The following is a 115,941-nucleotide window of genomic DNA, read 5'->3' as shown; positions in this document are numbered from 1 at the left end:
CTTCAAACTTGACATAAAATGTCAAGTTAGACAAAAGGCAATGATTTAATATTAGCAGCCTCAAATGATAAACCAGTTATAAACTTGACTAAACAAAGCAAACCTTTTAATGTCACTCACTAAGTGTCAGTTTTTAGTTTATGAATCATTTGAAACAAAATGATTCATGGCTGAACCAGATACCTCTTAATTTGCAGATTAGTTAAGAAAAATGTCAAAAATAATTACAAAATACAAAAAGAAACCTAAAAACAAGGTAACTTAAAAAAGGTGCTAACAGTTTCCTCTCAAGCGCTATATAAGTAGCTTATTTACTGTGCTTTTGGTTTTACCTTTATTAAAAAACATGTTATTATCATATCAGTATCGAAAACATTGCTTCTCATTTACCTATTGGCCTGCACACTAACATGCAGACATACACACACAAGCAGATGGCCTTTATCCAACATGTGACAGGAGGAGTCAGGAATTAAACCAACAACCCTGGGGTTAGTGGACAACTGCTCCACCTCCTGAGCCACAGTCACTCTATTACATCTGTTAAGCCAGTCATATCACAAGTCTGCACAGATTGTTGAATTAAAAAACATCTACACACATTTACCAAAAACGTTCACAGCATTATCCATAACTTTATTTCCCTGGAGGCTTTAAAACACTGTTTAAGGAAGTTTTATATCTGCTGATAGGAAATGCTTAAGTTGCCTCTGGCTTGGCAGATAACAGGTCAAGAAGTTTTACTGTGTCAGTTAAAGATACTGAGTAATATTGCAGCAATTAGTTCAGAATGTTTTTCCAGGTTACAACATATTTTACTGCAAATATAACAAACAGAAGAAATGAGTCCAACTTATTTAGACACATATTCCTAACCTTTTTACACAGTATATTAATTTTATCCTACATTACTTGCGGATCACTATTTAACCAGGATTTTGAGAAGGGTTACTTTAGCACAGTGTATAGTTGGTGAAAGACAGCCTCTCGTTAATTGTTACCTTGGCCTGTAATGCCGGGGGTAAATCTGGACTTAAATAAAAATAAAAATATAGGAAATAAAAATATGCAGCAGTGTAAAATTCGTCAACTTTGACGATGTAAATAAATTCCTGCTATACAATTTAAAAAGCACAATTGCACGTGTACAATTTTATTGCCCTTACATGGGCCAGACCATCGGGACCTGATTCTGCAGGAGAAGTCTTCAGCATTACAACTATCAAGTGCAGTAGTTCTAAAAATAATGCATTTTTCTGGTGATGGTGGAAGCCTGCAGTTCTTTTTTTAATGATTTTGCTCTTAAAATGTGCACAACCATACAGTATATATAATTTATCTAAAATATTGCAAAACATTGCACAACTCAGAGTTGCACTACTGACCTCATATAACCACCATCCAAACTGGTGTGTGGCCAAAATAAAAGGGCTTAAATAACACTGTGAGAAATAAACCAAAGTAATTTTCCTACCCAGTGTTTTGGGTTTGTACTTACATTTTGGATTAAACTTAAGGCCAGTTAAATTTATATGTCAAGAGACTATAAGAGTTTTCCTCTTTAGGCTGTGCATGCAAATACTGTTACAATCAGTACTGTTGAAGCTGCCATTAACTAAACAATAGATCAAAAAGATAAAATAATATAATGAAATATATATGTACAATATTGTTATGCAACATTATTGGCTGTGGTCATACACATTAATTCAAATTGTACACCTTCCATTTTCTTCCAAAATTTCTGTCAGAAAATCAGTTATTAGGATAATCAAGGATTTTAATTCAGCCAACACATGTTTTCTTAATTTTTACTCCAAGGCACACTCCCAGACAGCATATTGTTATTCAGTACTAGGATAGTGAGCATTTATCAGGTCCCATGACTTTAAAGTGCCTTCAAATTTTTATACAAAGTAAGCTTTTTCTTTATTTATTGTAGTTTCTTTTTACAATTTAACTGCAACTTGTTTCTTGAAAGAGTGAGTGGTACAACTTAGACACATAAACAGAGATGATACTGGTTTGTCTAGTAGTGCCATTACTTTCATCATGTAATCTGAGCTCTACATGCTCCTGGTAGTCTTAACTAACTCTTAATTGCCTTGTAGTTTTTGCAAATAGGCTGTAATGAGCTAGATGTGCCTACAGATAACAGCTATAAACTAATATTCTTGTTATTTGTCCAGAATAATTACTTAGTAACCTTTCCTTTTCATAATACTTAAAGTCCTGATGGAATCTTGAAGGTGTGTTAGCATGAAGACTGAAAAAACAGTACACAACAGCAATGTGATCAGTTTATTTCAGTAATGAATTGGGAAGATACTTCATCGACACAGAAGAAGAAGCCAAAAAGCATCTGCTGCTTACAAGAAAAACACACTGGCAGTCATACTTATCTAAATTCACGGATATGTTAATCATATTAATCATGTTAATCATGCAAGCACTTTAAACTTATTACCAATACAATATACAACAAAGCCCTGCAAAATCAGCTCTTCCATCTGATCATAAAAGACTGAGAGGCGTTCTCAACCTTAAGTCTCCCCAAATCTAACATTGAGAGCTTCCTGTCCTTTATCATCACTGTCCTTGATACAAAACAATTGTGACATGATAGTATCTGCATTGTTTAAAAGACAAAAAAAAAGTAACTAATGTGGATACCAGATCATTATCATAGCTGGTGATTGTTTTCTCTCACTTATCTCCAGCTCCTTCTTATCGATTCCCACAGAGACATTCTGAAATATATACTCTATCTCAGCAACATTTAAGTATATTGGGGGAAATAAAAACATAAGACAGCTTGGGGTTGGCCAACTTCTCTTTTGACATTTGATTTGACATGCTCTGTGGTCCCTGCCAGTCTATTATGTGAGTATTTGTCAGAGGGTGCTGTATCACTTTGGTGTGACGAAATCCTGCATGAAAAAGTGAATAAGAAATCTGAGATTTAGCCGGAAAGAGAGCACGGCCTGAATTTAATAACAGCCAGTGGTCAGATAAAACAGAAAAGCTGTGTATCTGACAGAAAATTAGACTCGGTTGTCATTTACCATGCTCCAATAGTAGAGCATGTAAGTCAAGGTGCAAGCTGAGTGGGAAGAAATGTGTGGCCTGAGGATCTGATATGGTTGCGTTTGGACATGTAGCTGTGTATATCCTATGACCTTAGACACAGGAAAATGGGATGAATAGCGTTGCTGCAAAAGAAGAAAAGCTTTCTGTTAATCAATAAAATTGACCGGCCAGGCAGAACTGTTTTTCCTTTGCAGACGTACTTGGCTGAGGCATCTGCCAGGTAAAAGTGAAATTCCAAGGTCCATAGAGCAACAACATAAGTTGTGTTTACAGTGAATAAGTGTTGATATCCTATTCATGGCCTCAGTACAAAATGAATAGTTATAAAGAGAGACAAGTGCCATTTTCAAATAGTCCACCTCCCTGCCATAAAAACACACAGACATGCTTCTTGCTTTTCCTCCCTTCTTTGCCTTTATCTCTCTTTCTCTCTCACTCACACATACACAGACACACACACATGCACATAAAATAACATTGATATAAGCCTCTACAAACCTTGTATACAATTATGGATTGATGAGAGCTTTTAATAAAATAATAAAATAATGACAAGCACTCATTTGATTCATTTACTTACATAAATGCACTTGGCAGTCACTAGAAACGTATTAAAAGTGGAATAAAACATCTTGAGAGTGACACTTGTGCTTGACTTAAAAAAATTACATTGTTTTAAGGGTGACAGGGATGAACTGAAGTGGAAAAGTGCATTAGAAGCTTATGCTTACTATTTTATAATGTATTGTAAGTGGTAATGATGACACTTGAAAAAGCTAAAACTTAATAAATACAATGTCTTTAGTTATGAAATAACTATTTTAGAAATGCAGTAACCAAACTTAGAAATGCAATGCAAAGATTAAACATAGTAATAATAAAAACTTAGTAATGTAGTACAATAGGTTAGCACGGTAGGCAATGAATGAAAGAAAATGAATGAAACTGGAACACCATGCACAACATTTAACAGGCTCTTGTTTGACTTCATACATACTTTTGTAAATTGTATTCTTTTCATTATGAACAAGTTAACAATGTCTTTTATTGCAATGTGCTGTGTATGCTCATCGTGAATACACCTATTATTTTAGCATATGGGAGGGAAATGGGTTGGAAGCAGAGAGAGATTGTGTGGAACTTTTATTGTATTTCACTTTAAGCTCCGAGATATTTCAGAATATGCAGCTGACTCTTTTTCTCGGTGACATTTGCAGAATGACCTTACTCCCATTGGATGTCCTTGAAGTACAGGATTGAAGTAGAGGAGCTCTGTGTGGGAACCTGATTATAAATTAATGAATGAAATGAAATATCTGGCTTGAGCGGGATGTGAGCCTGAAACCAGCAGGTGTTGTGAGATTGCATGATTTATGTGAGGCAGTATCAGGAATAAAATATTAGAGTGAAGTTTTTTTGGCAACATTAAAGTCAGCAGGTTGCAACGAGAGAAAAGCAAGATGTGAATAGGCGGAAAATCCAGTATCCATAGTTCTTCTTTTCTCCAACATTATAGCTCCGAAAGAGTTGGGATGGCCTAAACTAAAATGGAAACCTCTCAGCTGCTTTCACGTATAGACATAAGCACAGAAATGACAGATTGGAAGTTCTTCATATGACAAAGAACGAGCAGCCCTCTCATCATTAGCTGCATAGAGGGCTGCAGAATGCTGAGGATGCAGCGAAGCTGGCTCTGTGCCCTCAGCTTCCCTCTGAGCAGCCGGTTTATAAAGTGTATAAAGGTTTGTTGATTGAGAGGTCATGTAAAGCAGGCTGTGGACAAACATACTGTTAACTTTTTTAGGCAACTGAGGTGTTGAACCGTGAACGTGGGATTGTCTTAATGAGCAATGGATAAACTTTAGTTCTTTGTCAGGTGACATAGGCTCATATCCACCTCCTTTGTTACAGGACCAGTGTGCAACAATATACAGAACAACATCCAGCAGTGTTATTCGGGGGCAGTTAAGCAGAGAGCTGCTCGTTGTTGAGTCACTTTTGTAGTTAAATAGTGTGAGGTGCTTGTCAGCTCAGTTGTTGCAACACTGCTTTGCTTCTCTATCTGGGCTGAGGTCTGGCTAAGGTTAGCGTCACGTTGACTCTCTTGATGGAGCTGAGAGATAGTAATTTGGGTGCTGCCCCTGCACACACAGGAACATTCCAGGCATACAAATAAAGCCATAGCTGTGCCTTTGTTGCAGTGCTGACTAGACAAGAGTCTTTCTGCAGGGCTGCTGCCTTTAAAAAGACGGAGTTGTGCATCCCCGCTGGTAAATGATCTGACACACTTTTTTCCGCTGCAGTCTTTTCACAAGCCTTGTTGTTAGGCTGTCGTTGTTATTCTCCCTCTCCCTTCCCACCCTCTTGGTTCCTTCACCACCACCCCCCACTCCCTCTCTGCACTCTTTTATATACTTTAGCACACACATTGCAAGCAGATGGAGAAAAAGGTGTCTACATGGAAGATATTTTCCTCCTTCTTATGCACCCTTCCACCCTGCAGAACCAGCATGGGATTAATAAATTCAATATGAATTGAAAGCTAATGAAATGTGCAACATCCCCTCCTACCTCCCCTCTGACTGCCAGCCACTGGGAAGAAGGCGGTACAGAGCTTCTTGAGATGAAGCTGAGAAAACTGAAGAATGAGATCATTGTCACAATGAGACCATCAAAAGCAGCATTCAGCTAAACCTTAAAACTGGCCCGCTGTCAGGAGTCTGACCTGGGTGACTGGCTACAACATACCCAGCATTCTTTTGAGACATGATCATTTTCCTCACAGTGACACTGAGAGAGGGGCCACACACATGCACTTATCAAGTTTCTATATCTAGGAAAATAGGAAAACAAAACAAAAAAACACTCATGCAAAAGTTTACACCATGTACACAAAGATACTGGGATTGCGCAATACTGCATGTTTTATAATAATGGACACACACATAGAAAAAACAAAGGAAATACATCCAGGTTTGCAGACAATCCAGTTTTCCCCCCACCCAGGACTTCTGCAATTAGATCAGAAGCAGAGAGAGAGAGAGAGAGAGAGAGAGAGAGAGAGAGAGAGAGAGAGAGAGATAGAAGCAGCGAGGAGGGGGCAGTGAGTCAGAGAGTAATGAGTATGTTAGAGTTCAAGTCAAGGGCATGCTGAGTAGCATGGAGTAGGGTGGCTAAAGGATTGTTGATGTGGTGAAGGCCCTTGTGCAGCAGGACAGCCGGGATTCCAATTAGATCTGCCACTGCCCCTAATTGTTTAATTGGAGGCTGTGTGTGGGATGGAGTAAGCTGCAGAACCCATGCGTTCTTTCCTACTCAGCTGATTGCTACAGACATCTGTTTACCACCCAGTAGGCCACCACTCCGCATGATAGGTTTTGATTGCGCCATCAGCACCACCACCAAAATACACCAGCACCCCAGTCACTTTCTATTCTCAGCATTTAGCTTTTTCTTCTATTGAGCTCATTATGTTAGTTGTTCATGCTGAAAAAAATGCAGCGCATGCAGAAATGTGTAAATTAAAGTAGTGCTGGGGTTGTTCAACAACAACAAATGGGACATGCAATGATCCTTGTTTGAGTCACTTAACTTGTGAGGTGTAAGGATTAAATTTCTTGCTCATAAATGCCAAGATCTGAATCACAGTTTGACACCAAGTCGGTTGTGAAACAAATTGTTTAATAAGTCGTGAAATGCATTATTACAAAATTATTTATAACTACAGTGTGTATGGTAAAAGATCCAAAGCCCTTATTTGATCAGTGTGCCCATCCTTACTTGTGCTTCTGTCCCAAATTATATTTATTGAATAAATACATATCAAAATTATAGAACAAAGTAAGATACACTTTCAGTAATTTTATCATTCTTCATAACTTGTCTATGGGATTGTTAAAGAATCACTAGTTGATTTACAACAAAACGAATTTTAGCATTTTCTCCAACTTTTGAGTTTTGATATTTATACATATATCTACACATTTATATTTTTGTGATCTTATATTAAAATTGCATTCAATGTTAATAATTAGATGCATAATAAACAACATCAAGGTTTTATTTGTGCAAACAGTTATTTAGGTTTGTCTGTTGTGCTGTTTGAAATGTTTGAAATTTAAAAAGCCCATGACACTCTTTGAAAGAGGTTTTAAAAATGAAACGTGAGGACAGTGGGCAGTTTAGATTTCATTAGGGCTGTAAATGAAGATTTAATTTTGAATGTTAGAACAAGTGAAACATTATATGAGGAGCAAAAATGTGAAAACATATGAAAGTTTAATGCAGGGTTTACAGGCTGTTTCCACATATGGAGAACAATTTGTTAAGGTGTTAGACACAACAAAAACAATGACTAATTAAAACGTATTTTTAAAATTAGGCTATAACATTTACAAGACCGTAACCTTCAAGTAAATAGATTTAGAAAGAGTGCTATGCTTACATACTTCTGGAGCCAGACAAACAAAAACACACAACCAGAGATTCAGCACAGCACGCTTGTAAATATTTTATGGGCTGGCTGTCAACTGGCTGCATGGGCTTTATTTTAACTTGCTGGTTACTGGTCAATAAGTTTAAAACGTGCAGCATCCAAGGTCTTGGCAAACGGGCTCTTCCCAGTAGAGAACACCAACAGTATCCTCCTCTGCTACGTGATCAATATTTGCAGTAAACTAACTCTGTTCTAGATATAAACAACAGTAGAGTGATGACTTCTTATCGCTTCTTATCATGACCTAGTGAAAAGTGTAGATTTGATTTCTAACAATCTATCCGATAATATTTTGTTCATATTGTTACTTGCCCAGTGCAAGCCATGCGGGTAGTTTGATACAGATTCTAAACTGGCAAAAAGACATCCATCTGTGCTGCCAGCAGCAGCTAGACTGTTCAGTCTGCAGGCATGTGTGCATCAGTACTTGGAGTCACTATTCACAGTACAATCTGCCATAAATACACACAAGATAGCACACTCACTGCATAATGTGAATGTTCATACATTATGCATGTCTCCATCTGTGTCTTACATTGACTGTGTGAAGTGTCTTGTTCTGAGGGGCAATATGGCTGGCATAATGTTTATGATCCACTCACATTATTTCCTTCACTGACTAGAATTTATCAGACATAAGCTCAGAGTCTGAGCTGAGATGAATTGTGTCATATAACTAATTTAACAATAATAGTGCCCCAGTATAGGTTCATTTCACAAATGTATGTTACATCATGTGACACTTTACAGCGTGTTGAAATTACAAGATCTTTACAACTGCTCTATTTCTAAAACTCCTGTCAATGTGATCTTAAGACACACTGATTGACAAATGTGTAACTTATCATTCTGTCAGCTTATCTGTCAGCTTGTGGCAGCTGCAAAAAGGCCTATTTACAGTACATGCTGTAAGTGATAACACAGCCAGCTGAGTTCGCTCACCACTACCGCTTTGAACCTCTGCCACTAAAAGTCAAAGATGCTCCCTCAGTTGACTGACTGTTGGAGGTTTTACTCCCCACAACAGGTTGAACAGACTGCAACAGTATATTGGCTGAAGCTACACTGCAATAGATAACAGATGATAAGACTCTGTTGTAATTTCTTTGTCTACATATTGATTAGAGATAAACATCTGCTGTGTAGTATCAGCCACGGAGCCTCTGTGTTGGTGCGGGCTTGAGAACATATATTAAACCCTTTTATTGTACTCCTGGCTCCTCCACTTACTCCCCACACACACTCGCACACATTACAGTGCACACACCATTCACTCTGGCCTTTTCTCTCTGATTCATGACAGTGTGACCTGATGAGTCAGAGTTGGCCTCAGTAGAGCATGAATGTGGAGTGGGAGTATGCTGTGGCTTTTAACCCTGTAAGAAACTACATCACACCACTACCTACTCCTTTGTACTGCACTATAGAGGGGGGCTTAATGCAAAAAAATATATGTAAGATACATATTGGTAATTATGTTGCTTATATCTTGTTTGCATTTTAAAAAGTTGCTTTAAGTTAGTGCAAACCATGACTATTGATCTAAGATTACAATTAATAAATAACTAGAGAAATGTTTTACTGTATGTTTTTGTATGAAATATCATATTTTGATAGATTACCGAGTAGACGTGCCTGTCAAAATGAGGTTGTGATTAAACAGCGAACCAATACATCACATAAGGTGTATATACTATTGGGATCTTTAGGCTTATCAAAATGTAATATATAGCCCATTTGGTAAAGATTCAAATCAACAGTAATAGCTATTTTAGGCACAATTTACTGGAACTCAACTTTTGGGCTACACAGTAGGTGATTTATTGGAGATCTTGTGGGATAAGACCACCATGTAGGAGGAGAGCAGTTCTCAGTGAGCCTGTGAATGCTATTTCCATGTTCCTTTAACCATCAGTCACAGCAGGGAGCCATGCACACTGGACACCCATTATCTGCGTTCATCGGAGGAGGACCCGCTGAGAGTCAGACAGGTCACAATTAAAGCCTCACAGACAGAAACTGACCATCTAAAAAGGACAGAATTTAAAAAAAACTTTGCTCACTGGCCTTTTAAAAATACAGCAATGAGAAGTCCACTTCAGCCCAACTGGTATTTCTTCTCCCTATCACTTTGTCTGACAGGTATTTTGAAAACAGGCCAGCCAGCGTTCCCAATTCTGTCTTCTAAGAAATTTCAAAATGTTGCTGGAGAGCAGACACTGTAAACAGGGATTACTGTATAAGCCCAAGCTGTAATGATGGTAAAAGTTTCTCTGAGCCAGACAATTCTTTGCTCCTGTTAAATGATAAATGCAGCTCTGTAGTTATAAAGTCATAGATATTTTGGTGGAGATATCTTTCCTCTAACTAGTGATATTCAGCACTGAGTTCTCCACAGGGACATTAAAACTGTCTGTGTGGTCGAGCAGTGCCTTATAAATATTGATTCTTATTGTTAGAGGAAAGTAGATTTTAGACACAGACGAAGGAACCTCAGAGGAGAAGAGGAAGTGCTGAATAATTTAGAAGAAATGTCCTCAGAATTCTGTGATATTTAATAATGTTTTTTGTACTGGGTATGTCTTTGTGTTCCAAGCTGCATTCTCCTTCTACTTTATCTTTTGTTTAAATGGAATAGTTTAATTGTATGGCATAGAGTAATTTCCATGTAATAGAGGTTTTAGTTAGACATGTTAGATCTGCCAGAGGACGGACTTCAACCTGTTGCTTTCAGCTGTTACAATGGATGAAAGTACCAATAGCACATTTTCTGCTAAGGAAAACAGACTTTTACCTTTTCCTTAAAGGCATTATATATTCCAGTTCTCTGCTGGTAAATAAATTTGTTTATGTGCCTCTTCTACAACATATTCCTTTGTGTATCATGACATCTATGCAAAACGTTAAATATATTAGGAAGCCCGACCTGAGTGTGAGGAATTACCACCAGATCTTTGAACAGATATCTTGTGATGTTAGATCAAACACATTCGTGCAGTATGTATGTCTTACTTAGTAGGTCACTTCAAGCTATGCCATAATAAATTACATGTCTGTTGCAAGTCTTTGTAGCACCTCTGAGCTGGGTGAACAGGTAAAAGAACAAAGTGTGAGCCCCTCTGGAAATAGACTGTTAATCTTACAAGTTCAATTCTAAATGTTATAATTAGGCTCAATGAGTGTTAGCTCTGTAGCTATGTGTAATCTTACATGACACATGCTCCACTTATTTCCCTCCTGGAGCGGTAGTAGCAAAAGAAGCCTATTTCACTTTAACTAGAAATAAAAATACAGAAGATCTGAAACTACTTTTGGTCAACAGTGCTGTCCTTTATATTTCAGATTTTCTGTCAATGTTGCATTCACACACACACAAAGACACACACACACACACACACTTTTCTGTCTTACCCTTTCCTATTCTGCCTATGTCTTTCAATTCTTTTTGTGTCTGTCTTTCTTTCCGCCTCCCCGGGCTCCTACAGCATGAAGGATACCAACTCAATGACAGTTCAGTAAGAGTGTGTTTAGAAGCGTATCTGAAATACATATTTAATCATAAATCCACACACTGTCCCTTCCAACCGCACCCTCACCATACCTCCCCTTTCCTTCAAGTCTATGGGGTTAATGCCCCTTTCTACCCCTACCATTACTCTACACAGACTGTTATGTGAACAAAAACCTCATGCTCTTGCTTGTGTTTTACAACCAGGGCTTTAGAATCAGTCAGGCTCACAAAATGCAGGAGCATACGTCCAGGCTAAATTAGATTTGCAGTGTGCCATTATTTATTTATTTGCCTTTCAACAACTGATTAGTCTCCCATGGCCCCGGAGTTTCATGCTAGACTTAGCATTTCAATTCAGAACACATCTAGCTTTATCCTGGAGCCAAATAAGTGTCTGTCTCCAGTGGGAGTTTCAGCCCACAAGAGCGCAACCACTTCTGCGAGCTGTGGAGGGGTGGGTGCGGGGGGTGTCATTGCACGCTCACTCGCAAAGATGAAAAATGACAATGAGTGATCGCCGCGAGGGGAACGACGCCTTCTGGTGTAGATGGCAATGCAATTACAACAGACAAACTGGGCAACCCTGCACTTCAGTGTGAGCTACACGCAGCTGGAGAGGCAGCAAGGCTCCTCTCTTCTTCTTCCTCCAGTGATCTCCACAACACGGGCCCAGAAGCAGCAGCAGCAGCACACCTGCTGAGGGGGCTTGGTGGGGTGGGTGCTGATTGTAACAGGAAAATACCTTACCAGTATATCCTAATGACAGGTGACAAATGAGCCTTAAGTTCGACTGGGTTATTCGTTGTCCATAAATCCATGTAAACTGTAGACAGGGGTATATGTAAGAAGATTGGTTTACTCACTGCTCCAGAACAAACCTAAATGACACCAATGAAGCAGGCAGTCCACATCACAGATGTAGGCCAGTGGAGAAATTCCTCCTGTAAGCACTTGTCACTCTGACAGTAACTCACCCTTTTTACAACCTACAGAGTGCAGGCCCAAGTAAAACCTGCTATATGACCACTAAAAACTTCTAATCGCTTGATTGCTGCCGTTCAAATTTTAAACTTCTATTCATTCATCTGAAGTGTGACCATGGGAATTCTTGGGTAAAAGAAAACATTATTACCCAGGAAGCCCTTCCGAAACACCAATGAAAACATCCCTTTCGTTGCCATGTTTGTCCCTGCATTTAGGATCGTGGTTTTGAACATCTGGAGCACACGTCTCTCTCATACACCATGACGAAACAGGCTTAATAACCTTCTTATGATTTAAGGCCTGCTCGCTTGGCCATCTCTCCTCACAGAGCTCCATTTTTACTCTTTTCTTGTCCTCCTACTCCAGGCCGTGTTGGATGAGACGAATGCTTTTTGCCAGTCTTTTCATTTGCCAGTGAGCCTGGCACAGGAATAATTACCTGTCTCTATGATCAATTACCTGATTACTCACGAGAGACACACAAGATGTCTGAAGAGCAGAGCCTGGGCCTGTGCTGTAGTGGAGGACGGAATTACTGCACTGCTTGCACACACAGTACAGACACACAAACAGAGATGCATAGAGATTAACATGATTATGATGAGAAATATTTGCCTGAGGGCACTGCATGAGTGGAATAAGCTGTAAAAAGGAGACAGTGGATGTCGTTATGTGACATTCAGATATTATCCCCATGATCTGAATAAACACTTGAGTCAGATTATCATCCTGTTGTGCAAGGCCCCTGCAATGCAATTCTCATGAGTTTGGAGCTTGACCTCTAAATAACACTTAGATATACAGTAAGCTCAGCATTTTCCCAGTCTACAGAATGATCATGCACACAAGCACACAAACAACACTGGAGGAATCACCATGACATCCCCCTCCATCCGCCACCATGTCACATCTAATCCCACACATGGCATAGAGAAGTAGACTGCCTAATGCTTGGCTGTGAAGCAATGTGTAAAAGAGGCTCTCCCTGAGACCACTTAGGCAGGATATTTGTTCACGCACTGTGCATATATTTGTCTTCTGCTCAGCATGTAACACACACCACACAATCTGTTTCTTTCAATTGTGCAATAAGACATAGAGCCCAATCTAACATTTACTGCACAGACCGGATTACACCTTTTCCTCACAGAAAACGTGGCTCATGAATGGGGTGACTCTTTTTTTTGGTGACAAACAAAGAGTTCTTCACTAAAGCGCTCTTCTAACTAAGAGAAGAATATCAAGACAATGTGATAATTTCTTTAAATGTATTATTACAACTACTTTGTTGATAAAAATGTTCTGCACGTGTAAACACCAATACATAGTATAGGCCCTAAACAAACCAATGACCAGAAATAGGCTGTGAGATCAGCTCACGGGAATTCCACTCTTTCAGACGAAATAACAAAATCTTTCCAATCAATTTACTTCTTTTCAGCCAGTAATGAGGATTGGCAGGCTTGAAGACAGCAGCTGCCTTCCAGTCATTGTTAAAGGAACAAAATCCAGAGGTCCGGGTGGGATATGAATGGCATTCAAAAGTCAGAGGCTTAAACTTACAGGTGCTGGTCCCTTCAGCAGGGCAGAATGGCTTCTTATGGTAGCACATACAGTCTGTCTTGCGAAGTTGAATTAATATCTATCCTGGTTCCTAATAATAAATACTAAAAAATGAATGCATTATTTAATATTCTCACAAAGTGCAGGTAAAAAGAAATAGCACAAATAGTCACTGTCAGTCACGCAGACTGCTCAAGAGCAATCAATGCTATGAATAGCTTTAGTTAGTACACACAAAGAGTGAAAACCGTCAAGTTGACTGCTTTCATAAGATGTAGAGTGAATGGCAGGAAAACACTAGAATATACGAGTCCACATCTCTTTCATCTATTACAGTAGACGCCACATTAACATAATATAGTCTGCTTGGATTCCTTCATCTCCACACAATTACAACTCCCCATTTCAATGTGTACTAGTGTATAAATCCACAGAGACAAGTCACAGCCACTCGCTCTGGCTCATAGATATGCAGATATTATGATCCGGAGGTTCTCTTATTTCTCTCTATTGGAAAAGCTATTGACCTTTCACAGTCTCTGCATGTGTCACCACAAATAACAACAAAGCAGCAGCTTGGCAGAGAAGCACTGTGGTCCAGACATCTTCATTCAGGTTACATACAGGATTAGATCATAAAGGAATTTGTTACACCCGAACAGTAGCACCCTTGTAGAACTGTTGAGAAAATTAAAAACTCTAAAGTCAAAGGTGTTGAAAAAGATCACTGTGAATCACTAGAACCAATGACAGCAGCCTCAGGGTGAGAGACAGAGACTCATTAACTGAAGTTTGCCAGTTCAGTTCAGGAAACCAGCTTAAAAAATGGGGCCTAAATATTAGAATGAGGTTCATCCATATGCCCAAGATTCATTATAACAAGGCTCTAAGTATAAGTTCAGAATAGTATAAAGTTCAGGTTAAGATATTTGTTACATTAAACACTCAAAGATTTGATAAAGGTGTGCTGTTCTATTTGATCTTTTTGGGTTTTTGACCAGAAGATTCAGCACCCGAATATTCATATATATAAGTTTCCACTTCACCTAAATTTAGAATGCTTTTAATGCAATTTAAAAATTGTGGACTTTTCTTCCGTTTTGAATCACATTAAGAAGGAATATCTTAAATGAATTGAGCAAACAATAACTACAACGTGGCAACTGAGAGAGAAAAAGAAGCCTGAACCAACCAAAGTTCTTAATTTTTTATTGTGGAGATGCTGTGCATGCAATGCAGGACAGTTTATAAAGAATTGTTGGAAATAAAAATGGATCGTCTGATTAATGTCACCCATTTCCTATGTCCTAACCAGATTCTATTCCCGGATAATTCACAGAGGGATTTAAGGTTCTATAAGACTTGGAGATCCATGTTATACAAAGAAATCCAAGTTACCAAGAAGGAACTGTACAGCTGTGACATCCTGTAGAATGGGAGGTTACTGTTCACTACATAGTAATTGCAGATATTTTATTAGTAGGTCTTACTACGCTCTACCTTTCTTTTGAGGCTGCACATTTCCAGACAACACTTCTGATCATATAGAACAGACACACACTCATAGAACCATTTCTATACATAGGCTGCTGTATCATTTCAGTTCATATCCTGGCAGCACTGCTTATTTTCTAAATGTAAGTGGTTTAAGGTTTGCTTTTATGTCAAGTTGCACTGCACTGCATCTTAACCAACCTTTTTCTTCTTGTCTTTGCAAACTCTCTGTGAGAATGGAGAGTGTGTCTAATAATCATCAGGGTAAAGAAGGGAGTGTTATTCTAATAGATGCTGCATCTGCAAAGACTGTGAGTCACTGCAGTTCCATGGCGAAGGTGGTGATGCTTAATTATACAGAGACCAGGAAGAAGTGTGGGGGAGAGGGGGAGAACTCGGCGCCTGTTACACAGCACGCAGTGTGCCTTCCTGGGAGCTTTTCCGCCAGCTTTGATTCTGACACTGTGAGATGCCAGTGAGTAAGGAAGAGAGGAGGGGTCAGGAGGGATAAGCGGTGGGAGTGAAGGAAATGGGAAGAGGAAAAGTGAGCAAGATGGAGGGTGGGGGTGTGAAGGCAGGTGGGGAATAGAAAAGAGGTGACCCCCCCCCCCCCCCACACACACACACACACACACACACACACACAAAAGAAAACTTCACACTCTACACACACTACCTTGTGGCTCCATAATCAGGCTGCTAATAGTGATCAAATTCTCATAGATGTCATTGGAAACATGACAGATGCCTCTGCAGGGTGGTGTTTGCAGAGGCAAAAAGCGCGATGCAACAGTGAAGTCATTTGTTGTCATGCAGAGCAAACTTCTCCTGCTCACAATTAACCCTGCTAGCTTCATGGCTCTACAGAGCTGAAAATGTCAGTCGGCTGATCTGCCACAAATAAAATGAAATATTGCTGCTATCAAAGATTGCCATAAAAACATTATGTACAGACATTAACATTGTCAGAATAAGAAACCTGCTGTCTTTGGTTATCTCCTGAATTTTCTTTTAGAACTTCCATGAAGTTGAAATCTTCATTTGGAGTGAAATATCTCAACAGCTACTGATTGGATTGCTGTGTAGTTTAATAAAGAAGCTCAATGCCTTTAGAGAATCAGTTCTGAGATGAGTGAGGAGTGTGAACCCTCTTACTTTAGTTTCACTTATTCAATAAAATATTCCATTATTTATTTCATATTCCTGGTTTTAAGACCATTAGACTGACATTTTGGTTTAGAGTGCAATGTCTGGGTCTGGGATGGATTTCCATTAAATGTTTTACAGATGTTCTTCCTCCAATGCTTTGGTTTGAGGTACAACAATTGCAAACTTAATAAGACTTGTACTTGTTGAGTGACAATAAGCAAAGTGACAAAACACTTTTTATCTGATGTTTCGGAGCATTAGAATTGGTGACCAGTCAAAGCTGGTGTTCATCTCAGTTGTGATACTGTAACCTAACTTTGACTGGAGAAGGCCAGCAGCCGGGGAAGAGGAATATGTGTATTTGGGAAGATGCGTAAATGCAGCGGGGTCTGTTGGAGGCAGAAGATAGAAGAGTGGCTAAGTTGAGGACTGATTGCACAAGGCAGTATTACAGGCAGCTGCACAGGCAGATTCCCCCCTGGCACTGTTGGTTCTGCCTGATTATTTAGCAGGAGCAACTGGAAGTGTTTGACATGGTTTCATGGGCTTTGTGCAGTGCACACTCCTCAATTATGGATGGGAAAAGTGACACTGTGACAGCTGTAGCTCTCAGGGGGTTGGAGAGAGAGAGAGTGAGAGAGTGAGAGAGAGAGAGAGAGAGAGAGAGAGAGAGAGAGAGAGAGAGAGAGAGAGAGAGAGGCAAAGTGAGAGACGGAGAGTGAGTATGCAACGAGTAATTCTTTCCTCCTCAAGCAGGAAGATAGGAGACAGTCTTCATAAACAGAAAGTCTTATGCACAAACACACACACACACACACACACACACAGAAGCCCTCTCCCTCATCTTGTTAAATTAAATATGCCCTGAAAATGACGGGAGGGGTGGGGGTAATGAGGAAATTATTCACAATCCTTGACATGCTTTAAATCAGATTATACTCTCCGCCTAGCCCTGTCTAAAGACACAGACCAATCCATTTCTTGCTTAAGGCACACCACCTCCTACACGCACACACACAAACACACACACAATGAGAGGTATAGAAAAGCTCATCTGCATCCATCTCAGTTACAGACAGGGGAGTGAGGAAGGTGAATTATCCACAGCTTTTTTTGTGGCTGGATGGAAAGTGGAACGTAGGCTTGGACCTGCTGCTATCTCAGAGAATCATTACACCCAAGCCTGGAGGGAATCTTGCTGCAAGTGGAGGGGACAAGGCAAAAAGAGCATGGTTCCCCAACAGCCGGCCTTGGAATGAAATGCATATTAAGCAGTTGAGATGGAGGGATGTAGGGAGCAGGGACAAGAAAAAAGGAATAAAGGAGACATCACTGATTCCAGCCCACTCCCCTTTTCACCAGCTCACATGGCATTACATACCTCCACAGAAGAAACAGAGGGCCATTGAGGTCTCTTATGCTAAGACAGACATCCTCATGGATCACCCTGCAATTATGTGATAATGAGCTCTGTGCATTTCACATTTCAAATACAGTTAGCAGTGAGAGGTGTAGGGACAGTGGCATATAATATGTTTAACATTATAGAGCAGAAACTATACTGTTGCAGCCATTGCACTTGTTGTCCTCACACTTAAATAAGAGTGAGTGTTTTAGAATTGACCTTGCAAGCAGCCTCAACACTTATGATGTATGGTAATGTATGGTAAAATGTGTCTAGTTATTGCATTAATTAGAGCTCATGTTGTATGTTTAGAGATGCGTGTGCTTGTGCATTTGATGTGCTGGGTCACACAGGCTGAAGAATCCTGGGCTAAAGCCCACAGCTGGACGCTCAGTACGGGCCAGGTCTCAGGGGCAACAATGTTAAGCTTATGTACAATCAAAACCAGGCAAGAGCAGTCACACACTCACATGTGTGCACAGTCGTACACAAACACACAAACACACACACACACACACAAACACACCTCACTTGGTAATTTTTTGCTGTGTGGGCTCATTTGCAAACATACACAACCTCTGACTCTTTATACAGCAGTGCAGTGTTGCTGCAGTCCTCTGCACAACCAGTCAACCCATGAGGAAGCATTATCCTCATTCTTCATTTCAAATGCATTCTAGTTAGAGTGATTCAGCTCACCAGATAAATACACTAAGTAGTCCCTATCATTTACAGAGAAGCTCCACAAACACGCATGTCTACCATCACCTTTGCCAGTGTTCTTCAGGGCCAGGAGCATCAGTCTGTGTTTGTCCCTGAGGAGACAGAGGGTAAGCTGTTATCTCATCTACCACCACAGCTGAGGCCAAGGGCAACAGCAACAATTATGATAGAAAAAATGGCATAGACAGAAAAGGATTGATAGCATAAATACAGAATGGAAAAGAAAGAGATGGAGAAAGAAGGTAGAAGTGTGTCTTTAATGTGGACATTTAACACTTCTCCTAAAGTGAATTGCTGCCAGTGAATGTCCTGATATAACCACTGACACCTTAGGAGGACCTCAAGAAACAGATGCTGATGACTGTTGAGTGTTTGATGAGAAATGAGTGTTTTACACGCTAACAAAGAAGACATTTGGTAACTGTGTCTGCACAGGATGCTCACTCTTTGTAATTTTTTTGGCAGAACACAAGGCTGTTACATGACAGTGTAATCTTTAATTTATAGTCTGCATGAGTGTGATTTCTTCTTCCTGGGATGCACTTTAAAGACTGTCTATTAAAGCAAATAGTGCAGTCATATTTTTTTCTGATAGAGCAAATGCTGTATATTAGCAAAAATTTGACTAGAAAGCATTTTATACATTTGCAATTTCATAAAAATCATTTAAACCATAATGTACCAAATTATGACAACAATAGATAATTTGATGTGAATTATATACATCCTGTTGTTATCAAATTGCATATTCAGACATGTCATCCAATGTCTCACTGTGCAGCCAAACTTTTTAGGCCAACAGTTAGTTAGACACCAAATATGTCTGCACAAAGTTGTATAAACCAATACATATAATGTTGAATATTTCTATATGATAGGATGCCTCTTAGGTTTTAACATTTCAGTTTAAACATAATAAAGCTTTATTGATGAACTGAGACAAAATGACACAGATGTGGTTTGTGTCAAAAATAGACACAAACCACAAATAAAATAGGAATAATAACAAGGAATAAACTAATGCATTAACATAAAAAACAATTCACACACACACACACACACACACACACACACACACGAATGAACTTATGTAATTTTAGCAAGAGGTATTTGTGGTAACACTACATTACAATTACAGCACACAGCTGTAATCTAAAGGGTTTGATTTTGTCCAGTACTTCCCTGTTGAGTTGCACTACACTCACTGGTTATTTAACTTTACAATCACTGACATTACAACTTGGCTGTTATGCCCAAGGGCTGACCAACTCCATCTGTTTATTCTGTCTCTCAGTTTCACTTTCTGCAGCAATGTTTTGTTGTAAAGCATCTGCAGGTGTTGCTGGAGATGATTTTGTGAAAGAACATAACGCTTTACAAGGTCAGGATCACTTTGTAGAGCTGACACAACGGCTAGAAGCATAAAGGATCTGTTGCTTCAAACAGATGGCTTAAATCACACTGTGTTGTGCAATAGATGCATATGGACTGGTGATTAAAAATGATGCAGAAAATCCCATTTTAAATCTTTTGCATCTAAAACATTTTTTCTTATGAAGTTCTCTGTCAAACTTTAATATAACACAAGCAGCCACACTGTAAAATATAATGGTGTGTTTTTGGTGCTGTACACTTTTCACAAAGCCTGTAATGTATGCTTTCAATAACCAGCATCTGGAGGAAAAACAAGGGTTTCCATCTGCAATGTGCTTTCCTCGCCTCATGTTGTATTATAGGATCGGTACAGGCCATAAATAGTTGCTAATATTGTTGTTGTATCATTCTTAGTTCAGTCTCCTTGGGCACAAAGGTCCTGTGGGTCCAGCTTATGAAAATACACTTGGATGCAAGGGCAATCAAGTCTGCAGTGTTGATAAGCAACACTTCTTCTTCTTCTGGATACAATAAGTAATATTTCTAAGGACTATAATAAAAATATGGAGGAAAAAACAACAGGGCTGCTCAGTTAAAACCTGTATGGTTTCATTATTACATACTGCACAAGCGACTCTAGCAGTGGCTATTGTTAATTAGCTTTTGGAAATCAACATAAGAGTATTATGTGTTTAATGACTGAAAATAAACTAATGTTATGCATCCTACTGGTAGAGGAACTCATAACATCATTAAGAACACCTCAAATTAGCATAAAATAGCTGGAAGATAATCAAATTAAGGTGGAGGTTAGGCCTACTGGAGATTTGTGAACAAATAATCACACTCACTTTAATGAGGCGTTAGAAATTCTATCGTCTTCTATCTTCAGGATGTGCTTGACAAGTCTAATTATTTTAAACTAAAGGGAACATTTAAATCTAACCAAGGAAATGGTGTAGAGGTAACAGTCATATTGTCTCAGCCCATGAACATGATGAAACTGAGGTCAATCGCCATAGAGTCAATATTGACAACACAGGATGGTGTTGGACATAAGTGCACAAATATATAGTGTAGGTAATCTCATATCTTAAATGCAAACAAAATTGGAGGACGGGGTGTGTATATCTTCGGGACCTGCACATAGGATGAGACAATAAGGGAAAAGCTGTGCTAATGAGAGAATTAGTTAATGTCTTATTTACATTCTCTACATCCAGACAACAGTGGCACATGCAGAACCAAGTCTACTGCAACCATGTCCCAAAGGAGCTGCTGCTGCCATCACCCAGAAAGTGGAGACACCAGTCCTCCTCTGATGATGAGCTAATCCACAACAACAGAGCGATAGGGAGACAAATGAAAGACAGAGGGAGGGTGTTTAGAGGTGAATTTTGTTTTCACTATGCTGAGGACATGAACTCCTTTGGAAGCATACCATCTGGACATCCCTATACAGCTTTCACAATTGTATTATTGTTAGTGTCTATAATTCCCTCCTCCTGTTGTCACATTTACTAAGAATGGAACATTATACAGTACACAGAGCAATTGTAATAACACATATTTTGCGCAATAAGTCATTGTGTGCATTTTGTGTAGCGTAATTACTCCCAATAACTTCTTTTAGACAAACATGTTCTAGTGGCATAAATCTGATTGTTTTACTCAAAGAATAAAAACGCATTACTTCACCAACAGTTAAGAGTACTACGTTTAAATAAATAAGATACAAGTAATAGCAGTTAAATATAAAAAGGTAAAGAAATGCCTAGAAGTGTCAGATAATTTGATATTTTAAGCACCACCACAAATGGAAAATTAACTTCACATTGATATTGATGCCACTGAGTCAGCACCTCTCCAGACTGATTCCTACCATTCTGTTTTACTGTGATAAACATATTTCACATCTTTGGCTACTGAGGTTAAATTGCTTGATTCACTAAAGTTATATGGAGTTTTGTACTAACATACATGTTGTCCTTAAAAAAACTTTAGATTCCAGTGTGTCAGTGCTGAGATCATGAGGTCAAACACTGGGATTGATGACGGAAAAAAAAAACCTTTGCCACTACTCTCAAACAGGAAGGCATTAGGTTAACTACTGGCACTGATTCATTGTGGGTTGGGGTGTCAGAGGATGCCAAGCACAGTGGTGGATCCTCCAATTCCTGCAGACTCCTGCTGGGCTACACAGTATCCATCCACTGCAGTAATTAAACCCAGCCCACAAGTGCGCGCACACACAAACACACACAAACATCCACATCCACACATCTACTAATTGCAGGCAGGAGGCATCCTACTCATTATAGGCCAAATTAAAGAAATCAATTGAGACTAGAGACCAGCAGAGAGGAATTCATTCATGGTGGCCTGATCTGCTCTCTAAAGAGCACACAGGCTGTGTCAGCTAAGCCATGCCTAAAGACCAGGGTCTGCCACATAATCAGGCTGATCACCTTCACAGTCAGTTAATGGGATGTATTTATAAAGAGATGCAAATACATTTCAGCTAATAGTTGCTTTTGATTAAATCCTTCAAGCCCATGTACAACATAGAATTATGTTCTTCTGTGCGCCAACAAAAATCTCTTGGCTGACACAAGTGGCTACATTGCGGCACACATCTGCAAGACATTTACTAGCTCAGTGCCTCTCTTACATTTCTTCCTCTATCCTTGCTTTAGCTGTCTCCAACACAAACACATGCACCAGAGGGGATCAAAGTGTCGAACATCATGGAAAAACCGAGTGTGGCAGGTAGGGTAATGCTTTCTCTTTGTCTTGGTGCTTAGCACAGGACGCTGAAATGGACACGTCTGCCAAAATCAGCCTCTGCATCTCCACACAAGCCTGCTAAAGGGAGAGTGAGAGTGTGAGCATATCCAATTGCAACATTCCTAGTGTTTTCACAAACACATCATGCTCCTGTCACCAGAAGCCCCCCCCCCCCGCACTCTCTCTCTCTCTCTCTCTCTCTCTCTCCCCTCACCAACCCTCCCCCTTCCACAGTAGCCAGGCCAACTGTTGCTCCATCTCTGGGGCAGATTAGGAGAAGTGCTGAGTGTTGAGGATTTATTAGGGCTGGCATTCTGGCCCAGGCATTTGGCCTCCAGCTAGCAGGGGAGAGAGGAGGAGAGGGCACTGAAAGAGGAGGACTTCTACTGAGGTATTACATGCCATCAGTAGAAACTGTCTCTGTGCCTCTGGAAGGACTGCAACAGCTCTTTAAAGTGTGCTGCAGCTCATTCTGATGCTTTCTCCACACTGTGGGGAAACTGTAGGGGAATTATTCACTCCGCTCATGGTGACACAGATTTAGCAAATATACAAGGTGATAAACGTTAAGATAAATGATGCTATGCAGACATTTCAATGGACATTGTGTTGCTCCTAGTCTGAGCTGCAATAACAAAACAATTACAAACAACAGCAATAAGATGTGAGCAGTGATGTGCATCCATGGTGAGTGACTAATGCAGTGGCCTAGATCCAGGCTGCATGCATCGATCAGATTGACAGTTGAGAGCCCATGTTGTGGCCGATAAGGTGTTTTTCCTTTTTCCCTATGGCAGCCTGGGAGGGGCTCATCCATTACAGTAAGATGAAAGGAAAAGGGATGACAGTATAGCCATGCCAGTGGCATTATAACAAACAGGTGTGAGTGGCTACCAGGCTTGACGCGAAGGAGAAGGAACTGGAGGACAGAGGAGGGGTGTGTTTGTTTTGAATAGGCAGTGGCATATAGAGGTCATAGCGAAACAACTGTTTTCACCTTGGAGGCCACCAGTGTTGTGCGAGCATGGTTGATGATGCTCAACACCACATTGCTCTTCACCTCTCTCTAGTGGCGAGATGGATGATGTAGATTTATGCACTTGAGCTGCTCAGTAAATTAGTATATTTTAATGATTTGCAATGACTAATTAAGGACAGTCACTTACCGTATGTGTTACCACGTGTTACATGTGGCAGAATCCCACATGAACAATGTTTCACAGTGTCGGCATCCAGTGTGTGGTTGTTGCTGAGTTTCGTATTAGCAGTCTTGAAATGAAATATTAATCATTAACACTTATTATTTAGTAGTCACATTCATTCACTTCATTTAGCCTCAGCTCCTTTTATTACTTATTAGACAGCACCACCTGCTGGATGATAATAAAAATAGTGGCCAACAAAGAGCTGACATTGATCAGAGAGTGACTCTGTCCTCTAAATTATAAGTGAAACAAGTTAAAAAACAAAAACAATCTTGAATCTTACATCTTAAATCAATCAAAAATAAATGCCATAAATCTTTGTGTTAACATCTACGTCTTTAACTCTAGAGGTGGCTGTAGCTCTGTTGGTGGACTCCAGATCCTCTTGGCTTTGGGAAAGACACCAAATCCCCAAGTTGTCCCTAGTGTCTGCTGCTTAGTTGTAAGTTGCTTTGGATAAAAGCATCTGCTAACAGTAAATGAACAGATTTTACAATCAGAAGACATCCCTTGTGTCTAATAATGAAATAGAACAGCTTAAGTTCTACTGGAAATGAGTAAACAATAAGGAAACAAATAATTATCTCTTGTCAATTATATAGTTATTACTGAAAAAAGTACTGTTTGACATTATTACTTGACTCATTTGTCAAATGTCATATTTAGACATAAACATATCTCAGCCCACACTAGCTATAATTCAGATTCACTTTCATTAGGCAGTATTTTATGTAATTTTGTATAAATAACATTAACTGCTAATTGGTTCTCTCAGAAACCAAGAACATGTTTCCAGTCTTTCACACTCTGCCTAAAAAATTTACCCACCCAACCCCAGTGTCACGGTAATGGTTTCTAGACCAGGGTGCACGTGCACACACACACACACACACACACACACCTCTAACCTCTGGGGACATACATAGTACAGTTTTCTCAGTTGCTAAGATGCATTTAACAAATCTGGGATCCACTTGACCTTTATCATCACCCTATTAGCACAGCAGGCAGTGTCAGCTTTTGCAAGATTTCTAGAGTTTTGCATTTTGCATTCAGAGTTTAAAGAAAAGGATCAAAGGATTGATGGTGACTTACATTGGTAAGGCAGTTGTGCAAAATGTTAAACCCCCAGTTTCTCCTGGTGACTCAAGTGAGCATTATGTTTGGCAGCTGCTGTCATCAGGGTGTGAACGTGTGTGTAAATGAGTGAATGAGATGCCACATTCTAAGGTGCTTTGGCTAAACGTGCTATTTAAACAGAACACGTGCCATCTATCAGAGATTCAGAAAATGTAAACATAACTTTTCAAAAATAGAAAAAAAATGCTAAAGATGAGCATTTTTTATAGTTTTGAAAAGTAATTTTACACCACCAATGTATGTACTGTAATACAGTACTGACAAGCTTGAAACGACTGCTATTGTTCTTGGTCTTCTTTCTCCTCTACCAGTCATCTACCAGTCACCTCAGCTATTGGGCCAAATAGATGGTTTGGGAGCCAGTGTATTGGTTGTGTTTAATCAATTACTGTGAATCATTTTTATTCTTCTATTTTTTGCATATGAGTTTGGGCTGGGTATGCTCATGATACGTGTTGGGAAACAGGTTGGAAACCACTGTGTTAGGAGGCAGAGGACAGAATAATGAGTTGCTGTAACCACATGGTGATTAAGGTTTCAAATTTCAATGCTTCCTTCTTAGACAACTTTTAGAGAGTGAGATTACACTGCAGGTTCCTGAATTGTAAAAGGTACCAGTCATCAAAGTAGGATTCAATCATTTATACCCACACAGAGCTGCTACCTAGTCAATTGCTTTTGACTGTTGCCCGTTTCTAAATGTCCCCAGATGTTTACAAAAGGTTTATTGTGGTTGACATACTTGACCCCTCTTCATACATCACTTCATGATAGATCAACTGCATTTTATATATATACCATCATAAAATACTTACACATTGTAACAAAAGGGGTTCGCTCATCATTGTCTTTTGTCATCTCTTCATGCTTCTTCTCAACTTCTAACATCTAATCTTATTATTTACCTTGTCTATGTGTCCCCTGATGGACTGAAGGCTATTTTATCTTTTTGTTCTGTGTTTTCAGATAATTACTGTACATTTCGGTGCTTACTTTATACATTTTTACCCATGCGATTTTGGCCTATTATCATGATAAATCCATTGAGTTTACCAAGCTATTACCTGGTTGTTATTTTTGTAAATATATTGACATTAAATTAAAATAATGACCTTGTAACATCATTGTTACAGAACTACCTTTTACATGGTTATTACATAAATTGTATACCTCTGAATGCTTTTTAATATCATTTGTACTTTTTAAAAGCAATTTTTTTCTCCTTCAAAATAAGTCAAAACACTCAGCACAACAGCTACTGCTTAGATTTGTCTTTAGGTACTCTGGCATATTTCAGGCTATAGAGACCATTCAAACTTTCAGCAAATTAAAAGACTTTCAGCTATCAGCCTTGTATTCCGCTTTTTAATAACTTTTACACTTTTTGAATAATCAGTTTTAGTTTAATGCTATTTTTGAAAAAAATTGCTCTCCTCGAGCAGAGTGGTGATATCACATAATATAACTGCTCTTAAACTTTTTGTCTTGGTTTTTCTCTTCTGCTCTCAGTTTTCACAGACAAATTATACAATAAAAAGATGGAGAAAATTGGCAGCTTTCAGAAAACATGCTTCTCATTTAGATGAGCCTTATGGCTTTCCAAGGATTTTTTTGAGTTGAAGCATTCTGTCGCTCATGGTGAAGAAATTTTTCAGATATCACTTTTTAAATTTTTTATTTTTTGGACTGTTTAAGGCAAAGTTTTGAGTGTCTGTACATAAACACGTGACTCTCGCCCATCTCCCCTCTCTTTCATCTCTATGGAAACAGTATCAGACAAGCACAAAAAAGATGGAGACAGAAGATGATGGTACTTTGAAATCCAGGGTCTTTTACTCTTACATGTCATTTAGACTCTATGCACTTTACACCCTCTGGATACCTTCTTGTCTTTTTATATTTTTCAAGTTTCAGCTTTTGGAGCAAAAACTGTTTATTTTCAGGAGTGCTTGGAAAATCCTTTCAGCGCTGAAGTATTCATCGTGCATTGTTTTTTGAAAATGTATTTCTAATTCTATATGACTTTATTTCTGGACAATTACCCCAGTTTTATTGTGCCATTACCAAAGTGTAGTGTACCAGAAATTTAATTCAAAAAAATTAAGCCAATTTATACTAAGAAATTTAAATTCATAGGGTGAAAATTAATAAAAAAATTGAAATTCAAATTTATTAAAATAATAAAACAATGCTACCTGATTATTGTGTTGTTATGCACATGCCCAGGGTTTACAGCAAAATAGAAATTAGCTGCTATTCTTTCGGTTGTTCCCTTTCAGGGGTCACCACAGTGAATCGTGTGCCTCCATTGTTACGGTTTGTATAAGTAATTTACAAGGACCCAAGTTAGGAGATGATAAGAGGAGGTGTAAAGAAAAGGGTATTTATTAATAAAGAAACAGGTGGGTTTAACGCAACTGAAAATCACACCAATAGGAGGGTAATAAACTTTACAGAACTAAAGACAACAAAATGACAGACTATACATGAATAGGGAGAACGACACACAGTACAGCTAAATCAACAATGAGGCGCACACAAACAAGACTAATACAACGCAAGGAACTCAGGGACCAGTCCTATACTTTGGACTGGGCAAGTCCAAAGTATAGGACCCGCAGGGGTCTAGGTCCAAGAGCTCATAGGCAAACAGTTCCCGGAGCAGGAAGTCACCGACCTCTGTGCCGCGACAGGAACAGGGCGAGCGGCAGCTGACCCCCGTACCCGGACAGGACCTGGACGATCAGAGACAAGACAAGCAGAGAGAGGACAAACGGCAGCCGACCTCAGCGCCGGGACAGGAACAGGAACTGGGCGAGCCTGAGCAGGATCGCCAGAGGCTGTGTCCACTCTTCCAGGAAGCTGGACCGAAGTCGTGTCGTTGTCCTGGGTGAACCTCTCAGAAGTGCTGGCGGTGTCGACCCGCACAGGAAGCGGGACAGAGGTGCAGGACGGGTCGACCTGGGCAGGCCCCTCCGAACTGCTGACGGTGTTTGACCGTATAGGAAGCAGAACAGGGGAAAGACCAAACCATAGACCAAAACCTTGACAGAGTCCGGACAGGGATCAGGCAGGATACAAACTTGTGACAAAGACAGACTGAGTACCAACACACGTAACACATAACACAAACCAGCAGAGAACACTGGGGAGAGCAGGGCATAAAAGGACTGGGGAACAGGTGAAACAAATCAGGACAAAAAGAGGAAGGTAAAGACAGCAAACAGACTCACAGGAAGAGACACAAGACCATCAATAAAATAAAAGCCGAAAACAGGAAATAAAGCTAGATAACATAAACACAGGGACAGGACCGTGACATCCATCTAACCCTGTCCTCTGCATCCTCTTCTCACTCCAACTAACTTCATGTCCTCTCTCACTACATCCAGAAATCTCCTCTTTGGTCTTCCTCTAGACCTCCTGCCTGGCAGCTCCAACCTCAGCATCCTTCTACCGATATATTGACAGTGGAAATTGAATTTTATTGACAGCGAAAGAAATTCAAAGTCAATAAATTTTTTTTAATTTTATTCTAAAAATATTCAGGTTAATAAAGTTAAATACATTCAAAGACTTTTGTTTAAATTAAGTCAAACAAATTCAATTTAAAGCATTTCACATAAATTTAAGAAATGTTGAAAAAAACACTAACATTACTTAAAAATTCGAAAAATTTGAAAGTTAATTCCACACAAACTTTTGGTGTCTAGTTACTACATTACATAAGTGTTTCTGACCTATTACCTAGAGAAAAGCATCAATTATAACAATTACCTAGTTAATACTTTATTAGCTACTGTGACATTACATTATTTAACATATTAAACATAACAGTTATTGTTTTAACAGAGCTATTACTGCCATTACTTTGTTATTACTGAGCTATCAGCCCTTCAACCACTGCACTAGTACTTAGAGTGTATCCCCATATTGTCCTGGAATTTTACCCCCCTTTTACCCTGATATGACAAAGCTAACAGAAAATCTATTCAAATACTGTAAAAAATATTACTTCAAGGTATTTAAAATTATTTCAATTCAAATTGATTTAAAAAAGGAATGAATGCTTGCTGTTTGTTTATTGCATGTACCTGCCAAAAATCTGTGGAGAGAAGTTAGCAAAGTCTATAAACTTAAATCTAATTAATTTAAAGAATTCAAATAAATTAAATGTAAATAATTAAAACCTTTAAATTTATGTTAATTCATCAAAATTAATTAAACAACAAGTTAATCATTTAATTGAAAGAAAGAATAAATGCTTGCTGTTGTATATTTTGTGTACCTGCCAAGAGGGAGGGAAATTAACTGGTAGCTATTTTATTGAAATTCAAATTGATATTTATTCAACCACCTCAATTCAAGTTCCTTGTATTAAATTACACTCAAAATAATTCACAAAAATGTGAAGCTCAATGGGCAGGATTCGATTAATTGCTGGAATTTGACCTCCCCTCCCCTCTTCAGTGTTATTCAGCTATATCAGTTTTAGACAACTATTCAAAGTCGTGGTTTGAGCCCATTTCTTGGACCGTGCTCTTTACTTAACAAGCAAGAAAATCCGTCAGAAGCCAAAGAATGATGTACGCAGACATTTTACAGTAATATTACAGGGATTAAATAGTGCTGAGCTTCACATCAAAGACGAACTTTAACAGAATGACAACTATCACAAACTATGGTAAATTGTGTTACAGCAAAGTGACATCGCGAAGTAAATTTGTATGTTCAGACAGTTTTATGCACATTCCAAAAAATTTGCTATACATCTACAATAACTTTACAAAACCTTCAATACCTTGATAAAAAGTGAAGCTAAACAACACAGCTAATTACGCAGCATCCAACACAGGAGCATCTGTCACCACTTCCAATGTCCTGTTGATTTCCTAAACCTCTGCTGATGGGTGAATGATGTAAAACTAAAAAAAAACTAGCCAGCTAACAAGTTACAACTTACTGGTCAACAGCAAGAATGCCAGATCCACATCTGTGTTCAAGTCCTTTATGTCTTTGAGCTCTCAGCAGTATGTTAGGGAACACAGAATAAATGTCACTCACTTTTTTTCATCATCACCTCGAACATCACCTTCTTAATCCATTTAAAGTGCAAAGCCACATTAAGAATGCCCTGCCATTTGCCTTGTTGCAAGTTAGTAAACCATTCCAATGGTTTTAAACCACTTATGTTAATGTAAAGATGATAAACCTATTCAGAATAATTCAGGAACTTTTAATTCAAATTAATTAACTAATTAAATTCAAATAAAGTGAAAAACTTACTATATACACAGACACCAGATTCAGGTCAAACTAATTAATTCAAATTAATGAAAAGAAAAAAAAAGTCAGTTGAACTGAATTGCAAGTCAGTTTGAGGGACAAAAGTACTTGCCTAAAGAGAGCCACCTTCAGAATCACCAGGTCTCTTACGACCCCTGCTGCCAGTCCTGTCCATCCAGTCCTCAAGTTCTTCACTCTGTTCGCCTCAGGCCTGTTCCCATGCTTCAGGGGCTCACTGGGTGACTCTGGGGATTCTGTAGTGAACATTTTCAAAGCCTCACTAAAAAGAAAAAGGCATATAATCATTTAGCCGTGGAGGAAACTCTGTGAAAGCTGCCACTGACGCTTCTCAACTGGCCCAAGATTATGTGTCCCACCCACCTTAGATAAGAAAGATTAACATTAATGATGTCTATTGTTAGTTTTGATGTAATATAAATGGCTGTTAAGGTGGAATTTTAACCTGTTTTCAGTTTCAGTCTGTTTTCTTGGCTCTAACTCAGAGCTAGTTAGAGTAACATACTTTTACACAAACTATTGCTCATAGCAGTAAACTCTGTTTACATGTGTAAGGTGACACATAACGTTAAAAACATGTTTGTCTGAATACATCTGTGTACAGGAGAAATATAAGTGATAAAAGTGGTGTTTGTCTTTACAGTGAGACATTAAATTGGGCATTATCACAATAATCAAGTATGTCACATGAAAATATTCTGCAAATACAGCAACCTGCCTAAATGTCCTGCTTTATGAATGTTTATGTCTTGCAACTATAGAAATTTAGTTTGTTGAAAACCTACTCCAATTCATTGTAGTCACTGCTTTGCACAGCGTAAAACGGAAAAAGGGTTCCCCGTTCGCCAAGTACCTCCAGTTTTTGTGAGAAAGGTTTATTAAAAGGAGTAAAAGTCAATCATGGGTAATGTAGAAGGGAAAAATAAGCTTAAGTACTATCCAATATAAATACTGCATCAGAAAAAAAAGGTAAAGAGGTTCACAGACAGACAACTGGAGGAAACCCATGCAACCACGGGGAGAACATCCAAACTCCATACAGAAAGGCCATGGGGGCCAGGGCACGAACCTGCAACCTTGTAGCTGAGAGACAGTAGCTCTAACTACTCCACCACAACTCCATTTTTTAAGTGAGTAAGTTAGTTTGAGATTGATCAAAGAACTTGATATTAATGGACTGTAGCCTGTAATAGGTTTACATATTAAGCATGTTAGTTTGTAATACATTTGCATTAATACACTGGTACATATTGGAAGAGTTTGTTATAAATAAAGATTTGTTTAAAAAAAAAGAAGAGTTTTGATATGACCCAGCAACGGTTCAACCACAAACTATCAAGGTTTTGTATGTGGACGTAAAGGTAGCACAGAGAGGGGGGATGTAAAAAATTAGTAGCTTTATTTCAACGAAGTGAACCCAAGGTCACCATGACTTCAAACAACGACCAGGGAGGGTAGGCGGAAAATACAGAAACACGCAGATAGGATTAAAATGAACTTACTACAGACGGCAGGATAACAGAAAATCACTTCACTAGGAGGACAAAAACTACTCAAAAGGACATTTGCAGACTAGAAATAAGCCACATAAAAAGGGAACACAAATCAGGAAGGAACTAACAATTAAACAATAAAACAAAAAAGGGGAACTGAGCGGGGATCGGGCTCGGACTACTAGGAACAATGTTGTTGAGGGAGACAAAAATACAGACCGTGAACCAAACTAAACTAAGAAGTAGACATAAATAAAGCAATAATTGAAATGGCACATAAAACCTGGTGACTAAACGGCTAACAGAACCCGTGAAAACAGACACAAACATAAGGAGACAAAACAATAACCAAACCTTAGACCAAGATGACGGTAACAGAAAGGCACAAGAACTGAGGCAATAGTCCAAAAAACCATGAGACGGGGTGAAGCACGGATTGCAGAGACAAACTAAGACAGTCAGTGAGTTAAGACAATGATCAGACAGAAAAATCCACATCCTTGCGTTTGGAGACTAGAGAGAAAGTGCCCTCTGATATCTGTTCAGTTAAAATGTGGGAACCTCAAAGCCAGAGGAGGTTTTTGTTTGTGTTTGTTCTAAGGAAATTTGTTAATATGATTATTGATTTGTTTGTTTACCTATTTAGCAGTTTATGCTCATTGTTAAAGTGTGAAGTGCTGCAGTCTATTAGTAAACAAGAAGTATCATGTCTGCATGTTGTTTATTTGTAGTTTTGCCATTATTATTATTATTATTATTATTATTATTATTATTATTATTATTATTATTATTATTATTATTATTATTATTATTATTATTATTATTAAATAGAACAGCTGTAAATCTGTGTAGATCAGATCATCCTCAAACCGTGAGTGAGAGTATCCAGGAGTCATTGAGTGAGAGGTGGGGTCCACCCTGGACAGGTCTCCAGTGTTTTCTCAGTGCCAACACAGAGAGACATACTAAGACACTCACATTAACAACTACAGGAAATTTAGAGTTAAAACGGTGTATGTGTAGTGTCCAAAGTCAAAGAAGCTGCACAGTGATCGCTGAGTAATCAAATAGTAGACAGCACAAATGCACAATAACTGCTTCATAAACAATATATCCATATTCTGGAAATTAGTCCATACAGCAATACAACATGCACTAAGATTGCGAATGGTTATGTAATAATAAGGATAATAGTCCTGAATACCGGAGCAACGGAACAGGCAGTTGAAAACAATTAATTCCTCTTATGTATCTATGCATGGACAGACAGACACCAAGACAAGCTGAGTCTTTGACAGCTCCAGTGAGACACTAGAGAAAGCAACAGCTGACATCGCATTCAAAGACAAGTTAGAGAGATGACGATTGAGTCTGTCAGAAATAATGTTAGGTCATAGCTCTTCTTATCTGCTCTTTGGCGAGCTCCATTCATCTTGGCAGATAGCACTTTTCATATCGAGTTAACCTTTCACCAATGACTGCTCCGATGTCTTGACAGGGGCAGAACAACTCCACTGACACTTCTGTAGTTTAGTAACACAGAGATGTGGAACATGTCCCACGGCCATGGTGCATTAACCCTTTATATGCCAAACTGGCCGACTTCTTGCTCTCCTTCATTATTTAGGCAATACCAGGGCAGACATTATAGAAAACAAAAGCTTGAAATAAAATCAAACTTAATTTAATTAAAAGAATCTAAGGACTACCTTCAAAAGGCTCAGATCCTGTTCTGTGAAAAACATGCTGGGATTATTTGACTGACTTATAGGTGAATTATTATATTTGAAACTAAATGTAATTAGATTTGAAGTTTAATTATGTAATTTCTTATAATGTTATTTAATAGTTGTAGAAAATTACACAAACATTGGGTGTACTTTTACGCAATACAATTTTGAGTGCAGGACTTTGGATTGTATTTAAGTAATTTGTATGGTACAGTATTATTGCTAGTATCCCCTTAGACTGAAAAAAAAGAGTAAAACATAAAAAAACTGTAAACAGAAATTCTCCAATGTGTAATGCACAATTAGCTAGTACAAGTATTCCTTCATCAGGAACTAACGAAAGTAAAATTTTAATTAATTTATCAATTTGGATTCAAACTTTGGTATTAATTTGATTTCCATTTTTTTTATAACTTGTTTTATACACTCTTTGACCTTTTTTTTTTTATATTTGTACTTGCTGAATGTGCTTGGTGTTAGGTATAGGGTTTGGTTTGTTTCCCTACATGCCATTTTACTATAAGGGAACGCAAAGTTAACCCTAAATCTAACATACTAATGTTGCACATTGATCATGCAAAAGTTCTTTTTTTTCCAACCATTGCTTTTTTTCAACCATGTCCCCTCCCAGGCTCTGGAAGAAAGAAATTAAAAACTACCATGAATTTCTGATAAAGGAACATTTGTACTAGCTAAGTGTGATTCAAATATTGTGTTAAATTCTTTGCTTTATTCTTTTTACCATTTCAAAATAGGGGATGCAAACTTTTGCATCCAATTGTATCTGAGTATTATTTTTATTGCTCCCAATTGAAGTTGCTTCAATTAAAGCTATTGTTATAAAGTTTGATAGATGTACTAGTAACACGGCAAACTAGTTGATGGATCCTGCCACCAAAATAAACAATGAATAAATGTTAAGATGTCAAGATGACATTATAAACTTGTTCTACATCTATTGTTTAAAGGTGCTAATAGTACATCAAGTTAAACCCAACTACAGAAATTAAAAGGGACTGAAAATGCACAGTTAAATTCACTAAATACAGTGAAATAAAAAAATAAGAATTTCAACCACAGTTTCACCCTCTCCCAATATAGACACTGGAGAAAAGGAGAAAGGAGAAAAGGCCTGGGAGCAGTAGACTGAGGATGCAGTGTGTTCTGCCCAGCAACAGAGAGATATAAAACTTCTGTTTGACGTATGGAACTGCACAGAACGGTGGCGCGAATCTCAGCTGGTGTATTTCTCTCTTGCAAGAAAATAAAACCCTGAAAGACATCCTTGATGTTGAAGCTTCTTTTCGTGATTACACTCGAGATGTCTGTGGCCAGAGCTTGTCGAGTTTGCCAAGGCATATTTTTTGTACATTGCCTGGGAAAATCAATAACCCTAATAATAATAGTGATAACAAAACCCTTTGAAAATACGTGTAAATTCCTTTTTACCGAAAGCATACAATCATCAAGCTGTATGGAATATGATAGCAATAAATACACAACTGCAATGTTTAATTTCTCTATAGAGCATGTTTTTCTTTACGCTCTGCTGGAACATGAGTGTAATTTGAACCTATTCCAGTAGGTGGAGATGTTGTGGCATTTTTTACATGCGATGTGTCGTAAAAACCCAGTAGAAGAAGTTTGTGGCGGTTGTGTCGTAAACAACGTCAAAATGTCTGAACGAGCAGCTTATGTCTTAGCCTGAGCATTAACCACTTTTTGTTTTTGATTTACTTTTGCCTTTGTTTCGTTTGGCTACTTGGGCGTTGTATCAAATGGGGACCAAGAGCTTATCATGAAACTCCGGGTGCAAGTTGACAGGTGAGTTGGAGCTTTTACCGTCGCAAGTTTGGACTGATAGAAAACATCTGGTAGTTAGCTGCTAATGCTAACGACAATTCAGGTCTTTGCGAGATGCGTGAGAGCGGCCAGCTGTCTGTCACATAATGAAATCTCTCTGTCTGTGCGTTACGCTTATTGCTTTAAATGACTGATCTAAATGATGACTACTTCAGCTAATGCATGAAAATATAACAATATATAATGACTAAGATAATCAGGATGGGCTGGGGTAACGTTAGTTTTGGTAGTATATTCACTTCGTTCTGATAATTTAATCTAGTAGTTTAAGATTGTAACATTCATCAAAACTTACTTAACAGTGATCTCTGGTACTTGTTGAATCTTTGACAGCTTGGCAGCTTTAACATATTGCATTAAATAATGAGTATTACAGTAATTTTTTCAAACCAAACCCGGAGATTATTGTCATTTTACCTAGCCATGCAAATTATCATCATCATCATCATTGCTACAGTTTGTGTCTTTGAATAAAGGACAATCTTCAAACGTGCAGTTTCAACCACTTAACTAAAAGATATTTTCAATCAGTAAAGCTTTGATCACAGATGATGTTGGTCACTTTTTGACAGTCTTCCTTCTGTGTCAAAGGAGTGATTCCAGCAGAGCACTGAAACTAAGGGAGTCTCCTACTGTAATGCAGCCTAATTTGAATGAGCGCCCCGCTCATGCAGGAAATGGTTTATCGCCAACTTTGCAACCAGAGGTTCCCACCAGGACACCAGCCTCTGGTGCAGCTGTCACCGACCATGAGAGCAGTGAAGTGCGGGTACCCATGATGAGCACAATAGGGGAGTCTAGTGGGGGTGCATCATCCAGGAGGTCAAGAGCCAACCCCCACAGCCACTCTCACACACATTCACATTCACACGGACATAATCGGACAGCGCACCACTCCAATTCAGACCCAGAGCTCGACTTGCCTGACTCCGATCTGGACTCTGGAGAACCCAGCACCTCCTTATCGGAGCTTCGCTGTCTCTTCCGCTGGGTCCAGAAGAGTCTTCCCTTCCTCGTTATACTGTGTGCTAAACTGGTCATCCAGCATGCTCTTGGTGAGTGTGAGTATGCAAAGAGCTGTTTTGTAACGATAAACATAAAACAGTCTGTCACAATCTTTCTCTACATTTATTAGGTCTAGCGGTTGGAGTTGGCCTCTTCACAACTTTTTTGTATGTGAATAAAAGCATTCAAACTCAAGTCTTTCTTCAGGTAAATAAAGACCTGACACATTAAGTAACAGTTTTCTGCTGTAAGATTTCTAAACCATGTTTTTGCCTGTGTTCACCCTCAGGATCGTCACTCAAAGCTGCAGTGTGTATGGCTGCTAGTCTTCTTGATCTTTTCCACGCTTCTTCTTTACTACACCTTTCTCACTGAGACACTTTACCGCTGGTAAGTCTAAATTATCTCCCATTAAACAACAAGTTATACAATGACAATACATGATGCTAATTTGTTTACACTTGCATTTACACATACATCGCTTTCACTCACTATAGCGTCACCATTCAAAAGAACAAGAAATACATATACTTAATCCATAGTTTTGATAACTTCATCAACAAACGACAATGTAGATAATAATGCAAACAGAGAAATTAGATTAAATGAGAAGATATGTTGAAACTTAATCTAGTGAAGTACACTTTGTGCACGATAACCAGTAAATGTTTATACTGTCTACCTGTACTGCAGTTAAGGAAACAGCAAAACCTAACATAAATGGTACCAGAGAACATTGCATCACCTAACCTTAATGTTAACCTCCTTCTAGCCTCATCTTCCTCAGCCCAACTATTGAGCCGCTGGGATTCTGGGAGGTTCTGTGGGCAGTTGGCATCACCAACTTCATAATAAAGTTCCTCTTTATGGGGATTAAGTGCCTTATTCTGCTGCTGCCATTTTCACTGGTGACTTACAGAACTCAGGTAAGTTTAGTGGATTACCTCTGGGGATTTAACCAAAAAAAAAATTTATCACTGCACTTGTGTTTTGGCAGTGTTGGTTCAGTAGTACTGATATGTGTTTTTATATCTCCAGGGGAGATGGCTGATGCTGACTGAGGAGCTAGGTCAGGTCCACCAGGCCATGGCTCCTGTTTCACTGTGGTTCCACTACCTGGTCACCTACCAGGAGGCGGATGGTATCCCTGGACTCACATTGGGGGTCCTGCTGGCCTTACTCTACCTCATACTGAAGGTGTGATCACTGAGATGTACCAGCAAACGATATTTGTTGTAGTCACATTAACATCTTTAACTTTTGACAATTAAAAAAAAAAATGACGTTTCTACTTTTTCATTCTTTTTCTCAGCTTTTAGGATTATATGGACAGTGGACTTCTTTAATGAAAACTGTGGGAATATTTCTGAGGGGGGAGGTCAGTGGTAAAAAATTGTTTTAAGTAGTCAATATCAATTTAGACTCAGTAACTAGCTGTGTTGAGGGTTTTAACTTTTGTTCCTCAGCATACAGGCACAGCAGCCACTAGAAGTCAGTGCACCGAGGCTGGAGATGTCTGCCCCATCTGTCAGGGAGAATACAGAGAGCCTCACGTTCTGCTCTGTCAGGTAAAACCCATTCCATTGGGCCAGCTTTACCCGTTTTTGTTTTGATATTGTTGTTGGTAGTACTGCAACCTGTGGTGGCATGTAGGTGTCATTCAAATTAAAACCACATGCTGTTATCTGCTAGTGCAAATATAACCAAGGTTTCCCATTTGTAATTAGTTTTTTTAATAATGGTAAACCGTTTTCCTCAATTTATGTATTAAGTGTAGGACACACTGACAAGCCGTTGCTTCTCTGTTCTGCAGCACATATTTTGTGACGAATGCATCGCTCTGTGGTTTAACCGAGAGAAGAGTTGTCCGCTCTGCCGCACTGTGATCACAGAGAAAGTCTACAAATGGAGAGACGGAGCTACATCTCCACACCTGCAGATTTATTGATCGATAAGGTACGGGTAGGAAGCATTTCAGTGCAGGACAGTGGTATTAGCTTGCATTTAATGTGATTTTCTTTTCTATGACTGACAAGTAATGTTGTACACACTGTTAATCAGTTAAGGGCTGTGTCCTCTGTGGGCCAGTGTCAGTAGACACACAACTTGCACCTACAGTAGGTGTGTTCCTAGCTTGTTTACCAGTACATCTCTACTTGTCACTCCAAAAACTGAAAGTTGTTTTTAATTTCATGCGCTCATTTTTTTCCTCTGCTGGTATTGTATTGCTTTTATTCACCTTTAATATAAACCTTCCTCAAGGGTAAACAAATTGTTCTTCCACTGTTTTATTTGTAAATATAAGATCAAAGAAAATATAAGTATTTTACACAGATTTTCCTCTATCAGGTTTGAACTAACATGCAACACCTGAACCTTTTCTTGTCCAGTGTTTCTAAAATTGTAAAAGCAGCTGTTGTGATTTGTAACAATAAATGTGTAGAGCTGCATAAGCAGCAACATCAATGACCAGCTGTTTGCAAGTCTGCATCTAGAAACTGGGTTTGGACATGAAAACTGAAAAAGAATGTTCCCTTTAGACGTTTTTCAATGATTGGTAAGAAGGATGCAACTGAGCTCATCACATTGAGTTACACAAATTATTTTTTTATAGAGGCAATGTAACCTCATTTTTGTAAAAACCAAAGACTGGGAGAAACATTTATTTTCCTATGTATGAAAACAATTACTGTTATTTTTGTCCATTTTGAACCATAAACCATCTAAATAAAGATCTGATGAAAGAAAAATGTAATGTATGTGACTCGTAAATAGCAGAATGAGAATCATTTAGCACCTAATCCTTGAATGTACATCAACATCTAAATAATAAAGTTTACCATGCATAGTCTGAATACATTTTCTTGCTGAAATGCATCCCATTATAACTGCTTTATACTATGCATTTATACTTTTGCTACGCATAAACAAGGTGCATTCATTATTTTAATTTTGACTTTATTATGTACATGATACATATTACATACCCAATCTCAAAGGGTGTGAAAGATCTAGGTGTGACAAATCAACAAACGTTAATTGATTTTAAACACCCCTTCCACAAGGTATTTTTTCCCCCACCTTTACTAAAATTGATAATACTATTGTTCTCAAACATCTACGTGGGGATGGTACTTCTCAAGTATACCTGCAAAGAAGCAAAACAAGAATGAAATTTTATGGATAAACCCAAGTCTGTTCATTAACTGCTTGTGCTTTATGCACTGCAAACAGACAAAATGGATTTCAAGTTTTCAGCAAGGAAAGTCCACAAATAAATGTTTTTTGAAAGAAAGGAAAAAAAAACAAACAAACTGGAATATCACATGATGCTACACACAAATATTGTAAAATGTTCAGGTCACCGTCTTCAATTTTGGAATTACTAAAAGCTACATCTGAGGTTGCTTTAAGACCAGTTCTGTAGAAAAGAATTTGTCTACATGCTTATTAATGACATCACTCTCAAGACTTAAATACCAAATCCAGTTGTATCACATTCTGCTGTCTTATCTAAAGAAAACTACAAAATAAATACCTAGTTTGCATAGTGTGGACAATGCAGTTAAAACACAATGGCACTTGAAAATAAATATAAGCAAAGGAAGTGGAATAAAAAGTGGAGTTACTGACTTAAACACAGCTGTTTTGCCAGAATCGAAGAACTAAATTTCAGCCCAACACTGATCCATATTTGAACCTTGAGCTTTGTATCTTTTAAATGAGCTTCATTTGTGTAAAAATGTGCAAAGTAACTCACAGAAACACAGTTAAATCCCTGTGTGAGGATTGATGTGGAACATAACGTAAACATACTTGACCTTTTGTAGTTCTTACAAAAAACAAAACAAAAAACATTGAGTCATTGTCCAGTTTGTTTACAAACAACAAAATAATTTGGTTCATTGAGACAGTACAGGAAACATTTTGGAATCATTCAAACATAAGCTAATGTTCATTCATTCAGTTTTCATTAAGTATCATAGGAATCTGCATTCAATGGGGCCTGGTGACTCAAGGGTAGAGCACTGGGTTGGAATGCAGAAGGCAACAGGTTCAAATCCCACCCTACCTAGCCACCAAGGGTCGCCTTGGTGCTGGTCCTGAGCCCAGATAAATGGTAGGGTTGTGGCAGGAAGGGCATCCGACGTAAAAAGTCATGCCAATCAACGTGCGTAACACATTTGGCTGTGATGACCCCTGAAGGGACAAGCCGAAAGCCGGTAATCTTTGATCCTAGGAATCTGTTTTCAATGTCATGATCAGTTTTAGGGTGAAAATTTTCCAACGGCTCTTACTGCAGCTTTACAAGATACAAACATCTCAATTCAACCACTTTTAAGGGATCTACTCATATACACTAACCAGCCACTTTATTAGGTACACCAGTTTAACTGCTTGTTAACACACAACTAATTACAACTTAATGCATTTAGGCACGTAAACACAGTCCAGACAATCTAATGAAGTTTAAACCGAGCATCAGAATGGGTAGGAAAGGTGATTTATATGACTTTGAACATGGCATGGTTGTTGTTGCCAGATGGGCTGGTCTGAGTATTTCAGAAACCGTTGGACTCCTGGGATTCACAAAGAACCATCTCTAGGGGTTTACAGAGAACTGTCTGAAATAATGGAAATATGGACAGAGCAGTCGTTCTCTGGGTAAAAATGCCTTGTTGATGCCAGAGGTCGGTGTAGAATGACCAGGCCGGTTCGACCAGATACAAAGGCAACAGTAGCTCAAATAACCACACGTTACAACTGAGGTATGCAGAGGAGGATCCCTGACGGCACAACACATCAAACCTTAAAGCTAATGAGCTACATCAAGCAGAGGACAACAGCAAGTACCACTCCTGTCAGCTAAGAAAAGGAAACTGTGGCTACAATTTACAAAAACCCACCAAACATGGACTATATGAGATTGTCAGGTCTAGTTTTCATTTCTGCCGTGACATTCCGATGGTAGGTCAAGACTTGGTATAACAACATGAAAAAATGGATCTATCCTGCCTGTTATCAACAGATCAGGCTGGCAGTGCTGGTGTGGCTCACTTTGGGCCCCTACAATTTAAGCATTGTTTAAATGGCAAGGTCTACCTGAGTATGGTTGCCGACCCTGTCCATCCCTTTATGACCACAGTGTACCTTCTCGTGTATCTTCTGATGGCTACTTCTAGCATTGAAACCATCTTAAATTGGCTTCCTGATCATGACAATGAGTTCACTGTACTCATATGGGTTCACTATACTAATTTGGCCTCCAAAGTCACCAGATCCTAATCCAATAGAGCACTTTTAGAATGTGCAGCAACTGTGTGATCTCTAAATCTCTAAGGAACGTTTCCAGCACTTTGTTAAATCTATGCCATGAAGAATTAAGACTTCATAAGAAGTTATGAAGGCAAAAGGGGGTCCAACCCAATACAATTTGTACCTAATTAAGTGGCAGGTTAGGGTAATTCTGGATTACCCCTCTTACAGACAGGCCGGTGACTTTCAACGCACAAAAACCAAAGACGTGAATGCAGCCTTTATCAGCAAAAGGCAGTGATTTCAATTTGGTTGAGTGTATTTTGAGTCAATGGGTACTGTTTGTTGGTCTCCGACTATGACAGTGGCAATGAGATTGCATTGAGTAGAAAGTAAAATTATGCTGCAGACTGGATCTAAGCACACATTTAAATGACGCATAAAAAAAGGCATTTAAACTCCTTTTACATTCAACACAAACTTAACGGTGCTTCTGGACAGGCCTCCTTTAGAAAGCAGTCAACCAAGTAAAGCAGTGCTAAGGTTTGGTATTAATTTTGGTGGAAGTTATGCTTTCATCTAAAATTTCACTTATTTTTATAGCTGCTTTTCTGTTGGTTCCACCTACTCCTGAACAAAGGCAATGTGATTATTTATTTCAACATAAAGAAATGCTGTGTCTATGGTGGAATTGTTATCCAATAAATCTACATACCGACAGTGTAATCTTCAAGTTCTTATCACAAGAAGATTATTAAACAAACGAGAAGCCTGGCATGTTAAGGGAGACATTATTGCCCTTTCCCTTGTAGCCAAACTCACCCACTGTGATGGAGGCAAGTAGTCGTAAACACTAAGGATAAAAAAGCACCAGTACATCATATGATAATGCCAGTCAAGTACACCATTACCACCACAATCCAGTCATTAGCTGGCATTACCCACTATATGAGTAGATGGAGTTTCATTGAGAAGCACTTCTCTCACAATACTTTGACTGACCACACATCCACTCTACTCAACTGTCACAGGCTGAGTCAGGAGAACTTTTGGACTCCAAAGAGGAAAAGGCGTGGCTGGAAGAGCTGGTGAGCGGCATTGACAGTGTCAGTTTAAATCAAAATGTCTACATATCTCTTTTAAAGAAAACAATAAAAGGGAAGAGGCAGAGGAATTGGAAAAGTCCTAATGTTTGTAGGCTAGCTGAGTGTCATAGGTTCATTCGTAGATGTTCAGGCCGCTTGGAGTTCATGGGGTAGGCCTGCTTTTTGTAAGGCCCTACACTGATACCTGACGGGTGCCTGATTGGAAGTGGTGCAGAGGCCTCTGATGTGTTACTGCTGCTTGTGTCCATTTGCTCCACTGTTGATACATCCATGGGTTGTTCTGCCAAGCTTCCAGTAGTCAGCAGTGATGGACTGCCTGACAGTGCGGGTCCCCTGGGCCAACAGTCTGCTCTTGCAAACTTTACTGGACTGTGGAAGAGGGAAATGTGAGAAACATTTGGGTTTTCCCATGAGCTTCTGTCCATGACACCACCACTTCTGTGTAAGGACACAGAGGCAGTCAGTGTTGACAGAGCTATAATTGATGTGCTTATTTAATGAGATAATAATACCTATAACTGCCTTTAACCCCAGAAATATAAGAGGCAAATAACTAACTAAAACCTCCTTGTGTTCTTTCATTTCAAATGTATCTTTATTTTCCACAACTGACCTTCTATTTTTACCCATGATAAATGTGATGATCAAGGATTTTCAAAACTTTAGAGGATTCCTGGTCCTGTAGATGATTTATTTAGGCCAAACAAGCTGGATTTATAAGCCAATGAGTCATGGTTGAGGGAAAGGGTTGGAGTGGGAGCTGTTTTTAAATGCAATTCTGTGAAACCCGGGACCAAAACAACTTGCCGTTACCTCACAGGTGTTCTTGGGCTTCCTGGAAACTTGCGTGGTGAGCGGACCTTTGGCTCGAAGGAGAACTTCTCTTTGACATTTTCAAGCACAGATGGGGCTACATATGTGAATCCCTGGAGGAGGAGTGGGGGACAAAACATAAACAGACATCTGAGTCCACCTCTTCAAAAACCATCCTTTTGAAAACAACCCACAGCTGATGATGAGCAATGAAATTCTGAGTGAACCATATCATGCAATGTGGTGGAACAGTGAATGATGCTTCCAGGAAAAGCAACAGGGCTAAACCATATGGGATGTATTAACCGATTCTCGTAAGACCTTCTTGTTGAAAACGAAATAAAGAAAACATTATATCCAGAGATTTCCTCTGTATGTTTGTCTGCAGACAATACTGAAAGTGTTCAGCCTTCTATTAAAAACCCTTTATCTTTTTCTTTAAAAAAGGAATGCAAAATTTTGCAACACGATATTCACTGCCATCAGCGCAGTCCTACAATTTTTACTTTAACTTTGATGTTAACGTAACGAGTTTAAATAATAACAAAATCTTTCATGAATGTTATGAAAGATGGCGACCATAAAGAGAATACTTGACTGCTACTGGCTCTTGGTTATGTGTTGTCACATACATGTACATTTTTCTGTATGACTGATTTATAGAACTAGATACCCACCAGGAAGACTTGATTGGCACTTTCGCTGAGTGTAGAGTCATCAGGGCTGTCTACCGGAGTCTGGCTGGTAAACTTCGAGTCAAACTGGCTGACATCATCAGCAGATTGCTGCCAAAAGAAACAGGTCAATTAATCACAACTTGAATGGACAAGTCACAGAGGTAGCTTCTGAGTAAGACAAACTCACCAGGAACGGCTTAAATGGAGGCTCTACTTTGCGAGCGAGGAGGTCATCCCAGTTTATATGCCTGAAGAATGGATGGGCCTGGGAAGACGATGCACCAAGCAGTCTTAATATTCATAACCACCGCCAGGTTTCCACAAGAAATGTGCCGATTTTCTAAGTTACTCCTTCCTGATAAAGTCAAAACAAATTTATTTACCTGGACCTCAGCAGCATCTCCTGGTCCAGCCCCAAGTCGCAATGAGGCATTTCGTTTCAGCAGCTGAAAGAGAAATATTAGAGACTCCATTTTCTGCCTCTCCAAATATTTCAGCATAAACAACACACTATCTGAAACATAGAACAGAAGGAAGAATTTTGCTGCTCACCTTTTTCAGAAGGTCCCTGGCTTCTTGTGTGAGGTAAGGTGGAAGGCTGAGTTTGCATTTTAAGATTTTGTCGATCGTCTTCTTACGGTTTTCACCAGTAAAAGGGGGCTATGAAAGTACAGTAAGTCAGAAACAACAGTTCAGCCACTGCTTCCTGGAGGAGTGATGTAATATAATAATAGTGTTGCATTTGTAATGTTAGTATTAATAATTTGGCAACATAACAGAATTTATATAATATTATAGTGTTGTGATAAACTTGCTTATTGGCACTATGGAATTAACGGACATGCACTTACGGCGCCTGTTAACATATCATACATTAGAGCTCCCAGACTCCACCAGTCTACTGCTCGGTTGTGTCCGCTCCTCATCAGGATCTCTGGAGCCCTGAGGAAAGAGGGGGGAAGGATAAGGTGACACAGAAGATGCACAGCACTGAGCTAAATGTAAAGATGCATCACTGAATTAATTTACAGTGCAAGACTTACATGTATTCGATAGTGCCACAGAAGGTGTGGGTGACTGTTCCATCATGGATGGATTCTTTGCATAGACCAAAGTCTGTCAACTTCACATGCCCTAGACAGGACAGATGCAAAGCCAAAAAAAAAAAAAAAAAAAAATGAGAGAAACGCACTCCAAAGAAAAACAAGCATCTGGGTGCATAATCTGCCTTTCACGAGGGACACTTTTTTTCTGTACCATTGTTGTTGAGCATGATGTTCTCAGGCTTCAGGTCTCTATAGATAATGCCTTTCTTGTGCAGGTGACCCAGTGCCATCGAGATCTCAGCCAGGTAGAAACTGTCAGCAGAAACAAACAAGTCAACAAGTGAATCTTTTTTTTCCCCATTTCATCTCACTGCTTATGTATGTTAATTTCACTTGCATAATGTTCTATGTTTCAACTGCTCCTTAGTGACCTGCAGTCAAGATTTTATTTTAGGAATATTACACACCCCTATTTGTTTAGCAGCTTGGTTCATGTAATCACCATTTTCATCTCCAGAGTGTTTACAAAACAGAACATGTGCTGCAAGTGTCTGTCCCTGTTCCAAGTGTCACATTTCTGCCCGTTTCCACAAACCTCAATTCTGCCAATTTCAAACTGCCTGAAAGAAAACTCTTCAGTATCTTTTTCTTTTTCCTTAGAGTTTTTTCTTTAGTTGTTAGCATGTGTCTGCTACAGACAACACAGTGACGTTTGGACATGATCTGGCATAAAAAAACAAGACATCTAACAGACAACTTGCATCACTGGGTGCTTTCTAAGGTTCCCATACTGTAGTCATTTGGGAAGGATTTCCTATTGTAAATATTGGTTGTGGTCTTGAAAATGTGAACAAACATATGAGATGTGAGTGGAAAAGATTCAAAGAAAGATTCAAAGAAATTTCAAATCCATGTGTCTAAGCATAACATCCTGAAACAAAATAAGTTTTAAACACTCTCAGGACATCCTTTCTTCTTCACATGCGTTTTTCAGGAAAGTCCCCACTTATTTATAGAAACACGACAAATAGGTCAGAGTAAACGTACGGACAAATTATATCTCTAGGAAGATGTTTAAGACAGATTGCATATAGTTAGTCCTTTTATCATAACTCAAACTCTCTGGATCCTCTCCAACTCAGTGTTTTATTAAAGGACATTTTGAAATGGGGACAGGTAGTGCAAGGGGTTGAACCACCAACCCATGCTTACCAAATCGACTTACCATGCTGTGTCTTCCATGAAAATGCCCTCTCTTTCCAGCTGCATAAACAGCTCTCCTCCTGCAACAACCACAAACAAAATATGTGAGTTGTTTGTATACATTGTTAAAGGGTCCATAAAAATTCCAAAGACGGAAAAAAAAAAAACGGATCCACAATCTACATTCATTTTTAGTGTACATATAGATTTGAGAAAGTGAAGTTGCTGAGATTTGTATGTCATGTTTGATTGGGCATTACATTGCTCACCACTTAGATACTCAAGGATGAGGTACAACTTTCCTCCCGTCTGAAAGGCATAGATGAGGTCCACAATGAAAGGATGCTTCACTTCCTCCAGAATGTTCCTCTCTGCTTTGGTGTGTGCTGTGTCTTTTGCATTACGCACAATCATGGCCTGCAAGGGAGAGAAAAGGTTTATAGCCAAGACTAGGCAACTACTTGGGTAGTAACATAAACTCTGTAAGTTAGAGTCATTGCTTTAACACCATCTTAAGAGGCAGAGCAGGAATTATGACGCAAAAAGTGTAACAGTAAAGCTACGCTTAAGCTGAAGCTGAACCAATAAACACAGTCATTAACAAAAACCTCAAGCTTCAGAGAACATGAGCTGTTTTTTCAGTCTCACATCAGCTCTGTGTCAGCTGTAGTGAAGAGGCCAATCTGAACAAAAGAAGCAGCTATGAGATTTCATGAGAAAAAGCCTGCAGCAATTATTTTTACTCTATGCTTAGGTTTGGTTTCAGAGCCGTGTCACTGTAAAACACAGAGAGACATGCAGTACAGGTGAAACCCTATACACATGTACTTAAGCAGCATAAGGCTTAGGAGTCAACTAAGGAGCCAGTTCCCCATAAAGGTAGGCTACTTGCATTTCTTCCCAACTTAGTTGCTCCAGGTGAGCGTTGGCAGCTCCCCCATCAGTGTGTGCGAGTGTGTGATTGAGTGCAATTGGGCAAATGAGAAAATGTAAAGCCCTTTGAGCGCCAATAGGTGAAAAAGCGCTATGTAAGTGCAGACTTTACCATTTCTTTACAAATCTATTAGATTATTCTCTAACAATTCGCTATTTTATATATCCACTAGGGGACACTCAGGCTTTGCTTTATTGAAAAAACGTACTTCCTATATCTATGATATTTCTCACCTAATAAAATTATGAACATTGGCCAAACCCAACACTGGTGGACCAACTTACCTTCTTCAAAACTTTCATAGCAAATATCTTCCCAGATGTGGCACCAGACACCTTCCGAACTTGAAACACCTGAATAGATGTACACAATTTCAAGCTAAAATCCAAAGAGATTTCCACAAGCTGTTCGTTACAACACACAGAATTCAATTCAATTCAATTTACATCACGCCTTCATTTCTTACAGTGTAGTCATATTTTGGGTGGACAATGCTGTGAAAAGCAGGAAACGTTTTAATGACCTACAGGATATTCTATACAAGTAGCATCCAGGTTTCTTTCAAGACCAGCATGAAAGACCCTGAACTAATCATTTAAAATCTCACAGTAATAATTTGTATTTATTTATTTTTGGCCATTCGGCTTATCCTGTGAGTAAAGGGTCGCCAAAGCGGATCATTGTCCGCACGATGATTTGTCACAGTTTTTAGGCCGAAAGCATTTCCTGACGCAACCCCTCCCACATTTACCGGCACTGGACAACTGGGGATGGGAATGGGCTGTTAGGGGTTCACTGCCCAGAGACACTTTGACCGGGGATCAAACCACTGAGCCTGTGGTCCATGGACAACTGCCTTACCAACTGAAAAAACAGCGCTGGCACCTGTATTTATGAAGGCATTATTAAATACCCATTTTATCAGTGTGGCCTAGAATTATTTAATGTCATGTAACATTTTCTCCGCTTCCAGCTATATTTAAGTACAATCACTAGGATATAATTTAATTAATTTGACCTGGATCTGCATGAGTGGCAGAAGATCAATAAATTGATTACCAATCAAAATGACTAGGGCTATGCTATGCTATACAATCAAATATGCATTTTTAGCAGTGTGTTTGGAATGTGGAAAATGTGCATTCATTTTACTAGGAAATACATGTGCAATAGGTGAGCCAAAGTCTATGCCTTGCATAATAACAGGGTAATTCTTGAAAGACTGAGTCGATTAACTAGAAATCTCTGCATATATATAGACTGTAACTAAAAAACACTATCAAAACAAATGACAGTGTTTAAAAAAAAATTAATTACTCTGCAATGCTGAAAAATTCCAAAGTTGCAGAAAATGCTGTCATCATCCCACACAAAACCACTTCAAGAAAAGAAAAACACATGTGTCTTGCTTGCTAAGTCAAAATGTTTCCAAAATAAGTATGATGTGCACTTTCTTTGTCAGGTTTTGAAGAAAAAAGGGCATCAAAGTTCCAAAACAGTTTAGGCTGATAAAAAAAAAGGACAGCTTTCCTAATGTAACTTCAACATGTTCACTTACAGAGGAGTACAGATGATTACACTTGTGTGGGTAAAAAGATATTAGTCACAGTACATCATATCAGTTAAAGTTGCCCACAGCCAAAAAAATCCCCACCTGTTAGAACACCTGCAATGAGCTCCCCCAACAAACATACTGGTCCCAAGCAAAAAGTGCACATGATAATTCCCCACACAAATAAATAAGTCAGGACATTTTCAATCTGATGTAAGCAACATCTAGTGCCTGTGACTAATACACACCCAACTTTGCAGCTGTTAGTTCATCGTTTAAGTTTCTAGCCTAAATATATAACACATATTACACCCTTCAAATCAGAATTTCAAGTCAGGTTAATATGAGGAAAATGGAAGAAGCAGTTAGGGCCTCACCTTTCCATAGCCACCTTTTCCCAAAACTTTCAGCAGCTCAAAACATTCAGGTCTGATCTGCTCTGTTCCCTTGTTCACACTGTTCTCTGAAATCTCAAACTTTTCACAGTCATCCATGTTACTGGCAAAAGAAAGAATGAAGAAAATAAATGGATGCATAGCAGTGTTATCAATGAAAGTTAAGAGCATTTGGGGATAGATTTATTTATTTATAATAGCTGAACTGGGACTGATGGTGGTTCTACAGTTTGTTATTATTCATAAATTAATTTATTGTTTTAATCAATATCACAGAATTATCATATTTTATTATTGTGAATCACAAATTTCCCGATTTTTTTTATTTTTACGTCCAATCAACAGTAATACATTCTGACATTGAAGGAGCAGGCACAGGCCAAATTTGGACATTTCAGCTTTATAAAAAAAAATGCCAATGATTACCAAAATCATTGGTATGTCCATCAAGTTTTGCAACTCATGCAACAATTTACCTCTGCTATCCAAACAGAAAGCACTAATGGTTACTTACAAGTCAGTGGTGGTCATTTTAATGCATCCAAATACAAGGAGTTGCATTGCTTTTTACTCACAATTCAAAGCTACTGCACTGGTCCATATATTCACTGAACTGGCCCTGAAAGTGAGGAGCAGAACATGAACAGAAAAATCATACAGGAACTGTTTTGTTTGGCTACCAGAAAACTTTGCTTATTTAGACACATTATAGGCGTCACAGTGTTTTAAAAGTCATGTCATTTTATTTTTGCAAACTAACATCAAGCTAATTAAGACACACATCTTTTTGTTTACTATATTCAAATAGATCAGCGACTGTCAATTCCTAACTGGTAATAAGTCACGGACTAGGACTGGCCGTTAGCTAGCAGCTTTTAGCCACATTGCCGCTAACGTTAGCCTGGGAGGAGTTCCGACTGGTGTCGGTGGGCTTTACTACGATAGTTCATTTATATTGCCAGCGCCAACCGTGGTCCGAGGTCAGAAAAAGCTGTCAAAGTCTAACTACATTTGGCATACAACACAGTAATGTGCAGCCATGCCGGTGAATACCGATGCAAAGCCGTAACAAATACGGAGTTCATTATCGGACACTAAGCAGCCCCCGGTACACTAACTACGCATGGCATCTGCCTTCGTGCTCGGCGTTGCTTACGGGGATTTCCAAGGGTTGTTTCCTGTGTTTGCAACATCCCATCTGTTGGTATGGTGTTGTTTGTGACTTCACTGTCTGTTCACCCAACGCTGGCCATTGTTTGTGCTCTTGAAAACTTACTTAACTAGCGTTACTTGAACGGTGCTCACATTAATGTAAACCGGGGAAACACCAACCTGTCGACAGTCAACCCTCTTTTACAGATAAAAATTACTTCTTTGTCCAGTGAATTTGGTGAAAGGAATTTTTAATTGGATATCATTTTGCATAAACAAAAAGCTCCGGAAAATACTTTATATAAAGAGCAATGACTGTTTTGTGCGCGACTGACAAATTCCGCGGGAAAGGGGTGAATGAGTTCATGTCCGATAATGGATGCCCCGTTTCTGGCGTTACCAACACAGGCCTCAGAGCTGCTAAGCGCTAGCTAGCCCACTGGCTAACAGTGGTGATATTAGTAAACTCACCCCGTCCTCAACTTCGTCGTCAGAGACTCTCTCATCCGCTTGATCCAAATCGATGTCGAAAACCGCGGCCATGGCCACGACACTTCACTTGTTGACTAGACAGAGAACAGAGCCCCGCTCCCCCGCCTCATGGGAGAGCCATCGCCGTTAGAGCCGGCTGCAGCAGACAGCATGTGCTAACAGGCAGCGAGCTAACCAAAACAAGAGACCAGCAGCAGCAAAGGCCTCTAGTGTCGGCCACCGGCACTGCTCCGGGTTGGCACCGGGTTGGCACGGAGTGTGTGGCCACTGCTCAACTTGCAGTAGCTTAATAACAAAAGTTTATTTATTTTCACCTGACCTTAAATAAAAAATAACACAGCCCACATTTTATCACATGAAGTTTCAGAATTTCCTGTGAGTTAATTTCCCTTTTAAGAGTTGAAATGGCAGAAAGTTCCCATGGGATGGTCGGCTACCATCTCATTTATTTTAGCGCAACACGCCTCCAGATTAGATTTTTGGCATTTAAAGCTGGTAGTTGGTGGCAGCAACACTGAATCAAAGAGGACATTTGCTTTCAACCTCCCATTCACAAATTTGGAGCCATTGACGTAGTTCCAGCACTTCGCAGAAACTGGATGTATTATTTCATGTGCTGATCATTTTTCTCCTGGGCAGCAGTGTTTAAGAAAGTGTGTGTCTTCTTACCAGAGGTCAAACTTTCTTCCTCTGGTTACCCCCATCTACAGTATGGACACTTGCATACATACTTCCTCGATTCCTGATCTGCTTGAACTAAAAGGGGTCGTTTGTAATTTCAGGGGTGGGGGGCCTGTTTGTTTGCTCTTTGGGGCCAGCAGAGTTTAACATCTTTGTTTGCCCTTCATCTTTGTTCACAAAATGAAAAGGTGTCTGTCTTCTCATGCATGATGTTGGGACCTTGTTCTATTTAGAAATGAAGAAAAACAAATCTTGTCCAAGATCAAGAGAAAACAGTTTCTTTAAAGACAATCCAACACTATATTGTAGCCCTTTAACTGACAGTGAACAACTTTTCTGTAAATGAGTTGGGGACATACTGTTTGTTTCTTGGTTTCATATTTCTGTTGTGACCACTGTTATCCAAAGCAAAAACCTCACTAGTGATGTCCTTTGAGTGTAGAGTTGGTTTGTTCGAAGGAAATCCCTTCAGAGACATGAAACAACAGAGCACTCTGAATCTGTCTGAGATGCTGAACAACCATCTCAGCTCAGGCTTAAAGAGAGTGCACAACTGTCTATTTTCACAGAAGCCATTTCCAATGTCACAGTGGTACAAGCACAAGAATAAATCCCAAAAGAGAAGGATGGCTAAATGTCTTTTAACTGCTTCACTTTCAGGGTCCATGCTTTTGTTCATGGTGGCTCACTGACACTGTCAGGACTCAACTGGACAAGAAGAGAGACATCCTAAATGTTTTTGGTGGCATAACTCATAATGTGTGTTTGAGGCTGTAAGAGGTAAAAAATTTTGCTTGTAGTAGCCATTTTTAGATCACTGTGTAAACTTGCAGTTGACTGTAGGATCTCTCCACACTCCCATTTTCTCTCCAGGAGGTGGCAGCAAGAAAAAAGAAATTCTTTCATGTAGATTAAAACCATTTTTCATTCACCTTAAAACGTGCGTTTCTTCCTACACTTTGGCAAATTATTTAAACAAAGTCAAATTTAACAACCATGGACAAAACAACTATACATTGTTACATTTTTATGCATTTTAATAAAGAACCTCAAGGCTGCTGCTCCCCCTAGTGGTTTTCAACTTCATCTAGATGTAGAATTGTTCCTACTTTGAATGACAAAGCACAAAACTGCTCGATTTTTCAGTGCAGACCATTGTTATCAGTTTTCAGAAAGAGAAGGCAGGCTTGTCTGAACTCACACAAACATCTAGTGGACCTCATGCTGCTGCTGGTGAAGCAGGTCTGACAGAGTTGTACCTGCAGCAACTTGTTTTCTGGTTTTAGAGAAAAGAAGGACGTACAAGTAGAAATAGATATGAAATGTTAGCAATAAGCGGTTTACTTTTTTATTATTCTTTTAGGAAATCTTGGTCCATCTACGAGTTAAGAAAAAAGCTGAATATATTAATAAACTGTCGTTTGAGTGTAGAAATACTTACATTTTCTTTTAAAGTTTTGTAATGAAACAATATTATTGAAATGTGCTGCATATTTACTGTGTTTTAAAAGCATTATTTGAAAACCTTGTTTCAAAAAAAGGATTTCATTACTAACTTAAACAATGTTTTAAGATTTGGTGTCCTAAAAATTTTTGCTGATGTTTCTAGTTCTCCAAAAATGAGCAAACAGAAACTGTTCGCCTTCAGTGATCCCAGATGAATGTGAAACCTTCTGAAACACAAAAGTGACACATCCAAGTGAACAAAACATTTTTTGTATAAATAAAAGGCTCTAAAAAGTTAATTCAGTGATGATTTTCTGGGACAGCACAACTATCAAACTCCCCATATCGTGAAAGAAGTCATCTGTAGGACATTTACAGTGTCTTGGGGGGAAACAGTTCCTCGGTTTGGGTCAGCAAATGTGTTGTTTTTGAGAATCGGAGGCTATGTCATGATTACTCATAATGATGATGATGTGGTAAACAGGAAAGCCTGTAGGAAGTGCGTATTAAATAAATTGAATCTTCAGCAACCCCTTCCCCCTGCCTTCCTTCACTATATGGCCAGCATAAAAGCATTCAGCAGGATGTTTCAGCCGTCACAAGTGTTGATGAGACTCTGTTCTTCAGCAGAGGGTGTGTTTCATTAATTACAGCATGCCTGACCACCACCACATAAACAAGTGACAGTGATAACAGATGAAATTCCCAGGTTGTCTTCTGTCTAGGAGCTGGAAGGTCAGTCTTTAGCATTGCTTCTTTTATGGTGTGTGTGCTTTCTCAGAAGCCTCAGGAAAGGCCTCCTGCAGGGCAGCGATACTTTGAGCACTGCTTCAATTCCATCTGATAGTTTGTTTGACTTTGATTGTCCAGTGATCAGAACCAGCTGCACAGAGTAACAAACTATGTTTTCTGTGTGTGTTCTCGGTTTTGTTTAGCTTTGTTTGTGTATGCCAAAGAACAGACTAGACACTGGTAGAAGGTCACACAGCTCTGTTGTGGGTCTGTGTGATGACTTGAGGTTGGCATTGTGTTCATTCAAAATCACTTTGCATATCAACTGACTGTGTTGTGTTCCCATGTTTGGATTTTGTCAGTATGGAAAGCCATTCATTAAAACTGGAGGGTGAAAGCTGTCAGCGTCTTCATTTTCTTTTTTCCTTCAGTGTATACACCTGGTTTAAAATCCAAGACAAAAGAACTGTGCAGTGTTCTGTTTTGTACCTATATTAAACAATAAAAAACAATAATAAGACAAAACTGTACCATATCTGTTTTCATAATGCTCACTTAGTCTGTACTAAACTGTTTAAATGGCAGGTGTCCTACTGTAACTGTACAGTAGCTAGTTACTGACACAGCATTTCACACTATGAATACGCCATCTGATTAGAGCAGAGCTCCAAAAGCAGGATCTAGTGAAAAGGTGACATTGAAATTTACTGTAAATCACTGAGGTAGGTTTAGGGGGATTTATTTTCCGAAAGAGAGAGGCTGCACGGTGAGTTTTAAAAGCCAAATATCCAAGCATCTGGCAAAGTAATCCCTGTAACCCCTGCGTATTATGTTTGTTTTGTGCAAAGGGCCACTAGATTCGCAGGGTCAGCCATAATATATACAGTACGTTAGGTCAACTGGGTTTTGGCTCAGATGTGTGTCAGAACAATTCAATGGTAAACCACAGCTGAAATGTCAAACCAAAACAATGCTCCATGAGTGCTGTGTTCACGGTACAAGAAGTAGAAAAGTGTTGCACTAAAAATGACACTAACGCTCACAGGCTAATTATATATACAGTGTATATGCATTTCTATTGTTTAACATAAAATCTCAAATTATTTTTTGAGTGTGGAAAAAATAAAAATAAAAATTATTATAAAGATGGCTCTTTGTTAAATGTTGCCATTAATTATTTTGTCCATTTATATTATATTCTTGAGGCATTTTCTGAAAAAAAAAAAAAATATACTAGTCTTAATATGCTCTTTGTCTTCTGACTTACAGTAAAATGTTATTTTCAGCAGTTGTTTTATTTTATTTTTTATTTTTTTATTTTTTTTGCACAATTGGATTTCCGTATTATTTGGAGGAAGCAGACAGGAAAGGTAAGAAATCACATGTTTTAATTTCCTCCAAGAAATATAGTTTCAATTCTGATTTGATTAGAAGATGATTTTAAATGCATCTTTACAATGAAGGACGTCTAAATAGATTTTTATAAAATCTTAGTTTGTGGAACTAATGATTCCCTCTTGTTAGACTCCTGTATCCTGTCTCCTTTTTTATTTTGGAGGCCTAAGGTGAGGTTATTAAAGCACTACCAAAAGCAGTCTTTAGCTGGAATATCACAGCAGAAAAGCCAGTCCAGATGAACGGGGAGCACAGTGTGTTTGTTGTGTAGTCTAGCATGAAAGTGTCTGGTTTTGTTTGCTCTTTGTGGTCGTTTGCAGCACGTTGATGGGCACGCTGCATACAACCACACTGCATGTGGTAAACAGGCCTCATGCAGAGTATGTGGACAAGACTAAAATTAGCTCTGATTGCCCTGCCATAAAAGCTGAGAGCTTAAGTTGGTGACGGCAGTAGTAATGTCATATGCTTTTGATGCCAGTGCATAGACACAGGGAAGACTGTGGCGTGGCTCATTCTGTATATATTTTGTTGAATATTAAAATCTACCGTTATACCTTGAAAGATTCCTCTTTTTCCTTGCTTCTGAAAGACTGACTGAAGAAGAGATGCACAAATCCAATATGGCAGATGGCTATCGGTACCAATAATCACGATAGCAGCACAATATATATTAAACTGGTGCTAGAAAGTGAATGTTTCCATGAGCATTTTGACCAAATATGTCTTTCCGGTTCAGTCTTTGTATCGAGCGGAAACAGCAAACCATATCCTGAGCATTGGTATGCTTGGAAGGCAGTATGAGACATTCCTGAGTAATATTTTTGAGATGGCATCATGTCATGACACAGAAACCTGCGTCGACATGAAGGTGTTCTTATAGGCTGTTCTCAGTGCCCCGGGATAAAAACTGCTGCTGAGGAGAGCCCATAATGTCAAGCATTCACAACACTTGACTGACTCAAGTCCTGTCACATCAAAGGGGTGTGTTGCTTCTGACTGCGTGTGTGTTGGAGTATTAGGTACATTTCAACAATTCTAACACCCACTCTACTCTTGGGCATGCTGCTGCTTTAATTCTGTTGTCTAATCTTTCTACAGCTCTTATGTCCCCTGTGTATTTATGACACACCTGAATGACGCAGTTTCCCTGGCAAAACTCCTGGGACACAAAAGGTAGGGGGAATAAAAAACATGACAAGCCTTTATGCAGGTCTACCTCAACTGTACTCTGTCATGTTGTGTCATGCAACCACATAAAGAGAAAATTATTTCCTGTGTTCACACCTAAGATAGTTCATTTGTGAATGTAGTACACAACTTATTGATGTTTTACGTATACAGGACAAGGCCGGACAAAAGTTTAAATCACGGGTGTTTTTCTCTCAAAGCTTCTTCATAAACTAACAAAAGTGGATGCAACTTAATGACAACTACAAATTGGTTTGTATTGTAGAATCCTTCCTGGTCTTTATAAGCGCAACAAACACACATCCTTACTTTGGTCGGAGTGTTAATGCCTCGAGGAAAAGGCAGACGGAAGAGTTTTGGACGTGTGTCTTTCGTCACAGTGGCCCGGCATTGCCACCTGGCATCAGCCATTAGGCTGTCTGCCATGTTGGCACTGCGTGGGCAGGAACAGCAGATGCTCCCGCCTAACTATGCTCTGTTAAAATACCCACACATAATTTAGTTTAACACGGCTCAGGGAGATATGTTTTGTTGTGTCAAATTGAATCTGAGAAAGAGTACATCATTATAGAATAATGATGGGAATAATGTGTTTAAATCATTGTAAATCACACATCAAAAGAAGTCATCCAAATGCCTGTTGATAAGTTTAGTTAGACACTCAATCATTCTGGATTGACCCAGTGATCTAATTCAAAAGAGACCTATAATATCTCTGATCTCAGATGGAGTGAATTATGAAGAGTCTAAAGTTGCTGATAACTTTGTTTGATCTTAGCATGCCAAAACCACAATAAAGGAAACGGAGGCTTTTGGAGCTGGGGCTTTGCAGTAACCGCAGTTATGATGTGTGTGTGTGTCTGAGAGAGAGAGAGAGAGGTAGAGAGCAAAAATATAAACGTATTGGTGTGACAGATATATCCACACATTGCTGCTTTGGTCACTTCTGAATATATGACCCAAATATGATTTCCTTGTACTTTAGGTTTACAGTAAGTCATATTATGACGTTGGTATTAAAATTTGGTGATTTCTAAAGTTACATGCTGTTGTGTGACACTCCTGTGTATTTTTATCTGTAATGTTTCTCATTGTTTTCCTGTGTGTAATCTGATTAGTTTCTGATTAGCATTTTGCTGATTATTCTAGTTTTGTATAAAGCTATAAAAAAAAATATTAATATTTAATGAAGTTATTTTAAATAAACAAGTATGTCCTTTCTACATACACAGTGCTTTTCAGGGCTGTAGAAATTTAAATCAAAAGACAGAGATCATCATAAGAACAATTAAATGCAAACACTATATTAATAGGATTTATTAGGAATTGTCTCATATTAGATATGTGTAGGCTAGATATGTTTTGAGATACATAACATTACCCAGATTAGAAAATTTAAAAAACGTTTTTGCACAAAAAGTTTTCTGGTTAAAATATTGAAAATATATATACTCTTTCCTTATTGAAAACCAAGCAGAAAAAATCCACATATTTGTAAAATCTATTTTTAGATAATATTTTTCATCTCAAAAGCAAGACATTTGTTACTTCACAGCAACGTTTATTGGACTTTGTGTTTCATTTCACACTTGTGTAACTTGCATATTGGAACACGACTGTCTTCTAAAAACTGTTAAATCACACAATCCTGCATGTACACCCACATTTTAAGCTCACATTTAAGGAAGTGCAACATTTAAACATTTTGAATAGATAACATATTTTTCAAATAAACTAAATATTTTTCCAGTGAACCATTTCAAATATATAATATAAATTTTCTAATTATGACAAACTACAGGAATTTTGGAACATAGTTTTGTCCTAAAAACCAAACCACAGCTAATCTCACATTAATTAGACACTGTATACATTAATAGTTACTTTTCAATGATAAGCATGTTTCTCTTAACCATTTGGTCTGTCTGCCTATGACCCCCGACTGCTACATCTAAAAACAAAAGACCTTAATGTGATTTTTAGTGAGAAAAAAAAGAGGGAAAAAAAGGGGGGGTGGGGGGGGGTCCACATGGTCAGCATAATTTAATGAGACAGAGTGTGAAAGGAGCTAAGTGGATAACCAAATGCAGAGTGGGTTTGTGGGTGGGTGGGTTTTTGTTGGTGGATGAAGTCAGTGATATTTCAGCATCCCTCAGTGGTTAGCCTGCTGACAGGGAGGGGAAAAAACTGGAGAGTGAGAGACAGTAAGGGAGGTGGTGTGTGTGTGTTGGGGGGGGGCTGAGTGGGTGGGAGTGTCACTGTGCCAGAAATGAAACTAGCGCTAACGGATTCAACTGTAGTATATGTACAGCATATGGACAGATCAGAGAAAGAAAGACAGGAAGGACAAAAGAGGTGCCGTTATTTGAATATCAGTCCCCCAGCCTGTTTGGACAGGCAGGATTTGCATGTTGGGTTTTCAGTCGGAGCCCCGGGGCAGGGTGGGGTAGAATGGGCTGGATGGAAAGTCATCTTTATGGTGCTCTGGGTGTGGCTGCTCTGGGAACAGGACTTCTCTCATCAGGGGTCTCACAGCACAGGTTACACATCTGACCTCAGGACACGTTGTGTTCACCCAAACCCACAGACACTAACATTACTGCTTTTTATTTTCACTTCATACATGAATTTTACTTATTGTTTTGTGTATATATTTTTGCGGGAATGTGGGAGAATCATAAGCGATGAGACATGATTTTAAATATTTAATTTTGAAATTTATGTTTGAGCAACTTATTCACTTTTAGCACGGAAAACATTTTGTATAGGAACATTTTTTTGAAACGGTACAATGCCCAAACCACATGTTTCATATAATTGTGACTTAATTACACTCGTACAAATACTAGTAATTGTATAAAAGTATTGTATGTAAATAGAGCTTTCATTTGCTATTAAAAGCATTAGTGTAGCCATAACTCAGAACTAAGCAAAGGCTTAATGGGGTATCTGAAAGGGAGCTGATGTCTGTATGGAGCAAGCAAATGTGTAATGCGATAACCATTTGAATGTGAAACACTAGAGAAGGAAATTGGAGTTGTGATGAACTAAGTATCCTTCTTGTCCGTCTTTCTCGGCTGACATGTGAGATTCTTTGGAGGCCTGTGGGTCAACACTGGTCCAGTGTGGTCAAGTTATCACATAGTGAACAGTACACTGATGCTCTTTTTCAACTGATTTTATTAAAGTGAAAGCAGAAAAATAACAGGTACAGGCATCTATCAGAAAATAAATATAGGCACTTACACAAAGAAATATAAACAGAATTTCTAGACAAACATGCACACACACACACATTCAGGCATGCCAAAAGGGGGCTCCCTTATGGAACAGGACATCCTGAAACTGCCAAGAAAAACACTTTGCTAGCCAGCGAGCCATTCCAGTGTTATCCAGTGATTTTGCTTTCAAGACCAGGAAAAACGTTTTACTTTTTTACTCTGAAAATAAGAAATCTAAACAGTCTTTGGGGGAGAAGTATCTACTGATCAAGCAATGATGTTCACGTTTGTATAATCCCCCTTTTTTGGCCTTTATATAAAAAAACTCCTCAAGCGAGGTGTTCAAATAAAAAGCAACCTCCCACAAAAAAAAAGTGCGTATTGAGCAACTGAAGAAAGTTCTCGGTAAAAGAGAACAGGGAAGTGTAAAAGGGAAGGAGAGAGCTGGGTGAGCACTGTGTGTACCATACCTAAGGCTGGGTGTCACAATGTGATGTGTTGCAATAAGGTGTGTACAGTCTGGATTCTCTGGAAATTCAAAAGGATAGAACCAACTCGCACACGCACACACACACACTTCCAGAGAGACATATACACAGAAGTAGCCTATACTATCGGCATCACTACATCTGCACATTTGCAAACATGTGACAACACAGTTCCCCACATAAAACCACATAAAATCCCTCACAGACGTCAACATGGATAAAAAACAATAGGACCATGTCCCCGACGTTTCACAAGCGGTTGGGATAAAGGGAAGTGACATCGCAGCACACACCTCTAAATGGGAACTGATGCTAACTGAGACAATGACAAAAACAGAAGGAGGACAAAACAGTATGTGGGTCAGATGAAAGAGCCCGAAATGTCAGACAGCCTACAGACTGTTGTCGCCTTGCAATCTTAACAGCCAACACCAGTCTGATAAGCTATCTGACAGGCCGAGAGAGTGACGGACATGCCTGAGATGTACGCATGTACAGAAACGGCAACAATGAAAATAAATCCTAATCCTACTTACCATGACAGCAGAAAAGAGGAGATGTGAATGTACTGACTGGAGCTGGTGCACTGTGCAGGGTTAAACCCGCTCAACAGTACCCCTCTGTTTAGAATCTGCTCGAGTGATTCGTCTCCTGGCTCCGTGACTAGGGTAGTGCAACGAGTTCATTTGAAGGTTCAGCTGAGGTAACGGCACAGACGCTTTTCACTGTGCGCTTGAGGGTTTTTTTTTCCCTCCTGCTTGTGCCTGCTCTAGCGCCCACTGCGCTCAGTCCAGCGTAGCACAGCAGCGGTACAGAGAGGGAGAAGAAAATAGCACACTTTACTGGCAATTATGGAAAAAAGAAGGTACTGCGTGTTTTGAGAGCCATCTGACGTTATCCAGGGCGAAAAAAACCAAAAAAGAATTGCCCAAAAACTGAGCATTGTTAATAAAAAATGCAGAGTTTTGTTATTGGAGCTGCCCATGTAATGTCAAACACGAGCTTTCTCTTCTAGTCATGGGTGAAAATGAGAAAAAATAAGCCATGTGGACATGTGAAGACAAAGAAAAACACTTACCATGACACACACTGACTACGCCTAAGTTAAAAGAGCTGCCATAGTAAGACTTGTAACCACATTCCTAGTCCATTCGTGTAGTGCAATCTGCTTTAATCCATTAAATATAAAAGACAATGCAACAAATGTGACAGCAACACAAACTCAACCTACTATCTTCTTCTCACACACAAGCACGCACATACACAGTCTGATTCAATATATGGCTGCATCTGGTAAAGTAGCCCCCGGGCTGACTCATGTGCTCTCTTCCTGGAAGCAGAACAATAAGGGCAGACAAAAGGACCAGCAGGGTGATTCATGGGTGATTTATCGTTTTTTCAGCCATAAGTACCAAAATCAGCTTTATGGCACACGCAAAAGACACGGTCTTCTAAACCATGACGAGTCTGAAATATTGATTAAGATCTGTACAACTGACCTAGTGTGCTGTAATATGAGATGTGAGACTGCTTTGACACATTACACTACATTTACTTGTCTTATCTAGCAATACTGCACAGAAACTCTTAACAGTAATATATACAGAATAACTTATTAATAAACTTTTAAATGTATATCATAAATAAGTAAGTAGGTTCTCAGCACATAAGGAAAACTAACAATTGTAGCTTAATAAAATAAAATGACTTCAAGTGACACCATGGAGATGTAAGACTTCAGATCCTTCTATTGGAGCAAATAGTGCACTTTAAGGCCTTACTGAGAAGAATTATTGCGAGCAGCTTCTTTTTACATGCTCAGGAGCTGTTAAATGCACCGATTGGGACACTTTAAAAACATAACAGCTTACACACAGTTACACGCAACCCAACAAGAACCTACCTTACAAAGAACTATTCGCATAAATCACTACCAAATGCAAAGCCTTAAAAAGCAAGTAAATGGAAGTCCGAGCTCATCAACAACATGTTGCTACAATATCAAGAGAGAAACCAGATGTTGGCCGATACTTTGCCTCAGATAATGGTGGGGTATCAGCCAGGAGGGAGAGCAGCAATAAAGAAAAGAGTGGTGGGAGCTTCTGAAGTTGATGGCTGGCCGTGAGCGCAAGCTTGCCTTCATTCCATTTTGGCCTCCAAGTATTTCTCCTGCTGCTTGTGCTTGGCGTAACTCTGGGCCATGGAGTTGACAATGGAGCAGACAAAGAAGCATACCATGATGACCACAATCTTCTCAAAGAGCCACGACAGCCAGTTTTCCTCCTGCCAGGAACCACAGAAAGAACAGAGAGAGGGGGGGGGGGGGGGGGGGGGGGAAAGAGAGAGGGAGAGAGAGAGAGAGAAGAGCTTGATCAGTGAGCTGAAGGCCACCCCCTTAACCCCACACCCTGCTCTTCCTTCTGCTCCTGATGCTGTAGGCTAGGTGGGGATCCAGCTCCATGTGTAGGACAGATAAAGATCTGGGGTAATAAAACACGCGGCAGCCCCCACCGTCCTCCCTCCTAACACCCCCATTGACCCCAGCCTGCAGCCTGCCTCTACCAAGTTAAATTTCCTTGCTTCTCTAACTGCAGGAGGCTCAAGTTACAAGAAAAAAGGAACATTGTTCTAGAAATGCCTAATCTGTCCTTGTGCAACTCAAAGTCTCTCCTTTTCTTTTCCCTTCTAGTAAGCGCATAAAAAAAGAAAAATTGTTTTTAATGAATCACCAAGAGCAAGAGAGAAAGGAGAAAGAGGGAGTAAAAAATAGTGAGGAGTGGGAAAAAAAGCTTTGAAAGAGAAATAGGCTACAGCTACAACTGGCTCTTTTTGTTCTAGACAGGGGGGGTTTGATGGATTGTCACTGGGGGCAGGGGGGGCGCCCCAGTCTACAGTCAGTGCTGGGTTCAGGCGGGGCACTGAGTGCAAGTGTGTGTGTGTGTGTAAGAGACACAGAGGAGTGACCACACTCACACATACACTCCCAATTGGTAAGATGGAGCATGAGTCAGCACGCCCCACACTACAGTAGTACAGTTCAATACAGCGAGTGGAGCCAGACCCCACACTGGCCCCTCTCCACCTTCTTTCTTTCTCCTCCTTCCACTCCAGCTCATCCAGAGCAGCACTAACGTACTCTGCCATTCTGAATCCTAAGTGTCCGTAATCTACTGTTTCACTACTGGTCGTAGTAACATCTGCTTAATCAACATGTCTTTTATGAACATTAAATCAGGTGTAAAAATGATTTGGCTAGAAATTTTAACTGAAAGCAAGTCATATACGTAAAGATGGGGAAAATAGAACCAGTTATAATCTTGAAGGTAAATGGGTCAGATAAAAAGGAAGGCTTAGAGAAAGAGAAGAAAGGGACACACAAACTGGAGGGAGGAAAAGTGAAAGAGGAAAAAGTAGGGGGATCGCATTTCGTTCTTGGCGCGCACACATAAATGAATAGAGTGAGCTGGGGCTGAGGCCCCTATACTTACAGTTGGGATCCCCTCTCCAACACGATGGTGCAGCTTGGCCTTCTGGGCCTCCAAGTACTCCCTGAAGGGCTTCTGCAGTGCCGCACCCAGCAGTGGAACAGCTCTGCCTCCACCAACACAGAGAGGGGGAGAAGAGAAGGAGGGAGGAAGAGAGGAAAAGGAGGGAAAGAGGGAGGGAAGGAAGTGTGGGGGGGTGGGGGTGGGGGGGGGGGGCATAGAGGAAGAATGGGAGGGGGAGGGAGTTGGGGGGGGGGGGCACAAATCACGTCACATCATTGTTACTCACCAGCCCAAGGGCAGCAACACAGGGAGGCATGCCGTCCTATCTCCTTTATTGTCGGTCTCCCCTGCTTCCTCTCTCCGAGAAGAGAGAAAGACAGAGAGAGCAACGAATGCAATCCCATCACTGCTCATCCCCACAAACACACGCATATAAACATACACACACTCAAAAAAAAAGTACAAACTGTAGCACAACTACATAAAATAGTGCTCAAAACCAAAAAGTAACAAACAAAAATTACGAAATTAAAATAACATAAGCGGAAATAAAGTTGGCCGATCCTCATACAGCAGCTGCCGCAGCAATAGTCACCCACATTCTCTCGCTCTGCTCTGCTCTGCTCTGCTCTCCTCTCTTCTCACACACACAGACTCGGCTTCCTCTCCCTCTCCCTCTTCCTCTCCCTCTCACTTACACACACACACACACACACACACACACACACACACACACACACACACACACACACACAAAACGGTGAACTCGTTCAACTCCCCTGCAGTGCCTCCTCTGCCGCTGCAGCGAGGAGAAATGAATGACTTCTCAGAACTCTCACATTTATCACTGGCAGTTCCTGTAAGAACTGGTTTCAACCAATTAATGAGGAAGTGAGTCGTACCCGAGCTGTGTCATCACTGGCTGAGACCTGGGGGGATGGCCCACAGGGGGAGGGTGCTCCTATAAGACGGCCCATATTAGGAAACCCTTTACAAGATTTAGCCACCAACTAGGCCTACAAGCACAGTGCTACCCCCCCCTTACACACACACAAACACACACACTCTCATACACACACACACAAAGAAAAAAAAAACGTGAGAGACTGCAGAGAAAGCCCTAGAACAGTGAATCAGTGGCCCATCCCTGAGCTGGAGTTAGTGATTAATCACAAAATAAATACATACTAAAGTCCTTCACTCTTTTTGTGGCTATAGTCAATAGTCACAGTCAATTACATCCTCTGAACTGTTGTCTTAAAGCATTCCTTATGTTGCGCTTATACGTCTTTTGTTCATGCCGAGAAGGCATCATCAAAGCTCAGAGACATCAAAGATTTGAAGGCAGGTTTGCGTGGGCACTCATGTCACATACGGTTGAGTTTATAGCTGATAACTTTCGCTGAAGGAGGCAAGTCGTTTCCGTCCCTCCCCGCCTCCACGTTCACACAGATACACACACACACCTATACTATTGTGAAGAAAAAACAGATTGTGTTAAATGATTGCGTTTACAACAATGAAACCATTTAGTAATGATTAACTTTATCCCAGGTAATGGATATCCTACATGTGAATGGTTGTAAAGCAGACAGGAAGTCAAACGCTTTAAATTACAGAAGACGAAATGATTAGGACACATGGTATCAAAAATCAAGCAGGGATTTTTCTTTTTGGAGGGAAACAAAGCCTCTCCTATTCCCACCCCCTCCCCCCTTTTAACAAAGTTCCTAACATCTTCACACACAGAAACTTACCATACAAATTTAAAAATATATACGCTGAATGGGAACCCAAATGTGGGTTTGCATGACACAAGAATAGAAAACAGTAGAGAAATTAACTAATTCTGCAGATTAAAGTAAACAGGAAAGAACAAAGAGTGAGAGAAACTGTTTTCAGAAATGGCGGGCAAATCATCTCCTACACGATGAGCAATACTGAGTCATGAGCCTGGGCAAATCCACCAACAAAGAAGCTCAAAGCTAGCAGTCTAAAACACGCTTTAATGCCTCAGAGTCAGGACTCTCTCTGGCTGTTTCCATTAAAAATGTAATGGTTTTGTGCTTTTTTGGGAATACATTTTCACTTTCTACAGCATGTGTTGTGAAACTATTGGATTTGAAATTTTCTCCTGTAAGTGTATTTATAATATACCCGTGAGTACCTGTGCTGAACATCTTTCTGTATATGCTGGAAAGGAGTTGAGATGATTTCCTTTCTTATTCTGAGATAAAAGTAACTTCTTGTTAGCTAGAATTACCTGAGAAATGTGTGTAAGCTCTGCATGCTCTGACTGAATGTAATCAACAGTGTTATGTTGTAAAGTAAGTGTTGTACCAGCTTAGTAAAATGTGGAAATTTAAAATAGAATTGTTTGAGTTATTTCAAAGGTTAGCAGGTGAAGACAAAAAGCTGACATTTATAAGTTAAAAGATGTCATTTAGCAAATAGAGTGACTGAAGTATTTGCTCAGCATTTCCTGAACAAACTTTCTGTACTGGTTAGTAAAAATCCTGTGCTTGCAAACACTTGAGTATTAGGGAAATAAATAACTTTAAATGACAATATTTGTAGCATAAAGTTTGATTTTTACATTCTAAAAACTTATGCTTAGCTGTAAGGTCTCATTTATAATAAAAACTGATTACATCCAAATTTATAGTGTACATAATAGGCTTAAAAAATACTACTGAAGTTCCTGGAGTTTCTTGCATGTTAGGTCTAATTATCAAATTCCTAATTTAATGTAAAAATTGCACAAGTATTAATGATGAAAATTAAACTTATGGATTCATGTCTGTAAGTACAATAAATCAGCTGAAACAGCTGCAATGTAAATGTGACTAAAATAACATTCAATTCACCCTTTTTGGCTTCATTTTTTTTTATCTTCCATTTTTTGCAAACCTACATGTTGTGTATTAATTAAAATAACAGATTCTTCAAAGTTTATATATATATACATATGTCAATTATCTTTTCTGTGGGTTTGGAAAATATAAAAGGACATTATAAATTTATATATGTAAAGTATAAAAACACTGCATTTAATCCAAAAAGATCTATAAAATGTGACTTTTCTCACTTTGTTCTTCTGAAGACACAAATATGGCATGGTTAGAAAGGATAATAATATCAATAATGCAAAGCCTTAAAATGGAGGTGGTTTTATAACCATAAAAGCCTGCATGTGTGAATCCTATCACACTTTATAACTACTTTTCTCCAATTTAATAAAATTACTTCCAGAAGTTGTGCAAAAGGCTTAAAGGGCTTTACTTAGTTGGGTTGAAAATAATTCCCAGTTTATTTATGTAAATATTCATCGACAATATAAATAAATTTTAAAAATTGCATGTTTTTATAAACCTGTGCAGTGTGCGTGATAGTTAATATATTAATCAACATCAATAGGTGATGTGTAGGCTTCTGGTAAAGAAGAGCAGATGACTTTACCTAAACTAAATCAACATTCTTAAAAATAAATGAAACTAATTTCTTACAGTTTTATTACATACCAGAAAGACATTTTGAGGTATTCATCTTTGAAATATAATGAACAATAGAGGGTATGGTGTTTACGTACTATGTGCTAATTTGTAGAAAAATTATTTTAAGAAAATCAACAAGTAGAATGTTCTACTTTATTAAATGTGATGTGCTCAAATTAAGATCAGCAGATTAAACAACTGAGTTAAGGTTTTTGTTTATGGAGACAGAAAAGTATTTAAATCTCTTTGGATTTAATAGTTCAAACAAAACGTTTTACCATCCAAACACAATTTTTGTTTAAGCGGACTACTATACTTCTAAGAATACATTCAAAGTGGCCCAACATTGTTTGATTCATATTTCTAATAGTGAACAGCCCCCGTACATGGATACAGCAGAAAATACAGCCCCAGCACTGTTCTACAATGCCATCAAATTTGTCACTCTTTTGATTTTTCCAAATCATTCTCAGACATATCATGCTGTATATCTATGCATCATGAACCTTTAAACAAGACAAAAGTGAAGGACAATTTGTATCAGTGTTTAGTGAAATTCAACTATTCTGCCCATTTGTGGATTTTACATTAAAAACAATTTTAGATTATTGAACTTTATTTACAATAATAATAACATTAAAGACAAAACTAAAGCCAAAGCTAAGAAATTATAGAAGCATTATAGAAGATATAACACCTCCTTTTCTCTGTCAGCACAAACAAGCTCTTCACCCCTGTCTACTAATCATGAAATAGGAAGAAATATTGAAGAAATATTCTCTGTGAACTACACAAAGAACACAATTAGATGTGACCTATATTTCTTAAGAACATAGACACCTACTTTTTTTCTAATTTATGTAACAAATGCTAGATTACCACATGTAGTATATGAATTTTATAATGAGTGCAATTAGAGTTTGTTGTGATGCAGATTACAAAACAACATTGTCATGAGGGATGGAAAGGTGCATCTGAGGGCAAATCATTGCAGCCTTAAAAATATACAGCAACAGAAAGTTTCAAATTGTGTCCCATCTATCTGGGAAACAGGCTGCCTTGATTGATAATAAGTAAAAGAGTTAGGAGTATAGGGAAATATGTGGCCAAAAAGAAATGGAGGGAAAACCCCACATTTCTCAGATTCCTGCAACATTATTAGTGCTGTGAGGGGTTAACTTGCGTGTGCCATCTCAGCCTATTATTTTTTATTGAACTATCATTTCCTGCTGCCGTGGAGCAGGTTTAGACGTCTTGAGTTTGTAAAGACTCAATTCCAGAGACCATGAGTGTGAGGCGATCTTTGACCTGTTTGCCCCGTCTAAAGGCTGCCACTTTAGTGGCTCATACATTGATAGATAGATAGTTATAAAAGTTAACAATTTTTTGTTCTTTATGCTGAGGAAATTCCAGAAGTCACACACACAAGATCACACATGCAGGTACACGCACACACACACACACACACACATGCCCTGACGTTCAGGCAGGGGATGAGAACAAGGGTTCACGTCACAGCCAAACCCTGGCCAGGTCCAACTGGTTACGACATCATCACAACAACTGGCTTAGGCAATCGCTAGTGTTACCCAACTCTCCACAGGGCCACAGTTCACACCTAACATAACAGGAGAGGCACTGCAAGACGCACATGCACACTGTGGACAGGCGGCACTCTGACCTGAGGAGCTGAAGCTCTGACCTCTAAACTATCTACGTGCAAAACACTGACGATGTGATTCTCTTTTGTTTATCGGCTTGTGGCTTGATAAATGACTACTGCTCCAATTAGATTTGATTAAGTGTTGGAATAATGAAATAATAAAATTATGGGAGGAGGAGTGTGTTTAACTTTATTGTAAGAAACAAGTTGATTCATGTGTAAATTTTGTAAGGTAATATTATTATGTGTGTGTGTATGTGTGCATGTCTGTTTCTCCTCCAGTTCAACCGAGCTGTTTCCCAGTGACTTCACCACTAAAGCATTGAGCCCACTCCTGGACGGAGATCCCCCTGCCCAGGGTGTTTATCACATCTCCGCTTCACAGCCATCTGTGTCAGCCAGCACACACACACACATGCACACACACACGCATATATATATAAACAAGCTCGGACACATGCTATCCTTTTGAGTGCCCGCAGTGCTGCCAGGAAATCAGGGGCACCAATTATAGCAGTCTATTATTCCTCTCACTTCCCAGACAGCCACATAAAACAGCCCACGAACCCCTACAACCCCTCACTCCCACCACCACCCCCCAGGTTCAGGTCGGCATGCCCACACAGAGTCACTTGGTCTGGGGTGTGTAGGTGTGTGGCGTTGCTGGGTCACTGGGTAACCAGGCCTGGACCCTTCGACTGGTGAGAAATGATTGTTCACTGAGTCAGATGTGAGTGGAGACACATCCAGACAAGTCATACAGCTACTTGTAGATGGGCAGCGACAGGCAGGCTGGAAATAGACTTAGGTTACTCAGTGTGGGGATGGAGTGTCTCCATCCATCCTGTGATGTCATGTTTGGAGCCACTGTATGGGATGTATGGTGACATTGTTTTCTAGGGGACAACGTCTAGCCCTCTTTTTAAATATACACCCAGTGATAATGACACCTACTGTGTTTCAATTTAAATTTACATTTTATTCATCCCAAATGGGAAACTTAGCAGCAAGTCAGAACACCCAAAGAACACACAGGTGGGGTTAGGTGAACACATTACAACATGCTAATAAATATAAAGGGCAGAAACACACAGAAAGAAACAAGGTCACGGGCTGGAAAATTAATGGCACGTGGAATAAATGAGAACTTGAGACCATTTGAAATTTGACTGTCCCATAAACACGATCTATGTCACTAATCTAACACAGCAGGTTACCCAGTGAGAACAAAGGTGTATGTGTGAAAGCTTGTAAGTATACAGTATGTTGTGGGACTGTATGGAGTCTGTGTGGTTCATATACATTGTGACATGCTGCTCAGACAACCACATAGGTTACTACGTACCAGTCAAAGCCACAACATTCTATATATCTTCCGCTTTTACAGTGTATGCTCTACTTTAGCTGCTGGAGCTTTACCAAACAATAAGGAAGAGTACAACATAAAGAAAGGCATCAAGGTCAATACACCTGTCTTCTTTGGTAACAAAGTATGTACATGACAGAAACAGAAAATTGTAGAATTGCTGAATATGATTATAGTCACCAGCTAATTTATGTACAGTATTCTGATGTATAGGCAGTACACAGCATGTGGTTTACATGTATTTTTTACAAAAGTTTTGGTTAGAAACCAGTAAAAAGTGAAGGTTCTTGATGCCTGTGGGATGCATGCACGCATATGTCTTTATGTGGTGGAATTTCTCTGGAGAAATGTAGGAGAGTGCTGTAGAAGAGTGCAAGCTGTGTTCACAACGATGAAACTTAGGGGTTTGACAAAATAAAATAATAGGCAAATGATTAATGTGTCTGGGCTAAAACAAGCAAAACATGGCCTCCTCATAATTAAGATTCATAGTTGCTCTTGTTTTTACGCTGAGACCTTTCACAGATTGTTCACAACTGACCATATTTCTGGTAGGAATGATCACAAACAAGCCTCATTATCTCTCCTCCTTCTTCATAACTTGTTGCTGTTGTGAACTGGGCTGATGGGAGACAATTTGTCTGTTTTGACTGAGGTGAAGTGGAGGCAGAGTGGGCAGGGTGAGGGGTGCCCAGCTGGCCTCTGACTCACGGCCTGTCTGGGATGACTCCTCTCTCACAACACAGATGGAGACATACATACTCATGTCAACCGATGAATCTACAGCACATATTACAATGTTCATGGGAATTCGCAGAACAATACTGAATGATGCTGATTAAGAGCTTGAGGTTATGTTGTGTTCCCCTGATAAATAAGCTGCTCATAAAAAGAATTAATGGCGAGTTGTTTTCTAAACAACACACACGCTGGTTGCTTGTGGTGAATAAATACATTAGTAATTTCATAGCCTTGGCCTGAACGTGTACAGAGATGATATGATGAGCAAGCGGCATGTGCTGTGTGAGACTGAGGACCAAAACAAATGAATCAGGAATGAATAAAGCAGGAAGTCTTAAGATACACACTGTGTCTGAAAGGCACAAAATATGATACCAGACCTGGAACACACATCGGACCTCTCCCTCTCTTGTTTCTTTATCTCTCTCTTACACACAAACACAGACACCTACTCATGGAAGCTACAATTACATTCAGATCTGTGTGCAGCCATTATCAGTGTGCTATTATCCACAAAAATAGGCCTACAGTATGCTATAAGAACAATAATTCGTTTTGAATGATTGAATATTATTCTGAATGGCTGTGGTAGAACCTTCTGGCTCAGAGTCAAACCTTTCCTACCTTAATGTTACTGCCTCTGTATTTCTGTCAGAGCCCGGGGGCCAAGGTAATCGGAATGGATGTGGGAAAGATGAGAAAATAGACGCCCTCCCAAGCTTCACATTAAACTTAATGATGCTGTATAAAAAAAGAGTTGGCTGTGACCTGCCACACCATCCCTCAGTCCTACCGTTTTGCCCTGTTTCTCTCTGATAATGTTACTCTGAGGGAGGCATCTGACTGTGTTCAGGCTGTAGGAGAGTAGGGCAGGTTGTGGAACAACTGATCAATGCCAGCTTTGTCAGGGCATGTCTCAGGTGACCAGAGCACCCAGTGACTAATAGGATCGAAAATACTCCCTTCCTGCAGATTCGGTTAACAGGAAGCGTTTGCTCCAATATCTCAAAGAGGGCTATTTATAACCACAATTATGGGACTGACGTACAAAGAGTTAAAGAAATGCACTAAAACTAATTTTTTTCATTCAGTATTCTTTAACAAAAGACAAGGCAAAATGGAAACACATCACCACTCACAACATAACCTAATAAGCTTGAGAATAGACTGCAGTTTCTTTGATTTGGACTTTTTATTTAATGCACAGAAAGATATTTAAGGATCAGAGTAATGTTTTGCTGAAATTGGGTTTAATCTGCTTCAAAAAGCAGCATGTAGTGGTACAGAGAAGATAAAAACTCCCTCCACACTGAGTTACTTTCAACTCTTACAAGAACACGCAACAGTCACCTTTAGCCCAGACAACCCAACATTTAGCATAAAAACCACACAAACCTAGTTTCTATATGAGCTAGGGGGCGTGTTCAAGATGGATGAAATTCAGTGGAAACAAACAGTAACAGACATTTCTTCAGTAACTCTACTACTACTTTTACACACACACAAATAACTGCACTATTGTGAATACAAAGAATAGACTGGTTTGTGAGGCTCACAGCAATTTCACATCTCCACAGTGTAATACGTAACAAACTAATTTAGGACATTCAACAAAGTTTAGCTTATTAATTCAATGCAAATATGTAAGTTTTGTTTTCTGCATAAATCAACTTACAAGATCAATTTGAAGGTCTAGTGGAATTTTTAGAACACCTATACACTTATTAACACAAATTGGTCTAACTTAAAGTCTTTAGGTCTTTATGTCTGTGTGCTATTACTACATGTGAAAATAAGTCACAGTTATTCATTTTCATAGTTATAAAGACAATACAAATCCTTATAAGGGTTAATATTGTACAGCTGTACGTTTTGCTTTAAGTCACTGGGCGTAGCGCCAGGTGTCATCTTTGTACTGACTCTGGTACAAAATAGTAACAGCAGCTGCAGGGAGAAGTTCTTCTGGTCAAATAAAGTACTGACTGTTTGAACTGAGAAATAAAAAAGCAAAGCAAATGTTTAACAAACATCTATGTGACAGCATTTTCTCAAGTTCAGTTAACGATTTTAAAACTCACAGACAACATGACACTATTTTTTATTCATTCAAAACGTCTGTCTTAGTCAAGTTAAGTCACATTTGTGAGGCATTTCAAGCTGAGCAAACTTCAACTCATTACAGTGCACTAAACCAGGTTTACGTGGGTCGTTTTAGAATACATGTCCACAAGAATGCCTGTTACTTTGTGACATGAAAGCTGTGTTGCTGTCTCCGTCAAAAAAGTTTGTCTCCCACACCCACCACAGCTTTTTTAACACACACTGCTCTGGATCCAGTTTATTCTGTGATCTTTTTGGCACATGAACAGAATCAAAACAGAGAAAGGAGCACTGTATAATGCAAAGAATAGTTTGAAAGTGGGAAAAGTAATAATCATCTCTTAATTGATTATCGCTTCAATAAGAGCTTTAATTTACCTGGTTGAGCTCTAATGGGTCCGTTACTCTCATTATAACCACAAAATTACAGTCAATGTAAATGCTGATTGTGATCTGGAAATTTCCATTATGATCCGTCAGTAAGTCATCCAACCCCCCGGCTCTCTTGACCTGACCTGTGACTCTCCCTTGCCTCCCTCTGAGCATGGCTGCCTGCTGTGATCCCTTAATGCCAAGAGCCTTGTGCAACAAGTACAGCCATCTGCAAGCCCATTGTGGTGGTAATGGACTCCCACCTTGGGATAGACTCACATGGAAATGGGCACATTCTTATGGAGACATGCAAGGTTCCCCCCCTTGGTCCCAGTTCATCAGTGTCTACTGGATAACTTTAGTTATTTCTAAATTCTTCCTCTCTGCATCTCAATAGCTTTCAGAGCCTGACAGTGATAGTCTCTCCTTTGACACATGAGCCTGAAGGATTTGTTAAACATTTTCAATTCAGTATTTACAAGAAGCATCTGCTGATCTGAAGCATGCCCTGCAAAAAAGAGACCTCATATGACTTATGATCAAGAAATGTTGACTTGCGTAAAGTTGAAGTAAAGTTTCAAAAGAATCTCAACTTGTTTGAATATTCGGCATAACTTAAGTGCATCATATTTGTATATCACTGGGACAAGAATAAAGATTACATTTTATGATTCATTTATGCAGAAAACTAGTAATTGCTGGTTCCACATTTCCTACTATTTATATGGTGAAGATGCTTCAACATTCACTAAGCTTCACTGCGGCTTTACCCTCACTTACAATAAAGATAATCCAATGTAAGAAAATGTGGAAAAATAACAGGAAAGTTGTATCCATTTCCAGTTGTAGTTTTTTCTTTTAATATTTTTTTAAGGAAAGGCCCAAAAAGATGGATTAAGAAGTTTAGTTATAAAAATAAAAATATATTATTTTACTTTAAAATGTACAAGGTCTATTTTAATCAGATCTACAAACTGTAAAATACCTGTTAACATAACTCCTTCAGCTCTTGGTCAAACCCAAGCTCAGTGTGAATTAGTCAAAATTCTCCTGATTTAAACATTGACTGTACATGCACAACCAGTCTTGGAGAGAACACATCTCTACATTAGTCACAGGATGTAAGAAATCTAACAAGTCTGATCAGACACACAACTCCATCTGACCTGGTTATCAGTGTTTGCTATCAGCCCAAAAGGCTTCTGAGTTCTGTGGTAGTTTAATACCAAACTATCTTTATTATTATTCTATGGACGACAAAAGATTAGTATTAAACGGAAAGGAAATAAGAGTAAAACCTGCTTGTCAAAGATAGTGCAATAAAATATATTTCCATAACACACATGAAGAAGTGATGCAGCAAGTTTAAAATGTCACATTTGTTTGTAAAAGACACAAAGCGATTAGACAGTAAGTTGAAAAAGAAGATATCTATATACAATTGTCAAAACACAGAACCTATTTTTCCACTTAACCTTTTTTCTGGTCTACTTCTCAAAAGATAAATGGAAATTTTAAATCACCTTTTTTCCACGTTTTATTTCCAGCTGATAAACTGGACGTTTGTTAACAGAGGTGATTAAAAAAATAAGCTGTTGAGAAATTCTGAGTCTCGTTGTTACACTTCAGGCCCAAACTTCTCCTTTGAAACAGAATTTTAGTCACACACTATTTTCCATTTGTCATTCAAAGAAAAACTACTTCCCTGATTTAAACTCTTGATCAATCAGCAAAAACTTTTAGAGATGTTCCTAAAAGGATAAGGTTTGGAAATAAGAGCATTTACTAAGTAAAAGAAAATAATTAACAAAGACATAATAGGACTATGTCATAATGCACAACTATAATTGACAAATAAAGACATTCTTCAGAGTAACAATTGCAGGAATATGCAGCAAATGAAAACTTGCTCCTTCATGAGGATTTAAGTTGTTGACAGTCCCAGTACAGCATCTAACCAGTGTTTTTATTGATTTCCAGTTATTTTATTTATTTTGGTCACTGATCTCATCTAAGTTACGGAATTCATGTATTAATTAAATATGCAGGGCAGAAAAAGCAAAAAGGCACCATACACACACCCGCCCACAGACACACACACAGAGTTTTTTCTTATCACCAAAAGTAAGTTTTTACTATTATTGAAACTCAAGGCCTCTGGCCTTTTTCAAACATTAAAGGTCACACTACAACACACAATTCAGGGGATTCACCAGGTAAAACAACTTATCTCAAGTTTGAAAAAATTCGGATAACAATTTACACTGGAAGATTCTCCAGCATGTGTTATGTCAGGAACCTGAAAGATTATTTAAAATAAATAATTATCAACTTAAAGAAGCTACCACAAATAGCAGCCTAAAAAATGAAATTTAAATGAAATATAAACACTTTTCTGAAACAACTTTGCTTTGGTGTTTCCTCCTTGACCTAGATTTTTTCTTGCCTTGTATCTCACTTGTAAGTCGCTTTGGATAAAAGCATCAGCTAAATGACTAAATGTAAATGTAAATGTTATAGTTAGAATAATAGATTAGTACTTAATACCTTTTCAGTTTGTCATTAGTCTTTAGTACAAACATGTTCTATAAGCTTACAGCCACTGACTTCTGTGTCCTCTGTTTGTGTGTGTGTGTTGTGTGCCAGTTAGCTCAACTGATAGGCAAAGATTCGGAAAGGAATGGTGTAGTATTGTATTATGTCATGCAATAACAAAACCACCAAGTCCAAAGTCCATCAGTGACCTTAGCCACACATAGACAAAAACATTTTCTCAATCCAATAAATCCAGAGGCAGGTAAACAAAAACAAACTTAAGCTCAAATAATAAAATAATACATTTTACTACAGAGGCAAAAATAGTTGAAAATAATGCCAAATACTGCACTGGCTTGAAACATTTCACATACACAATCAGAAATGGCACAGACATTATAAAAGGAAGAGATGTATTTTTAAATTTTCTTAAAGAAACTTTTTGTTTTTTTTGTTTTTGTAGGCATTACCCTAAGTCACAGAAATCTGCAACACCATGTTTTAAAAAAAAAATCACTTCACAAAATTAATTTCACATTTACATGTAAATTTCCCTGAACTCTAATGCATCAAATCAGTAAATCAGTTTCCTTTGCAATTCCAACTAAATGCTTGAAAAGCCTGGTTGAAATTGTCTGAATATTTTAAATAGCGTTGGCGGGAGTTGACATTTTGTCCTGTGGCAGAGGTGAAGGAATTTAGGATGTGGAGGTTTACTATAACTGACGTTTGTAAAAGAGGGCATCCAGAGGACACATGTTTGAGTTTGTACGTGCATAGGTGTTTGTGTGTGAGTTTGTGTTTGCATTAGACGGGTTTATGGATGTGCACTGTGAGTGCGTGGTGGGGGGGGGGCAACTGCAGTTGGCTGCATTTTACCAAGTGTAAAGGTGTGAATTAATTTTCAAACACCTGCAGAGCTAAGACTGTGGTCTGTCTATGCCTGAAGGGTTAAAAATGAAAGGCTGTCACCCATTCATAAGGTGATGAGTGACTGAGAGTGAGAGTGGCAGAGAAATTCAGAGGTGAAGGTGGAGAGGCCTCAGTGAGGAAGGAAACTGACAGTTGAGAAGTTGTAATGAGGGAAACTTCCTTTTGACAAGAAAGCAGGCAGTGAATCAGACTGAAACCTGTCAATAACCAATGATCTGTCACTTTGAGTCTGCAGCTCAATGAACAGTGACTGTCATAGGGGACAGAGTTTTTCACTACACAACACACACACACACACACACACACACACACACACACACACACACACACACACACACACACAGATTATAACTTCTTTTTATGTAAAGCTAGTGCTGTCTAAACGTTTCTGATCACACTTTATTCTGAACATGTTGTAATTTAAGGAAGATTCCTGCACAGTCAGTGAAAATACAAAACAGAAAAAGGCGCCCTTTTAGAAGAAAGCTGACTTTAAAAAAAAAAATAATCATATTGAATATAACACAATATGTGCCAAAACACAAAAAGGAAGAGCTGATGCAATCTCATCGCTTGATTTCAGCAAGTGTGTGTGAGAGGGAGACTGTGCATGAGTGTAATAAATGACACTCCCACCAGCAGGTGTGTCGAGGGCATTTTCCAGCTGCAGCCCCTGGCATCTCTACAAGGACACCCATCGTGGCACCCATCAGAACCCACGCCCAGCACCAAGGCTGTTTCGACTTCTGTTACATCCAGGTTTTATTTTTCAAAAGTCCTGAGGCTGTACGTGTGTCTCTGTGTAGGTGTGATGGTACATTTTTCTTTAAAAAGGTTTTACTGGTACATTTTCAAGTCAAGTCTGTTTGTTTCAGTCTTGATTTTAGCTGTTTTAGCTTCTGATACCTCAGTTTTTATTTTTCAAAAGTCCCGAGGCTCTATGTCTCTCTGTGTAGGTGTGATGGTGATTATTCTTTACTAAGAATTTATTGGTAAATTTTGCCGTGAATTCTAGGGCTGTTGGCTTCATTATAATATCTGTAGCATATTTAGTACTATATCTACAGTACTCTGATGATTCAACATATACTGACAGAAATACATTTAAAATACATTCTGCCCCAGAACCTAAATTTGTATTTCCTTTCGAGAAGGAGCTCTCTGTCTTCTGCCTTGGCTTAAACCAAACACAACAAAGGTGCATCATGAGAGATAAAGCAGAGGGGAGGTTTTGGTGATATGCAAGAGTTCATCCTGTCCTGTGAAGCAGCCAGAACATGTTCATGCCCACAGTCATCCAGTGGAAACATCCAAACCATTAATCACCTTGTAGACTTTTAGAACAGAGCACGGAGCAAAAAAGGGCAGCTAAAGTGACCAAACCTCTGCTTCAAAGTCTACACCAAGTTTGTCAAGCAGGATAAAGAAACAACTCACCATCAGAATCCCTATGTTTAATTCATCACCTCTGATTCTGTGTGGCCTTCATCATAGGAGTCATTGTGAGGGGGAGGAAGCAGATTTCACACAAAGGAACATAAATTACCCGAATGCCCCATGACCACCCAAAAGGTCCCCCAACTGTCAAGTTTTGCATTACCTCTTTCATGTGTGATTGCTGCACACCCCACAGGGTACTTTTGGTGAGACAAACACAAACACACACACACACACACACACCCCTTGAGGCTTACTCACCCAGTGAGGGAGACCATCTGCTCCACTATGTGCCTGCTGAAGGTGACGATCACAAACAGTTTCTGTATGACAAAGAAAGACCAAGAGAAAGAACGAGTCAGTTACTGAACCATGAGGTCACTGGTGGGGTGCAGAAGACGGCAGTATGTGCATCATAGTTTGATCAGCAATTCCTTAACTCACCCTCACAAACACAACCACACACACACACGCAAAGACACACATAACCTACCCCATTATGCCCATGCAATGCACCCCCAGAGAATTTCGGTCTAAAAGCAAATATGAAGATGCCCTTTTGTCATTAAGTACAGATAAGCAAAGGTCTGGGCAATATGAAAAAACCACTAGCACAGTACACTGGGTCCCTGTGCGTCTGCGTGTGTGTGTGTCTGAACAGAGGAGTGGAGGACTCCATGAAAATGTGTCACTCCTTCATAGGGGGTCTACAGATCGACCCCTGTCCATTCTGATTCCTGCTTAGTCACCGGGCCAGAAGAGACAGACTGGCTGGTATTGTAGTCATTCCATCTCAAATTAGCCATGTGCCCTTCTGGAGGGGGGGTGGGACTCAGGACCTCGCTCCTACTAAATGACCACATTTTATTCAAAGTCCTTCGCTTGTCCTCTGAGTTGTTGTAGGTGACTGTATTCTCACAAACAAACACACGCTTTCACAACTAAAAATGCGGGCTGATCCAGTAACATCTAGGTTGCTTTCAACATGCCATTAGAAAGGCTAAACCCAACAGAATGCTTGGCGGGTCCATCATTACAAACTGTGTTGTGCAGAAAAGGATTGTTGAAACCCACAGAACTTTATTTTAAATTCTAGTCCAGATCCCAAGGTTTCCAAACATACTAAATATATGCTGCCGAATTACAGGGAAAAGTGTATAAAATGATACAGGAGACATCTAGAATTTTCCATTTTGTGTAGTGATGGAGCCATAAAAGTGTCATCCTGGACTTGAATATTTCACTCATTATAAATGTATAGCTTCAATTAACCATGTGGACACATACAATCTTACCTAGAATTCAATCGAAGCTTTTGCTGCAAACGTCTATACAGTACTGAACAAATGGAACATTACATTATTATGAGATATTGTGACAGGATGATCATTCAGCTGGACCCTGACCGGCTATTTAAACAGTTAATATAGTATAGTACCTATATATGAAGCTCACCAACCTCTTTATATATAAAAGAAAAACAATAAAGGTGTAAAGTTGTGTAAAGTGTAAAACTATATGGGAAATATGCAGTATAATAAAATAAAACTGTACGATTACAAAAATAGTATCTCCTGTGTCAGTGCCGGGATATGACTTTTAAATAGTCACACTGCCGATAACTCACAAGGACCCCCCCACCCACAATTTGCATGCAACACTGCCCTTTGATCAGTGCTTTGTTACTATATTTATTGAAAGTTTGAGATATAGTTTTCTTTTATCTACAGGACGACAGTGTGGGTTAAACAGAATAAATGAAAGACTTGCAGTCGACATGTTGGGAGCGTCACAAAAATAACAATAATCTGGCACAGAAACTGGCAACAAAAAAAAAAAAATTCTGAGCCTTACGGGGACTTTAAAACTCATGTGCACAAGGGCATTTCAGAGTAATGCACCTAAATATTTAGTTTAAACACACATATCTCTTTAACAGACCGTGACTATTCAAGGAGCAAGGAGGTAGGGACAGCAAAACGATCAACACAGGAAAGCTGACTAAGATGCCTTAAATGTGTCAGCTTGGAAATTGATGGTGACTTGGTCTTGACTCGCAGATTTCAGTTAACTGATAGAGCTGATAAAAGCTACGCACATCACACTCATAATGCATCACACAAAACTAACAACACGTAAAGGAGGAAATAGGATATCAGTTCTCAGAAGTTTACAGACCTAGTTATTATAAAAAACAATAGATGCACTGAGTAAATTCACAGTAATATGGAAATGGGAGCACCCTGCTGAAAATAGTGTGTTCTTGCAACCCCGACAATGGATAAATTAAGTTCACAGCATCAGTGTTCTTATTTCACATTTCAAACATCTCCAGTTTCACTCTTGCTAAATAAAGTATATTGCCTCTTCCACACCTGTCCTGACCAAAATCACCTATCTCTAGGGCCCGAAATGTGTATTTCCATGACATCAGCCATAATCCTCAGGTGACCTGCTGCGTCACAAAGCCCCTGACGTTAACCATTCAACGGCGTATATTCACATGTTGAGCTTAAAATGCATAAAAGACAAAACAGAATAATAATAAAAAAGCCTCTCCTTGGAGACTGGTGAGAACACACCTGAAGCACAGGTACAAAGCCAGATCAAAAACAGTCTTTGAAGCATTGAAGCTGCGCAGCACACTGAACACACACACACACACACACACACACACACACACACACACACACACACACACACACACACACACACACACACACACACACACACACACACACACACACACACACCAAAATCCCCTTTTGTTTCTTCTTGGCCCTTGAGGGAGAACGTCACCTGCTCTCCAGTGAGCCTTCCTCTAACACTTGTTGCTTTCTGCTTGCACACAGTAAATGACTGAATCCTTTGCATTAGCAGCTAAACCTAAGCTTGAAAAAAATGAAACAACTTTAGGAAAGACTGGGGACCTCAGACAGGCTGGGTGAAGTCTTTCTTTCCATGAGATGGGGAGGGACACACCTATGTCAGTAGGGGCCCCTGGGACCCCTGGGTGTAATCTGGTCCTATGTGTGTGTGAGTGTGTGTGTGTTCCACCCCCCATCTTCTCCTTCACCTCCCACAGACAATGTTTATCTGCTTTAGCTTGCACACCCCCACATCATTACCTTTTTGGTGGATGTAGCTGAGTGGCAAAAAGTGCCTTGTTCCTAACCTTTCCTCTGTGTGTCACAATGATCACATTCCAGTATTTGCTCAGAAAACAGAAAGCTGAGCCCCTGACGGTAATCACAGACATACTGCAAATTCCTGGATGCAAATTGAGGATTTTCCAGTATTAAAACAATGTCTGTAATGCCAAGTCTCCTACCAGCAGTTTCTTATTCAAGAGTATCATTTACTTTCTGATATATTCTTAATGTACTTTGACCAGTTTGGCAAGTGGTTTTAGTATTACATGAAATCACACTCTTATCTGTAATTATGTTTAGATATCCATAGTAGCATTTCTCTTAGTTAAAATTGTAGTCTCACTAGTCAGAATAGGATTTAAAGATATCCGCTTTACTATTAGAAATTCTATGTTGAGATATCTACATATACGACTTCATTAGTCAAAATACAAATTAAGACATCTAAAACCCCTCAAGATGTATAAGTAGCCATTTTAACATTTGAGCTAACATAACATACCATAATATCTGAGATTTGTCATGTCAGATATTAACAAAGTCATGCTTCTTAGGACGAATCATGTCACTTCTGCCAGTCTTTTGTGTTCATGTGTATGTGTACTGAGAATCGCATTGTCAATATATGAAATGTGACTTTGATTTGCAGATATCCAGAATACTCAATGGGGGATACCTAAATTAATGATGTAGATATCTAATAACTGAAAGCCTAGTAGACATGAATGACAAAATTAATGTAATTTGTCCTAAGAAGACTGACACCGTGGATATCTGAATTGACAGTTGTTAATAGGATAGATGTCACTGTGGATATCTGAAATGTTCTTAATGATTAGGAAGAACTGAATCACATGTTACTGCAACAGATATCCAGTCGAGCTGTTTAATGTTAAAAGCGCCTGCCATAGACCAGTCTACTACACAACGTACTAAAAGCTGCTGCAGCTGCAGTCACAAAATGGTTGACTCCCCCTACTTTGCCTGCACAAAATGGCCTCCTGAGTAGCAGCTCAGTGCATTACAGAGATGTTATGCATGAGTGTAATTCCTTGTTTAACACACTTCTCCCTCTGAACCACATGTAACATGTATGCAAATCCCTTATTTGGCACACATAAATGTTGCTGTTTCTTTGTTGTCTTCAATAGAAAAGATGAGAGCGGAATACTTGGTATTTAGTGGTGTTAAATACTAAGTTTAAACTGTTTTATTAGGCCTTTTTGTGGCACTCTTAATACACATGTTTAGTATTTAAATGCATCATACCTGAATGTGCATTTTGATAACGGCTTTCCCGATGAGTGTTGCACCAAAAAATGTCCAGAATGGAACCAGAAAATGTCCACATGTTATTCCTGCCAAGTCAAATAAGGGATTTGGTATCTGGGAGAAAACAATATACATGATTAGACGTTATATTTTCTAAATTTAACTGAAGAAATCCAAAACAAATCACAGAGAAAATGTATTATAGGAAAAATTATAACTAAATACTGAACTCCACTAGAGCATTAATCTAACAGTTGTGTAGGTATAACAGCTGAAGGCCACTTATGTTGCCATCAGAATATCTGATACATCATCAATGTACTTTTCATAAGATTAAATTACCTGCTAATTTCCCTCCATTAATGTACAGATGTTTATGTGGGGCTAACATGGACATGACAAAATGTTTGACTAATGCAAAATATATAGATAATTGGTGATTTTACTTACAGAAGCACATGCTAAAATCCCAAAGAACCCGACCTTCTGAATGAGTTTCTGCACCGCTACTTTTGCTCTGGTGGCAAAGTCCTGAAAAAGACAAAAACATAGGATTAAACATCCAGAGATCTGAGTTTAGCTGATATTGATTATTATACTGTATGTTTACTGTATTTGTAATGTAGACAATATTTTAAAAGGACACATCTCAAACCTTCTTCTCAGAGTTTTAAAAAACAAAAATTGCAAAATAAAAATGTTTTCTTCTTCTTATTGTACTGACTTTTTATTGGATAATTAATGTGCGGTCTTTAAAAATAAAGGAATATACCAGATTAAAAGTGTCTAAAAGGATTATTGATGTTCTGCATTCCATATGGTTGATTCTTTACAAATTATTTTAATTTCAGATTTATAGATACAATTGTTTAGATCCAAAGAAGTAATTGAGCTACTAAAACATTGTAATTAAAGACAGCAGGGCCACATTAGAGCAGAGAGTTGTTTTCAGCATGGTTACGGAAGAGTGAATATCACATAAGAGTGTGAAATAAATGTGCATAGCCAGCTGAAATTTTATTTTTGGAGAGAATTTAATAACTACTTAGAACCCCATTCAAATTTCACATTAAAACAAATTATGGATTTACAATATTTTAATTTGGAATAACCAAAGATCTGCCTTTAGGACTTCTCCATCATCTTTGAATGTTAAAGTTTCAGAATATGTTCAAAGTACTGTCTGTATACTGACATTGAAGCTTTCCATTTTAAATGTAAAAACACGTTGATGTTTAAATAAAACGAAAAATTACTGAATAACCTCATTTTTTAATGTGTGCTTGTTTCCAAATGTGCTGAAAGCAGCAGCAACAGAGGGAGGATTTCTACTATAAAAACTTTGAATAATTTATTGAAGGACATAGCAACTGACAAACCATATATTTAGACTCTTATAAATTAGATATACAGCAGTGCAAATAGTTTAGAGCTTCAAAATATGTCTATTTTAATGGAAAGTGCATCAGAGTTATTTTCTGTTTGCAAATTGTAGAATTTGCTTCTCAGTCCTCTCAAGTTTAACTGTTTAATTTGAACTCGTAAAATGTTCTAAACTCCAGTTTTTACATGTTTTAAACTGTTTTCCCTCTAATTTATCCACATCTTTCAACACCTATGTGAGAATGCCATCTGACGAGTAGTTATTAGAGAAGGAAAAGCTCATATTCATCACAAAAAACATGACTTTATCCAATAATAAAAACTGTTTTTTTTGGGGAAATATATTCATTTAAATGCCTTAATGAAAAAGGTTTCAAGATGAAATTGTGCTAAATTTAAGACCCTTATGCCAACATAAATATGTCTTAGTAACTGGCAGAAATGCACTGATTCACCTGCTGCATATTCTACAAGAAATACAACGCTCATCTCTAAAACATGTCTCTTCATTATAGGAGAATATAAACTGGTTTTATCATGTCTGAATCTTACCTCTAGTGCCAGTTTTTAATTCCATTGTCACTGAGAATGTGAGAGCAAGACAACACACTATGGCCATTGCAGTGACTCACAAATTCTTACATTTTCTGCTGGTCTTGCCCTATTCCCCTTGACAGATCCACAAAAGCCTCTTTTCACAGCAATGACACACACATTTCCTCAATATACCTTTTATGGGAAGAGGAGCTTTAATCTGTTTGGATTTTACTTCTGGGAACACAATGGGAATGAATGCAAAAGAAACCGCTGATCTGGGACCTTAAATTTTTTTTGGGAAGACATTCAATATCTAGGTAAATAAAAAATGTTGCTTCCATAAGCTGATAGATATTGTTGAATGAAAATTGTTTTATTTTAGCATATACCTTTTAATATTATGGTCTGATGTTGAAAATTGCATTTCCAAACTTTAATGCCAATTTTTGTTTTCATTTGTAGGCCTTAGTGAAACAAATACACTGACAGAATATAGACCTCACAGCCAAAAATTGCACAGATTATAATTTATTATTATTCCCACTATTTCTATTATTTCTCTGAGCTTTTTTAAACCTGCTTGCACTTTAATAACAAGAAACATTATGATTATTATTTATTTGCAAACCAATATCGCTTTTGTTATAATGCTGAAGCCTTTTTTTAAATGCCTAGAAATTCTTCTTGTATTTATGCTTAATTATTGACTTAATAAATTATTTTTGTCATATTAGATGAGTAGTTTGTTTTACACACTGTTTTATTTGGTATTTTCTGTCTCTTTCTAAATACATCTTTAGCAGAATAAAGACTTAAATACTGTATATTCTTAGTGGTTTATACGGAAATTTGCCAAAAAAAATTATTTGATACTCTAAATGTCTCTGCTGTGGGGACAAATGTATACATTATATTTTACACAGGGTGGACACATTTATTTTGATGTTTAACATTACCCACATGATTTTCAGAATAAAATTCAGGGTCGTTATATGTTTGTGACCTCTACGTTTTAATGCAAAAATTCACATTTATTTAATAATAACTACAAATACAGTTCTTTGTCATTTGTACACAAAGGTTTTCATTCTATTTCTATTTGTTCTGTTTAAACCAAAAATAAATACAAATGCAAACAGCTGATTTGGAACCAATTATGTTAAAAGTAATACCATAATTCACCTTCAGACATTTATAAAGTTGTTTAGTTTTCCTGAACAAAATTGTTAATGTTTCTACAAAGTTTCAAGCTGTTTTTCATTAACCTTTTATGGAGTGATTGGCAAATAGATCTATTACATTTTAGAATGAAACCCTTGAATAAATAGTGGTCAGTAGATTGTCCTTAATTATTTAACATCAAAATATGCTTTAAGAACATTTGCTCTATGTCCAGTAGATACTTTTCATCTAAAGGCATCTTTTTCGCAACCATAAAAAATCACTGAAAAAAGAAATAAGATAAAAATCTAATTTATTTAATATTAAAAGACAATATTTTTTCATCTTTCATATAGTTAAGGCCTCTGTTTCTAAAACATCCTATTCATTTGAAAAAATGAAGAGCAGAAGGGGGCTGGCAAAACATGATCATACCTAATATGGTCAACAAAACCAGTACAGTGCTGATGACATTCTTTATGGGGTGCAACCCAGTGGACAGGAAATTTGAGAGACATGGGAGGTCGCCTAATAAGGTGGTGGTGGGGGGAGCGAAGCAATTCAGAGTCTGATTGGTTCACAATTTGAATTTCTGCCTCTACTGATGTCCAATCGTGAAGGTTTCTCCTTGGACAAGGCTGTAGTTTTAATTCTAGCCTGCCCCAATGTGTGTGCATATGTGTGTGTGTGTGTGTGTGTGTGTGTGTGCATGTGTGGGTGGGTGTAAATCTATGCGAGGGAGTATGTGTGAGTTTCTCAGTTGGTGGGAGACAGGGAGGGAAGGAATGTGTATGGTTAGTTTAGAGCTGAACCTCTAAGGACCGTGTCTGGACCAGGGACACCTGACAACCACTGCTTGTGCAGCATAAACCGAGCCCTGCAGAACCAATCAGTGCCATGGAGATGGCCTGTGAATCCCATTTGTTTCCTGACATCATGACACATGTATTGTTTGCATGAGGTGCCATAGTCAAGCTTTTTTGGCTCATGCAGTGACATCAAGCATTAAAATATCACTGCAGTGTGAACAAAGGGTCCCTGTGGAGGTGAGGGGAGGGTGTAGAAGGGTGTGTGTTTGTATGTGTGTGTGATCTTGTGACACTGTGATTTAGTATAGTTATATAGTAACTGTGTACTTGGGACTCTCTCTTTATTCTGTATTTCTGGACGAGAGAAGCATCTATCTTAAATGGCTGGGGTTCAGACATCCCGACTCTTTTGTTGGCGGCTTATAGAAAATCACCATTTTTGCCAGGCAGCTTGCCAAGGAGTGACTGCCACCACACCAACCCCCACCCTTCCACCCCCATTACCCCCTGGCGTGTATGGCTCAGGCTTAGCAGCAATTAAATGTTTTAAGATCCTGTCAAGGACCTGAGATGCACCGGCTATTTGTCCAGGGTGTACCCGGTCTCTTGCCCAAGGGATCCCTAGCACCCCTGGAACCCTGGATAAGGATAATGGATGGATGGAAGAACTTGTCAAGGGTGCGGTGTCATTAAAACCATAAAGGTTTTGGTTCCAGGTTTGATTGTTTGACACCGATGCTTTACTCAGCAGTTTGGCCAACCACTCCACATGAGACGACCTCTGTGGGGAAAAATACTCTGTTCTGTTATAGGTTTGGATGTTTTTCACTTTTTTTTTTACTCATACACTTTTTGTGGCACAATTTAGCAAATAAGCACGTTGTATCATTTTACTGATATTTTCTTATTGTCGATATAATCTTTATAGCATGTTCCCACGTTGTGCTGCATAAATAAAACTCTGTCAAATAAAAAGGCTTTTAAAAAAATGACATAAAAATCTATGAACTATTGCAAATGTAAGAAATGTTGCCACCCTGGGCATAACATTACTTTTAGTCAATAGGTACAGGAGCTTTGTAAGGATGGAACAAAAGGAGCTCTGCATTTAACATGACAGTTTAAACATCTGTGGTTACAGTTGCTGGGTGATGACAGTTATTAGAAAAATCCACGGGAAAAAGAGAAAGATGTTTTTTGAACTTGATACCCAAAAACTGTTTCTGTATTTTAACCAGTGCCATTACTTTATGACATGTTAATTACTAAACGTTGACAGGATGAGTTGCAAGTCTGAAGTTGTTGCAGTTACTATGATTTGTTCTTTATTTAGCCTGCCTTATATTTACAGTGCATTACTGTACAATGCAATATCTGCTTTTTTGGTATTTAATGACAAGTTACTCATAAGGTTTTCTCATAAAAGGAATTTTCATTGTGAACATGTTAGCAGAGCAAACACATTGTTTTCGGTAGGTTTTGATAGGGATGATGGGGTCCAGAGTTCAAACATCGACAAAAAGCAGGCAGCAACAAGGCACTCTGCTCCATGTGGAAAATTAAAGTGTCAGACAAGGAAAAATCTATGCATAGCCTATACACAAGTCAACACCCACGCACATTTTTTCTCTCCCGCTCTCTGTTTTCTTTTTTTTTCTCAATGAAAGTCTTTCACGCAGAAGACACACATCTCCGGAGTGGCCGCGAGCCCCCCGACACGACAACGGCTAAAGTTCATCTCATTAACTCCTGACAAGCCCACGCCCACGCTCCCTGGTACAGGAAGTGGAGTGATTAAGAAGTCCTGATGCAACTGAAGCTACAGTCCCCTTTCATAAAAAAGAAAAAAGTAAGGAGATGAACTACACATTCAAATCTCTCTAGACACACACAAATAGAGACAAAAAAAAAGCACCCCTGAGTCCACGTTGACAAATTCTTTAACAAGCTGTGGTTAAAGGGAAGCTGGTTTTACTCTGACTCACCCCCCTTCTTTCAAACAGTTTACTGGAAATAAAGAGGGAGGAGGAGGGAGGGGGCACTTTCAGAGAAGTCACGTGACGGGGCTGGGCAAACCACAGCACAGAGAGCCTTTGAGTGCAGTAGGCCAGGGGGGAAGGCAGGCATACGCCTAGCGCAGATGGCCCTGATTTGAGTTACAGGAGATACGATCCTGGGAGTTGGCAATCAAGAATTCACAGCCTGTTAACCCTTTCTATTCCGGATGAAAAACACACACACACACACACACACACACACACACACACACACTCACACACAAACTAGGAAATAATGTCATTATGGGGTTACAAGCTATCACGGACTCAATCCATGCGGATGCTCCAATATGGTCTGTGTCGATACTGAGGATTCCTGTTCAGGACACCAAGTGCTCTCGTGCTGAGCTAAAGATTTAAGAGGGGAAAAAAGCTGATGTTCATGACATCAGCGTCTGGAGTCGTTAGAAAAGGCATGACTTCATTATTCTTGAATAGCTCTGTTGAATGAATGAGAAAAAAACAGTGCTCCGCTGCTGTGCATCACATGCACTTGTGGCAGGAAGTTGGCACGTGCAGGCTGGGAGAAATACCACTGGGTTTAAGTCAAACTCCTGGCACCTTAAACCTTGGAGATCAGAGGGGACGAAAGCAACATCCTACCCCAGTTCTGCTGCTAAAGAGTGTGTGTGTGTTTGTGTGTGTGTGGACGAAGACAGGGTTGAGGGGGGGGGGGGGGGGGGGGGGGGGGTCACATCCTTAATGACAAAATTTAACCACTTCCTGTCTAAACACAATGATCCAACGATACCACAGTTTTTCCAGTCCAATCCCAGTATAGTCTGTTTCCACTTTGGTCTACTACTACTGGTTTTCATCTTTCAATCAAAAAAAATTGAACACAAATCCACACTGGATGACTCGATGGCTGCTTCCATATCCGCCTTAAAATGTGTAAAATGTAAAAATCTGAGAGGTTCTTTGAGATCTCCTGGAGTAAAAGAGGGAACCCTGTGAACATCCAAGTAATGGTAAAAGCTTTGGTGAGAAAAAAAAATTTCCGTATGTGGCAGGTCTTCACCGGTGCAAGCAACCTGCCTCCAGATTCTGTCCAATCATACAAGCACACAGTACAGACATACAAGCAGCTGCCAGATATCATCAGACATAGAGAGAGAAAGCGCAATGCACGAACACAGTGCATGAGAAAGAATAAGAGCATAGGAAGAAGGGACAGAAAGAGAAACCGTGTCAGAAAGAGAGCGAGACTTTAACTGAGACAGCAGCATTCACCGTCACTTCTAATCTGTCCGTGCATGGATGCAGGACAAACAGACGATGCTCCTCCTGTGTCAGTGTGGGAATTTGGGAAAAGAGACGCACAAGCTCTTCAACGCTGAGATGATTACTTAGACAACATCTCCTCGTCTTCATGCTGTCCGTTTGTTCCGCTCTTCCACTGTCTCTGCTCTTTTCTCACAGTTTCTGCGGGAAGCAGCACTTTATCAGTAACTGATGTCAGACCTCCAGTCTCACACATGTGGTCAGAATGCAGAGGCTTCACTTGATGCCAACTTAGCTGACTGTCCAGAGCATCAGTAGCAGCCTTACATACAGTGCCCGGAATAGCAACACGGATTCTTCTCACCACATCTTTTGTGACTTCCTTGAATGTGTTTCAGTATTAGTGTCTGAGAAGGTTACTTCAGTTTGTGTGCTGGGAGTCAGTTAAATTATACTGATAATGAAAGAAGTGGTTGATGCAATATTTCCCTCTAGAAGAACAGTGCTCAATATACACACATACGACACGTCATTTATGAGCACTCAGGGACAGGTTTACACCTTAAGTCACCTGCCAATCTAGTTTTTACAAAACTATTACGATAAGGATTTTCTGGAAGGACCAGGAATTCCCGAACAGTGTGGTGTGGGAGACAAAGAAAAACGCCGGTGACTGGTTGAGCACCGACTTGTGTATCTGCCACTGAGAGATAATGCTGGTTTAACACAACAACAACAAAAAAGATTTTTTTGCTTATACAGAAAGAAGAAAAACACATATACATGGTAAGGAAACATGATATATTATATTCTTTAACGAGAGACGTTCTTTCCACAATTTGTTTGGAGTTATCAAAGAATTATCAAAGAAAGTATATCAGCCCTGAATGATTCATGTCTGACGTTGGACTCCTGCTAATCCTGTATGTATGCTGAAAAGTGAAATGCACAATGTAAACAAAAGGAAACATTCCTCTGAATCACTGTAATCCCTTGACATCTAGAATACCCACATAAAAACAGAGGATTTATTTGTTAACAGTCTGGTACTGTTTGCTACAGTTTATTTGCAAACACGAGAGTGATTGTTGTAAAGTCAAAACCAGTTAGATGCAGTTGTTTTACTACACTTGACCTGTCTGACTATTTGACCCATTTTGTTGGACAGAGAAAAGCCTTCCTGAGGACGAAGACTGTCCGGACAGATGGTCCTGGTGAAACAGCTTTACAAAGCCACACACATATCTCCCCTGAATTCTCTTCCTCTACTCATAATCACAAGAGGTTGGAAAAATAAATATTTACAGTAAGCTGTTGATTGTTGAAACATTTGCAGGGATGTTTGATATGAGAACATTTTACAGGGAATTTCAAGGATTGTACAATTTCAAAGGATTGGACATGAGGAAATGTTTTACTTTAGTCCATCATTAGTGATGTCTAAGTCATAATGTTGTGAAAACACTTGATTCCTCCTGTACTGCTGAGACACTGAGGTGAAACTCGGCCATTAATCAACACATCCAACACACACAGGATATAATGTGGTTAATCTCTTACACACTTTTAAGGGAGATGGCAAAACACTAACCTGATGAAATTAAATAACGGCAAAACGAATGTTTTTAGATATAAAATGGGTGTATTATAGAGTAATAAGAAACGAGGGCTAAAGTGCAAGTGCAAAGGAGACGAAGTGATGAAGTGAAGCAAGTAGAAGCAAACATTACAGCTTTACAAGATGATTGTTGTTGGGAGGAAGAGCAGGAAATCAGAGTAGTTATGTATTAGAGGATGATGAAGTTGAAAATTGAGAAGCTGAAGATGATGCATGAAGCTGTGTGTCACCTGTGCAGACTGGGTCTGGTCCAGCATCTCCTCAAACTTCCGATAATCTTCGTCATTGGGGTCAGCACCGGACAGTCGTGCTGCCCGGGCCATGAAGTAGGGAGGGAGCTCTCCAATAGCCGTACCTGCACCCTGTTCACACAGAAACACAGGCACACATACAAACAAAGTTCAATTATGCTGCTCAGCTGTTGGTGTTTAAAGCACTCCCTGATGTGATGTGCTGCCGAATACTGTTTTAGCAACACATGCTTCTGTTCCATCATGCTAATAAATCTGAGCTCAATGTAAGGGACAGATGTTAGTTGTTACAGTGTATTAAGGATTTTTATTACATTGTATTTAGGCATGTTGGTTTAATTTAATCTTTTTCATTGTGTATTAAGTAGATTGGTTGTAAAAATGCTATATTTGCCTGATACTGATTAATGTTAGAAGCATGTGTCCATGGTGGCAGGAGTGTTAATGGAGCAAAAATATCAATGTCCACGATCCAAAGGAGCTTGCACTGTTTGACGTCTGGGATTGTGTGATCAGCGTGCTTAATGGGAATAAAACGGAAAGGATTTATGAGAACCTAAATCCCTCAGATTATTAAACGCTCATGGACACATAAAACACAGGCCAAGGGAAGGTGAAAAACCAGTTGCCAGCTCTAAACAGCATATCAACACACTGCACTGCTAATAGCTTGGTTCCAATCCTCTTTGGCCATGTGGAATCCTGGGTTTCTGGAAAATTTAATAAGTGCTAACAAGCCCAGGGGGGTCCAAATAAACCAAGATATCAATATCTGACAGCCAAAAAGGGCTTGTAGCTATAAAACAATGAAGCCTGTTTGAATGGGGGGGGGGGGCTTACTGGGGAAAAAAACTGAAGTGATTTGAGAAAAATAAATCCTCAGCACTTGGTCGGTTCACCAAGTTCATACCGCCAAAACATGAGGACGAGGAAGCAGTGTGTGTGTGTAGGGGGTTACAGACTTAATTAACACGATGAAAACAGCTGCCAAAAAATGCTGCGTTTTTGGAGGTGCTCAGTGCTCATTACTTTGTTGCATTAGGGTGAGAGTAGGGGTTCACAGGACATGGGAGAAGATGCTGAAGATATAATCAGTGTAAGTTATAATTACATATAGGATTAGGATGATTTCAAGCCCCACACAGCCCTACAATATGACGAGGCAGCAAATAAAAAAAATACCTTAAAACTTCTGCATTGGAACTTGTCTAGGTGGAACATGCACAAAGTCACAGCTTCAATCTCTCTCCCAGAAGAACATAATTGACTAATCACAGCCACATTACTTACATGTAGCTGGATGGCTGAGCCAGAAGATGATTAGTGGGTAGTTAGCAACCATGGCAGCAACAACAAGCCCAAACAATCATTCTCAGGAGGCGGTGCTATCCCAGAACCTGGCAGACTGCATCTTTAATCTGGACACCCTCCTCTCTTGTTAACACTGCGGTCTTTGATGAAATCTGCCAGTTTTTTCTTATAATGGAGATGTGCCTTAATCTTCCTGGCAGCTGCTCCACTGAATAGTCCTGCCTCTGTTTGTGTGCGTCTGGGTGTGTAGTGAAATACATCCACCTGCGTAGTGGTGGTGCTTGAAGTGGTGCTCTTCAGGAGGTGATAGAGAGGTTTTAAGCGGAACAAAAAAGAAAAACCAAAAGGGAAAATATAGAGTAGGAAGCACCGAAAAAGGAAAGAGGAGAGAAGAGGTAATCTGTCATGTCTGATCACCCAGAAGGTGGGAGGCTGGCACAAGGGGGAGGTGGGGTTGTTAGAAGGGGTACACTGAAACCGTGGGTGCAACAGGTGTTTCCAATTGCAGAGCTGACAAGTCTCAGCTGTGCCTGGCTGAGGTCAAACGGGTGAAGTGATGAGTCCAAAGGGATTGGGTGGCACACACACCCACTGACATGGACTCCTATGCCACACCTTAAGAGTATGATGGTGCTGCTGCTGATGTGGCTGCAGCTTGGCTCAGAAGAAGTCAGAAAAAGCAATATGCTGCACCTTTAAATCAAAGAGTTTCTATGAACTTCATGAGGATGAGGATGAGGATCAGTGTACCTGCTACACACACTAAATGGGATTTAGGTATATTAAGACGTTGTGTGTTTCATTTAAAAACATACTTTTATTTTAAGTTGAGTGAAAGGGGAAGAAGAAAGACCTACAGTATTTGCTATCAGAGTATTGCTTTTTCATATAAATGTAATATTTAGCATACAAAGCAACAGTTTAATGTTGGGGTTACTAAATTAGTGTATATATACAATAAAATGCCATTACTAAGTACCATAGTACAATTATGTATTGCAAAGGTATCATTATCCAATACTTTAGAAATTCATTAAACCATAAGATCACATGTATGCTCGAACATTGAGCATGTTTGTACGTGTGTGTATAGTTAATGTATTACAAACAATAAGGAAGCTTCAAGGCTAATTACAATACAGTGCAGTTTGTGGAAAGCAGTGTATGTAACAGCGTCACTTTAATATTTCTTGCTTGTAAAATTTAGTTTGTTAAAATTTAAAAAAGCCTGTTAAGTTCCTGTAAAGCGCCCAGTAGTGAAGTGGCTGAGAATCTGTATTTCCCCATCATCTCAGGCCCTTCCACATTATACAGAACAAGGAAACAGATAACAAAGAATGATAACACTCATATCATGTGACAGTTCTCTTTTCTCACTGTTCAGCAGTTCTGTGGTTCTCATGACGAGAAAAAATAAACTGACAATTATAGTGAACATGACAAGACTCTGTAGTGACGTGTTGATCACTGTTGCACATAGTTGTGTCTTTATGCGTCCTGCATTGGTTTCATGGTAAGTCTGAGACATGAGTCTAGGCATAACACAACACTGTTATGATTGACTGAAAGCAAAATGGAATTATACATATTAACATGTAACTGCGTTATATTTATATTATAAAGAGGCACAATATTTCTGTTCTGGCCCTGAAAAAAGATGTAATAGAGTGAAAATGTTTCATGTTTCTCAGCAGCCACAAGGCTGGTTAGAGGTGTGAAACCACTGACACTGCACAGGGGAAATTCAAGTTAAGGAGCTGGGGTTTCCAAGCAAATGAGTTATCAATGAATATGTTTTTCACCCAGAGTAATTGTGAATTTGTGTCATTTCTCACGTAAAATCTTACTGGTAAAGGAACTGCAAAACAAAAGGCGGTACTACAGCCTTTACGGTCTGATGATCTACATTATTTAAATGAATGGTTGTTTTAGGAAATTATTAAAAAAAAATAAAAATTTCACTTTCTACACTATGAATGACATTTTAATAAAAATAAGTCTGACTTGTGCACCTTTTCAAGTCCTTGGCATATATGTTTTGAACCAGCCCAAATAAAAAATATGTTATTATTATGTTATATATTTTGGTAATTTCCATGTTTATACCATCTTTTAAAAAAAAAATATATATATATATATATATATATGGTGGTCATTTGAGAAATATAAGGTTTACACCTGACAGAGATACTTCAATACTTCAAAGCCTGAACACTGGTAAAAGTTGTGACCACAACTAATACATAAGAAATGTTTATAACAGCTTTACTCTGCAAAGATGCTGCAATTCATCTACAATATGTATGGCCAGCAATAGGCACTTACCCACATACAAGATTCCAAGCGGACTTTGGTGATGATGGTCCAGAGAGAGACAGTTCCCTGGAGGCCTCCTGACCCCACCCCTCTGTCTTCGCCTGCGGTCTCCACGCCCACCTGCTCAGCATCTGGGCCTAGTTTTGGTGTTTCGTGTTGGGGACAAATTATTTGGTCTGGGTAAGGTGGTTCGGGAAACTCCACGGAGCCACATTCATAGGCTGCCAAGGTCACTGATGCTATATGTGGTCCCTGAGAAAAAGAGACAGAAAGTGGAGAAAAAGGAAGAAAGAAAGGAGTGAAAAACAGAGTGGGAGTTAATCCACCTGTTGGAAGTAGTTTTGAGTCAGAGGAAGAACCCTTCATTAATTGCAAAGGGAGAAAGTGACAGTGGTGAGTCACCGCTGATTGATAACATAAAGACAGTTATATGTGGGCTAGTATCTAGGCCTTAATTCTTTTGTACTTTCTACAGCAGTGGAACTTTTCCTCTGCTTTTTATTATATATAGGCTGAATTTTTGCTTGTTCTAGAAAGATCTTGTAAGGTGGCCTGGACAAATATATTGATAGAAATGGTGATAAATAAGTGGACTGAAAGGATATTTCGAGCAGATAATTGTCTTAGGTTATTAGGGATCAGCCTATGGTGAAAAGTATAATTGCCTTTTCATATTGTTGTGTGCATACATAGAACACGGGTAGGAGAAAGAGATAAAAAGAAAATATCTGCTAAGCATTGTGAAGTCTGTGTTCAAGCAGCTTGACGTTCCTGTGACTACATTTACTAATATTGTTTTTTTCTTTTAGAAATTTCAAGTTGTACAAATGCGGCTTTAGCTGACCTTGCTGGATTTAGCTGCACGAGTAAAAGTAAATAAAGGAAAAACTGGCAATGATTTTTCATTTCTTCAGTAGAATGACGTTTTACAGGGAAATAACAGAAGTATTTCTGAAAGTATGCGTTGCCGTTGAATTTTCTAAATGCTTTCCAAAACGTTTTAATGCTGTGCCACAAACTAAATTCCATTCAAACGATATCTCAAACACAGATACTAGTAGTGATAAGTAATAACATTTTGAAATTGTTGTACGTATATGTGTTATTTTTGTGTTATGTTTCAGTCAAATACATATGTATTTATGTAAAGGTAATCTGGGCGAAGCAACCCTAAATAAATAAAACCAATTATTTGGAGGGAACAATGTTTCCTTGTATGAACCCCTGTGAAATCCCAGGAGACGATAGCAGCACAAGTCAGTTTCTTGCACTGAATTTATGGTTCACTAAGCACTGAATGACCTGACCATGCATAAAAACAGATTTTTGCAATGAAGCAACCACAGTGTCTGCAGTAATTTATGAACTGAATACAAAAGTTGTGTTTTCTTTATTAGACTACAATTTCTTGCCATAAATTCTATTTACCCCAGTGATTAGAGAACAATGAAGTCTGATGATTATCTGAGTGTTTTGGAGAGAAACATACTGCAAAATGTCAGAGAGCTCTATCTCAGTCAGACAAAAATAGACAGTTTCCCCAAGAAAAGTTGAAAAGTGTGGAAGTTGTAGAGCACTTGATTGATTGCCTTGAAAGGCTTACGTTATGGGTCCCAATATTTTTGTCCATCTTGTTTTAATTTGTCGTACGCCAAAGATGTAAAATGATATGTTGCATATAAAAACCAAAGCAACACGCTTGTTCTGTTAAGTATGGATTAGAGTGTGGTCGATGGCAGTTACTTTTGTCAGTTTAAACCTTTTGCTTTTTTAAGTTAAAGTACCAGCACTTTCAGCCATGTGTGTACAAATTACCAAGTGTAGCCATTTGCCTATTGCTCTGGATGTATACCAAGAGAAAAGTCAGGAAACAAAGAGCAGCAGTAGCAGTGGCAGCAGAAGAAGCAGCTTCTAAATTCAGACTCTTCCCAGACATAATTTATTCATGTTTGACTGTCCCTGCTTCAACAATGACACATTAGCATACTAGAGGACCCGCTGTCTTTTATAGGACCTAGTCTGTTTTACATTTCTGGCTCTTGTTTATTTACTCCTTACTATTAGGCTTTCACTCAGAAAACAGAGGAATCAACGGGAGAAGAGTCGCAGGTTGGATTTCTCCTACTTAGTAAAAGGCAGCTCAGGTTTTTGCTCTAGATTCTGCAGACCAAGAAAGTCATCCACAATTCTGCTGTGTTGAAACTCTAAAGGCCCCACACACTCACAATGAAACTCAATTACACAGAAACACCAAAATGAACATATCAAAAGGGGAAATCTCCATGTCAGCACAATTTAATGATAAATAAATAATAATAATAATAAATAATTACTATTAGTGGTTTAAGTGAATTTCAGACACCTGTTTTACATTTCTTATGGTGCAGCCGTTTTTAAGAGAAATTTCTTTTCCCATTTAGGTCAATTCAGCGGTTGAAATGGTTTGCTAAACAGGGCAGAACACGAAAAATAATATTTTTGTTAAACCTATACCAGTCCTGCAATAGAAATTTCAACAGAAAAGTTATTTTGTGTGCGCAACAAGGGAACTATTTGTGTCATCACAGATCAAAATGTTTGTTTTACACTGAACAGGATCCAGTTGTGAAGAAAAGGTCCGGCAACTTTGCATTCCCTCTGCCAAAATGAGTGTTACACACTGAACGAGATGGAGTTAAAATGACCGATGGGATCAAACAAGTCAGTAGTATGAGCCCTGTAAATAAAGGTAGGTCCATTGAGTGGGCTGATGTGTACTCTGTCTAGTCCATGTGTTTACACTCGTGCGTATGTGTGTAGGAAGGGTGCTCCCAGTGACGCACAGTGTCAGTTTGGAATTATGCAATATAGTGGCAAAGCAATCTTGGCAAACCTTGGGTGGGGATGAAACGTCCGGAGCTGTTTAGGACAAAGCGGTATAGGACAGAACGTGGGAGGATAGGACAGTGGCATGTAAGGCAACAAAAAAGTGGTCTTGAGATTAGTGTCCTTTCTAAAGGTGACAGATGAGTTCACGTGTTCTAGCAAGCAGGTGCTTTAACATTTTTATTAATAATAATAAAAATAAAAAAGATTTTCACACACTTGTTTCCTTACAGAAAAAGACAGAGAGGAAAATTCTTTACTGACCCAAAGATAGGAGTCAAGCAACTCCCATCACTGACCCAGCCAGACTGGACACTCCCTAGCCTCACATCCTCCCCAGTGACTCTCCAGTTAGATCAGGCCCCCCAGACATCCACACACACACACACACACACACACACACACACACACACACACACACACACACACACACACACTTCATACACATTACACATTCTCCTCCACTAAAACCCTCCAGCTGTGTCTCAGGTTGTGTGTTTAGCAAACACACAAAGACAACCTGTCAACAGTGTTGCGTGACTTGGAGTGCATGTTCTCTCTTGCTCCCTCTTCATCTAATGCTGTGTCACTGCTTCTCACCTTACACAAAGCCCAGTCCTCTCATGTTGTTCAGGTGAGTCACTATGAATCTGTAGCCCAGCCCACAGCAACTAGGTAGCTGCTCTCTTTCTCATTTAATTACTGATGAAAACATGGATTTAGAGGCACACGAACACTCCTTCTAAGGCATAGCAAACATAGCATAACACAGGTGGAAAAAGAAAATACACAAAATGCAGTAAAGGAAGCATTTTTCTCTCTGAGACAGTTTACTATTAAATAAAGTAGTAGTGAGGGTGTATGTGTGTGTACTGAATTAACAATCCATCTCCAACTCTGAGATTTGTCTAATCCTGAAATGCACATTTGCACTGACCCAAGTTTATCTGTGGCAACCTGCACACTTTTGGCATCTCCACTCTGCACTCACATGGTCACTCTGAGCCTGAGATAAAACACACAGTGTGGATCTGGCATTAAAGTTATGTATGTGTCACTACAGAGCAGTGCACGTGAATTGGAGCGCACGCTCCAAACAGGGAAACGACTGTCATGCAACCATAGTTAAGATATTCACTGTGAACTGATCCCTACATTTAACACTAAACAATATGTCACCTAAAGTCCCGGCATACTGGATTTATTTCTTAGGGAAAATGAGTTGATTTAACCATTACCCATCTTCTTTAGTGATTTTAATCCCACTCACATCACATATGTGGGCTAATTTAAAGTGGAACCCTGAGTGTTTTCCCTCAATTGTCCCTCTTCTTAGTTTAGCTCCGTGTTCAATATAATGAACTTATGGGAAAATGGAAGAGGTCAAAAAATTGTTTTTGCTGATATTATTAACTGAAACATAACGCAAAAAGCTAATTTGAGAATCATTACAACATCGGGAAAATATTTATAGCCATCAGGAGAGTAAGATCTCACCAAATAAGCCTTGTAATGACAGCTAGGTAAATAGTAGTATTCATTTTGGCTACACAAGCGGGATGTCAATGTCCAGGCCATATCCTGTCATTTCACGACAGTCAAAATGCTAAAATGATCATGTAAATTATTAAATATTTCTTTTCTCAACACCAACTGTATTGTTAGTCCCATCAGAATACGTTTTAAAATAGGTTTGACGCATTGCGCAGGGCTTTACTTCTTTTAGAGTAAATTTTCTTATGAATGGGTTCCCATTTTGTTAATGTCATGCATAAGGATGCACATGCACGCATGTGATCAAACAGGGAGACGTGACACTCTACACATTCCTGCCACTGGTTTCACGCTCTGCTGCTATTCTTCACTTCTTCACTTCACTTCTTTTAAAAATTTCTCTGATGCTTAAGCAGGCTCAGCAGTTCTTTATCAACCTTTTTACAAAATAATGAGAGGTTTTGTAGCTCCTCAAGAAAGTCCAAAAAATTCCACATAATCATGTGTGGGATTACACTAGCTAATTCGTACTGACGTTGGTGGCCACTGGAATATGTAGGGAGTTTGACATTTTCGGAGTGAACTGATAACAGACTACTTTTGACATCTAGTAAACAGTTTTTAAATTTGAATCCGGCACAACCGAAATGGATTGGCAGTTACCAATACATCAACAGAAAAGAGCTTCCTCTCAGTGCCACAGTGAGAACATAGTGTGCGTCAGTGTTCCCACTAAGGGAGGATGTGAAAGCTGGTTGATGAATAGCTACTGCTGAGAACTACTGACATGGACTGACCTCACTGATTCACAGGATGCAGCATCATCGTTATAATAGTTTTGAATTTTTTAACAATTGATAATAAATAGTAATTCAGCTGATACATACACTCATACTTTAATCTAACAGTGTGTGACACAAATTATAACACAACATTTGCAAGGACAGGGGGCCTTTAATAATTTTAATTATACACACACTGCTAATTCATTCTGTACATGCAAACAGACACAGCACACCATTTCACCACCTATGAAAGGGAATTTCAAATGTACAATTTTGCTAGGAAGATCCGGCATAAACAGATTTAAAGTGTCAGCATCCTGTAAGTTATACTGTATATTAAAAAAAATTAATTCTCTGCATACCCTTAAGAATTAAATGCTGTACACAAATCAAAGTCTGACAAATTGAAAGGCTAATTTATTCAATCCCAGGTTACTTTTTGTTAACGTGAGACCCTAGTTAATACAGCCCATGATTGTCCCAGCCGCCAGTCCTTGCAGAGATGCTTGTTGTTAGTTTATAGTGGCCAATGGAGTTGCTTCCACAACCCCAAACCAGACATTAATGGGTGACCATAAACTGACCAGTTCTCAGAGACCACGACCACAGGACGGTTCGGTCATTAACAGGTCGCCGTGGTTGTCAAGGGTCATTTAAGCGCATTTGCCACGGCCCGGCTAGCATAACCTGTTAACCACTTCTTACAGTGGGAGACTGCTGGAGGCAAAGCAGGACAAACATTAGAGGTTAGTTCGTTATGAAGAAGCCCTGGTCCCGTTCTCAGAGGGAGGTACAAGAAGGCTGGACTGAGGTCCATGATGTAGCAGGGACAGAGAGGAGAGGCGGGGGTGTTAAGAAGTGGGAGGTAAGCACACACACACCCACACACAAACACATACTGTGAGATACTGGAGTTTTAAAGGACTGGTCCCAGTGATTTATCCATGTGGTTGCATCATATGACTTCATAGAGAAACCTCTCTCTGATGAGCAGACAGACACACTCACTCTGATCCCCACTGAGTGATAGATTATGGCTCACTGACAAACAATATTTAAAAAGCACGTGCCACATTCTCATAAATATCCCCCTTTCATTTGTATGTATTTTAGATATTTTTTAGGGTTTTAACAATTTCTTTGTTTATCAGGCCTGAAATTGTGTTGTAATCACTACTTTAAAAATTCATATCTACCAGATATTTATAAAAAAAACAGTGTCCAAAAAGTCATGTCTTAAATAACAAATATTATTTTTTTATTTATTTATTTATTTTTTATTATTTTTTAAATTGTACACAAAAACATAGAATCTTTGGTTTATAGAGTATAAAAGTAGTTGCATGAAAATAGTAGAGTTTAGGTGTTAATCACAATAGTAATATATAAAAGTTCAGATAAACCCAATGGGCTTAATCTGGTTACACCACCTGACATGGTTCTTAAATGCAGTTTCTTTCCCTATTTTAAATGTAATGTTTTGTTATGTTTTCTGTTTGACTTTATTTAATAAATTCACACTTAAGAAAAGAGTGAAAAAGAAATTGCGGAACAGAATTGGTTAGACTGTATTTTAGCTAGTTACACCGCTGAGCCTTTCAATGTAAAATCAAGCATCACAGTCATTAGGAAAACTGTTACACATTGTTTAAAGACATTTTGTTCGGCAAACATAAACATTTGGAATCATCTGACATCTAAACCTTACACAATTTTGCTCTGTCAAAAAAGAGTAAAATTTCAGTTTTAGGAGACAACGAAGTAGTTTAAGATCCTTCAAGCATACTTTGTGTGATATATACTTTGTGTCACACAACTTTCCTTGCATTTAAAAAAGACCTTTTTATGTTCAGTACACTATATTGATATTTAAGATCAATAATGATATATATATATATTCCATCCAATGTTTGTCTATATGTAAAACATATGTATATTTTTTAAAACAAAATGTCCAAATGTCAGATTGAGAAATAAGAAATATAAAATATAAAATAAAATATTTATTATTATTATTATCATTACAATGAAGCTTATAGTATGTACTATATTTAATAGCTTAATTTAATTTAATAATAAATAAACCAGTTAATGCTGCTAACCTCAACTGATCAAAAAATTTTCCTACTCAATCAGTAGAAGCAAAACACTTGAAAATTAACCAATAATTATTTTATGTTGTGGTTTATGTGCCTGAAAACACAACAACAACAATAGTAGTTTATTAACAAAAAATGCCTAAAATAAATCAAAATTGTAGAAAAAGGCATTTATAATCCATTCATTAAAAATATCGTTGCCTTAAAAGATTCTTCGTTTATTTTAGTTTGTGATACAGCAGTAAGAGCGGAAACAACCTAATCAATCAGCCAATCAATACAATTTGTTATTGACTCCAAAATAATAATTAAAATCTGATGTTTTCCTAGAAAACAATGCCAACCATATTCTGTTTCCAGCCTTTCAAGTTGGAATTGCTGTTTTCTTTGAGTGATAATATCTCGGGGTAAATGTAGATGTGTTTTAACAATAACATGTAAACATCAGTTACTTTTTTTACCATCCTACATTTCTTGTATTGTGATGCTATGAAGGAATTACAGATTAGTATTTCTGTTTTTCATTTTGCCAACTAAAATGAGCACAAGGAAAGTAAACGTTGGTCTTTATACAAAGTTTATCGGGAGGACAAGGACTGATGCAGCAACCACGCACAAGATCAAGTGAGTGTGTTTGATGGATGTATGAAAAGCCCTGGATGACTCTTGGGATGAATTTCATAATAAAACTATGTTTTAAAAAAACCAAACACCTGCCAGCAGTGCTCTGGTTTGGTCTGGTCAGGTTTGGCTTGTTCTGGCAGGGTTATTGGTGTAATGCCAGACTGGCTAAAAACTAAGTCCACCTTGGCGTGCATATTGCTTCCTGTGGGCTTTCTGAGTGTGTGTGTGTGTGTGTGTGTATATGTGTGTGAAAGAGAGAGATAGTGTCTTTCAGACTGAATAGTTATTGTACTTGGTATTAACAGGACCCCTGGGGCCTCCAAGACACAGACAGACAGGCGCATGCCTTAGATGGCTGAGGTGTGACAGTTAAGATTGAGAAGCTATTGGAAACACCACAAACATGCACATACACACACACACACCAATTTACAAATCTTTGAAAAGGTTTGGTAAGGATGACTAAGTCACAAGCTGTTTGGGCTGATCCACTTATCCGACCTTATAAGGAAGAAAATCAATTATATTTAAATATTTTAAATATAATTATGTGAAATCATCCTTTTTGTCAACGGACATAAAAGCTCTTTTGTGGCATTTCACACTGAAATACAAACATCATTAATTACAGGCAACTGCAGCTCTGTAAAATGCCGGCAAATATCACAGCCAACATACAGTATCTTTACTTTGTAAGTCGTGTTGCCTGTTCAAATCCAAGTGATGACGTTCTGACACTATCTAGAGGTAGTTAAAAATTAATGGCTTTAAATTGAATTTAAGAGGTCTTAGAGTTAAAGCAGAAGATCTGTTACTGCCAGCCAGTGGTGAGTCAAGTAGCTTTTCAGCTTTTCAAAGAACTACTGAACTTGATCCTGATGTGTCACTCATGTTACTTGTAGGAAGGTATCAACTGTCACTGGTGAACTGAAAGAAGAAAGATTCTGCAGTTCAGAGTCATGTCTGAAGCAGAATGCATGTACGACAATTAAAGAAAATTTGATCTGAATCGATATCAAATTCACACCCTACACACTAAAGAGCTGACATTTAGGCGACTCAGCTGTAAAAAACAAACAACAACAAGGACGACGAAAACTTATGAGTAGCGGAAGAATTAGGCCAGGTTATTCAGTCCAGCACGAGTGTGTGAGACACAACTCAAAAAAAGCTACCCGGGTTCTGTCTATGTGAACATACAGTATTGTTTGTTTCTGGGATCACTTGAACAAACACCCACACCAGTCCTTTGTCCGACACTCTGCCATCATTTGACAAAGATTTCCTGACCCACATGTTCTTGTCAGACTGTGAATGTGTGGGCGGAATGTACTAAACAGTATAACGGCATCTGGTCGGGAGAACTAAACGGGACCTGTGCAGCAGCAGTGTGTGTATGTGTGTGTGCGTGCGTGTGTGTTTGTGAGAGTGTGTTGGTAACAACAAAGCAGGGACAGTGTGTAGAAGCCTGCTCTCAGACCTGCTCGGCGCTATAGTGATAGTTGGCGATAATTAAAGCTGTGCTCCTGGTAATTGCCAAAAGCCAAAAGTTAATTTCAGGGGGTTTGCTGGGGAAAATCTGTATATTCAACACAAACCTCCACTGCAACCTATAATTTAGCGATCCTAAAAGAAACTGAATATAGAAAACTACAGAAAGTACCTTTATTTAGATGAGCCATTGGTTTACTTTTTGCAAGTGAAGTAAATCATGTAAATCATGAGACATAAATGTGCAAACAAACATGGCTAGTTTTTTGTTATTACATGGGATTGGTATTGTTTTTTCCTTGGTGGCTGCTGAAATTCATACTCCCAGAAAGACACACCGTAACTCTCTCACTCACACAACAGCCAAAATCGAAAGAGGAAAAAAAAGACTACCCTAGTTGCTATTATGTAAACAGAAACATGCGCAGCTTCAATTATAATGACTTTAATTCTTTGTTGCTCTTGATTTAACGTTGAGCACAACAATTTTCATGTTGCCCATAATGACTTAATGGCAACAGCCATTACTGAAAGTAATTTAATGGTGGATGACTCAGATGAGCTCTCTTCTAAAATATTTACAGCATTTCCAAGCTTTCAAGAGTCACACTCGTTGCTTACCCCTTCTCAGTTAAAGAGGATTTATGCAGGGCAGTGACACCAGTTGTCACTAGGAAACAAATGCTTAAAAAAGTGGAGAATAAAGTCTGTTCCACTCATGACTGTTATCTTTATAACCATTATGATGGCTACATCTGCAGGTGCAGGACTCTGCAGTACTCATCCACACCTCCAAAGCCTTAGCTGTAATGAAATCGCTTCAGTGTTCCTGCATGATTTTATTGTTTTCATGGTCTGTATTGTAAGCACCCACCCACTACCTCCTCCCTCAGAGCAGCTGGATAAAATACACTTGATGGTGTGCCAAGAAGTGTGCTTTTTTTCTTCTCTATGCCTGAGATGCTGGGTTTTATCTTCCTCCATCAACCAGGCCTGTCTGTGTACAATGATCTCCCGCAGTCTCAGCGGGACGCGAACACAGAGAGGAGACACAGGGCAGCAATTGCCCATGTCAGGGAACAGGAAAGCTGCCACTTCTGGTCTGGTTTCATTGACTGGGGATTTTTGCATGTTACTGGCTCCATAGCCCCCTCTGCAGTCAGCTCCACACATATTCCACACATACTGTAATGCCGATTTCTCTCCCACCACAGAGGATGTATTCTGTAAATATGTGATATGTGGTCATTTAGTTCTACCTAAACATAAAACTGAAAGATGGTTAAACAGAAATCGTCCATCCCAACTGTGCCATACGAAGTTCACACTGTGTTGGAATAGAACAATGTTACACATAATCAGTAAATGGAGGAAATAAAATAATTATTTGTTTTAATTAAGGAGCTGAGTTATTTGAGGAAGTCAGAAAAGGCAAAGAGAAATAATAACATTCACAAGTTATGTCATGTAAAATTAGCCCTTCAGAGGACCTTAACGATTATTAGACCTGACAGTATTCACACCCATACACATTTTTGCACAAAGGTGTAAATTACACAAGAACTTTTGATTAAGTATATGACATAGTGTGATGTTTGTCATTTCCTCCTGTCCTCCTTAACTGCAGACAGAATGGGACATCGACTAATTATGTAACCCATCAGCCACCTATGAGCTTTTTAAAGCTGTCAACCTCATTCCTGTTTTCCATATCTTTGTTTGCTTAAGTATACAATATACAATATATCAATCTTTAGTTGTCATTATGTGAATATAAATATTGATATTTGGTATGAATACAGTAATCCATCAATGCATGGAAAATAATTCAATACCATTTTGCACTGATTTCTCTGGTCAATTGGCCTCTTAGACCTCTGGCACCATCTACTGACTGTTAATAGTAAAGGCCTGGGCTAATTTTCAAACTGCTCATTATATAAAACAAAAAAACCTCCACCAATAATTAATATAGTGATTATTTTCGTGCCTTGAAAAATCCCCTGAGCCAATGGTGACATCCTAAATTGCATGTTTTGTTTCTGCAACCAGCAGTCCAAAATCCAAGAAAGTCCCAATAACATAAAACAAAGGGCAAATCTAGTGTTTAGATTTTTTCAAAATGAACGAAAATCTAAAAAATATCCATCAGAATCGATGGGGCTCTCTTGAAGTTCCTTGTTTTGTCTGACTAATGGCCTGAACATTTTTAAATAGTCAGTCTGCTGTCACTGAAGAGTAACAAACTGAAAGTGTTCCCTTTGAGGGCACTAGAACCAGGCCACTTTAGCTTAGAAAAAATGACTTCAATCATAAACTGGTTATCGAATCTGCCGCCATTCAGCCAAACAATTAATTGACTAACCGGATCTGATTTGTGTTTTAAAGGACTTCTCAGTTTGCTGAAGTGAAAATGCATTACGTGTTTTACGTACCAAAGTAGAGGAAAAGCTGTGCAAGTGTTCAGTGTGGCACTTCTCCCACGGCTCGCTGCTCTCGAGGTACACTTGTATACACTTACAGAGTCATTGTGGTGGTGTTCTCTCCAAATGTTGACATGGGTGTAAATCAAAGTCAAGGGCTGGTAAATATCTACGTACACTTCAGATCGCATTTCTAACATATTATTATGTTTTATATGGACAGGAAGGAATCCAGTAACAAAAAGGTCAAACTGTCAGCATTAGACTTGTATGTTTGTAGGGCAAGTATTCGGACCCAGTTATAACCACTGACCCAGTCCTAGTTACTTAAACAGGACATCATGTCTGCTGGCGCTCTCTAGACATCCAGTGAGAAATCCAAACATCTTGCCAGGACACCAAAAGCTCCCAAATCACTTCCGAATTTCTAGCGCTGCTTTAAACAGTGTTTCTACAGAACATTAGTATAATTGTAGTTCTCTGGGGTCAGTTTTGTGTTTCTTACTTTAGATTAGGCTCACAGTTAAAGAAAGAAAGCAGATACAAAAAGAGTGCCTTATTTCAACAAATATATCTACTTTAGTTAATAATAATAATAATAATAATAATAATAATAATAAATACTGGGGAAGTCCAGTTGGCTAATGCTTGAAGGTGCAACAACCACAGCTTGGATGCCAGCTGTGGGACTTTGGTTGCATGTCCTCTACTGTCTACACATTAACAGTGATAAAAAAGGAAAAATTTGGCTTCACTTTAATTGAATTTGGAAAGTATTTATTAACAATCTGAATAACAGTCAATTAAAGACATTCACCATCTGAGTATTTACCAATATTTAGCGAATACGGACCTAAAATGATTTACCTGTCTGACCTTTCAGAAGCTTATGTGACCTCACCCCTTTGCCAGAGCACATGTTGTCAGTCTGTACAGTACATCTCTTCAATGTATTGAGGGTTAAATGCATTTTCAGAGGCTTGGATATACAAGAAGTCTATTTGGTGGGAAGCAGAGTGCTTAAAAACGTAGCGTGTATATAGACGAGTATAAAGTGAAACTAAAGTATTTGAATTATTTATCAGTAGATTACGCCACAAAATATCTACACCAGTATCGGCCTTTAAACAACAATATCAGTCAAATGCCGCAAAGAATGCATGACAGCGTCTTCTCCAAGGAGCACCAAGTTCTGTCCTGAACCCAATGACACCTAAATCCGCAGTAGCAGTCATGGTCGCTAGATGGCGACATCCTACATTTGAAGCGTCCAGAACAGTGAGTTTAAGCCACTATCACATTACATTTTCTTGAGTGGCAGAGTTGGGGTTTTAAAACCAGCAGAATGGAGGACACACGCATCTCACAATGTTTCCAGTTCAGCTCCTCTGGGCAAAAGCCCACCAGTGTAACGGTGGACTCCCTGATGACAGATGGACACAGAGCAGGGAGGACAAGCAGATGTTTCGGGACCCTGAACTGATCAGCAGCAGATAAACTTAGCAGACACACCGAGGAAGCGAGGGAAGAGTGGCAGGGATAAACAGAAAGAAAGAGGAAGGAAAGTAAAAGTAGGACAAGAAGCACAAGTGGAGTGAACGACAACTTGAAAGTGAGTGACACAGTGGGGAGCAAGACAGCGGGAGAAAGAAAAGAGAAAGAACTCAGAGAAAGGGGTGGTGGGGGGTGTTTTTATCCTCGTGTGCACTCAGTCAGAGGGGTCAGTGAGTGCGATTGTTCCTGGACTGCCTGTCAAAACAGTGCGGCTACCACAGCGCCTATTCATCTCCGCCCCGCTCTGAAATGCACGCAGGCACGCACTAACTCATAGGAAGCCCCTACACTTTGCATGTGCAAAACAGCACGAGGAGCCTCCGAAAGCTTTTAATAACAGTCTTATTAAAGCCTTAGCAACTACCCAACAACGGCATCAACACAGTCTGTTTTAGACCTGCGTCACCACACCACCATCATCCGCTATGTTTGACTTCCAGCTCTGTCATGAACATGCACAGGCAAGTGAGTTACTGCAGTGGGGAAGTGACGAGTAACTTGTTGCAAAGAGTCGCAGAAAACGTTGTCTTACCAGGTAAAGGAGGAAAGTGTGGAGACCTGTGCCGAGACCCACCGAGGAGAGGATGCCCAGGCCGACCCAGTAGGCGCACCACCACGTCTTCTTTTCGACGTAACTCACATACTGCAGAGGCCAGAGACAGGGACAGTCAACCACATGGCAGAGACACATGCAGAGAGTGTGAGGAAAACAAGAAGGGGGGGTCAGAGAGAGGAGGGGAGTGAAAGAAGGTACGAGAGTGAAAGTTTGCAGCACAGAGGGCACTTTAAAGGGTGGGAGAGGGCAAGTGAGTGGTAGAGAAAGAGAGGGAGAGGAAGAGAGTGAGAGAGAGACCTTTGGAGACAGAGGATGTTGTTGAGTTTAGAGGACAGAGCTTCAGGGTAGGAGTGTTCAGCACACTGTCAAAAGAAAAGCACCATTATTCTTTTTTGGTGGCAGCCAGCTCTTACACAACTTGTAAAGTCAGGCAAGCAAGCCAAGATCTCTCTCTATCTCTCTGTGTGTGCCTCTTCCTCCTGTTCATCCACCACCATCACTCCATCCTTCACTCAATTTACACTTCCTCCCTCGAGCCAAGGCAGGTTGTTTTTAGGAGGAAGTGTGAAGTGTGTAGATTACGGGAAGAAGCGAGGGGACTGAGGGGTGGGGGGGCTTTAGGAATGACCAAAAACTCAATTTCCCAAGAAATCCAGGAGAAGAAAAACAGTTCATGCTGCTTCTGTCTTTGCTGGCAGAATGCTGGGAAGTGCAGTGCCAGTCATGGCTGAGTGTTACGTGTAGTTACTGAAAAGTGATTACACAACACTGCAAAAACCTCTGATGGCAGTGGTTTTAAAATACAGGGCTAGTGCATAGCAGAAGGAAAAAAAAACCCCAAAAGACAGTGAAGGGATCTAGTTAGATGTACAACAGAATCTACCGTGTTACTGTAGAATCAACAGTTCTAGTAGTTTGCCCTGTGGACATAAATTATTAAGTAAAGAGCTGAGCTCTGTGGGAAGTTAATAATTAAGCTTTGTGGTGAAGACACACAAGCACACACTTGCTGGAGATAATGTAAACAGCTACGCTCTCAAAAGTGTTCCTGCAGGATGAATCACAGTCACTTTGCTGAAAATCATGTGAGATGCTATAATCAAACTTGATCATGCATGCGTTGTATGTACTATGCAGTGTATAAATAATTAAACTGTTCCCGTATAGCAATTTTCTATTTTAGTGCTAGTGTTTTTCTAAAGGACTACTCAGCCCATGGGCATGAAGAGGCAGGGATCATACCATCACCCAGCAACATACCTGCCTACCTACTGTTACCTCATAAGCTGCTAATGTGCTCCTAAATGCTATGGTGGGAATAAGTTACAAAATTCAACCATGTTCTCTGCCTTTTTACATTTTACTGCATGTCAGCCCTACTGAGCTAAGGGTAACACCAGTGCAGTACAGTGACGATGCGCTTTACACTATGTAGTCACCTTCTGGTGTGTTCCTTCAATAATGTAGGCAATGGAGAGGAGGGAAAGCAGGATCAGCAGGCCAAACACAGTCTGTCTTTGCCGCCAGAGCCTGATTGAAGGAGAAGAGAATGAAGGTGGGAAAAGAGGGAGGGTATGAGGGCATGCAGTTAGAAAACATTAGCTGTTAGTGGTGAAATACAGTGGTCATATAATTAAATTACAGGTGTGCTGAGCACCTTATTGTCAAAAGTGAGAACCGCGATTCCCCTTTTAATTCTTTAGGTTATATGTGTTATGTATATGTTACCAGCAAGACTGAGCGTGTTGTTATGATATACTAATAATTTAAGGTTTAAATCACCGCCATTCTGCTCACACACCAAAAATCACAAGGTTTTTAAATATTTTTTACAGTGATGGATTGTTAACTTAAAAGCTCATTTGAGGTAGAGATTTCTCTTTGATATTTTTCTGGTGTATTGCCTTAAAATATGTAAAGTCTTGAGCTTTAAACTGCTAATCTAAAGTTATCTTGCCAATTTGTTGCAGTGTAAATACTGCTTCTTACCTTCTGGCTGTCATGGCCGTGGGTAAATGTGGTAAAACAAAAAATAAAAGCTGCCAGCGGTGATAGGTTTCAGTTGTTCTGAATGGCCTTTTATTTCACTCATTAGCCAAATACAAGTGTGTTGAGCAGCTCATCTGCAGTGCATGTGAGGAGTAAAAGCACAGCGTTTCTCATTAACATGCTGCCACATTCTTTGCAGCGTTTGACTGATACTGTTGTTTGGAGGCCGATACTGGTGCAGATATTTTTAGATTTAATCTATCGTTAAATAATTCAAATATAGTTTTATTCTTCTTGTCCCCACAAATTAATGTAAGTTATGGCAAGATGAGCATGTTCTCATTAAAAACTGTTCAGTCTTGATAGAAAATACTTCCAGTGTATATTGTACAGGAAAACTGCTCCTTATTTCAATCAAATATTGCTAAAGTTTTTTAACTGGCCTCGAATGTCTCTAAATAACGTGAATCAGGGGCAGCACCCACTGTACCACAGTAAACAATATTGTGTGGATGTGAATTTGAAATAATATGAATTTCATGATTTCCTATAAAACAACAGACCCTTTTTTCACTACTACTGTCTCTATTTACATTTGAAGAAAAACAAGTGCCGAACCACATCACTGAACATTATGTTCCCCTGAGCAGTCCCCGCACTTATGCTATAAATTATAAACCACTTCTGTCAACATTCAGCATACGGCGGTGCTGTACGCTCATTGGCTTAGCTGTGATGTGTACACATGTATATGCCAGTAGCAGTTACAACTCCATATGTTTTGAGTGTTAGTGAATAGCAGCTTCTCTCACTCACAACACTGCTCGTGGTGCTTGTGGTTCACCACATCCTCTTGTAGTTTAGAAAATAAACACATTGTCCTCACAAACGTAACCACAAAGGCCTCCCTAAGAGTACACTCTGACCTTCTTCTGGGCTCTTGGTGTCAACAAAGATTATAGGTGCATAAAAGACATGTTGTGCTGCGCAGGAAATTTGTCATCAAAGCAAATGGTGACGTAGTTCGGCCTGATGCTGTTGCTCTGTGGGTGGGGTAACTAACATTTACTCGGTGAGGAGGAAAGACCTCAGTAGCTCCATCAGCAGTAACTGTGAAGACTTACAAGGACAATAAGACATGCAAATCTTGTGATGTGGTTTTGTTTGCAGCATTCGAGGTTTCATTAGGCCTTATACTGAAGACTAAACAACGACAGACAAAGTCTTCTTGTTTGAAAGCACCAAGTGGTGCAAGGTCACCTCCTGTCTGTATAAAGCGTGTGCTTGTGGTAAGTATGTCAGTAAGTGAGACAGTGTGAAGTGTTTTTTTTTTTTTTTTTTTTTACAACCATAACATCCTTTTTTTTGCAGCTTCTAGCAACTGTTGCAACAGCAGCAACTATATAAATAAAACAACTTCACTAAAACACTGCTTAGCTCCTGTCAGCGTTGTGGCAGCAAATAATTACTAAAAACAACTCGTTTATGAGTCTACATGGCAAAATGCTTAGAAAGTTTATAGTTTATATATACGCAGCATGTTACGCCCTGAGTTTCATCTTTGTCAAAGCTTTTAAGCAGTACAGCTTAACTACGTTATTTGCAGTAAACATATATGTATGTATGTAATTTCTATTGTAATTTGATTTTAGTCACATTTGCACTTTGGCACCAAACGTCCAATAATGAGCTCATTATTCAGGCTTTTATGTTTCACACTACATTGTTTTTGCACAAACATCAAGCTTGCTATTGCTCTCCAAAATTTAGGAGTAAACCTTTATTGGTCAAATGCTCGCATAATATGCAGTCAATCGAAAGGAAACTAGGAATGGAAACACCTCAAGTGCAGTTCTTTAGAAACAAGGTTGTTTTTATTGAGGAGGTTGCATCCCACTCTTGGCCTCACCTCCATGTCCACTCTTTAAGAGTGATGAGCAGTTCCAGGCTGAAGTAGTGGAGCGTGAGAAGAGGTTTCTTCCATAACACGAGGGCTTCACGCTCCTCCCTGTCCGTCTGCTTTCTCTCTTCCACAGACTCCAGGTCTAGCCGCACAGTGTGGATTTGGCAAGCACACATACAAATGGGTATAAATAATAAAAAATGAGCAAATACAACAAAAACTTTTATATGTTTGAAAAGATGTTTTAATACTGTTGCACTAATAATGAAAGTTTCTTTACCAAGGGGCTAATCTATTGCTCAACTGTATATTAGATGTCTGCTTTTACCGGTCACTTCTCCATTTTGATGTTCCTCTACACCAAGATGCCTCTGAGTTAATTCAGCTTCAGCCCCACACACTGCCATCTTGTTTACCTGGAAGGCGTCTGCTGAAAGTAGACACAGGCCTTCAGCAACAGCATTATGCACCACATACAGTAAATCTGTTATTGACACAGGCCCAAAATGAATACAGACCAACATGCAATGATAAAGAACCTTAACTTAAATGTGTGCACGGCTGCTAACTAGCCTGTGCTTTCCTGCAGCTGTGTCCTGCAAATCACTGGTAACCCAATAAAGCCTGTACATGACCTAGCCAGACCTAATTAGCATGAGCATTGATAATGGGAGAACATGATAGATTCATTGTGAGTCCACCTTCCCAGATAATTAAGAGACAAAAGCATCGTAGGCCAAGGTGATAGGTGTATAAAGTAAAAACTATAAGTAAGTATGTGATAGTATATGACAAGATTTAGCTTTTGTTTCATTGCATGTACTGAAGGGAGATTCACACTGGTTCATACACACATGCTTACAGCTATGTGCACGGAGTGTCTCACTACAGAGACTTGGGTCTCTCAGGAATGTGTTAGTTAGCAGTGAGATGGGACTCTGACAAGGAGGTATGCAACTCAACATCTGTTGGAACTGTGTGTTTCACACCCTCACTCAGTCTCTCTCTCTCTCTCACACACACACACCCACACACACACAGACCTTAATCCCTGTAACCTGTGACCTAGGTCTGAGGTTGTGGCTCCTGTTTCCCTGTATTTACACTTGCTGGACTGTCAGGCTACAAACATTGTGCAACACTCAAATTACAGTGTGTTATGACATGTCTTTAAGATATGTAGCTATTGTATTAACACATTTGGATGTGCATGAAAAATGCTTAGATTTTTTTAATTATTTTATATTATTGTCAGATTACTTCTGCAGTGGTGTTGACATTTGCAGTGTTTTTATATTGCTTATGGGTCAAGGATCTGAAAAGGTGCAGGACCACCCAGTGAGTTAGATGTACAGTATTATCCTGAAGGACAAACACACATAGACACGTTGTGAGCAGTGAACAATGAGGGTGTGAGTACTTTTCAGCTTAATTCATGCAATCCAAGTGTCACACAGAGGAAAATGATAATCTTCTCAGACAATTAGACTGCAAGGCATTTGGAGAGCTACTCTTGGCCCTCTCAGGCAACCACAAACAAAAGCTTTTCATCACAGACCTTAAACCTTGAGCACACACTTGAACCAGCACAGTGCCAGTTCTTCATGCACAATAGTATTTAATTCACCCTATCATTTCTGTTCTTGTACTGAAGGGAACAATGCATTGTCGAATTGTGTCAGTGTGCAATATCCTGGGTAATATCCTGTTTTAGAATTGGTGCCACACAGGCCACTTAGAGTGAGATATGCACCTCATCTGCTAGTGCACAAATATGTGCCAATATGTATATTCCACACAACAAGTGCATTGATATTAATTGAATGTCCATGCATGTTCTACAGTCAGTACCTGGTAACTGGCTTCATAACATCACTACTGCTTGTGCGAAACACAGTAGCACAGCACTGCTCCAGCACTTGATTGCACAATCGCTTTCCCCAAAACAACACAGACCTGTTGAGTAACTCTCGTGTGAGGGACAATATGAAACTTAACTCTGAGCAGCACATACACATCAAGTTGAGCAATTTAATAAGCTGTAATCATTCGCCAGCTTTCAAACAGAGGTAACCACACTGTACTGGAGAGAGGTTATCCATTCACAGAGTGTAAAACAAAACAGGGCTGTAACATAACAGCCCATTGTAAATTAATAAAGCTTTATGTAAAAAGAGGAAACTCACCTTTCAGCTGATGTGAAATTCACAATGACCTCGCGCTCAAATAAAAGCTGTGGTGCAGACCCAGTGACAATGTAGGGCAAAACCACGCTACCCGTGAACTACATCATAACTTGAGTGCAGGGTGTGGTGATGGAGGGGCCAGTGAGGGATAGAGTACTGATACAAGGTTTCTGGGGGAGGGGAATGCAGGCTGACAGAAAAGAGACACAGAAACACACAGAGAAGCATAGGTTTCATCATTTGCCTGGTAGAACCCCTAGAGAGCCAGTCTAATTAAAGGTCTATAAATAAGTGGATCTTTTTCCTGGAGCTCACTTCTAACACTTCTCAGTCCTCTGTAGGTTTCACGCGGCGAGTGAATGAGTGGCATTTGGGCAAAGAGAAGAAAAAACACCTCTGGACATTGCATTTTTCAGGTCATAACTAGAAACAGAAGACCTCAACAGTATTGCAGTTTGTGAAGTTTAGCATCATCTTGTTTATCAGAGGGAGAAAAGTATTTCAGAGCACTTTCTGGTGATTGTACTCTGCCAGGTCACTCTGTTCCGTGTAGTTTCCGATTGTGCATGAACAAAATTTTGAGTTTTTCAGCTACTGTAAGTTACTTAGGGCTTACTAAGAAGATGCAGTAGGAAAAAGTTTCAAGGGGGCAAGGTG

The 115,941-nt window shown here is 39.1% G+C and overlaps 3 protein-coding genes across 11 annotated transcripts; 1 reads left to right on the top strand and 2 right to left on the bottom strand.

Annotated features, from left to right (window-relative positions):
- The first annotated feature begins 35,091 nt into the window (after window positions 1–35,091).
- Window positions 35,092–39,065, top strand: rnft1 (ring finger protein, transmembrane 1). Its single transcript, XM_067494647.1, has 9 exons — window positions 35,092–35,271; window positions 35,902–36,365; window positions 36,446–36,522; window positions 36,605–36,705; window positions 37,088–37,241; window positions 37,354–37,512; window positions 37,628–37,693; window positions 37,782–37,883; window positions 38,129–39,065. Exons 1-9 carry the CDS (start codon window positions 35,246–35,248, stop codon window positions 38,261–38,263), a joined length of 1,284 nt encoding a protein of 427 aa, XP_067350748.1. The 5' UTR covers window positions 35,092–35,245; the 3' UTR covers window positions 38,264–39,065.
- Window positions 39,066–39,985: 920 nt separating this feature from the next.
- rps6kb1a (ribosomal protein S6 kinase b, polypeptide 1a) lies at window positions 39,986–51,125 on the bottom strand. 2 transcript variants are annotated; one of them, XM_067494645.1, is made up of 15 exons: window positions 50,921–51,125; window positions 49,873–49,916; window positions 49,280–49,400; window positions 47,635–47,703; window positions 46,686–46,833; window positions 46,439–46,496; window positions 45,425–45,525; window positions 45,211–45,301; window positions 45,019–45,109; window positions 44,720–44,827; window positions 44,551–44,613; window positions 44,355–44,432; window positions 44,168–44,275; window positions 43,491–43,603; window positions 39,986–43,046 (listed from the first exon to the last, which is right to left on the bottom strand). In XM_067494645.1, exons 1-15 carry the CDS (start codon window positions 50,990–50,992, stop codon window positions 42,782–42,784), a joined length of 1,530 nt encoding a protein of 509 aa, XP_067350746.1. In that variant the 5' UTR covers window positions 50,993–51,125; the 3' UTR covers window positions 39,986–42,781. The 2 variants fall into 2 exon arrangements, with proteins under 2 accessions (XP_067350746.1, XP_067350747.1); XM_067494646.1 differs by lacking the exon at window positions 49,280–49,400 and having other exon boundaries at window positions 50,921–51,021.
- An 8,423-nt stretch (window positions 51,126–59,548) lies between these two features.
- LOC137109162 (vacuole membrane protein 1-like) lies at window positions 59,549–115,443 on the bottom strand. 8 transcript variants are annotated; one of them, XM_067494637.1, is made up of 12 exons: window positions 115,285–115,442; window positions 113,403–113,528; window positions 113,105–113,240; window positions 110,646–110,736; window positions 109,183–109,293; window positions 95,325–95,567; window positions 91,668–91,799; window positions 83,099–83,179; window positions 82,646–82,762; window positions 78,486–78,547; window positions 63,584–63,686; window positions 59,549–62,378 (listed from the first exon to the last, which is right to left on the bottom strand). In XM_067494637.1, the coding sequence occupies exons 2-12, from the start codon at window positions 113,503–113,505 to the stop codon at window positions 62,235–62,237; spliced, it is 1,323 nt and encodes a 440-aa protein (XP_067350738.1). In that variant the 5' UTR covers window positions 113,506–113,528; window positions 115,285–115,442; the 3' UTR covers window positions 59,549–62,234. The 8 variants fall into 8 exon arrangements, 7 of the variants coding, with proteins under 7 accessions (XP_067350738.1, XP_067350740.1, XP_067350739.1 ...); XM_067494639.1 differs by having other exon boundaries at window positions 113,427–113,528; XM_067494638.1 differs by having other exon boundaries at window positions 113,403–113,525; window positions 115,285–115,436.
- Window positions 115,444–115,941: the final 498 nt, after the last annotated feature.

This window comes from Channa argus, chromosome 24, assembly GCF_033026475.1.
Source record: "Channa argus isolate prfri chromosome 24, Channa argus male v1.0, whole genome shotgun sequence".
Lineage (NCBI taxonomy): Eukaryota > Metazoa > Chordata > Actinopteri > Anabantiformes > Channidae > Channa > Channa argus.
Note: the sequence above shows the minus strand (reverse complement) of the source record. Positions and strands in the feature narration are given on the sequence as shown.

Coding starts and splice junctions, on each gene's coding strand:
- rnft1 (XM_067494647.1), top strand. CDS start 35,246: ATGAAACTCCGGGTGCAAGTTGACAG. Junction 37,242..37,353: donor TGGTGACTTACAGAACTCAG/GTAAGTTTAGTG, acceptor TTATATCTCCAG/GGGAGATGGCTGATGCTGAC. Junction 37,694..37,781: donor GAATATTTCTGAGGGGGGAG/GTCAGTGGTAAA, acceptor TTTGTTCCTCAG/CATACAGGCACAGCAGCCAC.
- rps6kb1a (XM_067494645.1), bottom strand. CDS start 50,992: ATGGCCGCGGTTTTCGACATCGATTTGGATCAAGCGGATGAGAGAGTC. Junction 45,110..45,210: donor TGTGGCACTATCGAATACAT/GTAAGTCTTGCA, acceptor CTCTTTCCTCAG/GGCTCCAGAGATCCTGATGA. Junction 44,828..45,018: donor ATGATATGTTAACAGGCGCC/GTAAGTGCATGT, acceptor GTACTTTCATAG/CCCCCTTTTACTGGTGAAAA.
- LOC137109162 (XM_067494637.1), bottom strand. CDS start 113,505: ATGGCAGTGTGTGGGGCTGAAGCTGAATTAACTCAGAGGCATCTTGGT. Junction 110,737..113,104: donor CTTAAAGAGTGGACATGGAG/GTGAGGCCAAGA, acceptor TCCTTCAATCAG/GCTCTGGCGGCAAAGACAGA. Junction 91,800..95,324: donor GCTTGGAATCTTGTATGTGG/GTAAGTGCCTAT, acceptor CTGTGTGAACAG/GGTGCAGGTACGGCTATTGG.